The sequence below is a fragment of the Podarcis raffonei genome, chromosome 14, assembly GCF_027172205.1.
Source record: "Podarcis raffonei isolate rPodRaf1 chromosome 14, rPodRaf1.pri, whole genome shotgun sequence".
Lineage (NCBI taxonomy): Eukaryota > Metazoa > Chordata > Lepidosauria > Squamata > Lacertidae > Podarcis > Podarcis raffonei.
The window spans coordinates 24,685,031-24,805,659 of record NC_070615.1 but is presented as its reverse complement, the minus strand read 5'-3'; the positions used below and the strand labels follow the sequence as shown (position 1 = coordinate 24,805,659).

At 47.3% G+C, this 120,629-nt stretch overlaps 1 protein-coding gene across 2 annotated transcripts; it reads left to right on the top strand.

The window, feature by feature from the left end:
- The first annotated feature begins 6,634 nt into the window (after positions 1–6,634).
- On the top strand, positions 6,635–112,789 carry IGDCC3 (immunoglobulin superfamily DCC subclass member 3). Of its 2 annotated transcripts, XM_053364687.1 has the most exons (14): positions 6,635–7,184; positions 23,950–24,255; positions 71,628–71,772; positions 74,665–74,795; positions 78,239–78,376; positions 80,980–81,138; positions 87,948–88,113; positions 99,505–99,752; positions 102,507–102,671; positions 105,824–106,012; positions 107,399–107,503; positions 109,336–109,474; positions 110,500–110,710; positions 111,940–112,789. In XM_053364687.1, the coding sequence occupies exons 1-14, from the start codon at positions 7,109–7,111 to the stop codon at positions 112,129–112,131; spliced, it is 2,370 nt and encodes a 789-aa protein (XP_053220662.1). In that variant the 5' UTR covers positions 6,635–7,108; the 3' UTR covers positions 112,132–112,789. The 2 variants fall into 2 exon arrangements, with proteins under 2 accessions (XP_053220662.1, XP_053220663.1); XM_053364688.1 differs by lacking the exon at positions 23,950–24,255.
- The last annotated feature ends 7,840 nt before the right edge of the window (positions 112,790–120,629 follow it).

The window sequence follows — 120,629 nt, the reverse complement described above, 5'->3', positions numbered from 1 at the left end:
CCAAGGCTTAACCCACTCAGAACAGGTGCATTGAACATGGCTACTTTTCTTTTCAATGGGTGGGTAGGATTAGCACTGGACACTGAGGTCCAGCTCTGAGGGCCTTCTGGCGGTTCCCTCCCTGCGAGAAGTGAAGCTACAGGGAACCAGGCAGAGGGCCTTCTCGGGAGTGGTGCCCTCCCTGTGGAACGCCCTCCCATCAGATGTCAAGGAAATAAACAACTATCTGACTTTTAGAAGACATCTGAATGTAGCTGACTGACTATTCAGAATTGGACAGACTAACCGGAAAAATTAGATATCTTCGAGACCAAAAGTTCATCGAGGACTGGGGGAAATTTGTTGAGTATCTGGAAAGAATATGTGATGTGCAAACAACACTGGCGGGATTTCAAGAAGCACTGTGAAAGTTGAGATATATTGTTAAAAAGAAACAGGAGTGGGAGGGAAGTTTAATGGCAATATAAACAGAGGAATGCGTAATTGAGAGGTAAATATGGATGACTGCCAGAGAAGCCGAAGGAAGTCCAAAAAGAACCAAATTTGTGGAAATTTTGATAAAATTGTATATTTGTGTTGGAAAATTAATAAAAATTATTTATGGGAATAGAAAAAAAAGAAGACATCTGAATGCAGCCCTGTTTAGGGAAGTTTTTAATGTTTGATGTTTTATTGCATTATTGTTGTTGTTGTTGTTGTTATTATTATTATTATTATGATGATGATGATGATGATGTTGGGAGCCACCCAGAGTGGCAATTCACTTTTACAAAGTGTGCCAGCAGCGTTGCCAACAGCATACAAATCAATATGGCTAACCTGATCCAAAACACCCACCCACCTCACTCACACACGAAAACAAAGATCACCACAGCCAATCACAAGCAAACAATCACACCCTAGGCCAACCCCAACCTCTCTCACCACCAAAGGAACACAAGTGAACAACACAAGCAACGCTGACACCAAACTCTACATACATTAAACATAATAGAAACACCGCCACCCGACCCCACCCCCATCCATCTTCCCTCTCTCCACCCCCCCTTTCTTTTTTCTTTCCTTTTTCTTCTCCCCCTAATGCCTCAACAAATGAAACGGATTTGTAAAAATGTTACATGGAAGAAGGAAAAAAAATACGAGGCACTACACTTCTGTAAAACAAGAAAATCCTTAATAAAAAATATTAAAAACAAAACAAAACAAAGTGTGCCAGCAGCTACCCACTTGGAGGTTTTAAAAAGGGTTAGGACAAAGCCACAGTGCCCTCGGGCCCCTGCCATTGACCAAGGGACCGTGGCCCCTGGAGGGTTCCACCCTCTGCCTCCCAGAAAGAACATGGCAAGGAGGAGACTCAACCTGGTATCACTTTCTCTGCCTTCTTCTTTGCTTTCCCCTGTCTCTTGCTTGAAGGGGAAATAAGCAAAAGCAGAGACTTGGTGGGTTTCATTATATCTGGGGATATTAAATCAGGTCTGGCTTTAGAAGCCGCCCCTCCACCCTGTCGCCGGACCTGCCAATCACAGATTAATGAACTCCATCATGCCCATTGGTTATTTACATACATGTTGATAGGTTTTAAATGAACTGGAACCACTCAGGAAACAGATTTACATGCTGGTGTGGCCATCAGGATGAAAACATCTGCTCTGTGTGCAGCAACAGTTAGGGAAGAAAGTAAACCAGATGTTGGACTTAATTACAAAAAGCAGAGCGAGAAAGTGGGAGCATTCTACTGAGAGTTCCTGGGGTGGTGAGGGGGTGTCACAGGATGTACTCCTCTTCGAAATGGCCAGGTCCGATTTCCTGCCAGCATTAGACATGGTCAGGGAGGTATAAATTCCAGGGGGGGGGACGGGGACAGCAGGAGGGTAGGGTGCTACATCCTTCTCCTGACCACCACCTCCCCCCTGGAAATCTCACATCTCAACCTATTTTTAATATTTCTTCTTTCCCAGATGGGCTCCCAAATTGGAAGTCTTGGGAGAAGCATCAGTGGCAGTTGTGCAGTGTTCTGGGTGAAAGCAGGTGGTGGAGAGGGGCTGGTGTTTCAGTTTTTTTTTTAAAGTAATATTTATTAAAAGTTTAAGAATTACAGAAAGAAGAAAGAAAACAAAGTTAAACAAAACAAAACAATACACTACAATACATAAAAAAACAACAAAAAACACTACTTAACAAAACAGAAACAAAAACAGAAAAAAACTAAAAACACATCCAATATTTCCATGTCTCATCCTTCATTTACTTGTTTCATCGACCTCCTCGCACCTCCCTTTTTTGTATTCTAGTTCAGTTAGCTATTTCAGCAAATCCTTTCCATCGTTCTCAGTTTTTGTCCTATAATTTATCTTAACACAATCTAACCTTACTTTTTTCCCCTTTGACCCATTAACAATCTATTTTTTACTTAATTCTTTATAACATTTCTGCTAAAGCCATATAACTTCATTCCAGCATCCTTCTAACATTCATTAATTTTACAATGTTTCTGTAAATAGTCTTTAAATTTTTTCCAGTCTTCTTCCACCGACTCTTCTCCCTGGTCTCGGATTCTGGTGTTTCTGCAGCAAGGTCTCGGAGGTTGGTGTTTCTGCAACAAGGTTCTTTGCAGAGTCCCCGTCTTCAGTGTCCTAGTCATTAAAAATGGCATTAAATATTTATATATCTAAAAGACAATCCTATTTTAAAAAAGCTAGATGAAAACATTCCACCCACACAAAAAGACCAAAGGGCTGATGAAAAAGAAGTTTTTGCCTGGCACCTAAAAGATGTATAAGGATGGCGCCAGGTGAGCCTCTTTGGGGAGAGCATTCCACTAATTGGGGGCCATCACTGAAAAGGTGTGTTCTTGTGTTGCCACCCTCCAGACCTCCATGAAGGGGGCCCATCTACAGATGACAATCACAGGGTCCAAGCTGGTTCGTATGGGGAGAGGCGGCCCTTGAGACATTGGGGTACTGAGCTGCACAAGACTTTATCAGTCAAAACCAGCACTTTGAATTGCGTCCAGATGTTGCAAAGCGAAGGAACACTGAAAACACAACGTGCTTCCTTTTCAAGAGAATGATGTGCAACTTCTGCTACATGCAATGGAACTTGATGGAAAACACAACTTAAGTCACTCCTCCCCCCCCCCCAAAAGGGAGCTCTCGTATACCCACGTATGCGCACAGAAAAGAGCAGAGCTAGTTGAAAGGCAACACATGGAGATCTGCACTGATCCTTGCAATGCATCCCTAGTTATTATTACTGTATAATTATAAGATCTTTGTATAATCGTGGATGGCTGCATAATTTTAGAGGGGAATTGGCGGTGACTATCATGGAGCAACCCTGCACCTCTGAATTTGCAACTACACTAGGGATCAGTGGGGATGATTTGATGGGACAGGTTGGCAGCCACCGGCATGTGCCCCCCCGAAGGTTCCCCACCAAGGAAAGTGGCCCTCGCATTGAACAACAGCAGCAAAAGGTTTGCAATATGTCTCTGCGCGATGCAGTTTTGGCCTTGCCAAAGACGCAGACCCCCAAACACTGGTCTTTTCCCCAGAACAGTGAAAGCCTCGTTTCGCCCGCGTCTCCCTCCCTCTTTTCTCCTCCTAATTATCCACGAAAGTGCGATTGCTCCCGATGCAGCTGGGATTGTTTTTGCAAGCGCCGGTCTAATCTGCTCGCGACGGCTGTGGAATTCAGTAGCTGCTCCGGCGAAGTGAGAGCCGGCCTGGTCTGCTCTTCCCTCGCAAGGGGCTCCCGCTCACTGTTTGGTAATACAATCTAGTCCGGCTAGAGGTGATTCAGAGGAACTGGAGAGAGGGGGGGGACGGGGGACGGGACAGGGTGGCATATAGGGAGCCGGAGCCCAGCTTGGGTACGTTCCCCAGGCTCCGCAGCTCGGGCGCTTCTGGCTCCGGAGGAGAAAGGAGATCTTTCTTACAGCGCAGCAGTAAAACTATTTGCACGCTTGCGAAGCTAAGCAGGGTCAGGCACGGTTTCAAATTGGATGGGATACCATGTATCACAGGGAGTTGGACTAGATGACCCTTGGGGTTCCTCCCAGCAATACAATCCTATGAAAATAGCGCTGGAGGTTTCTGAAACTTAGGGGTGTCTAGAAAGAAGCATGCCTGCCTCTCTCATCAGGCAAGGAGTCGGGATCAGCCGATTTAAGTGGCAGACGACCCCAGACTTCATTAGGAATAAGGGGCGCGGCCTGCCCTGCAGGGATGTTGTTAGCGGGCGTTACAAGCAGTCCCAGGTCTTTTGCACAGGAACTCCGGCATCTGTCTCCCCACCCCGCTTTAAAACTTAGTTTTATATATTTGTTGACTTTGCTTCGATGGCAGCTTTCCCTTTGAAAACGACATACAATATTGGCACGTGAGCACATGCAACATTTTTGTAGCTGACATGACTCCTAGCCCTGACCTGGTAACTGTCGCCGAGTCCTCACAGAATCATAGCACTCTAGAGTTGGAAGAGACCCCAAGGGTCATCTAGTCCAACCCCCTGCAATGCAGGAATCTCAACTAAAGCATCCATGACAGGTGGCCATCCAACCTCTGCTTAAAAACCTTCCGTGAAAGAGAACCCACAACCTTCCAATGTAGTCTGTTTCACCGTCGAACAGCTCTTACTGTCAGAAAATTCTTCCAGATGCTTAGTTGGAATATCCTCTTTTGTCATTAGAATCCGTTGGTTCTGGGTCCTATCTTCCGGAGCAAGAGAGAAGAAGCTTGCTCCCTCTTCCATGTGACAGCCCTTGAAATATTTTAAGAAGGCTATCAGATCTCCTCACAGTCTCCTCTGTTCCAGGCTAAGCATACCCAACTCCCTCAACTGTTCTTCACAAGGCTTGGTTTCCAGAGCCTTGATCATATTGGTCACCCTCCTCTGCACACGTTCCACTTTGTCAATATCCTTCTTAAATTATGCTGCCCAGAACTGGACACAATACTCCTAGTACTGGGACATTTTAGCCCCCGAGAGCGCCCCCCGTAGGCTGCCATGGAACCTGACTTTTTAGGCTGTAAGTAACGCCTCTGTTGCCTTTACACTGTCAGACTGTTGGTACTTCTGCACTGACCTGAAGTGACTCTTCAGGTTTCTGAACGGGAGCGAGGGAGATCATAAACAGGACAGGGGTTCTCTAGGACGGAACCTGGGACCTTCTGCACGCCAAACATGTGCTCTGCCAGTGAACCACAGTTTGCCCCCGCTCCAAACAGAGTCTTCGGCAAAGGCGGGCCTTCGGTCCATTTGGCTTAGCATTGCCTGCACTGACTGGCAGCAGCTCTCCAGGGGCTCAGTCTAGAGCTTTTTTCCCAGCCTTACTTGAAGATGGGGACTGAAGGAGATGCTCTGCTACTGAGCTGTGGTCCTTCTTAAAGATAAAAGGCTCCAGACCTCATGAATGTAAAAGAGGAGCTGATTTAAACACGGGAAGCGGCCTTCGTTCTGTTCAGTATTGAACAGTGTACGGGGGCGGGGGGGGGGCAACCAGCATGCAAAAGTACCCCTACTTTACAGCCCCGCGACAACCATCTTCTTTCTCAAGCCGGGCTGCTGCGCAACGTCTGAATGTCAAGCGATCATCTTTTGTTTCTCTCGCGCTCTCTCAACCCCCCGAATCCCAACTCAGCACCTGCTCTCCGTCCCCTGACCGCTACTCTACTCTCGCCCGTCTCTAGTACCAGGCCTTGTGGGACGCCCGGGCTCAGTTTTCGGGGCGCAGAGGTCCTCGTCTGCCCCGGCCCGTGGGAGGAGCGTATGGGAGTCCCTGGGAAACTGTAGAAGGGTTTTCATCCTTTATCAAGCCCTCTGTCTTTGCAACCCCCCTGCCCGGCCACACCTCTTCAGCGGTGTGCATTTTTTGCCACCGTCCAGTTCCCAACACCACCGCAGTTGCTACTTTCGACAGCGCTGCTGATCCGGAGGAGAAATTTCCCCCCTTAAGGGAATCTCCAACCCAGCGCAACTCATCGCCGCCGCCACCCCCTGGTGCAAAATCTCCTCGACCGCCCCAACTAACTTTTCCACCCCAAAATAATCATCTCTCTCCCCTCCCCACCTCAAACAAAAACCCCACTGCCTCACATTTGCACCGCGGGCCACGAAATCCCTGCGTGTGTTTTCACGGGGCCGGGGGTGGAATCTGTGCATTTATTTAGGGGTGGGCTCTTTTTTGAGGGGAGGGGGCGCAGACATTGCAGACCCGCAAAGAGGGGCAACCCCATTATCGGTCGTAGCTTTTTCTTTGCAACGGGAGGGGGGGAGAGAAAGGCTTTTCAAGCCTTTGCAAAGCTGCGCTGGGGAGGGCAGAGACCCTCACCCCCCCAACCCCCCCACCGTCTGACCTGCTTTGATTCCTAGCTGCATTTAAAGGAAACCCCCTCCCTCGGCCAAAAAAAAGGGAAGTCATTGGGGGCGCTTCATTTGGCCGTGAGCGCTGGCCGGCGGGGTCCGTCCCGTCGCAGGAGCCAGGGAAGCCGGAGCGCGCCGGCCGGCCGGCCGTTGGCTCGCCTTTTGTTCTGCCCCCTTTGCTGGGGACTCCCAGGGGAGGGGAGGGGCGGGGCGGGAGGAGGAGGAGGGTTGGGGGGCTCGAAGGCGGCGGCGCTGCTGTTGCTGCTACTGCTGGGGCGCCGCCTGGCAGGCAGGAGAGGCGAGCCGGGCGCCGGGAGAGCCGCCGCGCCAGAGCGCACGCCGGCGAAGAGGCAGGCAGGCAGGCCGGCTGCCCGTCCGGCAAGATGGCGCAAGGCGGCCCTCGCCGCCGCGCAGGCTCCTCCCGTCCTCGCTGCCGCCGCTACTGCTTCTCCTCGAGGCGAAGGTTGAGGCGTTAGGCTCGGCCTGCCCCACGGACGGACGGTCGGATCCCCGCACCCATCGTCGGCCCGGCCTGGCTCCGAGGGCGCTCGTATTTGGGCCCGGCGGCGGGCGCACGTGCGCGGCCGCTGCTTTGTGCAGCTCCGTGGGCTCCTCGCCACGCCTGCTTCGCCCAGGAGAGAAGCGAGGCAGCCGCGCCGGACGGGGCTTCGTCGCCGAGAGAAGGGTTCGGGGGAACCCGCCCGCGGGGAAAAGAAAGAGGACCTCTCCAATCTTCCCGGAGCCAATGGCTCCCCGCGGCTGGCCCTTGCCGCCGCTTTGCTCGCTCGCCTGCCTCCTGGTCGCCGCCGCCCTGGCAGCAGGTAGGCACGCGGGGTTCCCTTCGGAGGGGCAGGGGGACGAGGGGGGCACCGATTCTCCAGGAAGGGTAGGGAACCCCCTCCTCTGACTAGCTGAGATTTCAACTTTGGGGCGTGCGCCCTTTTCAGACTTTGTTTTTCTTCGACGGGACGGGGGAGCCCTTTTCTCGGGGTGTGTATTATGTGTGTGTGTGGAAATGGCAATCGCACCCCGAAGCTCCGGACTGGGCTGTTGCCGCGCGATCCCCTCCCCGGCTTCTCTCCGGCTGCGTTTGGGTGCGCGCGTGGTTCTCCCCTTCTTTCCTCCCCTTCTCTGGAAAGCACATGGGTCTGTCAACAAGTCCTCTTCCAAGGAGGGAAACGTGCCAAGTCGCAATAAATAAACCGACGACCGCGATCCGCCTGTTCTCTCCGCCTCCCTCGCCTCCTTCAGAGGCACAACGGAGAGGCTGAGAGAGAGGCGCTTCTGGGCGAAGCACCAGCTCTTGCAGGGAAGGAGCTGCGCTCGCCCTTCTGCCTCGGATAAAGGCTTCTGCACATGATAAAATCATTCTCGCCTTCCTCCGCACCCTCTTTGTTTAAGAGCATCAGGAGCGCTGTGCTTCGGACCAGACCGAAATCGCGCCCTGGTGCTCTGATTCCAGCGCTGCCTAACGAGCGAGAGATGCTTCTGCAAAGCTCAGAAAGGCATCTTTCCCCAGCGCCTGGGCTCCAGGGGTCTAGTTCCTCTTCGCAGTGACTGGTAGCTATTGCCTGACCCGTCTTTGGTGTATTTATTTAATCTCCTTTACCAAAAAAAAAAAAAAATAGTGGTTGTAGTAGCTCAGTACAGTACAGCTCAGTACAGTACAGTACAGTACAGTTCAGTGATCATCTGTTTTGCGTGCAGAAGGATCCCAGATTCAAATCCTGGTTACCTCTCCAGGTAGGGCAGGGAGAACCTTTCTCTAGGGTTTCAGCTGGGACGCTGCCAGCCGGTGTAGGCAGTACAGACCCAGGTGGAGCAATGGTCTGACTCACTGTAAGTTCCCTTTCTCTGTTCCTAGGTCCTGTTGGGTCTTATGGTAAGGAGCAGTGTACATTGCTAATGCAGGGTTGAGCCACGGTTTTGCAGTTGCTTCCATTTGTTGTGTGTTAAGAATAGGCCATGTGGAGAGTGAGATTTCCCTCCGCACCAGTGCTGTGGTGAGGCAGGACGCCTCTGATTCCCAGAGACAGGGTGCCTCTGATTGCCACCAGGTCTTGGGGTTCGGCAGTTGGGGGTGGCTCTCTCTCTCTTGTCCCGGTGGGCGTTCCCAGCATGTTGGGGACAGATTAAATGGACATTTGGTATGGTCCGATTTTGGTCAGTTCTTACGGTCATGGGCTGGAAGGGGTTTGTGGAGTATGGAGGTTGAGATACCCTTTCAGTATGAAGTGGGGTGCAAGAAGGGGTGCGTGTTTTCAGTTTGCTGGAGGGAAAGTCCAGAGAACCCGATGGGTATGGAGGAGTCAGTGGGTCTCGCGTGTCCCACTCTCCCTGCTCCTTTCAAAACACAGAATTGCTGAAATGGTTGTGGGACCGACTCTTGGGTTTCAGGGACAAAGCAGGCGTCAATGGGGATGTGCTGGCTTTTTCTCCTTCTTACTGTTCTTATCTGGGATGGCAATATCCCGGTACAAATTGGGAGGTATCCATAGGAGTGCAATGGATGGTTAATGTTAAAGGCATAAAGGAAACTTCAAATGTACAAGGGGCAAATGCACCAAGAGCGTTTCCTGGGAAAGGAAAGTGGCTTGAGACAGCAGAACTGGAAGAGGAAGCAAGGTGACCTCTTGAGATTACCCCAGCGTGGACCTTCATAAAGCCTCTTAGCTGGACTTTCAAGCTTGCCATCTAAACAGGGTACTTCTCTCACTCCAGCTAATGTATATGGGTAATAGCAAACGTAGCGAGCTGGGCATGCTTTTGTTTATGTAAACGGTATTGGTCATGAGAACTCCCATGTTCATATGCTGAGCTGAACTATTTTCCCTTATGTTTGTTATATCCCACATCTCTCCTCCAAGGCTTGTAAGGTGGTGCACATGGTTCTCCCCCCTCTCCTGTTTTATCCTTACAACAATCCTGTGAGTTGGATTTGGCGGAGAGGCAGTGACTGGCCCAAGGTCATGCAGCGAGCTTCATGGCCAAATGCGGGATTTGAACCCTGGTTTCTCAGGCCCTAGACCTGCACTCTTACCACTGTGCCACATTGGCATGCATGGAGAGAGGGGCTGTTGTCTTTGTGTGCTGCTCTAGGTCTCTGGTTGGTTACTCTTGGAAAGATGTTAGGCTGTGCTGGCCTTTTTCTGGAGTCAGGAAGACCTTTTCTCAGTCGAAGTTGATGTGCTTGAAAAGATGCTGATGAGAAGACTAGGCATCTTGGAGAAAAGCCTCTACTACACATAATAGGACTTTAAAATGTTTTTTTTCCTACCAGTTTCCACAAGGATGTTCACTAACGTGTCTGCAGAAAAGCCACCTTTAAATTCACATTTTAAAAAAACAAAGTTGCAAAATGTTCTCCCAAGTGGGCCATGGGGGATAAAAATGCCTTGCCTGCTCAGATGCACTCTCTTTCTGCGTTGTTCCTTTGCATGCACCAGGGACGGGAAGGAAGATGCAGGCTGCAATTTTTTGCATGCTTACCTGCGATTAAATCCATTGGACTTGGAGGGGCTTTCTTCTGAGCCAAGCAGGCATGGCACAGAGCCACTGATAGAGAAGGCAGCAAAATCACAAGCCGTTGCACAAACGTGATTGGGAGAAACAGCCTTCTTAAAACAGCCGCAAGGGAAGCAGGATGGAAAGTTGGGCATGAGATTAGTGTTCTTTTCCTGATCCTCGAAAGCAGGAGGCTTTATTGCAATGTGTGGTTTTTACCTTTCAAGAAATGCAGGAACTTGTTAGTTAACACCACCCACCGGATTGAAGCAGAACAGCAAAAACATTACAGGGATTTCCCCCTTGGAACTACTGAGCTGAAACCTTTGCCAATGATTGCAAGCATTTGCTCCTCCTGTTTGCCATCATTCCCCCCCCCCCACTTTTTTTTTTATGCCCAGCTTCCAAATTTATGTGAATTGAATAGCCAGGAGGAAGGGGGCATTTAGGTCAGAAACGGGGAAAGTGGGAGGTTGCTGTGTCCCTTCTCCAACCCCACCCCACCCCACAGCTTCTTTTGGGAACTCCTACAGCAGAATCAGGATGTGGGTGGCCCTGTGGGTTAAACCACAGAGCCTAGGACTTGCCGATCAGAAGGTCAGCGGTTCGAATCCCTGCGACGGGGTGAGCTCCCGTTGCTCGGTCCCTGCTCCTGCCAACCTAGCAGTTCGAAAGCACATCAAAGTGCAAGTAGAAAAATAGGTACCGCTCTGGTGGGAAGGTAAACGGTGTTTCCGTGCGCTGCTCTGGTTCGCCAGAAGCAGCTTAGTCATGCTGGCCACATGACCTGGAAGCTGTACGCCGGCTCCCTCGGCCAATAAAGCGAGATGAGCGCTGCAACCCCAGAGTCGGTCACGACTGGACCTAATGGTCAGGGTCCCTTTACCTTTTCCAGCACAATCATCACATGCTCCATTGTTGCTGGTGGCTGTTCATACAGGAGGACAAGGCTACCAGTGGCTACTAGTCACCTTGGCCACTAGCCACAATGGCAATGTTCTTCCTCCACTGCCAGAGGCATTATGCAGGAGATCACACGTGGGCAGAGTGCCCTTGTGCTCAGGTTCTGCTTGCAGGCTTCCCAAAGGCCTCTGGTCAGCCACTATGGGAACAAGATGCTGGACTAGATGGGCCAGTGGCCTGATCCAGCAGGCTCTTAACTTTCCGAGAGCATGATCTGTGTACATGGACAGTTGTTCACACTGCAGATCAGGGGCAGAGCAGATGCTTAGCATGCGCAAGCTCTGGATTCACGCTCTGGGATCTGTAGTTAAAAGGGTCACAGCTGCTGCCTGCTGGAGTCTGCAATACTAGCCTAGGTGGGCAAATCGACTGAGCAGTTTCCTCTGGTCTCCTGTAATGCTTTCCATGGTCTTTGCCTGCAAGCAGCTGGCAATCTAAATTCAAACAGTAGTAGTTGGGGGGGTGGAATGGGGAAGAGCAGAAGAAAGGAAGAGGCAAGGGATGCCTTGCTTCGAACAGGAGTGGAGAGCCTTTTCCAGCCTAAGGGCCGCATTCCCCCCTGAATAGCCTTCCAAGGGCCACATACTTATTGATGGGGAGGCCAAAGTGTGCATTGAATGTGAATATTACTACTGTAGAGCAAGCTAGTTCCTACACACAAGGAGCATGATCAAAGGACAAATTCCAGCCAGGCAAAGACTCTGGGGGTGCAGGGCAGGGCCAGTGAGGGGTGTGGCCTGGGAAGAGTTCAAAGGGCTAGATAGAGAGGCCCAGAGGAGAGCTGCCTTTGACCTCTGAGTTCCCACTGCTGGTCTCAAAGAGACCAAGAGGGAAAGGAGGGTATTTTGTTCACTAGAGGTGAGATGCCTCTTAGGAACCGAATAATGAGAGGGATGAGGCTGTGGGTTTCAGCAAACGAAGGTCCCTAACACTTGCCCCTCCAGCAGTCAGAGGTGAGCAGAGTGTGTATTGTGGCCCTTGTGAAGTACAAAGCGCTGATTAACTAAATGCAATTAGGGAGCTCTGCTTATTAGCCCGTGCCTGTCATGATGTCAGCGCGGATAATAGTATGCAATTAAGATGATTGAAATAATGCTGATTCTTTTCTCTCTCCCCCCCCATCTGACAATCTCTTGAAAGCTGAACCCTTCATAAATGCAAACCACCAGACAGCTAGATGGGTATTAGGAAGAGCAGAAAAACAACAGACAAACAATCCTGATTTTTGCAGGGCATGGTTTTGCTTTCTGATCTTCCTGAAGATTGTATCTCTTGTGGCTTAAAGGAATCAAGGTATCCCTGGAGCTCACCTCCCAGTCCTCTTTGTATGAAATATTATTAATTTGTTGTGTGAAACTTAAAACACCAATGCCAGTTATACTCAAAGCAGTTACTGTGGAAGTTAAATGGGTGTTACTAACCTGCTTCTACTAGTTTTAACGGGTCTACTCTTGAGTAAAATGTGGTCTAGCCAACTAAAAGGTGCACTTTTAGCACTCCTCTTTCCAACAGCTTGTGAAAGTAGATCTTTAATGACCCCATTTTGCAGAAGAGACTGAACACTTGTCCATTGCATATTCTTGTGAATGCAGCATTTAAATGTCCTGTGTCCTGATCAAGCTTTAACACTTGCCTTCACTGGTTGTTGTGGCACTGAACTGGTATCTGTGCCTGAAGGAGGGAAATCTGTGTGGTTGGATTGCATTATTCTCCTCCCACATTTGATCTGTGATTCATGCAGGGTCTCAGAACCCCACTGGTGGCTGCTCTAAGGTATTCCAAGTTGTTCCACCAGTGAACCAAGTTGTTTCATTCGTGATTTTATTTGCATGCCATTTTTTCCTGCAAAAAAGAATCCTGCTCAAAGCGGCTTCCAACAAAGAAAACAGGAATGCATCTCAAAATCAACTATTGTGAGAAAGATTTCATGATAACGTAATAAAACAACAACGTCACGGCAAATATAACAATATACAAAACCTCCCAGCATTTCAGTACTGGAAATATAACAATATTGCATTAACAGCATTTCACCCCCTTGGTGAAAAGGAAACATTAACAGGGAAGTGTTTCCGGTCTGCTGTTGCTCACAGCCCTTCTCCTGCAATGACTTACAAGGCTTCCAAAGGCTGGATCAGAGTCTGGCATCCTGCTGTCACAGCTGCAAACCAGATCCCTGTGGATCCTAGCAGCTGGTATTCAAATTTGGAAGGGAACTGGGAGCCATTTTGTGGTTCGCCTCAGGTGTCAACATGTTTTGGGTTGGCCCTGCTGCTGAGTCTCCACTGGCAGTGAGTTCCACAGGACAGGGCCTGCCATGCAAAAGACTCAGTCCCTAGTAAAGGTTGATCAAATCTCAGGGGCCTTGTGAGGAGCCACCAGAAGTGCCCCATCGGAGGATCTCAGTAATTGAGTTGAAGGATAAAGGATCAGGAACGGGTAACTTGAAACACTAGGTTTACAACAGCTTGCAAGCCTTGACGCTATATATCTAAAAAATAAATCCGAAAAATTGTCTTTGTCTTGAGTGATGGACAGCTTTTGTCTGCTGCCACAGAGCCCAGTTTTCAGGGACCAGAACAGGATATGAGCTGCAGACCCTGCTTGGTCAGAGCCCTAGAATTAAATCTTGTCATTTATATTTAACCAGGGCTTCACTTTTTAAATTATTCAAGGGTCTAAGCTTTCATTAATTCCTCTGCCTACATGGGTTTAGTTTTGTTTTTGATGTGGAATGGGATTGCTTTCACCTAAATTGGTGTAATACCCCCATATATATCTCCCCTTCTCCCTGCTTAAACCGCACGCCGGGTATCATTTAACGAATAAAAAACGTGGACATGATATATGAAATTAAAGCTGGCGTTGGGCATAGAAATGCATTTGAAAGTGCCGAGATTGGATCCGCTCTCATTTCTAATCAAAACAGCCAGCTTAACAAAAGGAAGGAGCAGATTGGTTCTCCGGCGTGTGAACCGAGCTGTGCTGGAAGTGAAAGAAAGGTGGATGGGAATGGGGTCAGGGGGATCAGCTGATTATTTACAGCAGCTGTCCCCCAACCTGGTGCCCTCTGGATGTTTTAGGCTACAGCTTCCAATGGCTGGGGCCATGGGAGTTGTACTTCAAAACCTCCTGAGGGTACATGGTTGAGGGAAGACTGATTTACACGTTAACATTCCTGGGTTCGAGTGCAGCTCTCTGTTAGGTGCAGCTGCTCTGCTGACTTCCTGGAAACAGATCTAGTCCTCCTTTGGGTCTGAATATGTGGGCATGCTTTTGAATTATGGTGCTGGAGGAGACTCTTGAGAGTCCCATGGACTGCAAGAAGATCAAACCTATCCATTCTGAAGGAAATCAGCCCTGAGTGCTCACTGGAAGGACAGGTCCTGAAGCTGAGGCTCCAATACTTTGGCCACCTCATGAGAAGAGAAGACTCCCTGGAAAAGACCCTGATGTTGGGAAAGATGAAGGGCACAAGGAGAAGGGGACGACAGAGGACAGCATGGTTGGACAGTGTTCTCGAAGCTATCAGCATGAGTTTGACCAAACTGTGGGAGGCAGTGGAAGACAGAAGTGCCTGGCGTGCTCTGGTCCAGGGGGTCACGAAGAGTTGGACACGACTAATGTGGGCATGCAGTGAATGAGTGAGCCAAAGTGCTGCTTTTGGGGTTGCTTTTCTGGTGCATCTTGGAGGAACAAAATTCCCATTCTGCGTTTCTCTCTTTCTAGTCTTTCTTTACTCCTGCTTTTGTTCTCATGAGCCCCTTTTGTCCTTTCCCCTTGGAACCCAAAGTCAACTCACCTGTCCTCCATGCTGCCTTTGGAAGTGGCTGTCCATCAAGACTCTCTTCTTTTATGCCATCCCCACCAGGCTTTCTGATCCACACCAGCTCCTTTGTGTGGCATGGAGAGATCAAGGGAAGCTGGCTTTATTGCCATGGCGCAGTGGCTGCTGTTGGGATGGTCTGGCTCTTGTTCCCATGGTAGCCACTGCTGGGTTGGGCCTCCCCCATTCTACCAGCTCCCAGGAACAGCTTGTCCAAGCAGATCCACGTGCCGGATTTTCCTTGAGCGAAGCCCCTGGCGTCCAGCGAAGTTGAAGGTTGGAAGCTTCAGGTCAGATGTTCAAGAAAGCCTGCGAAAGAGAACCATAAAAGAAATACCGGTATAAAACAGACCAGAAACATCAGAAATGAAAGCAATTATTGTAGCAACAGTAAAACTAGCAGTAGATATAAAATCAGTCAGCAGGATGCGAGGCTGACTGCTAAGTCTGGCAGCTTTAACAGAGGATTAGATTAATTCTTGAAGGACATGGCTATCAGTGGCTACTAGCCACAATCATTATTCTCTGTTACCTCTACTCTCGGAGATACTAGGCCTCTGAATATCAGTTGCTGGGAATCTCAGGTGGGGAGAGCAGCATTTGAAGTTCACCAGGCACATTTTGCACCTGACGATGGACCACTTGCAACCAAGGGAAGATGCCTGGGTGGCAGGATGACGTGGGACGTCTCCACCGTCTGGAGGTGCATGCCTGGGGATCCTTGGATCTTGACTGTTTTCACACACGTGCAACACATCTTGTAGAATCCTAGCCAATACGTTTTATCTGCACAATCAGAATGAATTTCAGGAACCCAAAAAGTCTTATTGAAAAATATGACTTTTGAACCGTCTGGACCCAACATGTCAATGAAGAATTCCCTCTTGGTGGCTGTAACCCTGGTTTAAGGAGCCGTTTGGTGCCTAGTTTATATATCTGAGCTTCTAACACTGGTCCGGGAGAGTGGCCTGCATATCTCTGCAGATACATTGGGATGGTCATTGTGAGAATAGGACTCTGGGCCGTTGGCCTGATTTCGCAGCCAGCTCACCTTATGTTCTTCCCATCTTTCCAGTCTCTAGTAGGACTTTCCTAGTGTGTTTGGTGTTTCCACTGCAACTTGAAGTTAATTATTGGACTGGTTGTTGGGGTGTGTGTATGATGGTGCCTTTTAAATACATAGTGTAGTGGTTAGAGTGTCTGACTAGGACCCGGGAGACCAGGGATCAAATGACTGCTTGGTCACAAAGTTCGCTGGGTGACCTTGGGCCTGTCACTGCGTCTCAGCCTCACCTACCTCACAGGGTTGTTGTGGCGATTAAATGAGGAGGGGGAGAACCATGTATGTTGCCCTGAGCAACTTGGAGGAAAAGGTGGTATATAAATGCAAGCAATATACGGTGGTACCTCGGGTTAAGAACTTAATTTGTTCTGGAGGTCTGTTCTTAACCTGAAACTGTTCTTAACCTGAAGCACCACTTGAGCTAATGGGGCCTCCTGCTGCCGCTGCGCCGCCAGAGCACGATTTCTGTACTCATCCTGAAGCAAAGTTCTTAACCTGAGGTAATATTTCTGGGTTAGCGGAGTCTGTAACCTGAAGCATCTGTAACCTGAAGCGTATGTAACCCGAGGTACCACTGTATAAGCTTTAGTTTGGAAGGGGACAGAACTATTCAAGCCCTAACTGCTATTTCCTCTTCACACTATTATTTCCATTTTCTGAACAATCCCATTGTTCGTATCCTGTAGCAAGTCAAGTTCTCTATGGACTATAAACATCTGTTAAGTCCAAATGATTAGGGGGTTTGTGCATGAAAGAGTCAGTTCGGAATTACTTCAGTCTCACGAACTGGTCTGAACTTTACTGGAGTTCTTTTTTTCTTCCTTAAAAAACTTTACAGAGTTTTAAAAAAACCAATAAATTATGTAGCATGGCTCATGAAAAAGCCTGTCCTTGGCCAGTCAACCCAAAAGAGTCTAGAAAGTTTGGGTTTTGCAGGAGGATAAAAATAATTGTTTTCATGTGTTTCGCGAGCCCGTAAAAGCAACAGGGCAGGAAGTGAGCGGACCCATAATTGCACTTTCAAAGAAAGAGAGGCAGAGAGGGACTGGCCAATGGCCCCTCGTGGAGGAGGCTCAGCCATGCTCCCCAGGGCAGCCTCAGCCTAAGAGAGCTCCGTGGTAGCTTCAGTGCAGGTTTCCAACAGAATATCTTGGGAAGCATTAATGCTATGCAGCTTAGTGCTAGTGTGTCCTTTGTTTGGAGTGTGGAAGGGTCTTTGATGCAGCCCTTTGAGCGCAAAAATTCTCTGGTTGAATCCTTGGTCTCTCCAAGTAGGAAAGACCCCTTCCCCAAACCTTGGAGATTCAGGAAGGGGTTTAGGTTGCGGCCATCTGCTAAAATGGAGTTTCTCTTCCATTGTTTCCATCGAAACTTGCTATGGATTCCCTGCTAACAAACCTCCTCCCTTTTATCCTGATGCACACCCCTTCCTGGATCAGGAAGGGCTGTGCATTGGAATCCCCTGCTAAAGGGGAGCATTTCCCTCCCCCATTATAATTTTAGCAGAGAATCCTTGCAACCCACTGCCAAATCAAGGAGAGAAACTCTCTCCTTTAGAAGCCCCAGCTTCAGGACTTCAAAGTACCTTACATGTAATGTCACCGTGATGTCATGGAACCGATAGGTGGGCAGCCTCACCCACCTGTCCGATTTGGCCCCACAAGGCTGATCCTGATGAAGATGTGGCCCTCGCAGATGAAAAAGTTTCCTACTTGTACTGTAAAGCAAGGCCCTCGAAGAGGGTTGCTCACAGCAAACCCAACCCCAAAGGCCTTCAAGCGTGTCTTCAGAACATGGATTAGATAGTAGACCAAGGATGGCAGACTTCAGGCATGCAGGATCTCCTTGGTTTGCTTGTTTCTCACTAGAATCCGGAGGCCACCGATCACAGCCAGGTGCAAAAAGGCCAATGTGGTATAGTGGTTAAGAGTGTTTTGTGACTACGACCTGGGAGACCAGAATTCAAATTCCCACTTGGCCATCAAGCTGGCTGGGTGACCTTTGGCTGGGCACGCCTCTTAGTCTGAGCTCCCTCATAGGGTGGTTGTGAGAGTAAAAGAGGGGATGGGGAGAGCCATGAACACTATCTTGAGCTCCTAGGTGGAAAGTAAATGTAGTAATAAGGAAAGAAAGAAAGAAAGAAAGAAAGAAAGTGGTTTAGTTAAGAATTAAGGAGTTTGTGACGGTGATGATGATAATTTTATTATTTATATGCCATCCACCTGAATGGGTTGCCCCAGCCATTCTGGGTGGCTCCCAACAAAATATTAAAAACACTATAAAACCACAAACGTTAAAAACGTCCCCGTACAGGGCTGCCTTCAGATGTCTTCTAAAAGTCATACAGCTGTGTATTTCTTTGACATCTGATGGGAGGGCGTTCCATAGGATGGGATAATGATATAATAACAGTTATTATGACCAGAACCAAGCACACAGGTCCTTTTGAACCTAAACTCATGTTCTTCTCCCTCTCCTCACCACCCTGTGCTTTTTGAAAAGAAATAAAGAAGCTTTCTAGTTGCAATCGCTAGAAGATTAGGAGTCAGAACCACATGCCGATCTACTGTGAATCATTCGGCGATCTCCCAGTAGATCCCAATATGCTCCCTGCTCATTCCCCACCTCCCCATGTTAGACAGTGCAAGGACTGATCCCTTACGGTAGCTGTAAATAGATTTCATATGACCAAACCTCTCACGGTGCCCCTCTGTGGAATCCCTGATTGAGCCTCCTGTAGCTTTGCAGAAAAAAAAGAGAAAGGGTCAGAGCTAGTTTGATCTCTTTCTGGCTGTCTCCTTAGAGGCCCCCCCCCACAAATTCCTTCCTGTTTCCCCTTAGCAATTGTATTTGGAGTGCTAACACCTGGGAAGGCTTCAGTTTAGTTTTGGAGCATCTGAAAAATATTAGGAGGGGTTGTTTTTTAAAAAATGCAGTGGTGGGTTCTGCATTTACGGTGGCTTCCCTCCTGAAGCAAAACCCCCATTGTCATTGTGGGGGAGGAGATAAGATTCCGGGAGTCTGGGAACCCATTCACAACACAACCCTTGGCAAGTTTACTCAGAAGTAAGCCCCTACCATTTTCAATGGGGCTTACTCCCAGATGTGGGTACACAGACTGCAACCTTGATACTGTGCAATGGTAGTTCAGGTTGTGGAAAGGAACGGCAGATGCCCAGTTAAAAGCGAGGGTTGGAAGATGGGGAAAACAATAATTAAATCAACTTCAGAGTGCATTGAAAAGCTCTCATTCACCCCCCAAGCCTCCTCCCCCCTCTTTCCCTCTCTCTGCAAGATAAATCTGGGAGTTCAGCCTTTCCCCTGCTAATTGTTTTCCTCTCTGATCAAATATTGGGTGATATTTTTTGGTTAAATAACTGTTTTTGTCGCCACACATCATATTGTTGGGGAAGATATGAAATGTTTCTCGTAGGAGAACTGGCAGAGAGGGGGAGTTTTCTGTCTTGAAGTTTTCCCTCCTCCATTGTGACATTGTCAATTACATTTTCCTCGCTCCCACCCTCCTTTCCTTTGCCATAATAAAAGGTAAAAGTGATTTAAAAGGAGGGAGAGAAAATTCCCCTGACAAAGCCCCAGCTGGAGTGGAGATGAGCAAGCACTTAATTGACTGATGAAGAATCTCCCAGTTATTTAAGAAGCTAACTTGGCATAGGAGACTACAGCCCTGGGTCAGAGTTAGACCCATTTAAACTTGCTTGGGCTTACCTCTGAGCCCAGCTGTGTTGGGCTCAGAAGTATATAGCACAACTGTATGATATTATTGCAGTGTTGCACATCCTGATGTGAAAAGGCTTCCTTCAAATCTGTCTTCCCACCCACTGGCCTCAGGGTTCTGGCACCATGATATTAGATTTGATAGGCATCCAAGATGTGAATAGGGCTATATTAGGAAATTAGCCGCAATTATTACCTTTCCCCCTCCAGCGAAGTGAATGGAGGCTTTTTCCTCCCTCTCCATTAATTGTGTAATCTTATTTACAATTGCCTTAAACAAAGAAGAAGAAGAAAATGGAGTTGAAATCCACCTCCCAAACCACTTTTAACCTTTTGCCTCTGGCCTGGGGTGGTATTTCAGTTCTTCAAGGGCAAAAGATGAAACATCTCATCCATATCCGAAATTGCCTTCATTTCAATTGAGGCCACTCTTTTGCCAGCGAATCCAAGCTGATCTCTAAACCAAACATTCCTTATTTTATTTTTTTAATAGTTTTTTTTTAGAGTTTGGTTCAATGCTTGGAGGTGCCCTCTAGTTGCGCGCCCACATTGCCTCATTGCCAAACCTACAAATAGTGGCAGGGGATGTTTGGCAGCTGATGAGACAAGTGACCACTCTTCCCCCTCTGTGGCTACCTCCAGAGCTTAGCGAAGTGTCGCTCAGTGACAGAGCAACTGCCTTGCGCTCAGAAGACCTGAGGTTCAAACTCCTGCACCTCCAGGAAGGGTTGCCAATTTCCCCTGCCTGAAACTCTGGAGAGCTGCTGCCAGCCAGGGTAGGCAGTACTGAGCTAGATGAACCAATAGGCCTGACTTGGTGTAAGGTGTTCCCGTCCCTTGCTCAGTGATCAGAATCTCAGAAGCCAGAACAGCAAGCGGGATCGCTGCGCAGTGAAAGTAGCAATCCCTCTTGCTGTTCTGGCTTCTGGGATAGCTGCGCAGCCTGCATTCGCTCCATAAGAAGCACACACATTTCCCCTTACTTTTTAGGAGGGAAAAAGTGAGTCTTATAGAGCAAAAAATATGGTACTTTGAGGCTTCAAAGCACATACATTTCAGTAATCCTTGAGTGTCAGCCAGGTGCAAAAAAATGGCACCCAGACTTATTTAGGTTCTCGCAAATGGAGAATCTTTAAGCGCAAAATGCGCCTGGTTCCCAGCTAATTTCGAACCCTGGTAGGAAGAGGCTAAAATAGATGTAGATGTCCCTGGATCAAGTGACTTTTCTTCTACAAGTTCTTGAAGTTCTTAATCTAGCTCAAGGTTATCATCTGAACTAGCCAGATGTTTAATTAAGAATCCATCGCAGCCGGTCCATCGTTTGACAAATAAAATTTTAGAGCAGTCTTGCTCAAAAACGGCAGCTAGATATTCAGTTTTGGCGACTATAACCTTGGTTTGAGGAGTCATTCGGCGCCTGGCTAATTTCAAACACTTTTAAGTGGTGACTAAGGTAGCAGGGAGGGACCCGGGTGGCACTGTGGGTTGAACCACAGAGCCTAGGACTTGTTGATCAGAAGGTCGGCGGTTCGAATCGCACGACGGGGTGAGCTCCCGTTGCTCAGTCCCTGCTCCTGCCAACCTAGCAGTTCGAAAGCATGTCAAAGTGCAAGTAAATAAATAGGTACCACTCCGGCGGGAACGTAAATGGCGTTTCCGTGCACTGCTTTGGTTCGCCAGAAGCGGCTTTGTCATGCTGGCCACATGACCCGGAAGCTGTACACCGGCTCCCTCGGCCAATAAAGCAAGATGAGCGCCGCAACCCCAGAGTCAGTCACAACTGGACCTAATGATCAGGGGTCCCTTTACCTTTAAGGTAGCAGGACCTGGGTCCTTTCTGGTTTTGACAGTACTCCCTGTGTCAGCAGTAATGCCCCGCCCTTGGCACTCAACTGAGCCTGAGCACCTCTGTTGGCAGAGGCAGACTTTGGTCTTTCAAATTTCAGCGGCGCCCTGTGCCAGCCCCAAATTCAGCACCCCCACCTTCCATTCTGCTCAATTCACTGTGTCATAGTTTTGGCGCCCAGTGTGGCAGAACTGGTCACGCTGCCCAAATCCACCTCTGCCTTTGGTCCGTGCTGACTAAGGCCTGGCTGCTCCAGAGCCCTCAACTTAGCCTGCTTGGCAAAGGATGGAATTGCTCGCACCTTTCCCCACAAACACTATTCTGCTTTGAAAGGAGCTAATCGCTTCTCTTTTGCAAAAAGGAGAACCCGTCTACTTTGGGAGACTTGGGCACTTTCAGAATTCCCCCTCTCGCCTTATATATGGCAACTTAAATTGGATTATGAGGGGATCAGCATGGAGTGAAACCTGAGATGAGGCAGATGGACTTGGGCAGACAAAGAGGCGGGTTTGGGTTACTGAGCTGCATGTCAGAGGTGAGGCTGCAGGAACTTTTCCAAATGGCGACTCCATTTGAGCAGTGGAGGCTGAGAATAAACATGGCCTTTGTCCGCCTCCTTTTATTAACCCATTAAGCATCTTAAAACATCAGGCTTCATCCTGTCGTGGAAAGACACATCTAAGATTTCCCTCCCTCCCTCTGCTCCCCCTCTTTAAAGAGCTGCCTGTCTTGTAAACAGGAAGGTTAGTACTTCTAAACATCGAGGCAGATAGGTGCTATGGAGCAGGGCTGTATTGATCCAAGGGAACCGTATTTCTTGCTGGGATATTGGGAATTACCGTAAGCTTGGATTCCATTTAAAGGGGAATCCATCTAATTTGCACTTTCTGAAACTTAATGCGAACCCCAATACAGCCATCCTTTCAAATTTGCCTTACTCAGCATCTTGCAATGCAGTTCTCTGTGTGTACAAAAATGCATCTACTGAGGTAAAGTTTGCACATATTGGTGAAACCGACAGTAAAAAATGCTTTATATCAGTCAAAGTTACATATGCAAATGGCCAAACTGTATACTTGAATGAATTTGCACTGAATTCATGCTGCTGGATTTTTACAAGGACTCTTGGAAACAAAAATTGACATGGAAATGTGGAAAACTGAATTTAAAGATGGGGAAAATGTGGGAAACGGAAACTGACCCATCTCTAACCTAGAGGAGGGAAGCCTGGGGGTGGTTGTAATAGCACTCTTTCCAAACTTGAGGGGTTCCCCACAGGAGAGCATAAAAATGTGTTCTCTGCTCTTGTGAAGGACTGGGCTAGACCGACTGGATTTAAGCTACAAGAGGGCAGGTTTCAATTGAACATTAGGAGGAAATCTCTAACTCTGGATTTCCTGCCTCAAGCAGGTGATTGAACTAGATGAACTCTCCCTCCCAGCTGCAGGATTCTGTGTCCTGTGATCTGCAGGTCACATACACATTTTTAGCATTCCCAGGTGCAAACCTTGAAAGTTGGCTTTCCGGCTTCCTTGAAGTTAGTCCCACGACAGACCTGAGTTACCTGTGCATCTTATTCCATTTATAGACAGCACTGAGCTAGGTGGACCAATGGGTGAATCAATGATCACGTAGCTTCCAGTATTTGAAATTAGCCAGGGGCCAGGCACATTTTGTGACTAACATGGGTCCAGTTGCGACCATGTGGAGATCTTTGGATGCCAGGTTGGCGACTGACATCTCCATCTGGCTGGCTCCTCCAGCTTTCTTAAGCAGGTAAACAGAACAGCTTACTTATTGCATTGATATCCCACCTTTTTCTCCAAGGAGTACATGGTTCACCCCCCTCCTCAGTTAATCCCTACAACGACCCTGTGAGGTAGGTTAAGAGGCTGTGACTGACTCCAAGTGAGCTTCCTGACTTGAGTGGGGATTTGAACCCTGATCTCCCAAGTCCTAGCCCAAACACTCTCACCACTACACCACACTGGCTTCCTAGAATACTTCTGCTGTGGGGGAGCTATATATATTAAGCAGGTAACAAAATATGGGGAAAGCTTAGAGTCACTTAGAGAAGAGTATGAAATATTGTCCTTGAAGTCTGAATTTGTATTATTCTGGATTGTTCTATTTTTAATGTTTTAATGTGTTGTAAACCACTTTGAGATATTTTCTTTAAAATAGAAAGGAGTATAGAAATGAAAATAATAAGAAATAATAAGAAATCTTGGAAAAAAGGTGCCTAGAGACTCCGTTGTGGTGACTGTAACCAAGGCTTAAGGTGCCATTTGGCGATTAGCTTATATATCTGAGTTGCTAACACTGTTCTAGCTTCCTATGTTGACATTTAAATTAGCTCTCCATTATGAACCATGAGGAATCTTTATCACTAACAGAAGGGCCACAGCTTGATGGCTCCATCTTCAATCCTTTGGTGTTTCCAACTAGGTTTGGGGAAGACACTGCCTGAGATCTTTGGAGTACCGCACAGCCAATCACTGTAGTTGATGCTAAGCAAGATAGACCAGTGGTCTGACCCACTTGACAAGGCAGCTTCCTGGTTGGTGATCCCTGCCATGGCAGGAAGACTGTGTCTCTGTGGCCCTGGAGATGACCTCTCCTTCCCCTTCCCTCCTCTCTGTGTTTCAGACTTGAGCCGCTCCACGGAACTCTCCTTTGCCATCGAGCCCAGTGACCACATAGCTGTGCAGGAGCAGCCGCTGGTTCTGTACTGCCAGGTGGAAGGGATCCAGCCCATCAGCATCACGTGGCGCAAGAACGGGGTGCTGGTGGTGGACAAAGAGGACTCCTTCACACTCGCCAACGGCTCGCTGTACTTCTCCCACTTCCAGAAACTGAAGGGCGATGGGTCCTCGGACGAAGGCGAGTACGACTGCATGGCTCGGAATCGCTTTGGGATGGTGGTGAGCCGCAAAGCCAGGATTCAAGCAGCAAGTAAGTTGAGGAGGTTCCTCCATCTTGCAAATCCTTTATTTTGCCTTTGTTGACTGTTTGACATTTAATGGATGTGCAGTAGCTAAGTTGGCTGGAAGGTGTTGATGGAGAACAGGTTATAACTGGTAGAATGGGCAGGTTTTTAAATGGTGATCAGAATATTTCTAAGTATTTGGGTGACAGTAAGCAGGATGATGTGGGTGGCGCTGTGGGTTAAACCACAGAGCGTAGGACTTGCCGATCAGAAGGTCGACGGTTTGAATCCCTGCGACGGGGTGAGCTCCCATTGTTCGGTCCCTGCTCCTGCCAACCTAGCAGTTCGAAAGCACGCCAGAGCAAGTAGATAAATAGGTACCGCTCCAGGGGGGAAGATAATTGGCGTTTCCCTGCGCTGCTCTGGTTCACCAGAAGTGGCTTAGTCATGCTGGCCACATGACCCGGAAGCTGTATGCCGGCTCCCTCGGCCAATAAAGCGAGATGAGCGCCATAACCCCAGAGTCAGGCACGACTGGAACTAATGGTCAGGGGTCCCTTTACCTTTAAGCATGATGAGGGGCTCTGCACCTGAAGCTCCTTTTTCTTTCTCAAAGATTGGAGTGGGGAATCCCATAGTCTGCAGTTAGGGCTGCAGTACAGAAGGAAAGTTGCTTTTTCTTATTCATTTTATTTTGCAGGATATATATTTTTTAAAAAATGGAAGAAAATCTACATTTAAATGTGTGTTTTAAAAGAAAGTATTTTATGTCAATACAGTGGTACCTCGGTTTAAGAACAGTCCTGTTTAAGAACGATTCGGTTTACAAACTCCCCCAAACCAGAAGTAGTGTCCTGGTTTGAGAACTTTACCTCGGTCTAAGAATGGAATCTGAACGGTGGGAGGGCACTTGCGGTGGGAGGCCTCATTAGAGAAAGCACGGCTCGGTTTAAGAACAGTTTCGATTTAAGAACTGACTTCCGGAATGGATTAAGTTTGTAAACCGAGGTACCACTGTACACATTTTTAGATAATGTTTTTATTGGTGAGAACTGTGTTGGAACATTGGGGAAGTCCAAAGGTCCGCAGATGCCACATTCACAGATACATTTAAATCCTTTTGAAAATTATAGCTCTGTGCAGGGGGTGGGGTAAGATATCTCCTAGAGCTCTCAGCGTCCTTGACAAACTACAGCTCCCAGAATTATTTGGAGCAAGCAATGACTTTTTAAAGCGATGGATACTGTTTTGTCTGTGTTGTGTTTAAATATGCCTTAAATATGCCCCGCTGTGTTCAGATTTGCACATTAAACGCAGGGATCCGGTCAGTTTTCTATTGCATTTCTCAATGACTGGATTCCTTGACTGTTCCTAAATGAAGGGATTCCCTCTTTCTCATTCCCCTCCCCGCCTTTAATATGTGTTGTATCTCTGGACTGAATGGGTTGATAGTGGTGGTGAGAGAAACAGATCACAGTGGATTGCAGGAAAGCCACATGCTGTAATAAACATTGTCCAGCCACAGTGATTTTCTAAAAAAATTTTATCTTCATGGTAAAAGAGGGGAGGAGGGAGGGTGTGAGAAGCTGGGGTGGTTACTAGACTGGAATTTTGCCCTGGAAAAAGACTCTGGAGAAGTATGCCATTGGGTGAGATCAGTGTGAATGACCTGATCTTGATCTTGATTTGAATCAGGCTGCTTGAAGAAGGCCAGGTTGGGTCAGGATCAAAGGGGTACTGGCCCAGGGTTGCAGGGGGCAGAAGATCCATTACTGTTTCTGCAGCTGGGTCCATGCAAGGCCCCTATCCCCAGTGTCCTAGAGCCACCACATCACACTGAAAGGGGAGGGTTCTTTTAGTCACTGCGCTCCAGAGTATTTAGGAAGACCAAAAACAAGAGGTGCTTCAATTTCAAGAGAATGGGGTGCACATTCTGTTATGTGCATTGGAACTACAACTAATCCAGAATGCGGCAGCTAGACTGGTGACTGGGAGTGGCCGCCAAGACCACATAACACCAGTCCTGAAAGACCTACATTGGCTCCCAGTACGTTTCTGAGCACAATTCAAAGTGTTGGTGCTGACCTTTAAAGCCCTAAATGGCCTCAGTCTAGTATACCTAAAGGAGTGTCTCCACCCCCATCGTACTGCCTGGACACTGAGGTCCAGCTCTGAGGGCCTTCTGGCAGTTCCCTCACTGCGAGAAGCGGGGCTCCAGGGAACCAGGCAGAGGGCCTTCTCGGTAGTGGCACCTGCCCTGTGGAACGCCTCCCACCAGATGTCAAGGAAATAAACAACTATCTGACTTTTAGAAGACATCTGAAGGCAACCCTGTTTAGGGAAGTTTTTCATTTCTGATGTTTCATTCTGTTTTTAGTGTTCTGTTGGGAGCCGCCCAGAATGGCTGGGGAAACCCAGCCAGATGGGCGGGGTATAAATAATAATAAAATTACTACTACTACTACTGCTTCATGGAAAACACACCTTTGGTCATTCCAAAAGAAGATACATACTAGAGAGCACGCCAAATGATTTCTCAGGTACGTGGACAGAAAATAGTAGATCTCGCTGAAAGGCAAGACATGGAAATCTGCACTGATCATTGCAATGCATCCCTGATTGTTATTGTATAATTATAAGATTACTGTATAATCTTGGAAGGTTGTATTATCTTAGAGGGATTCCATACTCAAACACAGCCAGCTGCACTGCATGGGCCCTGGGACTGCAATCATGCCAGGTATGTTAAAAATTGACCTCCCTCTCTTACGCGATGGGGATAAGCTGCTTGCTGGCTTTTCCTATTCGCCTGCTGCAGGTAGGAGCATCACCCAGTGGTGTGCAGGAGGCTCAGGGGAAATTTATCCAAGGCGTTGCACTAATGGCGAATCCTGTTGAGCAATTTATCATCTTTAACTTGTCTTGCAAAACCGAGAAGGCTTCGGCATTGTTACAGCCATCAAGTCTCAGCACATAGAAATCGTAAGGGGGTTCCTAGCAATTGCCCAAGGACATCTTCGGAATAATTGTATGTTTGCATTGTAAGGATGTAGGAAGAGCCAGTGGCCCAGAGAGCCCAGTGGCCAACCAAATGCCTGTGTGAAACCCACAAGCAGGACCTGAATGCAATAACACTTCCCCCCCCTCCAGAGGTTTTCAGCAACTGGTCTTCAGCAGCATTGCTGCCTCTTGTGGCTAGTGTTGTTGTTGTGTAGTCGTTTAGTCGTGTCCGACTCTTCGTGACCCCATGGACCAGAGCACGCCAGGCACTCCTGTCTTCCACCGCCTCCTGCAGTTTGGTCAGGCTCATGTTTGTAGCTTCGAGAACACTGTCCAACCCCCTCGTCCTCTGTCGTCCCCTTCTCCTTGTGCCCTCCATCTTTCCCAACATCAGGCCTTTTCCAGGGAGTCTTCTCTTCTCATGAGGTGGCCAAAGTATTGGAGCCTCAGCTTCAGGATCTGTCCTTCCAGTGAGCACTCAGGGCTGATTTCCTTCAGAATGGAGAGGTTTGATCTTCTTGCAGTCCATGGTACTCTCAAGAGTCTCCTCCAGCACCATAATTCAAAAGCATCAAAACTTATGGCTAGTAGCCATTCATTTATGTGTCCCGAATCTCCAGCATTCACCTTCGTTGGATGTCTATGAGTTTTAGCATTGTAAGAAATGGAGAAAAACTTTTCTCTATCCACTTCATCTGTGCCATGTGTAATTTTATAAATTTCTTTCATGTCACCGTCTATCATCTTGCATGGTTCTCTGGATTGGACGTGCTGCATGTATAGTTTATCTCTCTGGGTGTTTTCTTCACGGCAGGCTCCAGGTTGTTGGCCAATCCTTTGCCGTCCCCAGGGTCAGGGTGGCTGAACCTGCCAATTCCAGTTTCTCAATCTTCCATTCTTAAGCTCAGCTTGCCACATTTCTGCACCAGTTTGCGATTTTCAAGAAGCCCTCATGACATTCACCAGCAGGTTAATGCAATTTTGCTGAATGGACACGTTTTCCCAAGCCACTTTTGCATAGCAGTAAAGTAGCAGCAACAGCAGCAGCAAACAACATTATGGGGAAACCTGGCGCATTAAACGAGTTTTAGCCAGAAACTAAAACTCAGCAAGGTGGATGCCAGACAGGCATCTCTCCAGAGGATGCTTCAAACCCAGAGAGTTATCTAGGAAAAAGGCCCTCTCTCCTAATTTGGAAAAGGGCTTCTGTATATTATTTAGCCATCAGGCAAGGTAACCCAGAAGGTGGGGAACCTAACTGGCCCTTTGAATTCTCCCCAAGCCTTCCCACTGGCCCTGCCTAATATCAGGAGTATTTTTGCCTTGCTGGGACATGTCCTCTTGCTTGCCTGTATGCAGGATAGAGAAGGGGGTGTGACTGTGTGCAGAAACCAGCCAGCTGAAATTGACAGCTGTCGCTCTGCCCACTTTCACCACCTACCAGTGACATGCGGCCCTCGGAAGGTTGCCCAGAGTGGCATGTGGCCCTTGGGTTGGAAATGCAGTAGGCATTTCTGTCTTCCTGGCCGCTCATCCCCAGATGTAGCATCTTGGTTTTTTAAAGGGAGGCTCCTTCTTTAAACTTGATTTTCAGCAGCTGGCTTGGCGGCGGCAAAGGCGGGGTCAGCCGACTTTGCCTAAGGACCGCTTGCGAAGTGGCTGGGATGAAGGCCGAACCTGGGAGCTTCCCTGGTTCCCAGCCTTGGCCGTGACGTCTGGAGCAGATGGCCTCTTGAATGCAGCTCAAAGACGGCCACCCTTTCCCCTCCGCCTATTGTCCCTCATTGTTCGGAGCTGAATGGGGCGCTGCTGAAAGCGAAAGTCTGCTTGCTTTGCGGAGCCTGGGAGATGCGGCCCAAGCGATGTGGATTCTCGAGAGGGATTGAAAAAGAGGCCTCCTTCCTCGCTGGGCTTGCATCCTTAAGAGGACTGGGAACTGTTCTCAGAGCACACACAACTGCCACCTTCTTTCACATCTACCTCTCAGATTTTTTGGGGAGGGGGTGTGAGTAGGAGAGGACTCTTTCCCCCTCCTCTCTTTTCTTCTGCCACCTCCTCACAATTTTCCTGCTTGGAGAGGGTGCTCAGCCACAGACAATTGGCCATTTTAATTCTTTGCTCTTTCCCAGGGCGTTGAATACTTGCACACTGCTAGATGTAGGCAGGAGGAGGGCCATGGGCGAGCTCAAGTGCAGGCAGCTCCTTCCCCTCCTGCCTTGGGAGAAGGCGGCAGAACAGACAAAGCCCCGTCCCTGGTAAACAGCTCCAGAGACAGGAATGGTCCCAGCAAGAAAGATGAACAGGTGTAGCCCAAAAGGCTAGCGGCCTTTTATCTGCATAATGCATTCTTAGCTAAGTTGCGGTGGGAAAGAGGCTGAGCTCTGCACTTGAGTTCCTTGCAGAGCGGACCGACTTTCAAATGCCATATGGCTGGGGGGGGGGGCAAAGAGAAACCCGTTGGGGGAAAGTGCTGGAGCCCCTTCCCAGGGAGGGACAGCTACAGAGTTGTTGTTGGGGGGTTAGTTTAGAAAGGCTAAGGTTGCCTTCTCCCCATTGGGTGCTATGTGATCCCCACTGGCCATCAGTCTCTTCCAATGATCAGGGATGGTGGGAGTTATAGTCCATTTGGGGGGGGATCAGGGTGGAGACGGTTGTGATAGGGAGGGCTCTATGCTATTTTGCTGTAGTTCGGTGGCAGAGCATCTGCTTGGCATGCAGAAGGTCCCGGGTTCGATTCCCAACAGCTCCAGGTCAGACTTTGAAACCCTGGAGAGCCTCTTCCAGAAGGTGTAGACCAGAGCTTTCCAAACTGTGTTTTGCAACACGTTAGTGTGTTGGCTGCAGTGTGTAGCTGTCCCCGTACTCCTCCAGGGGCTGGAAAGAGGTTCATTTAACCTCCAGTTTCCTAGCAAAACTGAATTAATGTGTCGCGAAACGTTGCATTTCCAACAAGTGTCACCAACAGGAAAAGTTTGGAAAGCTCTGGTGTAGACAGTACTGAACTAGAGGGACTAACGCAGAGGTCAGCAAACTTTTTAAGCAGAGGGCCAATCCATTGTCCCTCAGACCTTGTGGGGGGCTGGAATATATTTTTTGGGGAAAAAAGAACGAATTCCTATAGCCCACAAATAACCCAGAGATGCATTTTAAATAAAAGGACACATTCTACTCATGTAAAAACACGCTGATTCCCAGACCGTCTGCAGGCCAGATTGAGAAGGCGATTGGGCCAGATCCGGCCCCTGGGCCTTAGTTTGCCTACCCATGGATTAATGGTTTGACATAACTTTGGTTTAACATAGCTAGCACTGCAGGAGCAAGGGCAGTGCAGGAGGGGGAGAAGTGAAACTCACAGGAAGAACTCTAACTCTCTTTCCCAGCTTCCTAAACAATGAATGCAGCCAGGCACCAGAGTTTAACACAATCAGGATTGTAGCATCGAATCCAGCAAAAACAGAGGTTGTCTGGGTGCTTGTTCCTGGCTCGATAAAATTAGGGTTGCTTATGCTTGGAATGTGTGTCTGAATTGACCATTAGTCTGGAGCCTAAAAGGTTTCTGCTGATCATCTTATGGCATCTCCCCTTCTCGGTTTGGGAGCAGCCGCTTGGCCTCTCGACTCTCTTCCCCCGCCCCCCAATCCTTTCTGAAGAGGAGCCACAGCTAAATAAGCTGGCACCTCCTTGAGCTCTCGCTTGATTAACAGCAGCGCTTTGTCAAGGCCAAGATCAGGCCCCAGCCCCCTCCTCTGCTAGCGTCCCTTTGATGCCGTCTCTTGCGCCCACCACCCTCGCTGAGCTCAGTGGCTCGGCTTTCACAGGTCACAGGAAGGGAACAATGGAGGCAAGAGGCCTTGCTGGAAAGAAGGCAGGAGGAGCAGCAAGCGGGATTTTGCTGCGAGGCGAGGCTCCAGAAAGGAAGCAAGGACCGCCTTCTGATGCACAGAGGGGGCAAAGGGCTGGTGGCAGCATCCAGGTGGCATGCAGAGGAGTGGTGGTGCTCAGTCCTGCCTCCACTGTCGGAGGCAAGAATGCTTCTGATTGCCCTTTGCTGGAAATGGCAGGAGGGGAGAGGGCTCTTGTGTTTGGGTCCCACATGCGGGCTTCCCACAGGCGTCTGGTTGGCCACTGTGAGAACAAGATGCTGGACTAGATGGGCCTTTGGCCTGGTGTAGTGGTTAAGAGCAGTGGACTCATAATCTGGTGAACCAGGTTCGATTCCCTGCTCCTCCACATGCAGCTGCTGGGTGACCTTGGGCTAATCAAACTTCTTTGAAGTCTCTCAGCCTCACTCACCTCACAGAGTGTTTGTTGGGGGGGAGGAAGGGAAAGGAGAATGTTAGCCGCTTTGAGACTCCTTAGGGTAGTGATAAAGCGGGATATCAAATCCAAACTCCTCCTCCTCCTCTTCTTCTTCTTTATAAAATAATAAATTTTATTAGTGTTTTCCACACAACAAACAACACGAAAAATATCAAAAAATAACAATACACAAAACACAAAAACCAGCATACAAAAAAATCCATATCTTTCAATTTAATAATATAAACACTAACAACAACAACAACATTGACTTCCACCAATCCCACATCACCGCCATTACCTCTCATTGTATCTTCCTGTTTTCTTGTTTTCCTTATCATCTCTATCCTAGCACCTAGATATAAATCCCTCTTTCTTATACTTTCACTTCACAAGGTTATTCCAGACTCAGCCAGATTTCTGTCCTTGAACCTTGGCTTTTAAGGTATTCATTTAAGCACTCCCATTCCTTTTTCACTTCACTTTTTGATTTTTGTCTTATTATATCTGTCAATTTGGCTAATTCTAAACATTCTGAAAGCTTACATAACCATTCTCCCCTAGTGGGTAACTGATTCCCTTTCCAGTACTTGGCCACCAGGATTCTTGCTGCAGACGTCGCGTATAAGAAGTCTATAAGCAGGGTTTCTTCTAATGTTCTTATGGACTAGAACAACTCCTGTGGATGATTTAGGACAAATCAAGCCACAGGCCCTTCTAGCTCAGGATGGCCTCTGAACCCATTGCCAAGAATTGCAAGTGGGGAGACGGCTGTTGTTTTCCGGCCCTTCTTTGGGGCTTCACATTGAGGCATCTGGTTGGCTGCTGTGAGAACAGGTCTAGATGGGTCCCCTTTGACCATCAGGTTCTTTTAATGCTCCTTGCCAAAGGCTGGAGGTGGGTTGGGGAATCTTTAGTCCTCCAGATATGGCTGGACTCCCAATTCCTATGGTCCTTGTGGTCAGGGATGGTGGGGGGTGGGGTCCAATGACACCTGGAGAGCATGTGGTTGCCTCCCCTGGTGCACAGAATGCTGAGCTAGTTGGATCAGTGACAGCATCCTTTGTTTGTAGGAGCTCAAAGTGCCTGAGTCTCTGTGTTGTCAGTTTCTCCTTCCACTCAGCGTCTGCTGCTGCGGCCAGCAGTTCTTCCATGTCTTGGCAGTGGGTGGGGTTGGTTCATTCCATCACCCCCAGTACAGAATCTTGACTGCCTTTGGAGCCTCTGAATGAGTTTTCTGGGAGGAAACTTGCTTAATATTTTATTTCATTTCAAGATTCAAAGTTATACTTTGCCACTCAACGGTAATAATCCTATTCTGGAATACTAATGACTTCCTGCTCACCCATCCTCGGTATTTATAATCATGATTACACACAATTGCGTTTTTAAATTCCATCGCATCCAGTTTCATCTTTAACAGGTTTCTTAACTATGCTCTGCTATTTCTTTTTCATAAACTTCAAACCCCACTGTGGACTTTGCATATGAAAAGGTATTTTTAAATAGATGAGAAAAGGTTTCCAGTCCTTGAAAGATACTAAACTCGTGCCTCTTATCAGTGCCGTCAGTTTTGCCATCTCTGCGTATTCCATGATTTTCATCAGGTATTTTTCCTTTGAGGGTATTTGTTCCTCCTTCTGTTTCCATGCATAGTGATTCATTGCCGCTGTGGTTAAATAAACATAAATACAGTTGAAGCTTTCTTTGGAATTTCTCTGTCCAGAAAACTCCAGGTGCTAAGAAATAATGTTTATTTTTCTGAGCCCAATGCGTTTCAGGGCACCGGCAGCGGGAGTGGGGTGGGCGGAAGGGAAGAAATCTTTTTGCAAAGGTACCAACCCCCTTCGCATCAGGGATACTGCAGCAAGTCCCACAATATCTTCTGGTGCGTTAGAAAAATGTTGCTAAAAGGTGGCCTCTGGGAACAGGCTGGGCTTACAGTAAAAAGAGTTTTGTAGTACAGTGGTACCTCAGGTTAAGAACTTAATTCGTTCTGGAGGTCCGTTCTTAACCTGAAACCGTTCTTAACCTGAGGTACCACTTTAGCTAATGGGGCCTCCCGCTGCCACCACCGCGTGATTTCTGTTCTCATCCTGAAGCAAAGTTCTTAACCCAAGGTACTATTTCTGGGTTAGCGGAGTCTGTAACCTGAAGCGTCTGTAACCTGAAGCGTCTGTAACCCGAGGTACCACTGTACTTGGGAATTCCCTCTCCCTCCTCTTTTTAACTGCTTGGGGCTTCTACCCATTTTTGTGCTTGGATTTTATGCTCTGGAGGGTGCTATGGACCTCACTCAGACCTCACATGGGCAAGGGAGGTTCTCTTACTCTCCTGTCTGCTTTAAAAGGAAACTCCCCCCCCCCCAGACCGAGGAAAGCCTGGGGTGGGGAGGGGAAGTTTGAGTGTGTGCTGGGCAGTCGGTAATTTGAGAAAGAGTGATTTAAGGCTTCCAGACATCCCGAGGCAGACTTAGCCGGATGTTGGGCCCGATCCCTGGCCATGGCGAGCATGAGGCCATCCACAAGAATCTCCAGGAGAAGTGGGCAGAGCTCAGCGCTTCTGCCGCTGCCTGTCCATTCAGAGCTGGGCTGTGCGCATTTGAGCTCCTGCCATGGCAACAAGTTCATCCTCAGGCCAACGCAACGGTGGATGGCAGTGAGGGGTGTGAGCAAAGCAGTATTATGAGGAGGCAGGCGGTGGAGGATGTGTTTGTGTGCTCTAGCTGCCGGAGCAAGTGAGAGGACCATCCATCCCGGGAGACCCGGTGGAAGGCAAAATGCAATTACTGAGCCCGAGATCCTCTTCTCCTCTTCCTGGTATGCTTTGCAATTGGCAAAGAGGCCCAGGGCCATCGTCTCAAGAGGCCACGGCTTTGCAGAAAAGCATGAACTTTGGGCAGGAGTGGGGAATCTAGCTTAGCCCAAGGCCCGCATTTCCCCATGGGGAACTTTCCAAGGTCTGCAAGCCAGTGGGGGCTAGAGGTGAAGGTGGATGGGGCAGCAGGTGTGCTTCTTACCTTGTACAGTAGTTTGTGTTCCAGGCTTGTGAAAGTCAGGAGTTTCCACCACTTCCCCACCCAAAACACATTTCTCCAACTCTACCCAGCTTATTCATATATTTGAAGGGGCTATAGCAGGGGTGGGCAAACTATAGCTCCCAGGCTGGATCAGGCCTACCTGGGTCCTAAATCCGTCCCGCACCATGAAGCTGGAACCCGCCACAAAGCCGAGACTCCTGGCAATGGCAACAAAAGGAAGAGGCTGAATGGCGGAGGCTCTGCCACTCAAACGTTGCGCCTGGTTTACCTCAGTGGCGTTTGATGGGTAGAGATGTCTCTGCGCCACACTGAGGTAAACCAGGGGTGGCGTTTGATTGGTAGAGCTGCCGCCGCTTGGCCTCTTCCTTCCGTTGCCGCTTGGCCTCTTCCTCCCACCACCGTCGCCACCCTGGTGCTCCTGTGGCCCAGAGAGCAGAGTGGACGAGCTTGCTGGGGAGGAGGACTACTTTCCTCCCTCACCTCTTCTTCCAGCTCCCCCCCCCGTGCTGTTTCTCTGGCCCACCACAAGGTCTGAGGGACAGTGGGCCGGCCCACTGTTAAAATTTTTTGCCAACCCCTGGGCTATAGCATTGCCTCTTAGGAGCATAGGAAGCTGCCTTAAACTGACTCAGACAATTGGCCCATTTGGTTCAGTATTGTCTACACTGACTGGCAGCAGCTCTCCGGGGCTTCAGGGAGGGGGATCTCTCCCAGCCATAGGTAGATGTCAGAGATTGGGCCTGGGGCCTCCTGCATGTATTACTTCAGGCACAGAGATCTCACAGAGGGACAGTTCCCAGAGTGGTTTAGCTGTCAATCCCTCTTCCTAGGGAGCTCTGGGTATTGTGGCTGCGTGAGGAGAAGGGGGGTGTATTAACAACTCTCAGCACCCTTAACAAATCATGCTTCTCAGGATACTGTGTTCCTGCTACAAATTGTGTAGTGCGAATGGTGCCTTAGCTGTGTGATGCAGCTCCCTCGCTCTGCCTCATGGGAAGGCGGGTGCCTGCCCTGTGCCCCTAAATACATGGGGATGACATGATGCTGGGGAGCAGCCAATCACAGTTAGGGATCAGAGGCACTGCCTGCTTTGCATAGTTTACATGTCCGTTGAGGGAACCAGCAGTGCCATCTTGTTGCCTCATAACCTGTGAAAAATCTATTAAGGGGGTGGGGAGGGAGCCCTAGAAGTAAGGAGCATCTGCTAAGGGTTCAGCTATGTGGGTGCTTTCCTTTTTGAAAGATGGAAGCCCCTTGGCATTGTCTTACTTGGGCCTGATGCTGGATCTCATTGGACAAAGTGGGTCAGGCGTTTCAGGACCACGGAGAACTCCAGGTGAGCCTCTGTGCTCTGAGGAAAGCTGAGGAAGACTGAGCCTTTTAAAACTACTCCTAAGCTCTGCACCCCCATGTGGATAGCTTCAGCTTCTTAAAGGGCCAACTCTCTCACCTGAAGATGGGCTGGCCTCCTCTATTCCATAACCCACCACCTGGTGAGCTACCTTTGCTGCCCGGTCAATGAGGTCCTGTGGGAGGTGAAGGTGCCCAAGACGACCTGAGCTCTGAATCTACTGGTCCTGGAGGTATGAGAGTTTTTTATCCTCTTGCCCAAAGCTTTGCCCAAAGCTTTGAACCTGGCCTCAGACTCTGAAGTCTTGCTTGATGCTGGGTTCTGAGATCATGACAAGGCCAGCAGCTGCGATGCAGCAGAAAGATGGAAATATAATATACTTCAAGAAAGAAAGCCATCTAAGAGAGGGCCTTGAACTTAGAATAGCTCAGTCAGTAGAGCACGAGACGCTTTTTCTTAGGGTCATGGGTTCAAGCAAAAGATTCCTGCTTGGCAGGGGGTTGGACTAGATGACCCTTGTGGTCCCTTCCAGCTCTACAATTCTATGATTCTCTGGTAGTGGTCAATAGTCTGCCTCATAGAAATAAGGCATGTACCAGCATCAACACAGTTTTGGTGCTTGCGGGGGGTGGGGGGTGCAATTCTCCTCACTGTGGCTTTTGCTGGCTCTTGATGTCTGTCGCTGTAGAACTTTTAAGGATTATTTTTGGATTGTTGATTGATGGTTGTTTGTTGTATTTTGGTGATTTTTGATCGCATTGGAGGGTTTTATATCGTGTTTGCTGTACATTGCCATGAGACGCCCACATAACAGATGGGGTATAAATATTTCAATAAAGCAAATAATAAGGAGAAATCTGCACATATATATTTTTTCCCTGCAAGGTTTTGTGTTTAGAATTTTTATTTATTTATTTAATGGATCTGGCAGCAGTACATCAACGAAAACTCTGGCACAAAATTGTTGCAAAGTTTGGCTCCTTGCCAGGGACGATAATGGCCCGGGTGCTGGATTTAGCAGACAAATAACACTTTCTTAACCACTGCCGCATAATTATGAGACACTCTTTTAATGCAGCTCTTTCTCTCCAATCTCTCCCCCCCCGCCGCCTTCGGCAAGGCCACCCCCCCAAAAGCTGCCGAGTGAGCTGGGTGGTGGTGTTTTAAGGAAAACAAGAGTGACGTTTTGACAGCGTGACTCCAGGTACTTTTGGCAAATGTAAAATACTTCATTTAAATCTAATTTAGACAAACCAGACCACTTACAGTTGAAAAAAAAGGAAGGAGGATGGCTTAATGGTGGCTTTTTTATTTTTATTGTGAAGTGTTAAGTGGTTCCCAGTTTCTGAAAGCTCATTGTCGTCATCTCCCACCTCCCAAAAAGGAAATTAGTTTGGGTGAAGCTGGAATACTCCATTAAAGGACCAACGTTGTTCACACTACTAACTGTGTCTAACAGGCGGTTTGCAAAACATTTTTGTACATTAAAATACACATATAGTATAAAACTTTTAAAACAAGTAGACATGATTCCCCCCTTCCCAAGTATAGATTAAAACCTTTCAAGGACACGTACATGTCTGGGTAAGATAAAGGTAAAGGGGTCTCTGACCATTAGGTCCAGTCGTGGCCGACTCTGGGGTTGCGGTGCTCATCTCGCTTTATTGGCTGAGGGAGCCGGCGTACAGCTTCTGGGTCATGTGGCCAGCATGATTAAGCCGCTTCTGGCGAACCAGAGCAATGCATGGAAATGCTGTTTACCTTCCCGCCAGAGCGGTACCTATTTATCTACTTGCACTTCATGCTTTCGAACTGCTAGGTTGGCAGGAGCAGGGACCGAACAACGGGAGCTCACCCCGTTGTGGGGATTCGAACCGCCCACCTTCTGATTGGCAAGTCCTAGGCTCTGTGGTTTAACCCACAGTGCCACCCACGTCCTGACATGTCTGGGTAGGCTCCCCTAAAAAAAGTTTTTAATAGATGTGGAAAACAGCACAATGAAGGTGCCTGCCTAATACTAGTAAGCTGCAAGTTCAGGAAGTAGATCATAGAATCATAGAGCTGTCGTGGTGGAAGGGACCCCAAGGATCATCTAGTTGAACGCCCTGCAATGCAGGAATCTCAACTATATTGTACATGACAGATGGCCATCCAACCTCTGCATCCAAAAACCTCCAGGGAAGGAGAGTCCACCACCTCTTGTGAGAGTCTGTTCCACTGCCAAACAGCTCTTCCTGTCAGTGGTTTCTTCCTAATGTTTAGTCGGAATCTCACTTCTTGTAACTGGAAGCCGTTGGTTTGAGTCCTGCTTTCCAGAGCAGGAGAAAACAAGCTTGGTCCCTCTTCCCTGTAAAAGCCCTTGAGATATTTGAGGATGGCCATCATATCTCCTTTCGGTTGCCTCTTTTCCAGGCTGAACATACCCAGCTCCTTCAACCATTCCTCATAAGATCCACTTCACTCTAGCAGTCTAGATGCTGCTAGACTCAAGCACTTGCAAGTCCTCTAAAATGTTGTTTTTTTTTTAAAGCAGAACCTATCACTCTGCATGTAGAAACATAGCACATTAGGGGGGAAATGAAGCCAAACCTTTTTCCGGCGAGTTAGCTGGATCAGGGGCCAGTCAGTGTCCCTAGTAAAGGTAAAAAGATAAAGGTAAAGGACCCCTGGATGGTTAAGTCCAGTCAAAGGCGACTATGGGGTTGCAGCGCTCATCTTGCTTTCAGGCCGATGGAGCTGGCGTTTGTCCGCAGACAGCTTTCCGGCTCATGTGGCCAGCATGACTAAACCACTTCTGCTGCAACAGGACACCGGGACGGAAACCTGAGCGCAAAGAAACACCGTTTACCTTCCCACCGCAGCGGTACCTATTTATCTACTTGCACTGGCTTGCTTTCAAACTGCTGGGTTGGCAGGAGCTGGGACAGAGCAACGGGAGCTCACTTCATCATGGGGGTTCGAACTGCCGACCTTCTGATTGGCAAGCCCAAGAAGCTCAGTGGTTTAGACCACTGCCCCACCCGTGTCCCAATTGCATCTAGTAGCCACTGATGGCCTTGTCCTCCATGAATTTGTCCAATCCTTTTTTAAAATCCATCCAAATCTATCACTGCTTCTATGGGAGTGAGTTCCCTAGTTTAACTATGTGCTCTATGAAGAAGTCCTTTTATCTACGCTGAATCTTCCAACATGCAGTTTCATTGAAATTCTTTTTTTTTTTTTTTGGAAAAGGAAATGAACCCAACAACTTGCAGAAAACATTTTGAATAGTGGAATATTGGTTAAGCAAACCCACTGGAAGTTTGTTTAAAAATTGTATCATGCATACTCCCCTCCCTGCATTAAAAATCTCCTTACCACCCACAGCTTCTAGTTCTCACAGAATTAAAGATTTTCAAACGTCTTTCATCCATTGTTGGCCACCTCTCCCTCCCTTCCACCCTCCCTCCTTCCTGCCATCTTCTTTCAGGGCTTCCACTTTGGGGGGGGGGGGAGCACCAGGAAGCAGATGTCCAAAAAGAGCATTTTTTCTTTCTTTTTTCCTCCTCCCCAAGTTCTCACACCACTAGAAACCTTCTCAAGAGGGGAGCACTTCATTTTTATAATGTAGATGAATCCTTTTCCACCCCACCCCAGTCTTATACTGCCTTGAAATCCTGGGCTGGGAACATGCTAAGCCAGCAAATTCACAAAGCTTATTAGAGTCCTCTGGCCTTCAGGAACAAGAGGGGGATTTGCAATTTTAAGCTGAGAGGGATAATTATGATAATCATCATAATTTTGGGAATGGGGGCAGAAAGAGTCCTTTCCTCACCAATGAATTCTGGGGTTGCTTTTTTTGTAGGGGGTGGGAGAGGGAGTGGGGGAAGGGTCCGGATGTCGCAGACCACCCTGCCCTGAGCAAACAAATGATTTTGAAGGTCCATAATTGCAAGCCTGTCTTTTAAGGAATCCTCTGGAGGATTCCTGAGTAATGGAGGTCACGCAAGGTCAGCGAGGAGCACAGGAGGATAAATCTGAAAGCATGAAGTCTCTCTCCCCCTTTTAAAGCCCATGCATAAAGGATTTATTTTCTAGAAAGGACAACTTGGGAACAATACCCTGCTGTGTGTGTGCTTGCACGTGCACGCACACACATCCACACCAACACACATGCACACACCTCACCTAAAGGCTGAAGAATACATAACAGAGCCCAGGCTAGCTCCCCTGTAAAGCATCCTTGTCATTACAGGAGGGGTGGGAAGAAAGAAACGCTTCTTTGAAGAAAGAGCCCCCCAAGCCTGTGGGCAGATTCTTAAGCCAAAGCGTATCTTAAGTCAGCGGTTGGTTCATGAGATCAGGGTTTTAGAGATGAGCAAAGCAGAGGTGAGAAAATCAGAAAGTCAGATTTGGATTCATGGTACAAAATGTTCTCTCAGCAGTTGCCCAGTAGAAGTCAGTTGTGTGGACTCATCTGGCAAATTGGCATCTTAACATCCCTCAAAACATGCTCGCCAGACTGCTCCAAAGCTTGCAAAACCACCAAATGGAAAGTCGACCCAAATTGTGGATTTGCACAAACAGATCTCTTCCTTCTACACCCTCAGCAGCTATCTTTAACAAAACTCTCCATTAACAAAACAGCTCTGAAGTTTGGTCTGGAAAGGGTTAGGCCATAAAAAGCCGAGGAATATTGATGACTGATGAAAAAGGTGAAACGCCAGCAGTTGCTAAACAGTCTCAAAATAAACTGTGCTACCACCGTTCAAAGATCTTTTTGCCTTTTTAAAATCAAAAATCCAACCCACATTCATTCACATCACAGGCAGATTATATTCACCAGGTGAAATCCAGCCCACTGGTGGCTATTAAACTCGACAGTGTAATAAGTCCAATATGTATTTCAATTTACTTTGCAGCAACTACATTTAATTTACTCACTGCGGGGTTTGGAATGTAATCTTCTCCATTCCTAGTATTTGTCGAATGCATTATACATAAAGTCGGAAGAGGAACAGAGCACAGCTACCTCATGATTTGCTGCCTGGATGAGATGGCGAATGTGAGCCAATTAACGATGAAATCTTAGCAGTGCATAGTTTAATTATATTTGCAGATGAATTAAATGCATTTCCTCCCATTCCAGGTTTCCTGTGAAGCTTGATTAAAGTGGTTTAAAAAAAAAGTGTTGAAAACATCACACTCGGCAATCTTGGAGAAGATCTGGAGTTCTGCCGCTTGAATAAAAAAGTAGCTTGTTGAACTGTGCTGATACTGAATACTATTTTCCAAAAAATGGCACATTTCTGCTTCCAAATTGAAATTAGAGAGATACTTCTCTCTGACACCCCCAAATATTTCCTTACTAGGGCAGGGGAAACTGAGAGCAGCTATGATGTTTCCCCCTGTGGTTCCTGATTATAAGGAAGCCAAGCCAGACCTCATGATTCATGCAGAGACACAACAGCCAACATCTTTCAAGCATGGATGTCTTTGCCTCAGGAGTGACTGAGCGATCAAGTCACCTCCAGTGCAGGGAGGCAGCAGAATGACTTGCCTCCAGCCGAGGCCCATTGGTAGGTGAAGCTAAAGCAGTGAAACATACAGAGGCACAGCAGGGAGACTCTTCTCCAACACTTAGGTTTAGGTAAAGGGACCCCTGACCGTTAGGTCCAGTCGTGGACGACTCTGGGGTTTCGGCGCTCATCTTGCTCTATAGGCTGAGGGAGCCAGCGTTTGTCCGCAGACAGCTTCCGGGTCATGTGGCCTCATGACTAAGCCACTTCTGGGGAACCAGAGCAGTACATGGAAACACCGATTACCTTCCCGCTGGAGTAGTACCTATTTATCTACTTGTACTTTGACGGGCTTTTGAACTGCTAGGTTGGCAGGAGCAGGGACTGAGCAATGGGAGCTCACCCCGTCACGGGGTTTTGAACCGCTGATCTTCTGATCGGCAAGCCCTAGGCTCTGTGTTTTAGACCACAGCGCCACCCACACCCCTACACTCAGGTTTACTAACGTCATCTTATTCATTTCTGTTTTCTGGTAGATTCCTGTTAAGTCACTACATTTTATTTTTTGCATGTTCTCTTTTCAGCAAATAGTGTGTATGTATGTCAGCTGCAAAGGCTGTGTTGTGCATTTGGAAATTGTGCTTTTGGAGTTAGGCACAAAATTTGTTGTGCTGAGGATCTCAGTCACCTCTTGTTGTTGTTTAGTCGTTTAGTCGTGTCCGACTCTTCGTGACCCCATGGACCAGAGCACGCCAGGCACACCTGTCTTCCACTGCCTCCTGATGTTTGGTCAAACTCATGCTGATAGCTTCGAGAACACTGTCCAACCATCTCGTCCTCTGTCATTCCCCTTCTCCTTGTGCCCTCAATCTTTCTCAACATCAGGGTCTTTTCCAGGGAGTCTTCTCTTCTCACGAGGTGGCCAAAGTATTGGAGCCTCAGCTTCAGGATCTGTCCTTCCAGTGAGCACTCAGGGCTGATTTCTTTAAGAAGGGATAGGTTTGATCTTCTTGCAGTCCATGGGACTCTCAAGAGTCTCCTCCAACACCATAATTCAGAAGCATCAATTCTTCGGCGATCAGCCTTCTTTATGGTCCAGCTCTCACTTCCATACATCACTACTGGGAAAACCATAGCTTTAACTATACGGACCTTTGTTGGCAAGGTGATGTCTCTGCTTTTTAAGATGCTGTCTAGGTTTGTCATTGCTTTTCTCCCAAGCGGTCACCCCTTAAAGCCTGGTAAATCTGCATAATGCTGAGTGAAATCTCAAGGCCTTAGTGGGAGAGCATCTTGGTTTTGGACACCCGAGTTACATATTTTTAGGACTTGCCCTATTTCTCTGACTGTTTTAAACTGTTGTGTTTAAATTGTTGTAAACACAATTGTTGTAGGGGGAGGCGGGGCTTAGGGCAAAAGGCGAGAAACTAATAATGTTAAGTTTTTCATACCCAGTCACACTCCCCTTCTTGATGGCAGCAGGCCTCTTCCTATGACTCAAGTAACTTAAGGCCATTCCTTTCAAGGGTTTTGCTTTGAGTCTGCCTAATATCAGATATCACACATTGTGTTTGATTGCCCTGTGTAAGCTGCCTTGGGAATCCTTCTGGACTGAAAGATGGGCTAGAAATGAAAAACAAATCAATTTTGATGAAAAGTAAAATGCCGCTTGAGAATGGCCGGCTGTCTGCTTTCTGAAAACAGTCTGATACGCGGGGTGAACCTCTGATCTGAAATCAGCCTGGTTCAAGGTTCTTATCTTAACTCACAAAGACTCAAACAATTTAGGCCCCAAAGTGCATTAAGGATCACCCTTCTGCTTCACCTCAGTCACAGAGATCCTCTGATGGGGCACTTCTGTGGTTCCCCACCAGGCCTCTGAGGTTCAGTCAGCCTCTACTAGGGATAGACCTTTTGGTGCGGTAGCCGCTGCCTGTGGAACTCCCTGCCACTAGAGGCACCAGCAGGAGCCCTCCCTGCCTGCTTTTAGACATCTGCCAAAAGCCTTGAAACGTGACTTTCTTTCATCAATGCTTTTGATGTAGCTGTCATTTTGTATACTGTGCTTTTATAATAAGTGCTGTCCATAAATATATCAAGAAAGAAAAAAACCCAGCAGGGCAGCTGCTTCACCATACATTGAAAACACATGTATATAAAGAATCCTGCGCCCTGCAGTTTTTAAAGGGTGTTGGGAGTTGTTATGAGATTCCCCCCTGTCCCCCTTCGCAGAGCTACAATTCCCAAAGTTTTCCAGGGAAAAGGGATTGGTTGCTAAACCATTCTGGAAACCGTAGCTCTGTGAGGGGAAAGGGGGGAGGGTCAACTCTCTGCACCCTTAGCAAACTACAAACCCCGTGAGGGGAGCCCATGGCTGTTCAAAGTGGTATAAAAGTACAGTGGTACTTTGGGTTAAGTACTTAATTCGTTCCGGAGGTCCGTTCTTAACCTGAAACTGTTCTTAACCTGAAGCACCACTTCAGCTAATGGGGCCTCCTGCTGCCGGTGCACCGCCAGAGCACGATTTCTGTTCTCATCCTGAAGCAAAGTTCTTAACCCGAGGTACTATTTCTGGGTTAGCAGAGTCTGTAACCTGAAGCGTATGTAACCCGAGGTACCACTGTACTTTAAATGTCTGGTCTCTGAGAGAAGAAGGTGAGATTAAAAGTAAAAAAAAAGTATCTAATCCCTTCAGTTCTGGTGGAATTCAGTTTTAAAGAAAGGGAAGCTTTTAAAGCAGCGCTGCACCTTTAAGAGTGTGGCGCTCCCGGCTGTTTCCACTTAGTCTCCTCTGGCCAGCTTGTCTCCGTGCATCAGGGCTTGGCTTTCATCATGCTTATCTCCCCCCTCCCCACCTCCCTTCGGGGGCCCTGGGAGCCAAAGGCTAGAGGGGCTGTGTGACAGGGAGCAATGACCTCTGCATAAGTAGTCCAGCAGATGGCCACACCCCCTTCCTTCGCTGGCTTTTCTCTCATAGCCCCTGGGGGCACAGGCCCCTGACCTCTGCCTCCGCAGAATACCAGAGACCTTCGAACGTGACTCTGGTATGCTCAGTAACAGGCATAACATTATCCTCCCCTTCCATGGGGCGGGGGGGGGGCGGTTGGTGTTGGTGGCAGAGGCGAGGCATGCCGGCAAGCGGGCGGAAATTCGTTATGGCGGCCTCTTCGGGGCACCCGCCGCCAGCCTGCTCCCTGCACCCTTCCCCACATGTTTTGGGACTGATTCCACAAGAACAGCCTCCCTGGGTCAGACTCATTGAGCTCAGCATCCTGGTCTTGCAGTAGCCAACCACTGGGAAGCCCATAAGCAGGTTCTGAGCACAGGAGCCCCTCTCCCCTCCTGTGGCTTCCAGCAGCTGGCATTCGGAGGTAATCCTGAGCTAGATTGACTAATAATAATAATAATAATAATAATAATAATAATAATAATAATTTGTTATTTGTACCCCGCCTATCTGACTGGGTTTCCCCAGCCACTCTGGGCAGCTTCCAACAAAGATTAAAAATGCATTAAAATGTCACACATTAAAAGCTTCCCTAAACAGGGCTGCCTTCAGATGTCTTCTGAAAGTCTGGTAGTTGTTTTTCTCTTTGACATCTGATGGGAGGGCCTTCCACAGGGCAGGTGCCACTACCGAGAAGGCCCTCTGCATGGTTCCCAGTAGCTTTGCTTCTCGCAGTGAGGGAACCGCCAGAAGGCCCTCAGCGCTGGACCTCAGCGTCCAGGCAGAACGATGGGGGTGGAGATGCTCCTTCAGGTATACTGGGCTGAGGCCGTTTAGGGCTTTAAAGGCCAACACCAACACTTTGAATTGTGCTCGGAAACGTAATGGCTTGACTCGGCGCAAGGCCGTTTCCATAGGCCTATGTCAGCCTTTCTTTCCCATGGCAGTTATTGTAGTCGATAAGAACATTAGAGTTTCCCTGCTGGATCGTGGATAGCTCAGTCGGTTAGGGCATGCTGCTAATAACGCCAAGGTTGCAGGTTTGATTCCTATATGGGACAGCTGCATATTCCTGCATTGCAAGGCGGGTTGGGATAGATGATCCTTAGGCCCTTTTCCAACTCTACGATTTTGTGGTTCATCTGGTCCAGAAGCCGGTCTAGTCTAGGACAATCCCAGAAGCAGGAGCTGAGCACAACATCGCTCTCCTTTCCAGAAACTAGAATTCAGAGCATGTGATCTCCCAACAGTGGAGGGGTTAGCAACCTTTTTCAGCCGTGGGCCGGTCCACCGTCCCTCAGACCATGTTGTCAGCAGGACTATATTTTGAAAAAAAAAATGAACGAATACCTATGCCCCACAAATAACCCAGAGATGCATTTTAAATAAAAACACACATTCTACTCATGTAAAAACACCAGGCAGGCCCCACAAATAACCCAGAGATGCATTTTAAATAAAAGGGCACATTCTACTCACGTAAAAACACGCTGATTCCCAGACCGTCTGTGGGCCGGATTTAGACGGTGATTGGGCCGCATTCGGCCCACGGGCCTTAGGTTGCCTACCCCTAAGGTAGAGCATAGTTATGTGGCAGAATAGGGGCTGATTTGCAAGACAGTGGCAAGCCCAGCCCAGCTGTGTCTCCAGTAAAAGGACAGTTGGCTCACCTGCTCTTACCTGTGTTCCTCGTTTATCCTCCAGAGGGAATCTGCCAGGCCCATCCTGCCACAGTCCTTGCAAAGCAATAAGGTTGCTTGCGGGCTGCCGTGCTGTTAATTACGTTCCCCTCTGTTTAAAAGAGGATGCATTTGTGAATGAATTGGCCCATCAGTTGGTTAATAACACCTCCTTATCAAGCCTGCTTATCGGTATTAGTTATGCCCTATAAAATTCATACAAGGCCCCTTGGGGGAAATCACTTAAATTGTGGGCCGTGAGGGTGGAGGGACTGAAACCCTGCTGTGTATGTATGGCTGTGTTTTGCAAAACTGTAGAGACACGTGGAGGCAAGCTGGCATCCAGAGCAGCGAAACAAGGGCTAAGACGACCTACCAGCTTGTGTTTTAATAATTCTGGATTAAGCACTTCCCTTTCTGCCTTTCCACCTTCTCTCCCTGCCAAATAATAGAACAAGCAGACCATAAATTTGCTGATTATATGCATTTGGGCCGACTCTTTCCCTTAACGACCCTTTCTGATGATTGCAATTCTCAGTGATGGAGAGTAATTTCTCTCTCCCCCCCCCCCGCCCGCCTCTCTCCTCATCCCTTCTTTGTTTCAAGTAACATCTTTTGCTTTCATGAATGTGGAATGTGTAGTGTGGGCCAATAGCGAAGCTAAAAGAAACACACACATATTCAACATCCTCAGGGACTGTCCTGTAAAGTGGTCAAGCTCAGCGACAATGATTCATCACCCAAGAGCAGGGGTAGGCAACATAAGAACCATGGGTTGTTTAACCCATGAGCAGCCCCTGAACTGAGCTGCCCACTCAGCGAGTCCCCGTGCCATGCTGCGCCAGTTTGGCGCAGCGTGCGGGGACTCGCTTCCGTGGCGCTGAAAATTGCGTCTGCAAAGATGCTGGAAATCGTGTCTGCGCAGATCCGGCCCACGGAGGGATCTCCGCTGGAGTGAACCAGCCTAGGCGAGAGGTAAACCTTGCTGACCCCTGCCCAAGAGCTCCAGGACAGAGCAGGACTCCAGATCTGCTTAAGAACATAAGAAGAGCCCATTGGATCAGGCCAGCATCCTGTTCTTCCGGTGGCCAGCAAGATCCCTGTGGGAAGCAGGCAGGCAATATCTGAGCACAACAGCAACACAACAACCCACTGCGGTTTCCAGCAATTGGTATTCAGAAGCATTTCTGCCTCTGACTATGGAGGCAGAGCATAGCCCTCATGGCTAGTAGCCATTGATAGAATTATCATTTGTCTAATCCTCTTCTCAAGCCATCCAAAAGCCATCACTGCCTCTTGTGCAATTGAGTTCCCATATGTGTTGCATGAAGAAATCCTTTCTTTTTATGCTTTCTCTACCTTTGCAAAAGCCAGCACTGCGCGGCACATTGCATCACACTGGCTTATGGGTTTATTTTCTCAGAAAATGAGAAGACGAGAGTCCTGTCCTACGACTGGATTTGTTTAATTGATTAATCAACCAAAAGCAGCACCAGTTTAAAACAGAGAAGGAAGTATCCCTTTACTTTCAGGCTGTGTTTGTGTGTGTTAAGATCAGTATAAATGCTCCGTTTCTTGGGAGCTGCGGCTTAGAGCTGGGAAGCAGAAACACCTTAAGGTCAGGGTGAGGGGCCCCTCTTAATGGGCAAAGGGGGTGGGGTGGGGTGGGGAGGGGGTGCAGGATGTCATTTTGTCATTAGCTGAGCTTCAAAGGGAAATGGGCAGTGGGCTGGAAGGAGGGGAGGGTGTCAGAGGGCTGGGAGCCAATTAGAAGCAGCCCAGGGTAGTTTCGACCCTTGATTCTTTTCACCTGGTACACAGCTGCCTCTGAAGGGGGGCAGTGAAAGGAAGCTGCAAGAGGGGAGGGGGGAAGGTATGCACTGGGGTCCCATTGAGGGAATCCGTACTTGGGCAATGGCTTGCCTTCTGCTCTGCTGTTTATTCCTGCTTCTGAACCAAAGAATTCACTGCTTTCTTCAAATTCCACCACTTGCAGTGGTATCACAGGAATTTAGGAAGTTGCCGTCTACTGAGCCAGGCCGCTCGTCCATCTAGATCAGTAATGCCCACACTGACTGGCAGCAGTGGGTCTCTAGAGTCTCCGGCATAGAGTCCCTCCCAGCCATACCTGGAGATGCCGGCGATCAAACCTGGGACATTCTGCAGGCAAAGCATATACTCACTGAGCCACTGAGCTGCAGCACATGTATAAAAAGAGAAGGGAGGGAGTTTGGTGTTGCTGCATGGATCTAAGATCGCTCTTAAGAGTGCATTTTGCACTCTTTCCCGGCGGTTTCCATGCTTACCCTCCAACCCCCACCTCCTTCAAGATGCAAGAGCGATGCATCAGAGGCATCCCAAGACATTTTGCTGCCCTGAGGCACAGAAATAATAATAATAATAATAATAATAATAATAATAATAATAATAATAATAGTCAGTTTTCTGCCCTTTAATGGCTCCCCAAAAGCTGCTGCTTGAAACAGACCCTACCTCACCCTGGCAATTGGAGGCTGGTCACAAAATTAAAAGACGCCTGCTTCTTGGGAGAAAAGCCTAGACAGCATCTTAAAAAGCAGAGACATCACCTTGCCAACAAAGGTCCGTATAGTCAAAGCTATGGTTTTCCCAGTAGTGATGTATGGAAATGAGAGCTGGACCATAAAGAAGGCTGATCACTGAAGAATTGATGCTTTTGAATTATGGTGCTGGAAGAGACTCTTGAGAGTCCCATGGACTGCAAGAAGATCAAACCTATCCATTCTTAGGGAAAGCAGCCCTGAGTGCTCACTGGAAGGACAGATCGTGAAGCCGAGGCTCCAATACTTTGGCCACCTCATGAGAAGAGAAGACTCCCTGGAGAAGACCCTGATGTTGGGAGAGATGGAGGGCACAAGGAGAAGGGGATGGCAGAGGACGAGATGGTTGGACAGTGTTCTTGAAGCTACCAGCATGAGTTTGACCAAACTGCGGGAGGCAGTGGAAGACAGGAGTGCCTGGCGTGTTCTGGTCCATGGGGTCACAAAGAGTCAGATACGACTAAACGACTAAACAACAAACTTGAGTCCAATGGAATTTGAAATGGTGTGTTGCAGCAAACAAGATGTTTGCGGCATGGGGGGTTGGAGGTGGTAGTGAGGAGAGTGGAAGTCACTCCCTGCCTCATGCAAAAGGCCATGCATTGGCTTCCTTGGTGCATTGTTTACATGTCCCTGCTAACCTTCCCCAGCCATTATTGGTCGCCCATTGATGTGGCGTACTTTCTCCCTCGGAGGATTGGTTACCATATGGCCACCGGGAGCTGCCTTGTCGAGTGAGCCAGACCACAAGTCCATCTTAGCTCAGCATGGTCTGTATTCTGTTGATTGGTGGCGCCTCTCCAAAGAGTCTCAAGCTTTCCCAATCCTGCTTGAAGATGTTGGGGTTGCACCTGGGATCTTTTGCATGCACACAGCGTGTGCTCTGCTATGGAGCTGCAGTCCTTTTTCTTAAAGATTCTAGTCCTCATGGTTCAGGGAACGGAGAACCTGCAGCCTCCCAGATGTTGGTGGACTGCATCTCTCATTCTCCAGCATGACCAATGGTTAAGGACTATGTTTGCTGTAGTCACAATGTCCCAAGGGCCGCAGGCTCCTCCCCCCTGTTCTACATGAAGAGCCACAGAAACATGAGAAGCTGCCTTATTGCTGACTCAGCCCACTGCTCTACCTATTCAGCATTGCCAGCACAGGCTGGCAGCAGCTTTCCATGTGCTCTGCTGCTGAGCCTTCTCTGAATAGCCTTTGGTCAGAATTTTTATTTATGTGTTATATTTTTTTACATTTATTTCCCACCCTTTTCTCCTAAGAGCTCAGGGTGGCCTACATGGTTCTTCCCATCATTTAATCTCCACAACAGCTCTGTGTAGTAGGTTAGGCTCTGTCAGTTCCTAGTCTGACACCCTAACCATTCTTATCATGCCGGCTCTGTGGAGCTGTTCCTGACTTTCCTCTTCTTGGAAATGTGCAACTTGCAGTTGGAATGGGAGTAGAACCTCAGCTGGAAACAGCAAAAGGGGTGGATTTTGAGGGAGATGGCTATGGAGAGCAGGAATGGGCAAGCAAAGGCACCCATCAGTTTCCTTTGCCTTTGATGGGTTTCTCAGTGCCAACTCCCCATATGGCAGCGTCCTGTTACCAAAAGAGAAATACATTTAAAACAGCCCAACAACAACAAAAATATGTAAAACGAGAAAGCCACAGCCTCCCTCCAGCAGTAGCTTAACAATGCCTCTGAGTATTGCTTCAAATACACGTAATAAATCTGGGCTAATAACACCAGGAGTTTACAAGCTTTTTAGAGATTTTATGGGATAAATTGTGCTCCCCAGCAGCTCGATTCGATTTCTTAATATGAGCGGCATATTTATCCAAGTCTCTTAAAACAGATAGGTAGGGTAGAGAGATGCCTGTCCTGCCATTAACGGCATGGAATTGTGGCGTGCGATTTATATTCCTGCCACCGGTGGGCTGGAAAAAGTTCATTATCCGTGGGCCCTGCAAACCCAGTTATAGCAGAGGATCAGGAGGAGGATGAATTAGTTTAAAAAGAAGCTCGGGAAAGCTGCTCAAGGAGGTATACAGAGTGGGTACAGAGGAGTCCAATCACCTTTTGTTGCCCCCAAACACAGCAATAATAATAATAATAATAATAATAATAATAATAATAATAATAGTAATAATAATTTATTATTTATACCCTGCCCATCTGGCTGGGGTTCCCCAGCCACTCTGGGTGGCTTCCAACAAAATGTTAAAATATAATAGTCCATGAAACATTAAAAGCTTCCCTAAACAGGGCTGCCTTCATATGTCTTCTAAAAGTCTGGTAGTTGTTTTTCTCTTTGACATCTGGTGGGAGGGTGTTCTACAGGGTGGGTGCCACTACTGAGAAGGCCCTCTGCCTGGTTCCCTGTAAGTTCGCTTCTCGCAGTGAAGGAACCGCTAGAAGGCCCTCAGCACTAGACCTCAGTGTCCGGGCAGAACGATGGGGGTGGAGATGCTCCTTCAGGTATACTGGACTGAGGCTGTTTAGGGCTTTGAAGCTCAGCACCAACACTTTGAAACGTACTGGGAGCCAATGTAGGTCTTTCAGTAATGGTGTTATGTGGTCTTGGCGGCCGCTCCCAGTCACCAGCCTAGCTGCTGCATTCTGCATTAGTTGTAGTTTCCAGGTCACCTTCAAGCATGTTTTCTGGGGAAAGAAACTCAGAAGGCACAAACCCAACACCCAAGTTGTAGGGCTGGTGGTGGGGGGCAGCAAGGGCAGGCATCTGTTGAGGGCTACCTGGGTGGAAGGGGGTCTTGTGTACCAAGGGCCTCCAAAACCTGGGGGCGACACTGCCCAGTTACTGCTAAACCCCTCTGAGCTGAAGGAATATGCATTTCCAAACAGGTGCATCATACATGCATGCTTGTAAAGAAGCCATAATTTTATTTATATCTTATTGACTGATTGAATTTATTTATATGCCACACTTCCTCCCCAAGCAGCCCAGGCTGGCAAACAAATGCACAATTTAAAAACAAGCAAACAAAAACTTTTAAAAAGTGGTTACAAATATCCTAAAAACAATTACGCTGAAAATCAGCTACAGTTGAAACATTCTAGAAAGCAATTAAAAACATTCTTCTATCCAATGTTCTCAGGGTTGCCAGGATCAGTATTCTTCTGCCCCCAGGAATGTTTGCTTTTTAATGGTTTTTCAATGATATGCATACAGTGGTATCTCTGGTTACGTACTTAATTCGTTCCGGAAGTCCGTTCTTAACCTGAAACTGTTCTTAACCTGAAGCACCACTTTAGCTAATGGGGCCTCCTGCTGCTGCCGCACCGCCGGAGTATGATTTCTGTTCTCATCCTGAAGCAAAGTTCTTAACCTGAGGTACTATTTCTGGGTTAGCGGAGTCTTTAACCTGAAGCATATGTAACCCAAGGTATCACTGTATTGTATAAAGTTACAAAATAGAAATTGGATGTAACAAGAAATATAAAAACGAACAACAGGAATGTTTATAAATGTCTCCTGAAGGTTAATGATGATGGAGACAAGTACGCCTCATTAGGGAGGGCATTCTGCAACTGGGGAACCACCCCTGAAAAGGCCCTGCCTTGGGTCAGCACCAATCAGGCAGTCCTCAACAAGGTGTCATCTGCCAATTGTAGGGTCCAAAGATGGTTGATATTGGGGAAGGCATTCCTGTGTATAATATGTGGGATAGCCCTTAGCCTCATTATTTTACTGCCTTTGTGGTCCAAAGTTTGTGGTCCAAATCTCAGCATTTGCTCCTTTGGGTATTGAGTCCGACTACTTGTCCAGCAGTGAAGTTGGGATGCGAATGGGCGCCACTCAGCCTCATTTTATCCATCATCAACAAAGCATGAAATTGCACTAGAAATGCTGATAGTTTTCCCAACAACATAAGATCTGCTTTGGTGAAACAGTAATTTGTTGACTAATTAGGAAAGTAATTGTTCTAGGCTTCTTTTGGAACTCAAGGGTTTCATGAGTGTGTGTGTGTGTTTCTGGTGATTTTTTAAATTATTTTTATTTTAGAGTATTCCTTCTCCCTCCCAGTTTGGGTCTGGGTCTTTTCAGCACTGCAATTCTTCATCTTTTAGGCAGCAATATGCCTAAAAATCTTCTGTAGAAGGGTGTCCAGTGTTTTATTTTTCTATTCATTAGCAATGATGGGTTGACCTACTCGGAGTAGATCCATTAAAATGAATGGATATATATGTCTGGTATATGGTGTTTTTTTTAATAAAAAATAAAAAATAAAATACAAAATGAACTCAGATGGGTCCAAATGGGTAAGAAATCTGGGGTGGGGGTGCGGGTGGAACCATAATGCATAATGAAACATGGAACCTACTTTATTTTCCGGGTTTTGTTGGTTTGAAGTGGCAGCCATAGTCTTGCTCCCAAGATTGGCTGCAGATGGTTTCTGGTTTGGATGCAGGATGAGTAGGGAAATAGATGTGGCCATAGATAGGCTGGAGGTCAGGCCCCAGATCAAGCAGGCGAGGATCAAAGTGCCAGGGACAAGAGTGGAGTCAGAGGCAGGCAGAAGGTCGAGTTCCAAAGTGGCAGGGAGAGGATTGATGGGGCCAGGAGGGCATGCAAGGTCAAAGGCAGGCAGGGGTCACAATCTTGAGGAAGAGAAAGCAGAAGGGTAGGCAAAATCTTACCAAGTCAAGACAAGTGGCTCAGGCTGATAAGCTGGCTTGGTTTCAAATGCTTTTTATTTTTAGAGTCTGATGTGTCCTCGTTGGTTTGGGGAGTTGGCTGACGTTCTGGGTGGCCATCTCTACAGGCAGTCGAGAGGGTACTCTATTCCATAAGGCAGGGGTTGGGAAGCTGTGCAACGGAGGTCAAATGTGGCCCTCAAGACCTTTCCACCTGGTCCTCAGAACTCTCCCCAGACCACACTCCCTGGCTTTGGCCAGTTGTACAGTACTTTGGTTTTCAAGAAGATCTTACGCACCTCCGGTTGAAAAGGAAAACTAACTAGGGAACTGTTCAAGCTTATCAGAGCAGGAAACTTGTCGGCTTGTGAATGCTGAAGATTTAATTCATTCATCCTAAAGGAGGGCTGCAGAAACTAATTATGTGCCTATTTAACCGTAAACTCAAGACTTGCCTCTCCTTTTTGCTTGCTGATCTGTGCTGCCTTGTGATGATACATATCTGCGAGTGTGTGTCTTCCCCCAAGCTTTTCTGTCCCTTGCAGACCTCCCCTCTCTATCCCCAAAGATTGGGGAAATAAGAAGCTGCCTTATCTGAGTCAGATCATTGGCCGTCTTGCAGAGGCTCTCCAGATTTCAGACAGGTGTGTCTCCCAGCCTTACCTGGAGATGCCAGGGATTGAACCTGGGACCTTTTGCATGCAAAGCAGATGCTCTAATGCTGAGCTAAGGCTTTTCCTCATGTTAATGCATGCTGTTATCTCTAGCCCAAAGGAAAGTGTATAGAGAAAGCAGAAGCTTAGGGTGCAGATACTGTCCTCCCTCTCCTAGTGTCCTAAACTTTTGTGTGTCCCTCCCCTGCCCAACCGAGGAAGAAGATTGGAAATAGAAGACCAAGTCAAAGTGTGATACATGGAGGATGTCTTGCAAGTGAATCTCTTTGCTGTTTACATGGCACAGATATTCTTCCCAGATGTCTTTGCTTGCAATTTCCATGCTTTATTGTTCATGAGTGAAATTGTAAGAGACTGAACTCTTCTCTAAAACTGACGGTTTTAAAATATTGCAGCACCAACAAATGGGTGTAAATGTGTAAAAAATGTGTAAAAAGAGTGGCTGGGAAAAGCCAGCTAGATGGGCAGGGGCATAAATAATAATAATTATTAATGTGTAGGGATTCTGACTGATGGGTATAGAGTACTTGTTACCAAACTCTCCACCCCCTACTTGAAATTGTTAAGGGTCTCAGCGGACCACTTAATAAACTTTCTGTTGTTCTACAAATCAATGCACATATGTAATTCATATTTTAAAAGCATGTTTTCTGCAATACTGCCATCATAGGCAAATGCAGCACTGTGCTATGAAAATCATAGCCCAGATGTCAGAGCCTTGTTCGCCTGTTAGATAATACAGCCCTGGTCAAAATGACCTCCGTCTCTGTTGTCAGGGAAGAAAAGATGCAATAGAGTACAGGGCCAGGTACAGATGCTCTCAGGTGTGCCCAGGAAATGTTCAGTTTGCATTGGAAAAACTGCCAAATTTGCCTGGTACTTGCGGGATATCTTTGGGAGAAGAAAAGGCTGAAGAGTAAACCCTACACAAATCTGGAGTGGTGTCCCTAAGATGGTTGGATTGTACATCTCCTTTCGGTAACTCCTGCCTCCAAGCCGTTGCCAAATGTATTGCTCTGCTTTCCTTTGGACCACAACAGTGAGGCTGAGAGGAAGATCTTGTAGTCTGGGCAGCCCAGGATCTCCATACCCACTGTCCAGGCTTGCGCCCTGGGGAGGTCACTTCTGTGCTGCTAACATAGCAGTTTGGCTTCACCCAGTTAACGGCAAATCTATACCTTACATTTAAAACACATGACTTCCCCCAAGTGAACTATAGTTTGTGAAGGGTATTGGGAATTGTGCCTCTGTGAGGGGAATACTACAGTTCCCAAAATGTGTGTTAAATGTGCTGCCTTAAATGTGCAGTGTAGATCTGCCTTTCGAGATGCTAAGTGTGCTTCTACATTGTTTTAGTGTCCATGGTATTTCCAGGCTGGTGCCCTCTTTCCACCAGGGAGGAGGATGGGGAGAAAACCAGAACAAGTTGGGTTCCACCACCACCACCACCTCTGGTAACCTCCTTGGCCCCATCTGCATGCTAGCTCCATTAGGTGTGGTGGTTGCCAGCCACCACTTGGGTAGCGCATGGCCTCATGGAGACCTAGGCAAACTCGTTCCACCCAGGCCCCCGACATCAGGACAATCCAAATGTCAGTTAGACGCTGGGGAGCAAAACCATTCATCTGAATGGAGGTGGAATGGCTAAACTTTGGAATCTGGGCTTTCCATCCGAGGACTGTGAGGGCATTGTTTCCGTTCCTAGCCTGGCGAAAAAGAAAGGGAGAAAAGGCTACAATTCTCATCCCAGCCCCACTAATTAAAGCCATGCCTGACGTTTAAAGCATCCTGCTGAAAGAAAGGGAAGGGGGGAAAAAACCCCTCACCTCTTTTCCTGCAGTGCCTGATGTGAGTGTACCTTAATTCAGGCCTCACTTCACTGGGCCTCCCCCTCCCTCCTTTTTTCCTTGGGTTTGACTTATGGGTCTTCTCTCTCTCTCTCTCTCTCTCTCTCTCTCCCTCTCTGTCATTTTGGGGTGTTGCTGGTTTTTTGTGTGCTCTTCGAGCTATAACCGTTTCCTGTGCTCTGATTGCTTTCTTCCTTTGCTCACAGGCTCCCTGCAGCAGCGGGGATTGTGGGGTAGGGAGGGGGAGGTTGTCCTTTTCCACCATTGACTTCTTGGAACCTGAACGGTGGTAGCAATTGAGAAATAATTGCAGGCGGTTGTGGGAACAAGGCATCATCACTGGGCTCAGTTTCACCGAGGCTCCATAAGGGATGTTGCTCCAGCATTTCGGTCATTATTCAGTATCGAAGCATGTGCAGGAAGGCCAAAGAAATGTGCCGCTCATGTGTACACCCCGATAACCCGCTCAGACAAGGCAAAACTGGGTTATGCATGGCATTGAGAAAGTGCCGAGAGGAAAGTTTTTCTGCCTTTCATAACTATTGGACATCCTATGAAGATGAACGTTGGAAGGAGGCAGAGACAGCCACTGACTTGGATTTCTTGGACAAATTTGTGGAGGAGAAGCCTGTCAAGGGTTTTTAGCTCCCATAGTTGGAGGTAGTAATGCATCTGAGTACCACTGGCTGGAAACCACAGCAGGGAGTGTCCTTATGCTCTGGCTCTGCTTGCGAATTTCCTGCAGGCATCTGGCTGGCTTCTGTGAGAACAGGAATGCTGACTAGGTGGGCCATTGGCCTGATCCAGAAGGTTCTTCTCACACACTTACTGGATTAATTAACATTGACAGTGCAGGGGGGGGGTTATTTTGAGTCACATGGAACTTTTCTTTAAGCTTAGGTGCACTGTGTGTGGGTGGGTGTACAATGGTATCTCAGGTTAAGAACTTAATTTGTTCTGGAGGTCCGTTCTTAACCTGAAACTGTTCTTAACCTGAGGTACTACTTTAGCTAATGGGGCCTCCCGCTGCTGCCACGCGATTTCTGTTCTCATCCTGAAGCAAAGTTCTTAACCCAAGGTACTATTTCTGAGTTAGCGGAGTCTGTAACCTGAAGCGTCTGTAACCTGAAGCATCTGTAACCCGAGGTACCGCTGTATTTAAATACCATTGTTATAAAACAGCCTTCTGTAACCTGGGGTCCTCCATGGGCCAAAAGCTTTTGGGATTTGTAGTCCAAAACATCTGAAGGGTACCAGGATGCAGAAGGCTGTTTTAAAAAGCATGCCGAGGTTTCTCTGGTAGCACTGAGCAAGAAAATGGGAAACCCTTCTTAATGGGATTACAAATTATCTGGCTCTGCTGGAATGATAATCTTTTCCAGCTCACCCCTGCCAACTGCCAATCTAAAGTGTGATAGGGTTTTTTTGTAAGATACGAGGAAAACCTCAGCTGTGAAATATGATGAGTCAGGGTTGTCTCCAGTGCTGACCATACTCGGAGAAGAAGAGGGAATTGGAGAGGTCAAAGGTCCGTTAATTTCAATAGGTCTATTAGTGTACAGTCTAAGGGGTTGCATCCAACTAATTCTCCATCTCACAGAATTCCTGTGATGTGTAGCTTTAAAAATGTACCCTTGCACGTTCAATGAACACGTGGGGGAGGGGAAGAAAGGGATCATGCCCAAAGTCCAGCTCCTTTGATTTAAAACACCCCACCCACTAAAGGAGGCCACAGAAAGCCAAAGGCCTAGCGGAAAAGACATGTTTTTGCCAGGCACTTAAAAGTATGTAATGAAAGTTCCAGGCGAGCCTTTCTTGGGAGAGTATTCCGCAGGTGGAAAGCCATCACTAAAAAGACCGGTTCTCATGTTGCCACCCTCTGAACTTCCTGTGGAGTGGACACACAGAGAAGGGACTCCCTTTACCCTTTACCTAGTCAGTTCATATGGGGAGATGGCATTCTTCTGAGCAGCCCAAAACAAAACAAAACAAAGCATGTGGTTTGAAGACTTTCAAGGTTCTGTTTGATTGACTGTGTTCTCTCTCTCTCTCAAGTAGCCAGTGGCCAAAATTCTATGTTCCTTGGCCCAGCCTTTCCTTAGCACAACCTTTGCTAGCCTGGAGTCCTCCTGGTGTTTTAAACTACAACTCCCATCAATCCTCAGCTATGTTAACATCCAAAACACCGGAAGGGACCTCAGGATAGTGAAGGCGACCTTAGCATATTGAGAGATGGGTCTAACTTTGGAAGCCGGAGTGTGTGTGGCTCTGACCCTGCAGCTGCAGAAGAATGCTCAGATATCCTCTGGCATGTGTAGAGCCTTGCATGTTTTTGCCAGATCCCTCTCATAGGAAATAGCTACCCTGACGCTCCCCGACAATGCTATTAAGTGGGAAGCTGTGAGCCTCCTACTCCTCTCGGTCCCTCCCCTTCCTCCTGTCTCCCCTCTCTTTTTAGTGCCTCATGGTCAGACATCTCTCGACACGCAGGTCACCAGTGCTGGCCCCATCCAAGTGGTGATCCATCTGCATTTGAACCATCTGCATTAATTTATATATATAGCTCAAAGCATCGGTCTTGGCTGGGCTTGATTTCCCCTGTGGCTTCCTTACCCAGCTGAATTGCTGTGGGCGTGCATTAGCCAGCCGGCCAGATGGCGGATTGTAGAGTCAGAGCAGGCTCACGGTTCTGTTGACACGAGCATTGTGCCTCCTGACAAAGGAGAGAGGGGCTGCCTGCAGTCTTCGCCTTTCCTTTCTCTAGCCTGAGCGTGGCTGCCATTTTGGAATGCCTCAGCTCCTTGCAAACTGTGCCATGTGATTTTTTTTGCTCCTTCTCCATATACTTTTGAGATGGGGCAGCAAAGGTTGCTTTCTGCCTCTAGGCACCACGCAGCCTGGGCTTCAGCCCATGGGCTGCCTCCGCTGCCAGTGTCATGGCATAAACAAGTTAACTAAAGTGTCTCTGTGGGTCTCCCAGGGAGCTATTATAGGCAAACTTTTGTTCAGGTAGCCTTCATAAGAGTCATGCAGCCTTCTGGAACCACATGCTGTCCAGGTGTTTTGGGCTACAGCTTTGGGAGTTGTCCAAAACATCTGGAGGGCACCAGGTTGGTGAAGGCTGTGGGAATGGAATTTTTGTTGTTGTTGTTGATTGCATGGATTAACAAAGCAAGTTACTGTCATTGTTTACTTAAAAAAAACACCTTTCTTGGTTTTTTTGAAAATAACACCCCACCCTTACCAAAAGAAATATTGAGGTATGTGGTGAAAATACACCATAAGAATACCCAGCAGTTTAAAGTGCATACCCTCCAACATTCCTCAGATGAAAATAAGGATATTTCTCCCTCCCCCAAACTGACCCACCCTGACCCCACCATTTTCATACTCTCCAACATTTCTCTGATGAAAATAGGGACATATTATTATTATTATTATCCTGCTCATCTGACTGGGTTGCCCTAGCCACTCTGGGTGGCTTCCAACATATATTAAAATGAAAGAAAACATTAAACGTTAAAAAACTTCCCTGTTGTATAGTTATTTATCTCCTTGGCTCGGGGGTTGCATAACTCCATACCCGTCAACATTTCTCCAATAAAAATAGGGACGTCCTAAGGAAAAGTGGGACTTTCTGGGATCAAATCAGAATCTGGAACGGCTTCTGTAAATCTGGGACTGTCCCTGGGAAATAGGGACACTTGGAGGGTCTGAAAGTGTAGACTATGATTTAACCTAGAGCAACCCAAAAAGTCTGGACGTCTGGGAAAGCTTAGCGCTTTTTTTCTTATTCATGCAAAACCGTTCCAGTCAGTTGTAAATCAGGCTTTCTGTCTCGGTCCTTTTGTTAGTCATATTTTGTTGGCCAGTTTCTCTTATTAGGGCCAGTTGTCAAGCTTTATTAAGCCAATTTGATAAGGATGCTCCTTGCAAGTCTTTTCAAAATTGGGCTATAACAAGTCTAGCTGCTAACAATGGAGAACCAATAGGAGATTTAAGTGAAGTGATCTGTATTCTGACCCTGAAATATATTCAGTAAAGCTAACTCTGGGAACTGAATGATTTGTTGACCGATGATATTACATCTCTCTAAAAAAACTGTCCTCAACACAATGCCTCCACATCGTTTGCTGACTATACATTTGCTGGAAGAACATCCTTTCAACTGGAGGTTCCTCGCTACCAAATAGATATGTGAGCCTCTAGTGCATGGGTAGGCAAACTAAGGCCCGGGGGTGTGTGGATCCGGCCCAATTGCCTTTTAAATCCGGCCCGCGGATGGTCCGGGAATCAGTGTGTTTTTACATGAGTAGAATGTGTCCTTTTATTTAAAATGCATCTCTGGGTTATTTGTGGGGCATAGGAATTCGTTCATTCCCCCCTCAAAAAAATATAGTCCGGCCCCCCACAAGGTCTGAGGGACAGTGGACCAGCCCCCTGCTGAAAAAGTTTGCTGACCCCTGCTCTAGTGAGGTGTAGCTCATTTCCATAAGCATGATGTTGTATGAGGCAAGCAATTTGCACCAGAGGTTCCCTGCAGAATAGAAATATGAGGACCCCATTCCCTGCCCCCTATAAACCTTCCCATGGAAAAATCACAGCAAAGTTCATATATAGAGCAGTCTCCTTTCCATGCTTTTGAAATCTGCCTTAGTTGGAGGAGGGGGGTGCCAAATTAACAGAGGGGGCGCTAACACACTGGGCAGCTAACTGCTGCTGTTTGTTTTTGGCGGGGTTGTGAGATTTGATCACTGGCTTAAAGTATATGCAGCCTGGCTTAATTTAGCATCTAGGCAAAAGGCTTGTTCCAGTAGTTATAGCAGTGACGCTGATGATTTAATAGTCTATGACATATTCCATCCAAAGCACTCCCAACCGAAGATCAGAAATGGGTTGGTTTCAAAAGTCATATTTCACAGAAGCACAGACCAGAGAGAGATCAGTGAAAACATCAAAATGCATTTACCATCATAACAGCTGAGCTTGCATGCTGGAGAGCTACGAAACCTCTTCGTTCAGGCAGACCAGGATTTGGCCATCGGCCAACCGAAGCATAAGGCAGCCAGCACAGGCGGAAGAGGGAGCTTCTAGTGACAAGCTATTTTCAACCAACAGGGCTTTTCCCAGTGAATAAATAGAACAGGATGCCCTCCCCCTCCCCCAATGTATGGAGTCATATGACCTATTTCCACGGATATGCTGTATATTCTGAGGAACAGCTGATTCAACCTCCCTTGAATTTTTGCCAGAAAAATGCAGGAGTAGTTACAGGTGCCAAAGAGAGTGGATATGCACAGCTTAGGTATGAGAAAGTAATTGCAGCTCTTCATAGAGGGAGAAAGCAAGAAATACTCAACCTGTAAAAATAAGATTAGCAATATCAGGAGATGTTGGATTACATATTCTCCCTCTTAATATAATTCAGTGGACTGGGCCATGGGAGGGGAACCTCAAGGCCCTCAATGTTCTCTGTCTGGCCCTTGGAATCTTCCCCAGCCACACACCTATGAATGGAATCATAGAATTGTAGAATTGGAAGGGACCCTGAGGATAATCTAGTTCAACCCCCTGCAATGTAGGACTGTGCAGCTGCACCATATGGGAATCGAACCTGCAACCTTTGTGTTATCAGCACCATGCTCTTATCAACTGAGCTATCTTGAAGAATCTGTCAATTTCAGTTCTTGTTTAATGTAGCTGTTAAATCCAGCTTTTGGCTTTAAATGCAAACTGGACTGAATTTCTCTTCCATCCCTATTGCCCCTCAGTAGACCTGTTTCACATCCCCCTTTCCTAGTATGAGTCACCGAACTCTGAGGGATGTAGAGGGGAGGGGAGCATTGGTGTAGCAGGGGCGGGGTAGCTGCCCCCCCAACAAGTAAATAAATAAAAATACTTAACTAACTGACCAATTGAATCACATTGGTTCTGCCCCCCTTAACATAAAGCCTGCCCTCCCCCAAACAAATCCTGGCTATGCCCATGGAAGGGGAAGGTGGAACACCTGCTTTGCATTCCTGGTTCTATTCCTGTGGTGCCTCCAGGTATTTTCAATTTTTTTATTTCTGTATTTCTATATTTCTTTATTTATTACACCGACCTTCATCCGTAGACCTTAGGGCAGTTCATGACATAGGGTAGGACTGACAAAGGCTCCCACCTGAAAAGTCACTGCCGATCCGTGTTGACAGTACTGAGCTAAGTGGACCAGTGAACTGGCTTGACTGTCCTCTCTGTATGTCCCTCCAACCTTATTCTTTGCCTTGCCCCATCGGTCTGATGCCTTGGCCCAACCTGTTCTCAGCAAAACTCCCTACCCTGCCAAGGTCCACTGTACCCTTTTCCCACTTGACCTTGTGGGCAGACCCTTCCGGTATATGACAGCACCCACCTCCTAGGAAATATGATCGAACCAAGCCTTAGTCTTTATTGGAGGCAGAGCAGAACAAAGATGACGTCTGCGATTGTCGAGGGGAAAAAACGGAAGGCAATTAACTCTGGCGACGCCATTGGCTGTTCGCCTGATGAAAATGGCACCTTGCCCGAGCGTTCTATAAATCACAGGTTCCATTTGGGAAGGAGCTTTCCGTGGTAATTAATGAGCCAGTATGAAGACATTAAATGTGGAGTGTGCGGTGATAGACTGGCTTGTCATTCATCGGTGTGTCATCTTCCTCTTACTTGGATATCCACCAAAGAACAAAGGGCAAAATCCTTGTAGACCCTGGAGCAAGGCTGCTATCTCTGATAGCAGCGAATGAAGCAATTCTTGGAAAATAACAAAGCTGGTTTAGACATTTAGTGAGCTAATTGCAAGGATGCCGTCGCAAACGCACTCTGAAAGCTTGCGGTCTATTATTGGAAATGATTGCTTTGTGGACTTGTGAGGATTGACAATGTAAAGTTAATTTCCCCCGCCCATTTAAAATTCATTAGGCTTGATTGGGAACCAGGAAGGGTTTTGATGGTGTTATCGATGGGCATGTGCGAAATTAAATGGGTCTTTCCTGGAGGTGCTGTGCCTTGTAATCGCTATGGAAACCTTTGCCAAGCTGGTGCCCTTTGGATATTTGGGGCTGCAAATTCCATTGGGTCCAGCCAACAAGAAGTTGTAGGAATCAGGTCCACACTGATGGGCAGCACCTCTCTAAAGTTTAACAAATGCAAGAGCCGCAGCTCTGTGGCAGAGCGTATGCTTTGTACGCAGAAGGTCCCAGGTTCAAAACTTGGCATCTCTAGTTGGGCTGGGAGAGATCCTGGGGAGCCACCGATACTGAGCTAGATGGAACAATGGCAAGACTTGGAATAAGGTATCTTCCCATGTTCCTAATCTAATATCAGAATAAGAGCCTGGTTCATCAGACCAGTGACCCACCTAGTCCTGTTTTTAGTAAGATTGTCTACTGACTGATAACACTGCTTGATTAATTTTGTAGGGGTGGTATTTTTAATGGGATTTATTGTAAACTGCCTTCAGATGCTTTTGTAATAGGTAAAGGTAAAGGGACCCCTGACCATTAGGACCAGTCGTGACTGACTCTGGGGTTGCGGCGCTCATCTCAGCTTTATTGGCCGAGGGAGCAGGCGTACAGCTTCCGGGTCATGTGGCCAGCATGACTAAGCTGCTTCTGGTGAACCAGAGCAGTGCACGGAAATGCTGTTTACCTTCCCACCAGAGTGGTACCTATTTATCTACTTGCACTTTGACGTGCTTTCGAACTGCTAGGTTGGTAGGACCAAGGACCGAGCAACGGGAGTTTACCCTGTCGCGGGGATTCGAACCGCCGATAGGTGATGATATATAAATATTTCAATAAATATGCTCGTATTATAAAAATGGCAAAAGCAGCCTTTTAAGCCTGTTTTGCTCAGGTCATGGACCTCGTCTTGATGATGTTGAAGAAGAAGACAAAGATGAAGAAATGTTAGCATTTCAACCCCTCTTGGAAAACGTGCAAAGGCATGTTTTCTTTGCGTGGAAGGACAAAGAACAGCAAAAGGAGCCTAGATGGCTTTAAAAAAATAAAATCCCGCCATTTTATTATATTCAAATCCTTCTTTTCTCTTCCCTTTCAGCACTAGGGAGCCCGGCCTGCACCTTCCCCCCTCCCCCTATTCCTCGGACTCTGGGAGAATAAATGGGTGGCGCTGTCGTTCACACTTGGCTACGCATAGAGAAGGGAGTATTCAGAGCCGGGCTCTGGGGTCTGGCAGTGGCAGCTTTGGACAATAGCATCATTAGACACGGAGAGCGAGTCTCCAGTTTGCCGCCACTGAGCTTCCCTGAATAGCCAGCAGCCCCTTGTTCTGGGAGTGGAGCCTTTTGGTGGGGGGAGGGGGTTGAGTGATGGAGGAGAGGGTCCTTTTTTATCAAAGGGGGGGGATGCAAAAGGAAGATACAATGTCACTTTCTGAATGCCCTCAAAGCTTTGTAAAAACCATTGGGATTGTCAAAGCAGAGGGTCGCAGAAGGAAGAAGACAAAGCCTCTCTGCTCCCTTCTCCTCCGTCCCCAAACTCTTTCCCTCCCTTTCATCTCCCAACTGCTTTCACATCCTAAGGTTCCAGAGTGTGAAGGGGGGGACTGTATTAAATCACTTCTCCCCCCACCTTCCTCCGATAAGGGGTGCGTACAAACCATATATTTAAAGCACGTTACCCCCCAGGATAATCCAGGGGACCGTAATTCACCCCTAAGAGAGCTACAGCTGCCAGCACCCTTAGCAAACTAAAGTTCTTGGGATTCTTGAGTGGGTGTGCTTTGCCTGAAGCCCTGGAGAGCCGCTGCCAGTCAGTGTAAACAATACTGAGCTTATACATCAAGGCAGTCAATGTCCAGACTCTCCATAGCTTGGGTTGACCTTGTGGCTCAGGCTGCAAGATTCATGGCATGGCCGGCTCTACCGTTAGGCAGACTGAGGCAGTCACCTCATGTGACAGAAACTGGGGCTGGGGCAGCACTCTTCTCCTACCTGCTATTGCTCTTAACCCCCTGATCATGCTTGTCTATTGGAGATCAGAGCTATGTGGGCCTGTCATGGACCCTCTTGGGCCACATTTGCACCATGCATTTCAAGCTCTATGATGCCACTTTAAATAGTCATGGCTTCCCCCCAAAGAATTCTGGGAGCTGTGGTTTGTTAAGGGTGCTGAGAGTTGTGACAAAACGCCTATTACCCTTGCAGACCTTCAGTTCCCTAAGTGGTTTGATGGTTCAATCTCTCTACATGAGGAACTTTGGGAATTGTAGCCCTGTGAAGGGATTAGAGGTCGACTAAAAACTCTCAGCACCCATAACAAGGTGCACCTCCCAGGAATCTTTGGGGGAAGCCATGGCTGTTAAAAATGGTGTCAGGGTGCTTTGAACATATGCTGTGATAGCGGCCTAAATTAGCATCCTGACTTCAGGTGCATTGAAGGGATGTTATCAACGCTGACAGGGTTTGGAAACAAGATTCAATGGTTTATTCAGTCAAATTCAGTACATGAAGAGGGGACGCCATTTTGTCTGTTGCCTCAGGCAGCAAAATGTACTGGGCCAGCCTTGGTTCATGCTGTTATAATGTGTGTATTTATGGCATTTTGCTATTTGAACTCAGGTCAGTTGAGGGGTGAGTCTTGTTGAGTGTGAGAATGCCAACAATTTAAGGAGCCTAATGGACTCTGGAGGTTGTGTTTCGCATCTTCTACTTTCAAGCATGTGTTTGAAAGGCTCCCATGTCTGTTTAATTGGCATGTTGTATAATGACGCCTTCTGCAGAAAGGAGTTTCTCCACACACAAACACCCCTGACCAATTCTGCCATCTGGAAGGATTCCAGAGCAAATGATGCTCAGCCTCTGATCTTATAATGCTGCTAATTTAATACGACTGCAGACAAAAGTTTCCCTCCACTCGCCCTACCCCGCCCTCTACAGGAAGGCTGCAATCTCATGAACCATGAATGGCCAAGGGAGTCAGAGAGAGAGCACATCTTTCTCCTTTGCTGTTCACACACAACTATTAAACATGACATTAATTCTGCTGCATTTTCCAGGGTCCCCTTGGCTTCCTTGGTGGAAGAAAGGTGGGATATTACTGAAAATTGGGCTCCCTGGACAGCAACAAGCACATGTTTGCAGCCACAGCACAAAGTTAATGGCTGAACATTTTGGTAAACCTGGATGTAAGATCAGATCAGTGTTCTCCAATCTGGTGCCCTCAAAACTATTTTAGACTACAGCTTCCATCAGCCCCATGGGAGTTGTAGTCCAAAACATCTGGAGGGCATCAGATTGGGAGATGCTGAACTAAGGGTAGCCAATTTGGTGCTTTCCAGATGTTGATGGACTCCCCAACTCCCATCAGCCCCGACAGCCAGCATGGCCGATGGCCACAGGATGATGAGAAAGCGCCATATTGGCTACCCAAAGATAGACCTTTGTTCTCCACAACTATGACGGTTCTTACATTCACTATCCGTGGTTTTCAAATTGTGTTTCAGAGGACCCTCAGGGAAGGTAATTAATGGTTGGGCAAGCTTCCCTGACAGATATATTCCCCTTCACAGATAGTCTTCTACCGGGCTGCATGCTGGCAAGGGGGTGTTGTCAGATGCCCTCTCAATTAATGAAAAGTGATTATGAAATCAATGGTCAGATGCTGCAATGCCTCTGAATACCAGTTGCTGGAGACTACAGGAGGGGAGAGGGCACTTGTGCTCAGGTCCTGCTTGCGGGTTTTCTACAGGCCACTGTGAGAACAGGATGCTGGACTAGATAGGCCATGGGCCTGATCCAGCAGGGTTTTCTTATGTTCTATGTTGTGAGGGTGCCTAGTGCCCCTTGGGGGCTTAAAGGGTCACTTAGCCCAGATTCCCCTGTAACCTGGTGTCAGCTCTGTCTCTTCATCCCTCCTCTGCTGCACACACACACACACACACACACACACACACACACACACCACTTTTCGTTGCTTGCAGTTGATCCCAGGGCCTGTGCTTTAATGATCCTAACAGACCTTGGATTTACTGTGACATATTGAGTTAATGTTTCCCTCTCCCCACACCAAATCGAGGCCAGCCTCCTCCTTATCGCTAATGCTCCGCTGAGTGAAAACGGATTGCCTCCTAATGGCTTCAATTTAGTTTTTCGTGGAGTAAAGAAAATTTTATTCAATACCTGTTTTCATCTTTATTATATCAGATTTGCCGCCACTGTCATCAGGCTCATGAGCTGGCTTGTGGTTCGATTAAGGGGGATCCGACCAAGCTGTTTGCCTGAATAAACCTCTCATGAATATGGATGGAGCTGTGACCTGGCACTTAAACGGGAGAGGATAGAAGGGTTTATTGCTCTGTTCGTCAGCCTTTGCATCTGTAGTGAAGGAAACCAGTCTGCCAGAACCCACTGATGTGCAGAAAGCACTGGGCACCGGTATGGCAGCGCCAGTTAAGATCCTAGGAAGACCCTGCTGGATCAGACCAATGCTAGACCAGCATCCTGTTCTCACAGTGGCTACCAGATGCCTGTAGGAAACCTTCAAGCAGGACCTGAGCACAAGAGCTCTTTCCCCTCCTGTGGTTTCCAGCAACTGGTATTCAGGAGCATTGCTGCCTCCAACCGTGGAAGCAGAGCACAGTCATCATGGCTAGTAGCCATTGATTTGCCTCTCCCCTGTTTGTGTGTTACTTTTATGGTGTGGAAAGAGAACCACGCAAGGTAGCATTTCTGTGGTATGATCTTGAATTGGTTTAATCTTTGGGTCATCTCCAATCAGCTCCAATCCAAGCGGGTGGCGCTGTGGGCTAAACCACAGAGACTAGGACTTGCTGATCAGAAGGTTGGCGGTTCGAATCCCCGCAATGGGGTGAGCTCCCGTTGCTCGGTCCCTGCTCCTGCCAACCTAGCAGTTCGAAAGCACGTCAAAGTGCAAGTAGATAAATAGGTACCACTCTGGTGGGAAGGTAAACGGCATTTCCGTGCGCTGCTCTGGTTCACCAGAAGCGGCTTAGTCATGCTGGCCACATACCCGGAAGCTGTACGCCAGCTCCCTTGGCCAATAAAGCTGAGATGAGCGCCGCAACCCCAGAGTCGGTCATGACTGGACCTAATGGTCAGAGGTACCTTTACCTTTACCTTCTCCAATCTGGTGCCCTCGGGATGTTTTGAACTATAGTTTCCATCAGCTCCTGCAGTCCAAAGCCTCTGAAGAGTGTCAGCTTGAGGAAGGCTACTTTCATTGATCAGTCAGTAGAGAAGTTCCGTAGCTCAGTGGAAGAGCATCTGCCTTGCAAGCAGGAGGTCCCAGGTTCAATCTCCAGTTGCATCTCTAGGTAGGGCTGGGAGAGGCTCTGCGTCCAAAATGCTAGAGAGTCTATGCTTCTAGTTAGTATAAACAACCCTGAGCTAGATGGACCAGCGCTCAGTATAAGGCAGCTTCCTATGTTCCTGAGAACATAGTGGAGAGGTGAGCAATTAGCAAACACCATTGTTTTGGCTTGTTTCCAGTGCATTTCTGACACAGTCATACTGGAGATCTCACAGTAACGGCAGTGATGGGACCACCACCCGCCCGCCATTCAGAATCTACCAGCGATGGTTTGCTGCTGGAGCCTTGGGCTGAGCTGCAAGACAGTTGCTCACAACGGTTGCCTTTGCAGCCGTAAATAAAGTTTGCCAAACCTGTGTTTTAAAAACAAGGAGAAGAACATTTTGTAGCATGGGGCATGATTTATTTATTTGAAAACACAAATTATCAAAAAACAAAACACCCAATCGCTTTGGCGAGGGTTGTGGCCTTCCTCCCTGCATCCGACACAAAACTGTGCTTTAAAGCCACATTATAGGGTCACTGTAGAGCCTTATTTTACTTAACATCCCCATCAATGAATTATTTATGCCCTCCCAATGTTTTATTCATGGTAAATATTAATACCAGTGTCTTTAAGAGGAGAGGTTATTGCTGCAATTTTACCTGGAAGAGATGATATTATTGAAATAAAGTGACAGAGATCCCATTTCTTCACTTGGGGGCTGTTTTTGTTGACAAAGCTCTCCTTCCGGTTAACCCTTTGCCAGCTGGAGGACCTCTATCCTGGGGATTCCTAGAGAGCAGTTATGCCTTCTGAACTTGAATGGTTTCGGGGTGGTTGAGGTTTGTTTTTGTTTTGCTTTGGTCCCTGCAAATCATTAAGGGGGGGGGGCTTTTTCTGGCATGCCTGCTTTGTATTTGGACCTGGAGTCAAACCATTTAGTTCATGGAAGTCTTTAAGCTCTGTGATGGTTATTCGTTCCTCATATGAATATAACTAATAGCAGTGGTGTTCAATCTTCTAGTGGTGTTCAGTGTTCTAGGGTGCCAACACAATTAACATGGGGCATTGTTTGGGGCCTCCGTGTTACCCTGCTTGAATATGAATGGGGTCCTTATCAAGGACACACTCAGCCCCAATGGCCCTTGCTCAGAGATACAGCATCTCTGCTTTGCATGCAAAAGGTCCCAGGTTCAGTCCCCAGCATCTCCAGGCAGAGCTAGGTGAGAACGCAGCCTGAGAGCTGCTACCAGTCCGTGTAGACAATACAGAGCTAGAGGGACTCAGAGTAAGGCAGTTTCCTACGTTCCATTCCTAAACTTCCATTTGCAAAGCCCTGATCAGCTTCCATGCAACTCTGGGGTTACCCAAACAATTCAGAAATCATTGCTAGGGCCCCTAACCCAGAAAACACTTCACCGAAATGTGTAGCACAAAGGAAAAAAGCTTGAGGATAAAACTATGTCCTGGCAGATCAGTTCCAGCTACCCTTACAACTTAGATTGTAGAATTTAACAAAAACATTTACTAAGAGCACTGCTAAAAATAGAGTGATGTTTCTTATGAGCCTCGCTATTGTATAATAGTATTGAGTGCTAATACAATAAGTATGTTCCGATTCTACCTCCACTTTGGTTGGTTGCTGCTCAAAGCCCTTTTCTTAGCACAATAAAATGTAATTAGTGCTCAAGAAGCTTACATAATTTAATAAAATGCTCTCAGATGGCATTAAAATCCAGTTGAAACCAGGGTTGTTTTTTGGTCCCCCCCCCCCCGTTGTTAAAAGATGGAGAGGAACAATGGTGGATCCCTTAAAAGCACAATCAGCATGTTGTATTTTCTAAACCCTCCCTATTTAGTGAGCTGAAGCTTATGACAGAGGGGCGTGAGAGGAGGGTGATATGGCCCATGTTTAATGTATGAAGCGGAATAAGAAGTCTCCCATCTGTCGGAGCCCAATGGGAGTCTGGAGATGAATGATGGATCCTTCCTGACATGTCTTTGGTTCTTTCCCTTAAAGAGATGCACATGTATTATCTTTGATGTGTGTTGAAGGAAGGAGATTGAGGTGTGTGTGTTAATGTGCAGCCAGGAGGCATTTTGTGTTAAGGGGAGGCTGGCAGGGGGGCGAGGATAAGGCACAGTTTAAAGATGGGCTTTTTGGTTTTGGAGTTACGAGCACGGATGGAAATATCCTGGAAAAGGATATTGTGGAGTTGGAAAAGGTTCAGGGAAAAGAGCAACCAGAATGATCAAGGAGATGGAGCGACTTCGCCATGAGGTTGCAACGTTTGGGGCTTTTCAGCTTAGGGGAAAATTGAGCAACAGGAGACATCATAGTGATGCATGAATTGATGTGTGGTGTAGAGAAAGTGGATAGAAACCAGTTTTCCCCCTCCTTCTCTCATCATATTTGAACTTGAAGCTGAATGTTGAAGGACTGAGAGCAAACGAAAGAACTCATTTGCACACCACGTTGTTAAACTGTGGAACTCACTCCCGCAGTAGGCCGTAATGGCCACCAACTTGGAACAGCTTTAAATGAGGATTAGACAAATTCTTGGAGGAGGAGAGGACTGCTAGCCATGATTGCTACGCTCTTCCTCCATGGTTGGAGGCCGTAATGCTTCTGCGAATCACAAGAGGTGAAATTGCTCTTGTGATTGATTCCTGCTTGCTGGCTTCTCACTGTTGGGCCGCTGTGAGAACAGGTTGCTGGCCTAAATGGGCCATTGGCCTGATCCAGCAGGCTCTTTTTATGTTCCATGCCCCAGAGCAGGTATATTCTGAGAATCCCCATAGCAGGAATCCCTGAGGAGATTTAACTGTTGGTAACATCTGGAGGGCAGCAGCTTGGCAAAGATGGACATAGGCTGCATTTTTTGGAATCTTGGGTTGCTCTTGACAGTAGCTGTGCCAGAATTTGAAAGACAGAATTAACTATCAGTTCACATTTCTTAGTGTAGAAAGTATTAATCTGATGCATAGAGATCTTTCCTGTTCTACTTAATTCCAGAAGAGAGGCTTCTGGAAGCTTCTCTGTGTGAAGGATACAAGCAGAAGGTTCATTATATTTGGGTTATTCCTTCAGAGAAGCTGAGTAAAGCTGGCTTAAACTGGTTCTGTTATCTCTTTCAGTCAAGGTCATGCTGACTATAAAAGTAGGGCTAGAAGGAGCCTAGGTTTCACTTTCTCTTTCTATCTCTCTTCTTTCTGGTGTGGTGCTCTGTACATGGTTAAGGTTTAGACTTATTATAAGTTATTGTAAGTTTAAGTTAAGTCTGCTGCAACTGGATTTCTTATGGACAGTGCCAATCCTGAATGTATTGGATTTGTGACCATTATGCCCATTTGCCTTCAGTAGCAGTAAAGCTCTGCTGGATGAAATACAATTGCCTCTGATCTGTTTTTTGGGAATGCTACAAAGTTTTTACTCTGCTAACTATACATTGGAGTTCTGCTCTGGATCAATATTGAGTAGAATTCCACGACATTTCCCCCCATATTTTCCTTTCAACTTTTCCCTTCCTTTTCCCTTTCAGCTATGTCTGACTTCCACATCCACCCCCAGAGTGCAGTGGTGGAAGAAGGTGGTGTGGCCAGGTTTCAGTGCCAGATCCATGGCTTGCCAGAGCCTGTGATCATGTGGCAGAAGAACCATCTCCCCATCAATACAGAAAACGACAGGTAAGGGCAGTGGGTCCAGTTCCCTCCAAACAGGGCTGCGAGTGCTGCAGGAGGGGTGTTTTTCAAACTCTGCACTATTCAGAAACACCTTGCAGATGGAAAGTTCTTCATATCTACTGCGGAACCTATCATTTATTTAAATCGCAAGATTTATATACCGCTTGATTGTAATGAAACCTCAAGGTGGTTTACAAAAAGGATGAAACAACTAAGTTATAAGTAAAATAAATGCAGTTAGAAACAGCTATTGAAAGTATCCAAAAGTTAATTAAAATTCACAATAAACTGAAATCCAGATTAAAACACATGCCAATATTCTCCATGTGTGGATAGGCTTGCCTGAACAAAAATGTTCTCAGCAGGTGCTCAAAAGGGTACAGTGAAGGCATTTGCCTGGCGTCAATCAGCAGGGAGTTCCAAAGTGGGGCTGCTGCCACACTAAAATATAGTTTTCTTAAAACCCTTCCAAGCAGTTGGGGCCAACTGGGGGAGGTAGATCTAATTGGCCTGGTCCTTGACCTCCAAGGAGGCCTCCGATTTAGACACCCATTAAATCTTTTGGCATCTGATAAGCTTCACAATTTTTTTTCATGTGCATTGGACCAAACTGTGACAAAACCCTCTCAGCTTAGAGCTACAAATTTACACAAGTAAGAGATGTGATTTGTTTAAAAGGATTTCTTTTTGTTCCCTGTTAATAGATTTTAAAGAGTTAAAATTAAAATGTTCATGAAAACCAATAGAAATATATTTGATGGCACAAGATTAGACCATGATGAATGTGTCCTCTCAGGTCAGCTGATTATATAAACAAACCAGTCACCCTTGTTCTTTTTTTTTTGGGAGGGAGGTGTGCCTTATTTTGTTTTCATGGGTTGTCCTTTTAAATTTTTTTTTTAGTGTAGCTAGGGTTCCCAAAAGCTGGATGTGAGATGAGCCTCTCTGGACCCATGACAAGGCCTGGATGCAGCAGAGGAAATGGGAAATGTTTTTGGGAACCCTGTGCTTGCCATTGTGTGGACAGATTGGACCTCAACACTGAACTGAGACTGTGCTCCAGAACATGCCTGACACCCGCCCCCCCGTTGCTGAGTCTTTCAAGAAAATTCTGCGGTCGGCAAGCTGACTTTCAGGGAAGATAGACAGCTATTACTGATCTGGCAAACCCCTGATAAGCTTCTCCGAAGCTGCAGGCTTTGAAAACCAGTGTTCCAGAATAATAGCGGCACTAAGCTTGATATTATAAATAAGCAAGGGAACTTTCCAATTCATAACCCACCTTCATTTACCTGTCCCCCAACCAATCGCAGAGGCAATTAAACCGGTCAGTGAAAAACATCCCGTGATAATCCCAGGGTGTGTGTCTGCGCATTTGAAATGAAGCTGATTCAGGGCAGAGAAAAAGAAGTAACTTCTTCGCACAGCACAAAGTGGAATTTGCTCCTCAAAGAGGCAGCGACGTTCAGCGAACTGGATGGCTTGAAAAGGGGGTTAAGACCATTCCCTGAAGGAGAATTAGTCCACAATGGCTATGTTCTGCCTCCCCTGTCAGAGGCAGCCAGCCTCTTGAATGCCCATCGCTGGGAATTGCAGGTGACAGGCAGTGCTGTGGTGCTCAGGTCTTGCCTACAGGCTTCCCATGGGCCTCTGGTTTGCTGCCACGAGAACAGAATGCTGGACTAGATGAGACTTCCGCCTGATCTGGCAAGGCTCTTTTTGTGTTCATAGAATCATGTGTCCTCATTCGATGCACGTTCACAGAACAAATTTTGCAATTCAGGTTTGTGTTTGTTGGCTTGGTTCGGCTTGGGTCGTACCACTGCCTGCTTGCCTTTTTCCCACTTATCACAAATCAATGAGGATTATTCATTCCTTAGTTAATTGTTAATTTTTCAATCCATTTATTTCTACCCACCCATTCATGGGTGTATCCAAGGGGGGGAGCAGGGGAGGCAACTGCCCCCCAAATCAGTAAAAATACATAGCTAATTGAGGTTCTGCCCCACCCTAACAAAAATCCTGGCTATGCCCATGTCCCAAATTGATTGCTTTATAGCAGCGCCTTCAAAGTAGCTTGCAAATATTAAAATGTTGTTGTTGCTGCTGTTTACCTGCCCTTTACTCTTAAGGTTCCAGGGCAGTTCATAGCAATTAAAATACAATATTAAAAACAATTCAAATAGTTCATAGACATAAGGTGGATCCTAAAAATATACATATTGGGTGTCAAAAGCCAGAGTAAAGAGCAGTATCCATAAAATACATACACAGATGCACAGAGTATCATCAAAACAATCCGTTTTTCATTCGGCTAATGCTTACCACATACAAAAAATAGTATTTTAGTTCAGCTCTGAAGGGGGAAAACTATTTACTACCAACAACTGAATACTGAAATGCTGGAAAAACGGAGAATCATATAACCATCTATGAGAGCAGGCATACCATGTGATTGTTCATCTCTCTCTTTTGCTGATCATTTATCAGTATGCCCCTCAGGCAACTGCTTGGAAGCAGAGTTCGATCTGGCCTGCATATGCAGGCGAATAGCGGGCAGGAGGCTGAGATGGCAGAATGGACCACAGCACTACATACTGCAGGTGTTGGATGCCAACTCTGAATGGTCCACCATGTGAAAACAAAAGAACATAAATCCCCTTGCAGTCAGAAAACTAACATAACAGGGTTCTTTGCTGGATGTGCTAGATTTCTACTTGCAAGGAGCCTTAACAAAAACATAAGGAAGAATTCAAAACATCACCAGCCACCTGCAGTTTGGAGTGGCATACTTTGCCACCTCATTCTAGAGCAGGCCTTTACCCGTCTAAATACCCATGTACTATGCTGATACCCCCCTCACTTTCTTTCCCTTGCGTTTTCCTGCTCCTTTAGGTACACGCTGTTGCCCAAGGGTGTTTTGCAGATTACTGGCCTGCGAGCTGAAGACACTGGGATCTTCCACTGTGTTGCCACCAACATTGCCAATGTGAAGTTCAGCAGGGGAGCCAGGCTCACTGTGTCAGGTTGGTGTGTTTGTGGGACAGAGGGGGGCAGAAGCAGGTGGTCCGTCCCACTGATTTCCTACCAGGCCAGCCTATTAATGCAACTCATTTGGCTGCAGTAAAACTGGTGCTTGGAATGGGGTTGGACACCATGTGCTGGCTGGGGCTGTTGGGAAAGCAAAGCACCTGGAGGTCACTGGTTAGGAGACTACTGAGAAGATAGAACTTACCTTCACAAAGCCCCCTTTTTTTACCCTCCCTGCCCGCTGTGCCCACCACGCTTGTCAACCTGTCAAAAGTCTTGAAACAACAACCGTGTCCGGATTCTGCAGTGCAGGTGCATAGAGCTGTTTTGCCAGGGGCAAGCAGTAGATGGTTGACATTCCTTGAACACATTGCTCCGTAAAGCCGGCTGCTTCTCAGCAGGGGATGTGAAATTCTGCAGCCAGAATCCTACCCGAGAGCCCTGAATTTGTGCAAAGTGCTTCGATGGAAATTAGTGGAATAGAGAGGAGAAGGGAGCAAAGTGGTTGGGGTGGCCCATGTTTTCTCATGCCCAAACGCCGCAGACTGGTGGTACCTGAAAGCCACTTCTCTGCAGAACCCAACAGTCCTGGCTCCTGCTCATCACACATAGGCAAAGGCTCTTAACGTACAAGTAAGAAAGATACCTTAATTCGGGCAAGTAAAAGGTACAGGTTCAGCAGCAGACACAGAGTCCCAGAGTTCAGGGTATTTAAAGTAAAGGTAAAGGGACCCCTGACCATTAGGTCCAGTCGTGGCCGACTCTGGGGTTGCGGCGCTCATCTTGCTTTATCGGCCGAGGGAGCCAGTGTACAGCTTCCGGGTCATGTGGCCAGCATGACTAAGCCGCTTCTGGAGAACCAGAGCAGCACACAGAAACGCCGTTTACCTTCCCACCAGAGCGGTACCTATTTTTCTACTTGCACTTTGATGTGCTTTCGAACTGCTAGGTTGGCAGGAGCAGGGACTGAGCAACGGGAGCTCACCCCGCCGTGGGAATTCGAACCGCCGACCTTTTGATCGGCAAGTCCTAGGCTCTGTGGTTTAACCCACAGCGCCACCCGCGTCCCACTACTTAGAACAGGGTATTTAGAAGTGGCCAAAAGCAATGGAAATGTCCCACCACTTTCTGCATCCTGCCCACCAAGCTTTTAAAGATGATGCACGGCATGCTCCCTCATGAGTCTCTCTTGCTTTGCAGGAATGTTGGGCTTGCAAATGCGCTCTCCGTCTGAACCCCCAAGACCCTTGGCTAGTGCCCAGCCTGACCAACTCTTGGTCCTGAGCCTGGCAGGATGCTAAATAGGCCTTCCTTGGTCTGGCCCTATTCTCGAAAGGGACACATTACCTTCTGGCACCCTCTTGAAAGCTGCTTTCCCCATCAAGTCCCACCTCCCTTGAGCCTTGACACCCACTTGACACCCATGCTTACCAACATGTCCTGGAAACCGGCCTTCAGAGGAGGAGTGAGTCAAACTTCCATCTCTGGTCTGCGGCAAAGCTGACCTCTGGGCAAAAACGGCATTCCTTTTATGCCTCTGCCGCCCAGGCTGGCACTGCTTGCTTTTTGGTGATGAGCAGAACCTGACCAAGCAAGCAGCTTTCCCAACAGCTTGATCTTAGAGCTAAGGTGATCCCAAGGGGAGCTGTCCAGGGTGGCAAGTGAATTGGTGTCAGGGGAGAGGGACATACCTCAGTGATAGAACATCTGCTTTGCATACAGAAGGACCTGGGTTCAATCCTTGATGTCTCCAGATAGGGGTTGGAAAAAAGTCTTACCTGAATCTTACCTGAGAGCTGCTATCAGTCATAGGTGGTCTGACTCAGTATAAGGCAGCATGCAGTGTAGGATTTAGAGGGCATAGGAAGACTGGTTTATTTATTTATTACTTCCTTCCTTACTTACTTAAGATAAAGGTAAAGGGGACCCCTGATCATTAGGTCCAGTCGTGACCGACTCTGGAGTTGCGGCGCTCATCTCGCTTTATTGGCCGAGGGAGCCGGCGTACAGCTTCCGGGTATGTGGCCAGCATGACTAAACCGCTTCTGGTGAACCAGAGCAGCGCACGGAAACGCCGTTTACCTTCCCTATTTATCTATTTGCACTTTGATGTGCTTTCGAACTGCTAGGTTGGCAGGAGCAGGGACCGAGCAACAGGAGCTCACCCCATTGCAGGGATTCGAACAGCTGACCTTCTGATCGGCAAGTCCTAGGCTCTGTGGTTTAACCCACAGCACCACCAGCGTCCCTTACTTACTTACTTATTGCATTTAAACACCACCTTTGTCTTCCAAGGATCTAAAAGGTGGTTACATGGTTCTTCCTTCCCATTTCATCACCTTAACAACCCTATGAGGTAGGTTAGGCTAAGAGATGGGATGTTGAGTGGCCCAGAGTCACTCAGTGAGCTTCATGGCTGAGTGGGGATTCGAACGCTGCTCTCCCCACGTCCCAGTCCAACACTAACCATTATTATGGCACACTGACTCTTTTAAAAGATTGTATAATAAACCAGTCGGGCCTCGTGGCTTTACCTTGGAACCCTTGTGGACATCTGAGCACGGGAGCCAAGCCTAGTGAACTAGGGTGTTGTGGTTGTTTCAGCTTCCAGATCATTGCTATTTTAGCGTGGGATCGAATCGCATCCCAGCAAATTCAGGTTGCCCAATTATAGTTGACTGAGAGGCCTTGTGCAACAAACCTGCTTCCCCAAATTATCAGGCTTTTTGCAGTGAGGAAAGCAACAGGGCAGTGCATTGAAAATTGTGGAATTACACTTGCTTTGATGCAAGGTTGTGTAACTTCCCCCACAAACAAATCAGAATCCAGCGTTGTCTAATTTCCCTGCAAACCAACAGTGTTGTCTAATTTCCCTGCTCAATGAACAGGTTGCCTGGAAGTGCCCCCTTCAGCTGTAGAAGGGAATAGCATGATGCAGCATCTGCTTCTGTGATTGGCAGGCAGCATGAAGCTTCCTGATTGGCCAAGCCTGGTATAAATTCCAGGAGTCAGCCCCTTGTGCTCTTTCCTGGTCAAGAGAACCTTCTCCCTGCAGCATTTCAGCCTCTGCAGTGAGTGGGAAGGCAGGCAGGTTTGGGTCATGGCTGCCTTCTCATTCAAACACTAGGAACTGCCTGCCATTGAGTCAGGCCATTGGCTCAGCTAGTTCAGTACTGTGTCTACAATGACCAGCAGAAGCACGCCATAGTTTCAGGCAGGGAACTTTCCCATCCCTATCTGGGAATCAAACCTAGGACCTTCCGCACGCAAAGCAGATCCTTTACCACTGAGCTGCGGCTCTGCTCTAGCCTTGACACAGCACTTCTGAAACCTTACACTCGTAGCACTTGCCCCAGCAATGAGGTGTATATATACACATACAGATGCACCTTCTCAATTTCAGAATGTCTCATGTTAATGCTTGGTCTGCCATGCACAGGTTCTCATTCTCCCGTGTACAAGGATCCCATGATTCTCGTGGGACCAGAGAACCTGACCTTAACTGTGCACCAGACTGCCATCCTGGAATGCATTGCAACCGGAAACCCCAGGCCTATCGTCTCCTGGAGTCGACTTGGTAAGTGACCAGAGGTTACCCTCGTGTCAGAATCCATACACAAGAAAGGAGAGCTTTGCTATTACTTCAGTGTGGGCAAAGTTACTGTATTTTTCGCTCTATAAGACACACTTTTCCCCTCCTAAAAAGTAAGGGGAAATGTGTGTGCATCTTATGGAGCGAATGCAGGCGGGAGGCTCTGCTCAGTGCTCCCTTTAAAGAGCGCGCGGAGCGTGTGTGCGGTTCTTGGGGGCTTTTCCCCAAGGAGGGAGAAGGACACTTCTCCCTCCTCGGGGAAAAGCCCCCAAGAGTCGCACACACGCTCCGCGCACTCTTTAAAGGGAGTGCGGCTCTTGGGGGAGCCTTCCTACTGCTGCCCAGGAGAGGCTGCGCGTGGCTATCCCATAAGCCAGGACAGCAAGCGGGATCGCCGGGCAGTGATTCCGCTTGATGTCCTGGCTTCTGCCTTAGCCGCATGCAGCCTCTTCCGGGCAGGGGGAGCCTTCATCCCCCTGCCCAGGAGAGGCTGTGTGTGGCTATCCCATAAGCCAGGACAGCAAGAGGCTATCCCAGAAGCCAGATCCCTCTTGCTGTTCTGGCTTCTGGGATTCAGAATGGTTTTTTTCTTGTTCTCCTCCTCCAAAAACTAGGTGCGTCTTATGGTCTGGTGCGTCTTATACAACGAAAAATACGGTACATACAGCATATTGTAGTTGCTACTAGGTAGGAATTTGGTTTGAGGGTATGAAGACCCTTGTGAGCTGGAAGAAGTTTCTAGTTTTGCGTGTAAAGCTGGTAGCATTGGAAGGGACCCAGAGGGTCATCTAGTTCAACCCCCTGCAATGCTTTTGTCTTCTGTTTCTTGTGGTTTCTTCACACCCGCTTTTCTATGTCGCTGAAATGCAGGCTGCGTACCTGTAATACAGTTAAAGCACGTTGCTTCCCCCGTGGAATCCTGGGAAATGTAGTTTACCGTTCACACAGGCATACAATTCTGAGCACCCTTAATAAACCACAGTTCCCTGGATTCTTTGAGGAAAGCCACGTTCCTTAAACATAGCATAAACATGTTCCTCGGAGCCAGCAGGATCAGATGTTCCTTGGCTCTCCATAGGAGAGTAAATTCACCCTTTCATTTTCAGTGCTAAAGCTCTCTCTGCTAGTTAATGAGATTCTAGCTCCTAATCCCTCACGGCTGGTTGGTGAGCTATGGAGGCCCTGCTGATCCCAGGACTGCTGGAGGAGAGTGGGGTCACTGCCTCTGTCAACCATAGCCAAGCTAGAAGCTTTAAACACACACACACACACACACACACACACACACACACACACACACACCAGGCCACATTAATGTGCTCTGTTTGTTGTGGTTTGCTGCCCTGACCACAGCAATGCAGCTTGCTTTAAATACCTTTTGCCACCTTGACTGCACCATACAAATATGAAACACCTTCTTTCTCTACAACTGCATTTTTAAAAAATTATTATGATGTATATATCTGGAGTTGAGAGAAGGAACTGCTGCAAAAGTTGTGAGAGGCAGATTGAAATTATTAAATGGACAGCATTTTTGAAGGATGCTATGAATTGCAAAAAGAACTTAGTAAAGATGGAACCAGTAGTTAGGTTTCCGGGAAAGGTCTTCTTTTTTTCCCAGCCTGAGGGGTGCAATCTCCCATGGGCAACCTCCCAGGAGCCACATTTATATTAGTTTAATATGAAAGAAAAATCTCCAAGAGGTGTATGAAACCCAGTATATAAAACCAGCCATATAAACTGTGGTTTTTTTTATGTTGTATTAATAAGCAATATAGAAGTGTTCATTCTCACATCGTTCTAATAATAGGTAAAAGCGTCCAGTGTGACCAAATTCAGTGGTCACGGTAAACCTGGGCATATAACTACACCTTTAAAATACAGGCAATGACCAATTTATGTGCGTCCAATGGATGTGCAACCGCGCATGCCTGGGTTGCGGCAATCCGGAAGTGGTCGGAAAAGGGGGGTGGAATGGGGGCGGGGCAAAGGGGGGTGGAGTGGGTTTGTGCTCCTCTTGGGAAAAGAGGAGGATTATGTGGCCTTGTGAAAACTGCAAAGTTTGGGAGAAGTATATAAAAAGTGAAAAACTGTTTATGCCTGAAGTACCTCGATGATTTGAAGATTGGTATTGTTGGCAAAAGCTGTCTTTAAACAGTATTTATTGGAACTTAAATTTGTGCCTTTATTATATTTGTTTGTTTATCTTGAATCAGGAAGAATGTTACATACTTGCTGAGATTTGTAAATATGAGTAATTCTCATATCTCAACAGCATAACTTATTGTGCACTCTTATCTTGTTGTTCACGTGCCATTAGAATAAAATTTATTAATGATTTAAAAAAACCACAACTGAAGTTGAAAGCTAAAATATGTTCAGGGCTGTCTCGAAAGAGAGTTTGGGTTTGACATAAGGGAAGCATATCTCCTCATCCCATTTCTGGTTCCTTAGAGTGAGCCTGGTTGTTCTAGGGGAAATGGTGCCTTATAGATTAAGAGAGAGAGAGAGAGAGTTCCAGGCTCCTTCACACCGTAAATACCAGACAGACCCAGGGTGTAATTTGCTCTTGTATTTCTCCAACCCAGATGGCCGACCGATTGGCGTTGAAGGAATTCAGGTCCTTGGGACAGGAAACCTGATGATCTCTGACCTCACTGTGCAGCATTCTGGGATATATGTGTGCGCAGCCAATAAGCCTGGCACGAGGGTGAGGCGGACAGCCCAAGGAAGGTTGGTGGTGCAAGGTAAGCCAGTCAGGATTGGGATCCCTCAATTGCTAAGACACCAAATGGCTGTTTTCACAAGTGAAGCAAAGTGTAAATGGTGCCCTTGGATTTCCTTCAGCTAGAACAGAAGAGTGACATTGACTAGCATGTATACTCAGTTTTTTAAAAATGGTTTCTTTCACTTCCTATACTTCATTAGCAACATTTTACAAGTAGCGCATTTCAAGTTAAGAGTGTTCCTGCCGTCACATGAGGAAATGTCCAGTGTCTACTTCCTCATCATGAATGGATTTTTCATTTTTAAAAATAGTATAACTGTGTCCTGGAAATTCCCTCTTCTGATCACCTAAACAGGGTTGCAGCTGAAAATGTGGTGATAGTAACAAGGGAGTGATGAGGGAGCCTAAATGTATTTATTATTTTTGTTTGGTTGAAAATATCATTTATATACCACTTATTAATCCTCAAAACCTCTAAGTAGTTTTGCACAAAATTTTAAAACCTACATTATAAAATAAAACTACACAGTAAAATTCATGCCAAATTTACATGTCTGGGTAGGCTTGCTTTAAAGAAATGTTTGTGGCAGGTGGTGAAAAAAAAAGGCAGTGAATGTGCCTCCAGTGCAATTGGGCAGGGAGTTCCAACATTCACGGGGTGCCACAGTGAAAGATTGTTTGCTTGCAAGTGCAAGAGCAAACATTATGTGGCACTTGAAAAATGCTGGTTCCACAGACCAAAGCAGTTAAGTGGGCAAGGCGATCCTTCAAGCAAACTGTTCCCAAGCTGTTATATACTAAGAGTAACACCTTGAATTTCACCTAGTAACAAATCAGTGGCCAGTTCAACTCTCTGAACAGAAGTCTAACACGCTGACAGGGCCTCACTTTTGTCAGCAATCGTGTTGCAGCATTCGGCACTGACTGCAATTTCAGGACCAAGAGCTGGGCATCTTGCCCCATCCCTTAAACCTACAAGATTTGACTTGGCCAAATACCTTCAACAGTCTGGCATTGTTCTGTACTCTTTGACCAGAGAGCACTGAGGTTGATGTTCTGCAGAGCAATTGGATAGAAAAGGACAACCCAAATGATCGAGGGGAGGGAACGATATCGCTATGAAGAAAGCTTGCAGCATTTGGTGCTTTTTAGGTTCAAGAAAAGGCAAATGAGGCATGACAGAATTTGTTTTTTAAAATCTTGCATGGCATGAAGAAAGCAGAGATAGAAAAGTTTTTCTCCCTCTCTCATAACGCTAGAACTCAGTCAGGGGCATCTAATGTTGGAAGATTCAGGACAGAATCTCAGATTAACTCAGATTAGACAAATTCATAGAGGAGAAAGGTACCAATGGCTACTGGCCATGATGACTGTTCTCTACCTCCACATTTAGAGCCAGTAATGTTTCTGAATACCAGTTTCTGGAAACCTCAGCAGGGGGAATACGCTACAGTGCTCAAATCCTGTTTGCAGCTTTCCGGCTGGCCACTGTGAGAACAGGAGGCTGGACTAGATGGGCTTTTCTTATATTCTTCATGCTGCCTGCCCTTACCTCCTTCCTTCTCCCTATGTAAAGGGGCTAGAAGCTTACTTTTTCCCTTTTGTTTTGGGGAAGGGAAAAAGAAGAAAAGGAAGCTGAAAACTTAGTGAGAGAGCTCAGTTCCATGCTCTCCTGTAGCTGAAGTCCTGCGACTAAACCCCTCTGCTGTGCACCAGGGAAATGTGGGGGCTTTTCTCTCCCCCCCCCCCACCGAAGGCAAAATCCTCCTAACGGCAGACCTGAAAAGCCATTTTTAATGACCTTGGCCAATGCTGCCCCAAAAGGAGTTTCTCAAATGTTTGCTGTGCGTCCAGTCTCCATGGTGAAGTTTTTGCACAGAGAACACCTTTTCTAGGGTTTGAGCAGGGGGGGGGGTTGGGAGAGAAAAGGGGAGCAACACAGCTGGCAGCGCAGAGTTTGAATGCTGTTAATCCTTTCCCTGATTATGAGCCCTCGGCTTCGCCTTTGAAGTAGCCCGTTTCCAGCAGCCCGCATTCTCATCAGCTCCCCTCGTTAACTGCTCGGTTTGATGAGCCTCTGAATCTCAAATTATCTCTCTCCCACCTGAGCGGCCTAATTGGCCATTTTCACAGGGATAGCCAGGCAAGAGGTTTTTTTCCCCTTTGGGGCAATGGGGAAGGAGATCTCTTTCTGCTAACATCCTTGCCTCCAAACGACATTGTTATAGCCCCCGTTATAGCCAGCCCCATTGGCCCAAAAGACCCCCTTCCTTGGGCACCAGTAACTTGGTGCCATCCTGTGTGCGTTCGCAAATGATTCCTCCAAACAACCAGCCCCAAGTCAGTTGCGGCCTGGAAAGAAAACAAGCAGAGGAACAAACAGAGAGCACATGACATGTGCAGAAGGCCTGGCAGGGCTGGGAACAACCCCTCTCTGAAAGCCAGGAAAGATGCCGCCACTGTAGATCCACTGTTGAGCCAAATTCCCTTGGGAGGAAGAGCAGGATACAGATTTAATATATAAGCAGTTCTATTTTTCTAGAAAAAGAGGTGCTGGAACGCACCATGAATGCCTCCCATAGTTCTCTTATCAATGGCACCCACCTGAGAGGGGCTGGAACCCCGTATAGAAGTAAACAAAAACAATTTGACCCAAGGGCCCCATTTCCACCTGGGCAACTTTCTGGGGCCCACATGCCCGCAATGGGTGAGGCCAGAGCCAAAATTGGATGGAGCAATTCCTGTCAATTTCACCTTTGTATGGTAGGCTGGTTTCCATTCATATTTGCACACACCTCTAAGAACAGCCCTGGTGGATCTGGCCAACGGCCCATCTAAGCCAGCATCCTGCTCACGCAGCTGCAGACCAGATGCTTCTGGGAAGCTCACAAGTTGGAAATGGGTGCAACAGCACTCTGCCCACCTGCATGTTGCCTCTGAAGTAGAGGTAAGCCTAGCCATTGTGGTTAGTAGCCATTGATTGGCTTGTTCCACACAGATTTGTCTAATCCTCTTTGAAAGCTCCTCTCTATCCTCCCATCTAGGGAAGGGTAAAGGTAAAGGGACCCCTGACCAACTCTGGGGTTGTGGTGCTCATCTCGCTTTATTGGCCGAGGGAGCCGGTGTACAGCTTCCGGGTCATGTGGTGTCAGGGAACTGCCATCTGAGACGCAGGAGGTGAAAGGGCTCACAGAGGGTGAGAGAGACCATTCAGCTGAGGAGGGGACCAGCAGGGGGAGAAGTGGAGTTCCAAGGGAAAGTGAATCGGAGGGAGGGCTCAGAGACACTTCAAGCGAAAATAGTGGGGAGGTTTCAAGACCTCCTGTAGGGACACCCACTCCTCGCCGGAAACTGTCACGCCGAGAGTCCAGAAGACGCGTTTCCGTTAAGGAGCTTTTATGCTGGAAGAAGTTCCGTAAACGCCCACTGTCCGATACAACGAGCGACTGATGGAGCCATGCTTAAGGAGCTCCGTCAGAGACAGAGGTTTGTGGACTTAGCCAAACTCTGAGGGACTAGGATTTTACGCACAAGCAGCTCACCATCCCATCACATGTGGCCAGCATGACTAAGCTGCTTCTGGCGAACCAGAGTGGTACCTATTTATCTACTTGCACTTTGAGGTGCTTTCGAACTGCTAGGTTGGCAGGAGCAAGGACCGAGCAACGGGAGTTCACTCTGTCGCAGAGATTTGAACCGCTGACCTTCTGATCGGCAAGTCCTAGGCTCTGTGGTTTAACCCATAGTGCCACCTGCGTCCCTTCAGGACAGGTAGAAGAAAGGAATTCTTCATGCCGCACATAGGTAAACTATGGAACTCACTTCCACGGGTAAGGCATCACAAAAATTCTAGGACAAAATTCCAGCCAGGCAAAGACACTGAAGGAGAGGGTGCAAAACAGAGACAGAGAGCCTTGGAGGGTACATCCAGTCCCCGGGCCTGAGGTTCCTCATCCCCTATGAAGACAAGCCTGAGCTTGCATGGGTTGACATAATATGAGGCAGCTCCCCACGTCCCTTCGAGAGTTAAGCTGCATGCACACCATACATTTAAAGCACATGGCTTCCCGCAAAGAATCCTGGGAACTGTAGTTTGTTGAGGAGCTGGGAATTGTGGGTCTGTGATAACTACAGCAGTTCCCAAGAGCCTTTGAGGGAAGGCATGTACTTTAGGTGTGTGTGTGTGTGTGTGTGTGTGTGTGCAGCTGCAGTCTTGCTCCTTGCGGTTGACCAGGTGAGCGAAAGGTCAGCCATCCTCTGTCTGCAACACAGCTCTCAAAGCAGTTGGGCTGGAGGAGCCATTATGCAACGAAAGAAGCAGAGTGTGAGGAGGAGGAGGAATGGCTGCTGCTGACAGAGGATGACCCGTTCAGCAGCCTTGATGTTAGAGTGTCCTCCTCCTCCTCCTTCACCCTTTCCCAGACACTCAGAATAATTTATTTCTGCAGCAGCGAGTGGGCTGCTGATTTGAAGGCACCACAGGGTCTGGGGCATACCCATCTGCTGGTTTTCGTCAGCTCACACACTACGTTCTCAGGAAGACACAAACGGCATCCTGAAAGCAAAAGGTGTTAAACAAAATGCTTGTTAATAACTCATGCCGCAAGTGGGCCGGTTGAAGATTTGGAGCAGTAAATCAGGGAGTGTCTGGAACATATTCAGAAGCCGCTGGCGTAATGCAAAAGCCTCAGGATTGCAGAGAAGTGGGAGAGAGTGAGGAAAGAAAGAAAGAAAGAAAGAAAGAAAGAAAGAAAGAAAGAAAGAAAGAAAGAAAGAGGAGAAGGGCCTTGCATGCAGGAGGTCTCAGGTTCAATTCCTATCGTCTCCAGTTAAGGCTTGAAATGTCCCCTACCTGAAAAACCTCAGAGAGTCACTGCCAGTCAGTGTGGGCAGTACTGAGCTATGTGTGGCACATACTTCCATGTTCCTATGAAGGGCTGGGGGTCTCAAACAAAGAATCCCTCCCCTGTTCTTGTTGCAGTAGCTGCTGCTTTCTGTACCCACAGAAAATCTCTCGTTCCAGTTGTTAGCTACTTATTGTGATCCACTCATTCTCTTCCTTGCATCAAATGATACCAGACTCCTTCTACACTTTCAGTAAGCTTAGGTGCTTCCTTTGCAAAATTGGCATTCTTTCCTAAATTATAAAGAATTGTTCTTTTGACAGTAGCACACAACTAGCCTGGCAAAGGAGTTCATTCATTCATTCATTCCATTTGAATCTTGCCCATCCAACTAAGGCTACAACTATACCATACATTTAAAGTGCTATGATACCGCTTTAAGCCGTCATGGCTCCCTGCAAAGAATCCTGGGAGATGTAGTTTGCCAAGGGTGCTGAGAGTGGTTTGGAATCCTCTATTGCCCGCTCAGAGCTACAATGTCCAGAGTTCCCAGGGAAGGTTTGATTGTTAAAGCACCTTCAAAATGCTTATTTATTCCAAGCAATCTTTTAAGCCAACTTAACACAGTGGTATTATAATCAAGTTCAGTTGGGGGCGGGGGGACAGGAACATCTCCCTGTACTAAATGTTAAACCAACTTCTTCTGTCTCCCTTCTCTGACCCTCTCAGAGAGTCCTTTTGATCTCCTTCCTTTGATCCCTGCAGCAGACAAGTTTCCTATATTCCTCTCGGTTCTCTGACCTCAGATGTTGGGAGTCTCATTTTCATCCCTTGTCGCAAATGAACAAGCTCCGTATAGGAGAATGGTTAACAACTTAAGACATACAACGACAAAATGAAGAGGGTGTTTCTTTTTGAGGCAGGGAGAAAGAAGAACAGATTGCAAAGAAACAGGGATCCCTCCCAGCCACCCATCCTTTCTGTTGTTTCCAATTAGCCATTTGGTGTCATAAGAGACCGGACAGGCTGGTGAATATCCAGATGGGCACCAGCATCCTCTGACTGAAGCAGAGGGGGGTGGGCAGAAATGCTGGTCCTCCACAAGTATGCTGATACCTTCCTCTTGTTTCCCAGTTGCCCCTTTTTGTCTACAGTGCCATGAGCCCTCTAGGGAGGCCAAATGTAAAAGAAGGCAAGGCTCCTGAGCCTTTAGTAGCTGGGTAGAAGAAGGGGTTGTTGTTGTTGTTTTTTGAGAGGTGTACTTTGCACAACTAACTCTACCTGCTGAAATTCCCTTTTCTGCACACCACTAGCTGGACCCACTACATCACTCCCTGCCTGAGTTAATAGGAGGGATGGTGCTGGTTCTAAATTCACTTCCTTCTGCTCTGGGGATTACAGGACTGGGCATTCCTTTCCAGATCATGCCATTCATTCATTGGTAATTTCGTTCATATAATGCTTTCCCACAAATGGTGAAAATGGGTTGCAATAGAGAAAAAGGGGAACGCTTCTCAAAATCAGCCATCACAAGAACACACTGTTTTTGTGTGTGTGGCCACTGTCTATTTCCCCACTGAGTGCTCCAGGTCATTGGTGGAAGAGCCAAGACTGGCTGGAAGTCATGCTGTGCCAGTCCAACTATATAACCCTCTAGCTCTTTATGCAGCTTTCTATGTGTGTGTATTTGAAGGCACAATGTTCTTCGTAAACGGAGGCCAATGCAGGCCCCTCCCAGGGCACTTAGGGCCTGGCATCTTCCTGGGCATCATGGTGATGCCAGTTCCAGCAGCTCCCATTCATTTATCTGGGTCTAGCACAGGAAAACATTAACCTCTGCAATAAGCTTAGTTTTCTGCCTCCCCCACTCCTAGATAGATAGATAGATAGATGATATAGATAGATGACAGACAGAAGACAGATAGATAGATAGTTGATAGATAGATGATAGAAATGGAGCCCATGTTTTCCTTTGTCTTTGCAGCTCCTGCAGAATTTGTACAGCACCCGCAGTCTATTTCCAGGCCCGTGGGGACCACCGCCATCTTTACCTGCTTGGCACAGGGGGAACCTCCTCCACAGATAACGTGGCTGAAGAACGGGCAGATTTTAGAACCTACGGACCACATTAAGCTAAAGAACAACAACAGGTAAATCGCTTATGCGTAGATCTTAAGATTCTCTGGGTGGGGGACACCAAGCAGACTCAATGGGCCAGGTCCAGTGTTCTCTTGTCCTAGGGAACGGGTGAATACCTCCTTCTTCCAACAGGCTTCTGGGAACTGACTTCTTTTAAAGAAAGGGCTGGTGCTGTGCTGTTTTTATTGTAATTATCTGTATGTTTTTAATATACCCATTATTATTATTATTATTATTATTATTATTATTATTATTATGCTTTGCAGCTCTGACCTACCCGAAACCCGTTTACTGGCCTAAAAGCTCAGTCTGCCTCACCCCCAGCAGCAAACCCAGGAGTGTAAGGGCTGGCTATGATAACCCTTGCGGGTACAGTGGTACCTCGGGTTACATACGCTTCAGGTTACAGACTCCGCTAACCTGGAAATAGTACCTCGGGTTAAGAACTTTGCTTCAGGATGAGAACAGAAATCGTGCAGCGGCGGCAGCGGGAGGCCCCATTAGCTAAAGTGGTGCTTCAGATTAAGAACAGTTTCAGGTTAAGAACGGACCTCCGGAACGAATTAAGCTCTTAACCCGAGGTACCACTGTACAGGCACTCTCTACATGCTCAGAAGCCCTTTAATTTAGTAGCACTTCACCATATGGCTGGCAGAACTTATGTTTTCAGTCAATGTCCTCTGTACCTCAGAGGAAACTCCACATGCTTGTAGGCCCAACAGGACCCCAGAGGAGCTTTGGATCATGACAACAATTATTATTATTATTTTCTTGAAGCTCATACACATCTGTTAATATACTTAACGCTGTTATATCACGTTAAGGAGATTATATGAAGCTACAGGGTTTATCCCTCCAGCTCTGTTATTTCTCTCTGTATTGTTGCCTGTTATTTCCATAGAAACCGAAACCCACTGACCAGTAATTTTCACACTAGGCTCACCCAGGCCTGCTATTTCCACCACACAAATACCACTCTGTACTACGGCATGAAAATGTGGTTCTTTGGTCTTTTTTTGCTTTCCCTGGCGAGATAAGAGGCCTGGATTCAGAGAAAGTCGGTCACAAGGACACTTATTACCTCAAAGTGCAGGGAAGGGAGGTCAATTTGACCCACAGTTGGGAAGCAAACCGTTAAACCCCTGTTGGAAAACGGTTCTGCAAAAACCAGTGCCATTCATTGCAGCTTCCAGCATAGATTAATGCAATTTCCCCCAAACTGGTACCCTCCAGGTTTTTTGTACTGCAACTCCTTGCAGGTGCATGCTGCAGAGAAAGAGATGACAGAAAAATTTGTTGCCAGTTTATTTCTGGGTCCAAGTCAAGGTGCTCATGCTAGTATTTGTTGTTGTTGTTTAGTCGTTTAGTTGTGTCCGACTCTTCGTGACCCCATGGACCAAAGCACGCCAGGCACTCCTGTCTTCCACTGCTTCCCGCAGCTTGGTCAAACTCATGCTGGTAGCTTCGAGAACACCGTCCAACCATCTCGTCCTCTATCGTCCCCTTCTCGTTGTGCCCTCCATCTTTCTCAACATCAGGGTCTTTTCCAGGGAGTCTTCTCTTCTCATGAGGTGGCCAAAGTATTGGAGCCTCAGCTTCAGGATCTGTCCTTCCAGTGAGCACTCAGGGCTGATTTCCTTAAGAATGGATAAGTTTGATCTTCTTGCAGTCCATGGGACTCTCAAGAGTCTCCTCCAGCACCATAATTCAAAAGCATCAATTCTTTGGCCATCAGCCTCATAAATGACTCAGGTGTACTCAAGGAAGCCAGTGTAACAAGTCCTGCTAGTGCAATGGGACTTCTGCCCTCTCTTCCATGGATGAGCTAGAATTTGAACCCAAGTCTGTCCACTCCTGTTCTTGACACCGTAACCACTATGCAGCATAACAAAGTTCTGTTTCTTTCAGACAGTGCTGGAGCACATTGTAGGTCCCCATGTCTATTCAAGAAGAGCTTATAGGTCTCTTGTAACTCCTCCCCCACCCCCACCCCGTGGTGAACTGGGAAAACACCGTGGAAAACACCCAGCAGTCCTTTGCGGGATTGAGTTGTTGCAATACATAAGCATTATCTTTTCATGGAGGAGTGCCTTAAATATATTTCCAAGAGACACTTTGGTTTTGCAGAATGCAATTTGAAAATGACTGGCATAAGAAAATAGGAGGAGTCTGCTGGATCAGGCCCATCTAGTCCAGCATCCTGTTTTCACAATTTGTCCACTCCTCTTTTAAAGCCACAGAAAGGTAGCCGTGTTGGTCTGCCATAGTCAAAACAAAATTTTTTTTTCCCCTTCCAGTAGCACCTTAAAGACCAACTAAGTTAGTTCTTGGTATGAGCTTTCGTGTGCATGCACACTTCTTCAGATACACTGAAGATACTTCTTCAGATATCTGAAGAAGTGTGCATGCACACGAAAGCTCATACCAAGAACTAACTTAGTTGGTCCTTAAGGTGCTACTGGAAGGGGGAAAATTTTTTTTTTCCTTTTAAAGCCATCCATGTTTGTGGCCACCATTGCCTCCTGTGGGAACAAGCTCCATTGTTTAGCTATGTGCGGCCTAAAGAAGGTCTTCCTTTTGATTTGTCCAGAATCCTCCATCATTCAGCTTCATTGGATGTCCCCAAGTCTGAGAGCTATGAGAGAGGTTGAGTGTTATGAGAAAGGGAGCAAACCTTTCCTCTACCCACTTTCTCCATACCAAAAAGGGCCTAGATGAACCAAGCGTTTTTACTAGGATGTGGGTGGCGCTGTGGTCAAAACCACTGAGCCTCTTGGGCTTCTCGATTGGAAGGTCAGCGGTTCAAATCCCCACGATGGAGTGAGCTCCTGTTGCTCTGTCCCAGCTCCTGCTAACTTAGCAGTTCAAAAGCATGCCAGTGCAAGTAGATAAATAGGTACCGCTGTGGCGGGAAGGGAAACGGCATTTCCATGCGCTCTGGTTTCGGCCACGGTGTTCCATTGCACCAGAAGAGGTTTAGTCATGCTGTCCACATGACCCGGAAAGCTGTCTGCAGACAAAAGCTGACTCCCTCGGCCTGAAAGCGAGATGAGCGCCACAACCCCATAGTAACCTTTGACTGGACTTAACCATCCAGGGGTCCTTTACCTTTACCATTTTTTATATATACTAGGGGTAAGTTTCCTACAACCAATACTTCCATGTTCTTGGTGATTCCCAAACCCTTTTATACTATATTTGAGGTGCTGGATGTTATTGGAAAGGAGGAGTTGCAGAAAGAAGCCAGGTTTCCTGGGATGCTTTCCACATCCTTTCTCCCCCCCCCCAGTCTCTCTCTCCCTCTCCCCCAAATCCCTTTGTTTCATGCTTGTGTGCATGACTAAATGGTATAGCCCCGTTCGTTCCAAGCAGAATCAGTTTGCATAGTGGCCTTCGGATGTGCACTTGAGGGGGGGCGGTATTTGTCACTGTAATGATGGGATCTCTTATCTTGCAGTTAATGAGTCCAGCTAAACTGCAGCCTGAGTCTCTTAATTAGATTACATGCTTTCCCCTACTGAAAATTTCATTGGATTAAAACTCATCATATAGTAATAAAAAGCCTGAATGCCCCTGAAGGATTTTCCTTTTTTTTGGTTGTTGATTAGAAGAGGGCAGGGGAAAGAGCAATGAAAATTCGGGGGAAGTAATCTACCCCAGATTGAACTGTTTACTAATTAATTGGCAGTATTATCTAAATGATCTCCTCCTCACTTGTTGGATAACACATAGAAGAAAATAAAGCTAAATGAAAAGTGTTGGGTCACAGGCAATGGCTTTCCTTTTCCATGGACACTTCCCAAAATTCTAACTGGAGCTTTCCCCATAATTACTATAAGAATATAAGGAGAGCCCACATGAATGACATACTGTAAGCCTACCCAGTCCAGAATCCCTTTCCCACAATGGCCAACCAGATGGCCCAATGGGAAACCCACAACTAGAACTCTGAGCGCAACAGTGCTCTCATGTGAGCCAGGAAGCTTCCAGCTTCTATATAATTCTGAGCACCATCTCACTCCCAAACTCCAGCCTTCCTGACCTGGGGGAAAGGGAGGGTTTCTCCATGAGAGAAAGAACAAGGAAGCCCACAGACTTCCAACTGTAGTTGGCCTCTCCAGCGCCCTAGACAGCAAGCCCATTGACCAAGGATGATGGGGAAAGTTTGTTTGTTTTTTTGGAACAAGAGGTTCAGAGCAGCCTTCTGCAATGTGTTAACCTGCCAGAGTTGCGGATGACAACTCGCACCAGCTTCAGCCAGCATGGCCGTGAGCTTGTATGGGGTGTGAGGTGAGAAAATGTAATAGAATGAAGGTGCATTGCTTTACTTTGGCCTGCTCTGTCTGTGTGTGTCTCTGCTTGGAGCGGTGATGGTGAGTCATCTGCAGGGAAGAAATAAATTATCTTAAAGGGTCTATATTGCCAAGATGCATTTACCACAACGGCATGTAGCGGAGGCCAACCATCTTGATCCAAAGATAGCTCCTGATATTGATTTTTGTGTGTGTGTGTTCCTTGTATTTACAAAATGGTAATTAAGTGGGTATTATTTATTAATTCTGCCAAAAAGCAACACTGAGCCCTGGCCAAGGACTTGCTCTCCTCCATAAACTAGCATCTTATGAACAACTCTTCCGCATCCCCACCTCTCCTCTATTAACTCTCTGCTTCCCCAGTCATCGTAATGTTCACTGGTCGCTTCTTGAATGTCTTTCTTTGAGATCACTCAGCACCAGAGGCAACACACCTGATGGAAGTTGTCGTCCATCAACACCTGGAGGGCACCACATTATATCTTGCTGCTTTAGCCATCATGGTCCATGCTGCTGTAATCAAAGGGTGGGCAGTCACTAGCCTTCCAGATATTACTGGACCCAAAATGCCATCAGTCACAGCCAGCTTGGCCAGTGGACAGCAATGATGGGAGTTTACCAACCCCTGGAGGACACCAAGCTGATTCCCCTGACTTTAGGTGGAAAAGGGCGCAAAGGATCATCTAGTCCAACCCCTTGCAAAGCAAGAGTAGGATTAGCATTGGGTACAACCTATGGCATCGTGGCTCTGCCAGGCATGGCAATGAAGAAGAAGAAGAAGAGTTTGGATTTGATATCCTGCTTTATCACTACCCGAAGGAGTCTCAACATTCTCCTTCCCCTTCCTTCCCCACAACAAACACTATGTGAGGTGAGTGGGGCTGAGAGACTTCAGAGAAGTGTGACTAGCTCAAGGTCACCCAGCAGCTGCATGTGGAGGAGCAAAGACCCGAACCTGGTTCACCAGATTACGAGTCTATCGCTCCTAACTACACCACACTGAACATTTCCTAGGGGGACTTCAGCCATACAAATCTTCTTCTTCTTCTTTTTATGCCACTGCTTGCCATAACCAGTGAAGGATTCCTTATATGCATCAAGTCACCCTCAGATCCTGTAAGGTCAAATAATAATAATAATAATAATAATAATAATAATAATAATAGTAAAGAGAGCTTTGGTTTTGCATGACAGAAGAAGTAGTAACAGGATCCAGCTTCCTCAGAATCTTGGCTTTTGCTTTTTACAATGGGCGAGTATTCAGGTGCTGGAGCAGGGAGAAGAAGCTGGGTGAGATTTCCTGGGGGGTGGGGGTGACGGTGGGGCCTCAGTGCCCTCTGCAGCTCCCGCCCTCTTTCCATGACAAGCAAAACTAGAATAAATTATGCAAAGTAGCAAAGGTGGCATAGTTATGCAAAATCTGGGGATCGAGCTGATTTGCAAGATTTGCATAATATATGCATGTTGCAGAAGGCAGCTTTCCCTGAAGGGATAGGATTTCTTTTTTTCATTTCATGCAGCGTACGCACAGCCCCATCTTCAACCCGCTAGGCTGCCCTTTCGGCATGAAACTTGGCTCGCTAGCATGAGCCAGTTGGACTGCACCTTCTGGGGCACCCTTCCTCTCTGTCCGCGGCCCCCTGTGTTTTTCACAGCGTGGCAGGTGGGCCTGTTTGCTCCCTCGGTTGTGCTGCTGAACCCGTGTCCTTTTGGTTCAGCCTTGCGTTCTTTCCTTGGCTTCCTCTCCCTTGCGGTGCCTCCGAAAGTTCATCTCTGGTCCGCTGACCTTTGATGAGATCAGTCATCTTGATTGCCTGCGGGCTGAAGCGACAGCTTGTGAATAGGCCTCTCTTTGAATGGCTGGAGACACCCGTTCTCTCCCCCCCTCCATTCTCTCTCTTGGAGCTGCGGCCCCCACCTTCGTGGAGCCAAGTGTGAATCTCCAAAAGCCTCCTCTCCCTCTTTGGTCCCTGCCTGTCAGAGTCATTGTGCAAAGGTTTGATTGACATCACGGCGGCTCCCTGAATGTGTCTTCAGTATAGGCAGGCTGTGAATGCCACTACCTGACTGGCTCTTCGAGAGAGCAGATGTCCCAGAGTGATGGGCTTTGCTTCAAAGGGGAGCAATTACTCATTTTGGATAGCTGTAGCAAAGGGAAATCTCCCTCTCCTCTGTGTGAAAAATGCATCAACCAGCATCAAGCCTTCCTTTCCTCCCTGGCCCAGATGGAGGAGGCAGTAGCTGGTTCTTCCACAGAGCAGCAGGGCTGGTGGGGGCATGGCTTGTGAAGAGCCCCGAGGGCCTGATAGAAAGATATGGAGGGCCACATTTGGACACTGGATCAGAATTTCCTTGCCACTCACTTATGGGTTTCTTGGCACTCGAAACTGGACACTCAAAGCGGTTTTGAAGCATCTTTAAGAGAGTCTTGTGGTTTCAGATTGTGCAGTTGCGTTGAGTTTCAGCTCCTCCATGCTCTCCTCTGCTTCTGTTTCTTCATAATGTGTGAAGCTGCTTTTTAAGCAGCAACATTTCCTTTGTTGGGGCGTGGGGTGGGGTGACAGCTGACAATGATAGAGGAGGCTGCCCCCCCCGCCTTGACAGCCTCAGGGCACTTCTTTGCTCTATCATGTCTGTCACACCTAGCAACCCCCCCCCAAAACATGAAGGCTGGTCGTCTTTACATGGAGACAGTTTCATACACACGCCAGATGGTGCCTGAGCATAAATTAGAACCTGACTGATTTGCAAAAAGGCTTGGCGTAATGTCTGTGATTCCATCCCCTCCCCCTTAGGCCTTCTGCACCTCCCCACAAAAGAGAATTAATGTTTGTTGTTGACGTGGGGGAGGGGAGTGACCCCCGCATGGAAATGGCAAGTTTCTTGCAGTGCTTCTTGTGTCTGGGAAGCCCTTTAGGGGGCGCCCTTGGGACGAAGGTGATACCCCGCTCTTTTCTCTCTTTTTTGGAGCCCTGCCACCTGCCCGTCTCTTCCAAACGCTCATATTATTTGTGCCTGTTCTACCGCAGCTTGCAATTTTACAAGTGCCACACAGTGTTCGTTCCAGATTTGTGAGGATTTGATCTCCTAGTGTTGCAGGACTTGCGCTTGAGAGCTCCCTTCCTCTTGAATGGAAACTTAGAGTGCTGGTGGTGGTGCATATCTGTTACGCAGCCCCCTGAAGCCTGCTTATGGTTTGTGCAACCATGTTCCAGAGGCACAAAACATTTTGCTAGCAGAACAAGGATTCTCCTAAGTGACTTTAGCTTAGAGCTGTGTTGGATACAGCCCTGCTCTCCAGAGCAGGTTTTTGAGGGGCAAAAGGAATGCAGGGAGGAAGAGAGATAAATGAAAATGCCCACCCCCATTCTGAAGTAGCATCCCACAAGCAGAACTCTGCTCACAGGACACTCCCAATGGAAGCTGAGTTAGGGTGCGGGCTGAAGTTGGGAGCCTCCTCATATACAACCCTCCAGACCTCTCTATCTGCCACTCACAACTGTCTTAGGCTACACCCCTAGGCAGCCTTGCCCCACCCCCTCGAGGGCTTTTGGTGACAACTGTGCATTTAAAGGTGAACCAACCTAACTTTTTTTCTTTGGGAGAAGTGGGTGGCGCTGTGGGTTAAACCACAGAGCCCAGGGCTTGCCGATCAGAAGGTCGGTGGTTCGAATCCCCGCGACAGGGTGAGCTCCCGTTGCTCGGTCCCTGCTCCTGCCCACCTAGCAGTTCGAAAGCACATCAGAGTGCAAGTAGATAAATAGGTACCGCTCCGGCGGGAATGCTGTTCGCTGCTCTGGTTCGCCAGAAGCGGCTTAGTCATGCTGGCCACATGACCTGGAAGCTGTACGCCGGCTCCCTTGGCCAGTAAAGCGAGATGAGCGCCACAACCCCAGAGTCGGCCACGACTGGACCTAATGGTCAGGGGTCTCTTTACCTTTACCTTTATCTTTACCTAACTCCCACGTCTCCAAACAATATGCAAACCGAAACATAGCTATACTCCGAATTTTGGAGTGATGTTTTCTTGCCAAGTAATGTGCACAAAAACGCACCTGAATTCTAAGGTAAAATGCACAAGCATGCATATATTAGTGAAAATAATATTCAGAAATGAATTACATTTGGAGGAAGTTATGTTGCCAAAATATGTATTTTAGGAGAACTTCTCACTAAAATGCAGATGGATTTTCATGCGCAAACTGATATGAACATGCGGAGAACTAAATGTAAGATTAGAGAAACTGAAATTGACAGATTCCTCCATCCCTCCATCTGTCCCTGAGCGAAGAAGAGGCTTAGGGACCTCCTGTCCCCAACCTCATCCCTCAGCCTCTGATGACCTTTCTTTCCTTCTTGTCTTCTTGGCAACTTAATCAGATATGTTGAATCTGTGGCAACGGGGAGAGCTTATGGCCAGTCCACCGAAATTACCCCATCAGCCAAAACTCTTGCTAACGTTTCCAAGGAAACATGGACTCTTGGCACATGGGAGGGGGGTAGAATAATCATCTGTTTGTTGAGGTTCTGGACATTTGCAGAGCAGGAGAGAATGGACCAGCAGGCAGAAAGGTCCAAATTTTGGCCCCAGTGACAAGGAAGCATTGTGGGGACAAATTGCCTCTTTTCATCCTACAGTGTGTAGCCAGGAAATGGCTGCAAAGGGGCATGTGCAGTGCCAGATCAGTGGGAGAACATCTGCTTGGCATGCAGAAGGTGCCAGGTTCAATTCCTAGCATCTCCAGGTAGGGCTGGGGAAGAGTTATTTGCCCGAAACCCTGGGGAGCTGCTGCCAGTCAGTGTAGACCATACTGAGCCAGATGTTCTGAGGGCCAGACTCGGTTTAAGGAGTCTCAAAGCGGCTAACATTCTCCTTTCCCCTCCTCCCCCACAACAAACACTCTGTGAGGTGAGTGAGGCAGAGACTTCAAAGAAGTGTGACTAGCCCAAGGTCACTCAGCAGCTGCATGTGGAGGAGCGGAGACGCGAACCCGGTTCCCCAGATTACAAGACTACCGCTCTTAACCACTACACCACACTGGCATGAGACCCTTAATTTCACATTGAGCAAAAAGGTTCCCGCATTGCAGGGGGCTGAGCTGGATGACCCACGAGGTCCCTTCCAACTCTACAATTTTGTTGATTCTATGATTCTAAGTATGCTCATTTTAATCCAGTAGCAATTACGCTGTGACGTGAGTAGATTGAGCAAATTTAAATGTGCAGCTTTCCTTGAGCTGCCACACTGGGGTCTGTGCAAGCTCAGTACCATTTAATTCTAGCTTCAGAAGCTGCCTGCTCCTTGCAATCAGAATATAGGGAACAACACGGTGTGGATAAAGGGGCTCGGAGACCTTTGGGAGATCAAGTATTGGAAAGTCGCTTGTGATTTCTTGCAAAGCGTTTGATCACAGTCGTTCAAACCTCTTTGTTCCGAGCGCGATTTTTTCAAAGTAAGCATGTCAGAGCTTGCAAAAAAGCAGAGCGGTTGTTGACTGGCCCACTCTTCCCATGCCTGAAAGCGGACAGTCATTGGAAAATGTGTTTTTAAACATGCAGTGGCTGGCAAGGAGGGCATAGTCTTGTTCAGGCTTTCATCAATAGTCAAGTGTGGTGCTGATTTTTGTGAAGCTTGGTTTAATTATTCCTCCCACTGGGATGGAAGCAGTTGCAAAGCAGGCAGTTCCCTTCAGTCAGCTCAGGTAATGGAGTGTTTGAGAGCATGAGTGTTGAGCTGAAAGCCTCCACTTCCAACCCCAGGCCAGCCACAAACCCCTGATCACTGGACTCTCTCCACTGCTGTCTCTAGACTTCAATGCAATGGTTCCCAATTAGCTATGTTCTTCGGACCCCCTCTTTTTCAAAAGTCAAACCAAGGACCCCTCTGCTTTTGAAAGTTTTGATATCTCTATGGTAGTTTATATTATGTGAATAGTGCCACAGGACCCCCCCCCCGGGTGGATTACATGGACCCCAATGGGGAACCTCTGTACAATGGGAGGGGGATCTGTGGGCCTCCAGATGTTGCTGTTCTCCATCTCCCATTGTCCATGCTGGCTCCTGAGGCTGATGTGAGCTAGGATCCAATATGGAAGAATGATGTGAGCTGGAAGCAATATATTGGTGAGCAATGTACGTGAAGTGTTTTGCACACTTAGGAACACAAAGGAAAGCCATGCGTGCCACTTTGAGCACCTTGGAGGAAAAGTGGGATACAAATGTAATACTGTGATCATGATTTTTAAATTGGGGGGGGGGGCTACCTGCCTCAATGCACACGTGATGCAAGATCTGAATTGACTGTATATGTACTTTTATGTGTATATTAGGGGCTGTGTCCCTGCTTGCTCTGCTTGCCACCCCCCCCCATTCCTCCCACAGCTTCCCCTTCTCACCCCATGCAACTACTGAGCTTGCTTTTCTTGACCTTTCGGGTTTCTCTTCATTCAAATCCAGGATTGCAATGCAGCACTAGAAATCCTCCAACGGGGGCTGTGCGACGACAGCCTTCCATTTCTATGTATATAGGAAGACATGCCTGATACAGATGTCATGGTGTCTCACTGTGCATATGTATGCTGCATGTGTACTCTGCTGCACTGTAGGCATATCCACCAGGTGCAAAACACAATCGTATGAATGGCCACTTTCCTATTTTTCCTCTGGGAATCTGCCCTTTCCTGTTGAGATTTTAAATGCTTGTGGCTCTAGTCTCTTTAATACAAGGCAGAGCTGAGCCGTGTGATTATCAGAGCTGGATAATGCCACCACCAATATCACCTCCTCATTCCCCCCTCCCCCTGGCCTTTAACATAATCCATATGGTACTTCCCGACTGGGTTGCGGGTTTCCATCCCAGGTAACAATCCTCTACATTTTTTCCAGTCCTGCCAGAACCAAAAGAGGGAGGAGCTGTAGTGAAATTCCCACTAAGCAGCCTTAGCCTTTCATTACATCCTCTTCAGACACATCAGGATTAACCTAGATATGGCTGGCCAAAGGAGGGAGGGAAGGAGAAAGGGCTGGGGGATTTCTAGGTTCGTTGCTGGAAAGCGCTAATCCCAATGGCCTTGCTGGGTTTCCCCACAGCACGCTGACGATCTACAGCATCGGCCAGGCGGACGAGGCCATCTACCAGTGCATTGCAGAGAACAGTGCTGGCTCCACCCAAGCCAGCGCCAGGCTGACGGTGCTGTGGGCCGATGGGCTGCCCGGCCCGCCCCAGAAGGTGAGAGCTACGACCGTCTCGGCCACCACCATCCAAGTGCTGTGGAGTGAGCCGCTGCAGAACACCAAGGAGATCATCGGCTACGTCCTACACATCAGGAGAGCAGCAGGTGAGGTGGCAACAGTTCATTGGGCATTGATATGAGTGCTGTGCTGAAAAAATCTTCCAAAATGTCCTGTCATGGCAGGGGTGGCGGTGAGGGGGCGGGGAGCTGTATAGTGCCACCACAGGCCCAACCTTGTTGAGTTGCTCAGTGGGAGTGGGAAGGATGCTGGTGATCACTTCCAATGAGGAATTATAGGCAGGAGTGGTGGCAATGAGCTCAGAAGTGCCGCAAGGCTTGTTCTTTCAGTCTTTAGGGTAAAGGTGGTCTCTGTGGCACTGGGCACCTGCGTAGTTTGGGGCCCTATGAGGGCTATCCTGATTGGTGGAAAGTGTGAGGCTCAGCCTCCAGAGTTACTGCTCTCTTGTAGACCACACTTTCCCCCCAGCTGTCGGGACCTCCAAGATGGAACAATAGGCAAAGAGATGCTCTTTGGAATTGCTCTTCCTTGGAAGCTGCCTTCAAAAATTGTCAAAGGGGAGGTAAAATGTCGGTGAAATTCTCACAGGGCAGGATGCAGGGCTGTGGTTTTGTTTTGTTTAATATTTGCATGTCTCTTGTCCAACAACAATATTGAGTTCAATGTAGCTCACAGTTATAGCAATAGTGTTAAAAATGTGACATAATTGTTAGAGTGTAGGACTGTGATCTGGGAGAGCAGGGTTCAAATCTCCACTCATCCATTAAGCTCACTGTGTGACCTTGGGCCATTCACTGCTTCTCAGCCTAACCTACCTCACACGGTTGTTGTGGGGATTGGATGAGAAGGGGGAGAACCATTCATGCCACCGCGAGCTCCTTGGAGAAAAAGGTGGGATGTAAATGCAATAATTCTAATAAACAAGTAATCAATATAATCATACTGGGTTGTAGCCAGTGCCAGTGCTCCTCAGAGTAGACCCATTAAATCCCCACAGCAACACTATGAAATAGGTTAGGCCTGGGAGTTGGGTGACTGGTTTAAGGTCACCCATTTACATTTCAGGGGCATGTGTGCATTGTTTATTTATTACATTTATATCCTGCCGTTCCCCCAAAGAGGAGGCACAAATGGTTCTTTTCCTCCTCCTCCTCCTCCTCCTCCTCCTCCTCCTCCTCCTCCTCCTCCTCCTCCTCTTCTTCTTCCTCCTCTTCCTCCTCCTCCTCTTCCTCCTCCTCCTCCTCCTCACAATAACCCTGTGAAGTAGGGTGGGTTTGCAAGTGACTGATTGATCCAGGGTCACCCAGTGAGCTTCATGGCTGAGTGAGGATTCGAACCCCGATCTCCCAGGTCCTACTCTGACACTCTAAGCACTGAACACTGGCTCTCCTGTGCCTATCTTATTTTTATCACGCTGGCATCATTTGTAAGCTGACATTGCTAAGGGTGGGAAGTGGGGCGAGAGAGAAAGGAAATAAAGTAAATAAATAAATACCCATGATTGTAGTGTAGACATGCCCTGACATCTAGTGGCGAGGTCCAGCACCCCACAGCCTGTGACACAGTGACTCCCTCCAAGCAGAAGACAACAGTCCAGCATTCTGGGAGCTCAGATGGAGACTTTCCCTCCATGACTAGCTTCCTAGATCTTGAGTTTCACCACAGGCCCTGGCACCAGGCAACCTTCCTGGATCTCTTGTCTCCTGGGAAGAGACTAGGTCTGTGGCTTGGAACCGCCAGGATGCCTTGTTTGGTGACGCAGGAAGCAAGGGAGCAGAGCCAAGCTCCTGACAGTGAACAGAGTGGCATCAGGCACAACCTCTGCCATTGTGCCACATCCTGGGGCTGGCAAACTACAACTGGAATATGGCCTCACTCTCTGTAGCTAGATTTTTTGAGAGCTGCGAACAGTTCCAGATGGAGAGGAGGGTGCTCTTATGCTCGGGATCTGGATGGCTGGACGGCAGGAGGAAATCCAGATGGATTTCAGAGATGTCAAAAAGGCAGTCTGCCCTGAAGGAAAGTTGCTGGGAATCACAGGTCTTGCTTTCCCAATATCTGAAATAGAAATCATGCTTGCTTTGATCAGTGGATAGAATAAGAGTCTTGCAACCTAGGAACAGATTGCTTTTAGAAGCTGACTGTGTTTTATTGACAGCTGCACGAATTATTATAGCTAGGTAGGAAGTGGAAGGGGCAAGCAGAATATAAAATGGAAGAATGGTATAAAGAGTTGTGGGATACAGCTATTAATGATAAATTAACATGTGCCATTAAGGAAAGACGGGGAATATACAGAACTGATTTTGAGGAGATGTGGAGGGTGTTTGTAGAATATGTACTGCTAAAACGGAAAGGGGTCAAACCATCACAAGAGGTGTTGAAATTTTGGAAGGTTGGATAGTTACAATGGAACAGTCTCAGTGGTGGGGTGCACATTTTTATTCTTATTTATTTATGATTATTACTTTGTCAAAATAAAATAAAAAAATTAAAAGAAGAAGAAGAAGCTGATCATGCATGGATAAATATCACAATATTTGGAATGCATTTATAAAAATTATAGAGGCGTGTTAATGATTGCATACGCTTTGTAATAATAACAAAACTTACATATCATATTGTATTCCAGTTCCAAGCACATTTTCATTTTCATTTCTTTCACTTTATTTGTCCACTGAAATTCTTCAGTAAAATATAAGTATATACAAAAGTCTTGCTTCCTGGCTTCCCAGAGGCATCTGGTTGGTCAGTGTGAGAACAGGATGCTGATCTAGATCCTGCTTGGCCTGATCCTGCAGGCTCCGCTTATGTTCTTACGCCTTCCCCTTGCATTTCAGACCCTGTGGAGATGGAGTACCAGGAAGCCGTCAGCAAAAATACATTCCAGCAGCTTGTGACTGACTTGGAGCCCTCCATGAGCTACAGCTTCTACATAAAGGCTTATACCTCTCGGGGGGCAAGCAAGGCCTCTGACGTCGTGGTGGTGAGCACACTAGGAGAAGGTAAGGATGAATAAAAGGGCCAAAGAGAAAGGGAAGTTCAAGCTCAACATCCTGCTAGGCTATAGAAGGGAACTCAGATCAGTGGCAGAGGATCCAATTTGCATTTGGAAGGTCCCAGGTCCAATCAAGACACCACTCGATAAAAGCCTCTTATGAGCAAGGCCAGGAAATCCCCTTGCCTGTGCTCTCAGGGATCTCAGAGAGCCAGTGTGGTGTAGTGGTTAAGAGTGGTAGTCTCATAATCTGGTGAACCAGGTTCGCGTCTCCGCTCCTCCACATGCAGCTGCTGGGTGACCTTGGGCTAGTCACACTTCTCTGAAGTCTCTCAGCCTCACTCACCTCACAGAGTGTTTGTTGTGGGGGAGGAAAGGAAAGGAGATTGTTAGCTGCTTTGAGAGTCCTTAGGGTAGTAATAAAGCAGGATATCAAATCCAAACTCTTCTTCTTCTTCTCCTGCAAGTCAGAGCAGACAGCATTTAGCAAGATGGGTCAATGGTCTGATTGGGTATAAAGCATTTTCATGTGTGACTAGCTCGTCCCATGGTTCAATTTATTTCCATTGCCTATCAATTTCACACCCCAAATTCATGTCAATTTCTGATGTGTTTATTATTCCTATCCCTTTTCTAAAGTAACCTGCTAATTTTTGTTTTATGTGGCCCAAGTTTTTTTTATTAATAGCAACATACAATCTATTATATTATAGAGAGCCAGTGCAATGTAGTGGTTGGTGTGCTGGATAAGGAGCTGGGAATCCAAGACTCCTATCCCCACTTTGTGTGTCTCAGTCCAACCTACTTCACAGGGTTGTTGTGGGGATTAAATGAGGAGGGGGAGAACCATGTGTGCCACCTTGGAGAACAAGAAAAAGGCGTGATATAAATGCAGTGCAGTAAATCATAAATAAATAGATAATTACAGTACATTTCTTGCCTGCCTATCAAACTCCTCACAGCTCGTGCTCCTGATATCTGCACAGCTGGTAAGTTGCTCCTGTGAAGAGCAGCTGTATGTTCAGTCTTTATGGATGTTGCGCTGAACACACAGGAGGTTTAGTGGCATAGCCAGAGCCTGTAGGGGCAATCTGGTAGCTGCTGTGTGCTACCTAGGACCTTTGTGAAAAGGGCTGCACTCACCTGCTAGACACGTGGAAGGGTGAGGTGCTCTCCAGGGTGCTGAAACTCCAGGGTGCTGAAACAGGGTGCAAAGCAGACACTGTGCTGCTGAACTACAGCCCTTCTCTTATTTGGAACTTCAGAAATTTTTGTCTCCTTTACTACCACCAGCACAAGTTTCTTCCTTTGCAACCTTAACAACTAGAAATTTGTTTGCTGGTTGTTGTCTGCTTTTAAATGACAGCAGGGGATCACAGATTGGTACTGCTGTATCTGATGCCAGGTTCTGAGACTGCAGGGAATTACAAAGCATGCAGATTCACTAGTGAACTCAGAGGGCAGGAGTTAGCAACCCATGTGGCAGCAAGGAGCAGAGCAGAGTGCCCCAAATGGCTCGAGCAAGTGAACCAAGTTGCATGAGCCATCACAAGGAAAGAATACATGCAACCAAAATGGCTAGGATTTCTGCAGGAAGTCTGCCTGGGTCCTTCCATCATAGGTCACGGGTGTCAGTAGGATGCAAAATAGCTGCCACATTGTTAAGCTACTGTAGCAGCAGCTTGTGACATTTTTGTTATTTCCTTTTTCAATTATTTTGGCATTTCAGTCATGCCACACAGCCCCCAAAGGAGCCCTCGGCTTACAGTATATGATCCAAACATACACAAACACAACAATAAACCTGCAGTACAACAAGACCTCGTAAAACCAAAGTCCTAAAAATTCCTATAATGGCATAAAAGCCAACAGAGCTTGACCTTCTTTGTAATGCAAGGGTTGCACAGAAGCCCTGCCAGCTGTGGATGACTTGAGCAAAGAGCCCACAAAACCGTTGAGATGGTTGGCACCCAGCAATGGCCACATCTTTCCAGATCCCTTCACTCAGCATTCTAGAATAGAACCACCCATTAACCTGGCCTCCTCCTTTTTCAAGCGGAGAGATTGACAAGGCTTAAAACTTTTAAAAACCTTGACCTAAAACCTTGCAGTTCAAGGCAGTAGCTTTCTGCCTCATAAAGTTCATGTTTTTCTGGAGCTTTGAGTAGTCAGGGCACTGTGTTTCCTGTGAGTTAAGAGCTGCAGGTCTTGTCGCACGCTAATAAATTACAGATACCTCTTCGATGCTCGACACCATCCCACCACACAAAGCTCTAAAGTGTGTGTGGGTGTGTTTTGAAAAACAACAACTTGGCTTCCACGGAACAAAAGTTTAGACCTTAAGCTCCATCTCCCGTCATGGATGAGCAGGTGCTGTTAATCATTAGCTCAGCCCCTCTGTCCCGGTTTGATTTACAAGTCAGTCTCTTTGCTGGATCTTCCCCTGTGTTTAGAAAACCCCTTTGAGCTCCATAGTGTGTCCAAAACACAGTTTTGACGGCCGCTCCCCACATTTGAAGGGATGCGGGTGGTGCTGTGGGTTAAACCACAGAGCCTAGGACTTGCCGATGAGAAGGTCGGCGGTTCGAATCCCCACGACGGGGTGAGCTCCCGTTGCTCGGTCTCTGCTCCTGCCAACCTAGCAGTTCAAAAGCACGTCAAAGTGCAAGTAGATAAATAGGTACCGCTCCGGCGGGAAGGTAAACGGCATTTCCGTGCGCTGCTCTGGTTCGCCAGAAGCGGCTTAGTCATGCTGGCCACATGACCCGGAAGCTGTACGCCGGCTCCCTCGGTCAATAAAGCGAGATGAGCGCCGCAACCCCAGAGTCGGTCACGACTGGACCTAATAGTCAGGGATCCCTTCACCTTTACCTTTACCCCACATTTGAGGGTCACTGGTTCAGAATAAACCATGGCTGACTACAGTAAGAAATACCACAAGGCCAGTGGTTGATTTATGTAGCCTTCTTCAAGCTGGTACCCTCCAGATTTTTGAGCTACAACTCCCATCAGCCTTCATCTTTTTTAAAACCAAAGCACGAGGGGCTTTGACAATGGCTCATCCGGCTTATAAGGAATCCAAGGGAAGGGAACCAAAGGGGTAAAAAAAGGGATCAAAGGGCAAAACCAACCTTATCTCTTTCTGTGACTTTGTTCCAGTGCCAGCCATGCCATCTCTCTTCATCAAAGTCCTCAACAGCACCACCATCCAGGCCACGTGGGAGCCCTCCATCAAACTGGGCCAGCACGAAGGGTTCAAGCTCTACTACCGCAAAGTCCACCTTCCTCACTTTACCGGGCCCATGTTTTTGGCCAGCAACATCACATCCTGCAACATTACTCAGCTTGGTGAGCGTCATTTCCATTATTACAATTATTCGTTAAATTTATGTACCGCCCTTCGTCAAAAGGCTACAAGGTGGTTTGTGACGTAGAACGAAAACGTCAATACGTAGCATAATAGCTGTGCAAAGCAAGCGTCAAAACAGTTAGATAAATACGTAATCAAGAATACGTAACAGAATACAGATTCTCATAAAATACAGAGGGAGTGTGATAACATAAAAGACACAAGGGGTCAAGCAACTAGTCCCTAGCGCTGCTGAGAAAATGTTAGAACCCTGCGCCTCAGGGTTCCTTGGGGAAGGATAGAATACACATTTAATTAATAGATTAAACGAAGGCCCACTGGAGTTGCCAAACCCACCTCTTCCTTCTCCACTCCTGTCAGTATTGCGTTCTCCAGTTCCCTGTTCCTCATCACCATTCGGAGCTGCCAACATCTGACTTGCCTTCCTTAGAGAGGACTCTTTCTTTTTGCACCGTCAATAAAAATTTTTTATTAAGACTTTTCATAATACAATAAAAAAACTAAACAAAATAATAAACCAAAGAAGGAAAGAAAGAGAAGGGAAAGGATAAAAGAATGCAAAGTCCTGTCTCACAGATGTATCTTAAGTTTTGTCCCATACGGAAAAGGTTGTACCCTCCCAGCTCTCACCTGGGAGCATCTTAGATGCTCCCAGGTGGCCCTCCCAGCCGCTCTATCTAGCCTTTGGGACTCTTCCCAGACCACATCCTTCTCCCCATTCTGCACCAGCCCTGCTTCACATCCTCCTTGAGCATTTTTGAGCTCCTGCTTCACTGGACGGAAGCATGAGGGGGCGCTTACAAGCGTTTGTAGAAACTAGCCTCCTGCACCAAAGGTAACATTTACATCTGGTACCCTGTCCACTTTTGCCTCTGGACCAGCCTATTGCTGGCATGTGGCCCTTGGAATGCTGCCCAACTGGGAAGGTGGCCCTCTGGCTGTAAAAAGGCTCCCCCAACCTGCTGCCTTCAGATGTCTTCTAAACGTCAGATGTTTATTTCCTTGACATCTGATGGGAGGGCGTTCCACAGGATGGGTGCCACTACCAAGAAGGCCCTCTGCCTGGTTCCCTGTAGCTTCACTTTTTGCAGTGAGGGAACCACCAGAAGGCCCTCGGAGCTGGACCTGAGTGTCCGGGCTGAACAATGGGGGTGGAGATGCTCCTTCAGGTATACTGGGCCAAGGCCATTTAGGGCTTTAAAGGTCAGCACCAACACTTTGAATTGTGCTCGGAAACGTACTGGGAGCCAATGTCTCAGCGACCGCTCCCAGTCACCAGTCTAGCTGGTGCACAGCAAGCGAGCACAGCAGGTCTAACCACATTTAGGCACAGGTTGACATCTCTACTTTCCGTTTCCTCCCAGACCCATCAGTAGTCTACGAAGTCAAGCTCCTCGCCTACAACCAGCATGGTGATGGGAATGCCACTGTTCGCTTTGTGTCTCTTCGAGAGACTGTCGAAAGAACAGGTGAGTGGGCAAGCGGCCCTGAGCAGCCTTGAGGGAGATGGTCTTTGAAGACAGTTGGGGAGGCTCTGGCTGAGGGGTGCTGGTGAGAAAAGAAAGTTGTTTTACAGAGAGACACACAGAGAGGGAGATCAGTATGTTGAAATTTTCCCCACGTTGCTGCTGTGATGCAAGTTATCAAGCTTGAAGTTTGCAAGCCACTTTGAGTTACTTTTGAAGAAAAGAAAATGCTAGTAGGTTTAATTAGTAATAATAAGATAAATAAATAATAGATGTTTAGATATTTTACCCAAGCAGGAGCATCCAAATTCCCCTCTAAATCTTGCTTTAGGTAAAACTCTGTGGCTCTGTTCAAGCGCTGCTTTTGTTTTGGGACACATCTTCTAAAAGTGGTTTATGTTTGAGAACCATCTTACTTATCCTTCTAGGGACAACGTCCCCTTGTGATCAGGTTCCTGTTTGCTGTTTTTCTTTTTTCTTTTCACAGTAAATGTTAATCTCAGCTGGAAATTGCAGCGGATCCTTGACAAAGCTTTTTTCTTTCCTTCTTTCTTTCCTTCTTTCTTTCCTTCTTTCTTTCTTTCTTTCTTTCTGGTCTGGAATTGGTTTAGCGACACCATTAGTCATGCCGTTACAACGAAGTGGGAGGGGGACGTTGCTGGAGTTGAAAGTGAGAGCCGGTTTCCCTTTCATCTATACCTTACTGACAGCAGCAGGAAAGAGAATGTGGAGTTTGCAAATCACTAGGTGGAGGAGAAGGCTCTATATCAGCAGGCTATCCTTCCTTCCTCCTCTCTCCTGCCCCGTGGAGTGATACCTTTTCACCAGAGTGCTGCAGCTATTGCTAACCTGGTGCCCTCCAGATGTTGTGGACTACAACTCCCATCAGCAGACCCATTGGTTGCCAGGGAGCTTGGCTGGAGCGTTCTCCATTGAGCCACTTTCTGTTGTGAAAAAACAAAGGGCCCAAATGGCTGGGGCCTAGCCTTTTGCTGTGCTTCACCTCCTACCCACTGATAGGAGCCTGACTTTTCCTGGCCGTGTTTAAACTTCTCCTGGGCAGTTAATCACCTCCCTACTCACCAGTTTTGCTCCTCTCTGTGTCCCTGACTGTTCCTTTCCCCTTCCCACACCTTGCATGTTTCTTGCCAAGCCTGCTACTTGCTCCCCACCCCCCTCCACCCCTGTGTGAACTGCCTTAACTCATTTCTCCATCCTATGTTTTTGTCCTGCTCCTGGGTTCAAAGCCTTTCCCTGACCAGCTCACTGCAAGAGGCCCAACCCATCGGAGTTCCAGATCCCACCGCCCTCTTGCTCAGAGGTCCTCACTCTGCAGGACGGCTGTTGCAAAAGATGAGGTCCAGCATTTGGCAGCTTGCATAGAATGAAGGGGGCCATAGCTCACTGGTAGATCACCTGTATTGCATGCAGAAGGTCCCTGGTTCCATCCCCAAGGTAGGGCTGGGAAAGACGCCAGCCTGAATCTCTGGAGAGCTCTTGCTGGTCAATGTGGACACTACTGAGCTTGATGGATCTCCAGTTGGACTCAGTATAATGCAGCTTACTATTTAATTCAGGGTTGTTGTTTTTTAATAGAACTGTAAGGATTAGCATCTTAATTTATTTTTAGGGGAAGGGCTTTAATTCAGTGGTAGAGCATCTCCTTTGCATGCAGAAGGCCCCTGATTCAATCTCCAATGACTGGGAGAAACTCTCTCTCTCTCTCTCTGAAACCCAGAGGACCAGCACCAGCCAGCCTAGACAGTCCGGTACTGACAACTTTCCATGCCTAATGGAGCCCTGCCTCCCATTTACACCTTTCCTTTTCATCCCAGGGCTGAACCCACCGTGCAACTGCATGAAGGACGGGCAAACCAATAAGACGTCGGCCACTGGGATAATCATTGGGATCCACATTGGAGTCACCTGCATCATCTTCTGTGTCCTCTTCCTCATGTTTGGCTACCGAGGAAGGTATGGCTCTCTCTCCACTGATTGCGTTTGGAGTGGGTGGACTGCTTTCATATTGCAGAGCAGCAGGACAAGCATTCTTTAGGCCAACCTCCTCCAGTCCGGTGCCTTCTAGAGATTGTTGGACTACAACTCCCATCAGCCCTAGCCAGCATGTCTGGTGGTCAGGGATGATGGGAGTTGTGGTCCAAAACATCTGCAGGGCACTTGATGGGAGATGGATGCCTTAGGCATTGAATATACTGCCTTGGGGGTCTCACATCGTTTCTTATGAAATTCCCAGGTCCCCACACATTATAAACCACCTGGGGAGGTTTGCATGTTTGGGTTGCCCCACTAAGCTTTGCAATGAGAGGGCGTTTGGAAAGAAAACTCAGAACCTGGGGTCAGGGTGGAGGCAGAGAGATAAAACATAGGTCTTCAACACCCATCATCACTTCTTTGTTATTACTAATATTTTATTAAAAGAATTTCAGTTATAGAAAAGAAAAAAGAGGGAGAAGAAAAGTGTAAAAAATACAGTAAGAAAGATATAATATGATACAGTAACTACAATCTGCTACATTTCCATACATTATTATATAGAGTAATATTATTGTTCTAATACATAAATAGTTATTAATAACCTATATTCTCTATAGACATCTTCCAAATGTCAATATATTTATCCAAACAAAGTCTACATCTATAAGCATCCCATTCATATGACGTCCATAGCACTCTGTTCGAACCATGTTGTGTGCAGGGAGAGGATGAAACTCAGATTTGGAAGGTCTGTAGCTCAGGGCTAGAGAACATCTCTTACATGCTTACAGTCTCCCTGGGCTTTTCAGGCAGGGCTGAGAAATTCTTTGGCCTGAAACCCTGAAGACTCTACCTGGAGGCACAATGAATTGATCCTGGGAGTTGTTGCATGTGAAACAGATGCTCTACCTTTCTCGCGGACGTCTAGTGTGGTGACTTCTTGTTCATATGATGGTACATTGCTAGAGAGGGTTTTATTGTTCTTCTTTTGCTTATTTCCACAGGCTGCTGGTGTGCAAAGATGTCCAGGAGCAGCTGTCAACCCCACAGGTCCCAAGAAGCCAGAGGAATGCTGCAGGTCTTACCTCGAACGGATCTGCTCAGAGGGACAGGGACAACCCAGATGCAAACGGGAAGCAACTGGATTTGAATGAACTGGAAAGGCTCTTTCCAGCCTCGCCTCCCCCGCCTGATCAACACAACAAGGAGATTGTGGTAAGGAAGGGACACTGGGGGCTTTTGTTTGTTTGCCACACTTTCAAACTGCAGTGGTGAACCTCGGGGCTAGGGAGCAGATGCGGCCCTCCACACCTTTTAGCCTGGCCCTTGGAACCCTCTCCAGGCTCCACACCCCGCCAGCCCTGCTTTGCACCCTCCTTGAATGTCTTGGTCTGGCTGAGATGTGTCCTTGACCTCTTTTTTGCCTGGAGGATAGAGAGAAGTGTGTGTAGAAAAGTGAGGCTGCTGTACCAAGGTGAAATTGTCACTCTGTGCTCCGCCCACTTTTACCTCTGGCCCCGCCCACCACAGGCATGTGACTCTCTGGGATTTTAGTCGGGGGCACTTCCTGTAGAGGCCAGAGATGGAATGTGAGGCCTTCTGCATGCAGAACAGGTGCCCTACCGCTGAGCCACAGCCTTTCATAATGTCCATTACTTTCATAGGAAGCTACAGTCTAGCTCAGTATTGCCTACACTGACTGGCAGCAGCTTTCCAGACTTCCAGCCAAGTGACTCTCCCAGTCCTACTAGGAGATGCTTGGGATTAAACCTGAGACCTTCCGCATGTAAAGCATGTACAGTAGTACCTCGGGATCCATACACTTCAGGTTACAGACTCCGCTAGCCCAGAAATAGTACCTCGGGTTAAGAACTTTGCTTCAGGATGAGAACAGAAATCGTGCGGCACGGCAGCAGGAGGCCCAATTAGCTAAAGTGGTGCTTCAGGTTAAGAACAATTTCAGGTTAAGAACGGACCTCTGGAACGAATTAAGTACAGTGGTACCTCGGGTTAAGTACTTAATTCGTTCCAGAGGTCCATTCTTAACCTGAAACTGTTCTTAACCTGAAGCACCACCTTAGCTAATGGGCCTCCTGCTGCCGCCACGCCGCCGCAGCCCAATTTCTGTTCTTATCCTGAAGCAAAGTTCTTAACCTGAAGCACTCTTTCTGGGTTAGCGGAGTGTGTAACCTGAAGCGTATGTAACCTGAAGCGTATGTAACCCGAGGTATTTAAGCTGAGGTACCACTGTATTCTATCACAAAGCCATGCCCCTTGATGATTTCCATTTGTTCTGGGATAGGGAACTCCTGCTATTATTGTTGTTGTTGTTATTATTATTATTATTATTATTATTATTATTATTATTATTATTATATTTCAAGAGGACAGTCAGTCTTCTTCTTGGGCGTTCAAATAGCCATTTTTTCACTCTCCTTTCCCAGCTGGACCATATTCCTCCTACCTCACATGACAAAACCCAGACATCCATGCTTCCGCCGGATGACTTCAGCATCATCGAAGAGGAGAGCGACACCCTCTTCCAGCCCCCGCACTCGGGGGCCCCCGGCAGGCCCCTCCTCAACGCCAGCCAAGATGAGCCAGCTTTGAACCAAGCTCCAACCAATGAAGGATAATTGCCAAGACTTTGAAGACTCTTAACGGGACCTCGCCAGCCACCATCTCCCCACCCCCCCAACCCTACCCCTGGCGATGTCTTTAAACCGACTCATCAATCTCAGGTCAATTTTAAGATTTCTGCGATATGTTTCTTAATTTTTTTATTACATATATATATATAAATATATATATATATCTATATCGGTAGGCAGCCTTGCGGAAGCTCCATGAAGTTTTTTCTTCCTGACTTGTCTCAGGCCTCCTAGTACATTCCTTTCCAGCTGTTCGCTCTACAGCTACTGCGTTTGTGGCTTCTCAAGGCGCCTTCCTTGGCCAACTCCATAAGACACCGAGATGGGAACCTCTTATCGTCTTGGTTCACCAACGTTCAGTCCCTCGTTGGCAGCTTTAGGATGACTCTCCTCCCACAGATCTGCCATTGTGAAATGTGTTGAGAGAGCAGATTGGAACGGGACCCTCCTCTCTAACCTAGCTCCGGGAGAGGAAGAAAAAAAACGTTCAGGTGCTAAGTTGGTTGGCCAAACTTCTGGGTGCATTTGACGACATTTTTTGTCGCATGTGTTTCAAGTCTCTCTGTCTCTAATTCTCAGGATGTTTTGTTGCCGACAAACTATTTTAAAGGCAAAGCGAGTGTGTCAAAAAGAAAAAGAAAAAGGAGAAAATAAAAAAAACCCAGGCCTACAAGAAGGTCTACTGAAAAGAAGAAAGAAAAAGAAAATACTTGGACTAACATCTCGAGTAAATTCAGAACCTACCTCAACCGGAATTGAATGTCTTTTGGGAAGAAGCAAAGTATCTTGTGTCTTCCTTTTGTTTTCAAAACAAAGTAGAGTAGCACTTGGTCAGTACAAGCTGTGGTACTACCTCAGAAGTTCATACTCCATGTCTACCATGTTGGTTGTTGGTTACCTTTTTATTATCTTTTATTTTAAAGTATTCCTTTATTGTCACCATCGTTCCAATGTAAAGCACTTCCAAAACCTTGAAACCAATGTTCTACCTCAAGAAGCTTTTTTGTAGAAGAACCATGTTGTTGTGTCGTCAGACCACCTCGCCCTCCTTCGCCTCTCTTCCTTCGCTCAGCCCCAAGACTCCAAAAGAGGAATGACGATGAGCAGGCATGGATTCGTCCCCAGTAGTGGTTGTCGATGACATTCCCCCCCCCCTTAGTGTTATAAACTTGACTTTTAGGCAAGTTGCTAGTTAACTTGTGTAGAGGTTTACTGTGTCAAGAGTTGTTTTTATATCATGTTTGTTTGGTTGTTGTTTTTTTAAAAGGAACTTTAAAGATTGTTAGGGTTGTAGCAAAAAAAGGGCAGGGCCACCGGTCACCTAAAGATGAAACTTTTGCCCGTAAGCGACTACTTAACTACTGGTCACGGGTTACTACTGAAGAGCTGCTCTCTTTCCAGTTTTATCACTCAGAGCTGGTTCACCACATCTGTGCATACTTGATGACCGAAACATCAAGTGATGATTGAAAACATCACATGATGATTGCATGTGCAAATGATTTCATCACAGAGAGGACAGTCTTATCACTTTGTACATAAGGCTGGTCAGTGAAATCCACACTCCCAATGTCCAGTTCTTGCCTTATGCCACGTACGACCAGTGATCCATCTAGCCCAGTATTTCTCAACTGACTGGCAGTGGCTCTCAGATGTTCCAGACAGAGGTCCCTCCCAGACCTACCTGGGGATGCCAGGGATTAAACCTTTAACCTTTTGCATGCAAAGCAGATGCTCCACCACTGAGCCATGACCCTTTCCCTTTGTCTTGGAGCAACTCCTCAGGGTCTCAGGTGGAGAAGAGTCTTTCTCCTGGTACCAGAGATCCTTCATGGTGGGAGATGCTCCAAGGTTGAATGTGGGGCTTCCTGCATGCGTAACAAGGGCTCTGCAACTGAACGAAGGGCCTGTAAAATATAGAAATAGAAGGAGCTACATTATACCAAGTCAGACCAATAGTCCGTCTTGCTCAGCTTTGTCAACACTGACTGGCCACAGTTCTCTGGGGTATGACACAGGTGTTTTCCAACCCTACCTGGGAAGGCCTGGGATTGAACCTGGGACCTTCTGCATGCAAATTCGATGCCCTTCCACTAAACTACTGCCCTTAAATATATTATACAGAAGAGGAAAGTATTGTTTTAATGGAATCTACTCCCAGGTAATGTAGGGAGATGCCTTGTACTGAGCCAGACCCATTGGATCATCCAGCCCAGCATTGTCCACAATAACAGGCAGGGACTCTCCAGGGTTTCAGACTCCCAAGTGAAACTGGAGGTGCTGGGGATTGAACCAGGGACCTTCTGCATGCAAGGCAAGTGCTCTGCCACTGAGCTATGGCCCTCCCCATACATGCTTGGGATGAGCTGTAGTTTCTCCCTTCTGTAAGCTATCAAGCCAAGCCCACTCTGCCCTGTCTGGCAGCATCTCCTGGAGATTGCAGGCAGAGAGGAGCCCTCTGGTTTGAGATATTTTTAACTGCAGATGCTAGAATTTGAGCAGGAGACTATATGCATGCAGAGCTTTAGCTCTGACCATTTCTCACCCAAAATGTGGAGTGCCGCACAAGTGTGTGTATGTCAGTTTTTTTTGGAGGGTGGGGGACAGAATTGAGGTGGTGCTAATCTGGTTGGCCACTTTAAGAGCAGGATGCTGGACTAGATGGGTCGTTGGCCTGATGCAGCAGGCTTGTTCTTAGTTCCAGTTTCCAGTTCCAGTTCCACCACACATGCTATCAAAAGTGTGTGTCCATGTGAACCAGACCTGTTTGCTAAAAGGTGGACATCTTCTGCCAAGCCTCAAAGCACTTGATGCTGCTGGCTGAGCTTCTCAGCAGTCAGCTTCTCTCCTTGTGGAGATGTCTTCTCCGAATCTGGCGGTTGCTCTTTAGGTCACCGGTGGTGGCACAGCTGGTTATAGACCTCATATCTGAAGCCTTAGAATGTAGCGTGTTTTCTCTCTAGGCTGGTGACCTACCTCAGTACAAGTAGTCGAAGCAGCCGTAAGGTTATGGAAGAAAGGATGAGGAGCCCCTCTGATGTGACCATTGTCAGGAGGAGAGAGGAAGGGGAAAGATCTCCCTCTCCCCTAAGTCCATTGAGATGGGCGGAAGGACTCTGTGAAATGCCTATGGGGCTCCTTTGAGCTGTGGGAGCTCCCTGCATCTCTTCCATGGAAGGAGCAAACGATGTGTGCAGGAACCCTGTGGACTGCCTCCTTATCCTCCAGAGAAGCCACTTCCATTTTCATGTTTCGTTTCATTTTTAAAAAATAATTCCAATAGCTATTTTTATATATGGCGATGAAAAGAAGAATCGGGGAAAAAGGTTCTTTTGAAAATAATAATGATTTGTTTGAAAGAGAAGCAGAAGAAATCAAAGAGGGCCGTGTGGTGATGAGGGGGAGGAAACCAGCCAACGGTGACAATGGGTATTTAAGGTCTTTTAAAATAAGCTGATTAACACAAAACAAAACCCCCAAAATTCTCCATTAGGAGTACCAGCACTAGGGGATCAGCTGGCAGCTCCTTCACTGCCCCCTACTTCCCATCCATCAACTGTTTTGCTTATGTACATTAAAAAGTGTAAATATCACCGGACGAGGACAGCAGAAGCGTCAACTGTCCGTGAATAAGTCTGTTGCTTTTGTGAGCAGTTTATTCAGAACTGGGCAACAGGAGAGGAGGGCAAACCACTGCAGCGGTGGCAGGGGGCAGAAAGAGAGAGAGAGAGACCAGTGAGTGGAGAAAAGGGTGTCACTCCTCTTTCAAAAACAGGCTGGCCCGTCTAGCCTCAAGCAAGCTTTTCACCCTCACAAAAAATAGAGAATGGTGGGTGTCGTTGTCGGAGAATATCTGCAGGGCACTGTTGTTGGCTATCCCTGATCCACCCAATAAATACATATCTAGCACCAACTGTGGTTCTTTCCCAGGGATCCTAGGACTATAGGAAGCTTCCTTCTCTCGAGTCGGACGCTTGGTCCATCTAGCTCACTATAGTCTACACTGACTGTCAGGCTTTCAGAAAGAGGACATTTCCGGCCTGGAGAGGCCGCTGGGGACTGAACTTGGGCCCTTCTGAATGCAAGGCAGATGCTCTCCTGCTGTGCGACAGCCCTTGTCTAAATGAGCCCTGGGAATTCCTCAGAAATCCTGGTTGTAGAAGCCCTCTTTAGGGATTATTCCTGAATAGGGAATGTAAGCACAAGTAGGGGATATTGGAGGGATGCATGGCAGAACTGCCACCAGCATGCCTGTGTGGAATGACCTCCGTGTGCTCCACACTGGCCTCCCCAAATATCCCTTAACTCAAGTTTGCATTCCCTATTATGGCACAGCACCTGCAGTGTGGTACAGCATAGTGACCAGATAGGAAGCCTGTGGCTCTCCAGGCAGTGCAGGACTCCAACTCCCAAGAGTCCCAGCCAGCATAACCAACGGTCAGTGGCAATGGGAGTTCGAGTCCAATAGCATCTGGGGGCAACAGTTTCCTCATCCTTGGACCAAAGTTGCAGAGAACCAAGTTCAAATATTTCTCCACCCACAAAGCTCACTGTGTGACCCTGGTCCAGCCCAACATCTCTCAGACTAACCTGGCTCTGTGCAAAAATGAAAAAGTGGACTGAACTCCCTGGAGGAAAGTGGGGATATAAGTTTTAAAAATGGTAGTCAATATGGTACCCTCCAGATGTTGTATGACTACAACTCCCATCATCCCTAGCCATTGGCCTCGTTTGTTGGGGCTGATGGGAAATGTAGTCTGACAGCATCTGGAGTGCACCATGTTGACTACCATAGTTTAAATTAATTATCCCAGTTCCCTTTTGCAGAACAGATTCCCTAGGTCAAGAGAACACCCATTAAGTCTGTTTAAGACCATCATACATATACCCATGTCCCTTTAAAAACCTTTGATCCCTTCACAACCCTTCAGAAGCAGTTTCTAGTGTTGCATCCTTGATGGAAGCAACTGCTGTTCAAAATAGAAGCTCTCCCCGCTCTTCTCCTGCTCTCTGAAGGCCCAGTTCCTACAGCCAGAAGAGGGGATAAGTGAATCCAATACGTTCTAGACTCAATGCAGCCAGTATTTGGTGTTCCTCCATCTTGTCACCAGCACACTGTCAAACATGGCTTAGTTCACACTGTATAGCTAAGAAACACAAAGAAAATGAACATTTATTTTGATTGTACATCACTTGATGACATCTATGTCAGGGCGACCTCATCCAATGATTTATTTGTTGGTTTTTTAACACGATCTCTCTCTTCGTAAGCGATGTGAAGTCTCAGATTTAAATAAAGGATCATTGCCAAAGCAAAATACGTACTTTTTAGACTAGTTTTGGCTCCAAATCCCCAGGGCTGTATGAACCTGCTATTAATTTAATATCATGTTATTGTGATATTGTAAACAAATATTTGTCACTGCTTCCTTTGATTAAAAGGGAAAACGTTGTGCCATTTGATTAGTGCTATTACAGTAGCCTATCAAGTAGAAATTTCTTTCTTTCTTTCTTTCTCTTTCTTTCTTTCTTTCTTTCTTTCTTTCTTTTTTAAAAATTTGATGACTTAATCCAATGTGGACTTGGATTGGTATGAAACAACGGATTCCTCATGGATGTGAACCCCTAAATAGTTTTAACATTATTATTATTATTATTATTATTATTATTATTATTATTATTACACTGTGTTTTGTTTTTAGATGGTTGGATTTTCCTTTTGTTTTGGGATTTCTTTAAGCATTTGAAAGTTCCATAGCAAAATAGCCACAGGAATTTATGACAGGCAGAAGAGGGGCTGATTCTGCAAGCAAGGCATGAAATGGGGGCTTCCTTGTCATTTCAGGGCACCTTTGCCCAACCAAGTGCCTTCTGGGTGTTTTGGATTACAACTCCCACCAGCCCCATCCAGAAGGTCTGTGTTGGATGGCACTGATTGATATTTTAGTCCAAAAACATCTTTGGGCAATGGGTTGGGCAAGCCTGTTTAAGAGTATGGTGAATTCTGCTAAAAGCAGTCGTCTTGTCTCTTTATCAACTTCCACTTTCCAATCCAAATAGCCAGCAAATTGTCAACTGCGTTCACCAAACCACTGACAAAGTCCAAAATACCGAATGCAGCCGTGATGCTGCATCTTAGAGCACCCTCTTCTGCTTTAGATGTGATGCACATGAAACTTTTTGCCTGTTCAGCAGAGTCTTCAGCTACATATTCAGGGGCTCCTTTCATTGAAGTGAAGGGACGTTCCTTTGCAGCTGAAACATTTTGATCTTTAAATTATTATTTGAGGGGGGAGACAGCTATGAAAATGAGGGAATCTTCAAATGACCAGTATTTTTAAAAAGAAAAAGAAAATTGTTTCTGCAAAGGAAAGAACGCTACAGCTCCCATTTTATTTGGAAGAAAACACGATGCCAATGTGCAGGTCCAATTTTATGCCCTAACGAAGTCCCCCTGTGGGTCCATTAGTACAAATAGAGCCCTTCTAACCTTGGTCTGCCTTCAGGTAGCCTCCGGCTCCCCCTCCCCACCTGACTCTTTACTTACAAGTAGTCAGAGGTGGCTCTGCCTGCTGTTGGCTCTGGCTCCCCCTACTGTTGGTCTCCACACCTTTCACCCAATAAGCACCACTGCCCCTGTTCATGCAGAGGTGTGGCCCTGACCTATGGCAAGCCTGCTCATTTGGCCACACTTCCCTAGCTGCGGCAAGAGGAAACTGCAGAGAAAAACTCAAGATAGTGTGTCACATGTTCATGCAAAGCCCCCAGTTCAAATCTCACCTTGGCCGCACATTTCTATGGCCTTACACAAGTCAATGAGATGGATAACATTGTCCCACTTTATAGGGGTATTTCAGTGAGTCCTGGGACAATATGTGTGTGAACTGCATTTGAACACTTGAAATGCCTTATATGAATGCTCCGTTATTATAATTACTCATAATTCTCTGGAGCACTTTTTCAGTCATTTTCTGTAAGGCATTCGAATGACTCTTGAGGATCAGCGTTCGAATTCACAGGAGACAGTTGGCTACCTTGGGGAGGCAGGAGGGGAATCCACTTTGGCCACAACCCACAAGCAATCCATTATACACAACACCCTTTTGAAACGAGTGGGAGATTTGTGCTCTTGCAAACCTCTCACTTGCTTCAAAGGGGCAGAATTTGGGCACTGGCTCCAATCCATCTGAAATTCTGCCATGACCAAGCCTCATGAAAAGAACAAGTTAACCACAAGTGACTTTTACTTAGACTGGGGCCTGCAGTCCTTAGTTCAACAGGGAGTAATTTGTCATCGGATGTTGCAATGTGGTTGTTTCATAATACCCAGGTCGAAAGTCTTTTCTTTGCCAAACAGTCATCTTTTTTGCTTTCTTTCCTGAAAAGTGCTGGAATGTATTCTGAAAACTGCCCTGGAAGATTTGAAATAGTCTGTAAAAATATGTATCCTAAGACAGCAATAATAAGTGATAAGGAACAACAACAAAGAGATCAAGATGTCATTCTCCATGTAGACCTGGTGCGTGTGCGTGCTGATTTTTAGGTCAATGGGTTTCCATAAATCTAGTATGCAGACAGCCACCCAAAACACGTCTTGAGTCTCTGGAGCTTTTCAGTTTGTTCTGTGACACGTTTATTGTGTCCACCCCTGTTTCTGAGAGCTCAATGTAGTTGCAATTCAGTATGGCATTCACAGGGTTTTGGGTTTATTTTTAAGGGCTTTTAAAGGGGCAGACATCTATAATGTGCTGCATTTGCTGGTGGTATTTTCCCCCTTCTTTTGGCGCACCCTTCATTCTATTGTTGCATTCAGTGTCTAGGATGATTTCAGAAAGCAAACATGTTTACAAGTCTCCTTCAATTTCATTGTTGATTTTTCCTTCTTCTCCCTGGTGCGAATGTTCCAGTGTTTATGGGGCTGCTGGAATAGCCTTCCTCATCTGTGTCCTCTTAATAGCATTGCTTACACTGACTGGCAGAAGCTTTGCATGGTTTCAGGAACGGAGTTCCTGGAGGTGCCAGGGACTGAACTCTACAGCCCTTCCATAGAACCAGCAACAGGGATTTTCCTTTAAATGCACTTGGAGGGAGATCCATCCCACATGACCAGCGGAAAAACCTTCAGCCCTGTCTCATCCTCCCAGGTGTGGAGGAAAATGTGGTCTGATGTTACGAAGCACATCAGCTGGTTCCGTGCATTGCTTTGAAGAGGAGGGGCTTGAAGTATTTCGAGATTTGGAGTGAAAGGATCTGGAAGGCTTTAAAGAAAAGAATTGCACACACAGGACTTTAGTTGGTGGTCACAACCAGCATCTCTTTGGCCAGGCATAGGCAAACTCGGCCCTCCAGATGTTTTGGGACTACAGTTCCCATCACCCCTGACCACTGGTCCTGTTAGCTAGGGATCATGGGAGTTGTAGTCCCAAAACATCTGGAGGGCCGAGTTTGCTGTGGGTGAGGAACACACAGGGGTTTCCCCCATT

Bases quoted from the DNA above. Each gene is read 5' to 3' on its own strand.
- IGDCC3 (XM_053364687.1), top strand. From the start codon at position 7,109: ATGGCTCCCCGCGGCTGGCCCTTGCCGCCGCTTTGCTCGCTCGCCTGC. The intron at 24,256-71,627 runs GTAAGTTGAGGA...TTTCCCTTTCAG, and splicing joins AGCCAGGATTCAAGCAGCAA to CTATGTCTGACTTCCACATC. The intron at 78,377-80,979 runs GTAAGTGACCAG...TCTCCAACCCAG, and splicing joins CGTCTCCTGGAGTCGACTTG to ATGGCCGACCGATTGGCGTT.